General features: G+C 34.8%; 21 protein-coding genes, 1 long non-coding RNA gene and 2 other non-coding genes across 25 annotated transcripts; 15 read left to right on the forward strand and 9 right to left on the reverse strand.

The window, feature by feature from the left end:
• Nucleotides 1–6,342: 6,342 nt before the first annotated feature.
• On the forward strand, nt 6,343–8,490 carry LOC141677178 (uncharacterized). Its single transcript, XM_074482948.1, has one exon. It carries the CDS (start codon nt 6,776–6,778, stop codon nt 8,294–8,296), a length of 1,521 nt encoding a protein of 506 aa, XP_074339049.1. The 5' UTR covers nt 6,343–6,775; the 3' UTR covers nt 8,297–8,490.
• A 1,765-nt stretch (nt 8,491–10,255) lies between these two features.
• LOC141678446 (putative protein phosphatase 2C 65) lies at nt 10,256–13,064 on the forward strand. The gene is made up of 5 exons (XM_074484768.1): nt 10,256–10,829; nt 11,323–11,652; nt 11,740–11,857; nt 11,953–12,176; nt 12,473–13,064. The coding sequence occupies exons 1-5, from the start codon at nt 10,578–10,580 to the stop codon at nt 12,869–12,871; spliced, it is 1,323 nt and encodes a 440-aa protein (XP_074340869.1). The 5' UTR covers nt 10,256–10,577; the 3' UTR covers nt 12,872–13,064.
• A 918-nt stretch (nt 13,065–13,982) lies between these two features.
• Nucleotides 13,983–16,803, forward strand: LOC141678285 (cation/H(+) antiporter 15-like). The gene is made up of 3 exons (XM_074484565.1): nt 13,983–15,133; nt 15,214–15,694; nt 15,778–16,803. The coding sequence occupies exons 1-3, from the start codon at nt 14,213–14,215 to the stop codon at nt 16,497–16,499; spliced, it is 2,124 nt and encodes a 707-aa protein (XP_074340666.1). The 5' UTR covers nt 13,983–14,212; the 3' UTR covers nt 16,500–16,803.
• A 75-nt stretch (nt 16,804–16,878) lies between these two features.
• Nucleotides 16,879–19,383, reverse strand: LOC141678286 (patellin-6-like). The gene is made up of 4 exons (XM_074484566.1): nt 18,375–19,383; nt 18,102–18,226; nt 17,757–17,898; nt 16,879–17,634 (listed from the first exon to the last, which is right to left on the reverse strand). The coding sequence occupies exons 1-4, from the start codon at nt 19,002–19,004 to the stop codon at nt 17,371–17,373; spliced, it is 1,161 nt and encodes a 386-aa protein (XP_074340667.1). The 5' UTR covers nt 19,005–19,383; the 3' UTR covers nt 16,879–17,370.
• Nucleotides 19,384–21,811: 2,428 nt separating this feature from the next.
• LOC141678712 (PRA1 family protein B4-like) lies at nt 21,812–22,738 on the forward strand. Its single transcript, XM_074485077.1, has one exon. The coding sequence runs from the start codon at nt 21,902–21,904 to the stop codon at nt 22,571–22,573; it is 672 nt and encodes a 223-aa protein (XP_074341178.1). The 5' UTR covers nt 21,812–21,901; the 3' UTR covers nt 22,574–22,738.
• A 1,260-nt stretch (nt 22,739–23,998) lies between these two features.
• LOC141678060 (probably inactive leucine-rich repeat receptor-like protein kinase IMK2) lies at nt 23,999–27,098 on the forward strand. Its single transcript, XM_074484254.1, is given in 3 exon segments — nt 23,999–25,892; nt 25,895–26,138; nt 26,256–27,098. Coding segments are annotated over 3 exon segments (2,520 nt in total). The 5' UTR covers nt 23,999–24,248; the 3' UTR covers nt 26,888–27,098.
• A 256-nt stretch (nt 27,099–27,354) lies between these two features.
• On the forward strand, nt 27,355–29,041 carry LOC141678772 (putative SNAP25 homologous protein SNAP30). Its single transcript, XM_074485154.1, has 5 exons — nt 27,355–27,826; nt 28,073–28,169; nt 28,272–28,402; nt 28,480–28,577; nt 28,654–29,041. Exons 1-5 carry the CDS (start codon nt 27,500–27,502, stop codon nt 28,751–28,753), a joined length of 753 nt encoding a protein of 250 aa, XP_074341255.1. The 5' UTR covers nt 27,355–27,499; the 3' UTR covers nt 28,754–29,041.
• Nucleotides 29,042–38,160: 9,119 nt separating this feature from the next.
• LOC141676641 (uncharacterized) lies at nt 38,161–39,430 on the forward strand. Its single transcript, XM_074482334.1, has 2 exons — nt 38,161–39,060; nt 39,143–39,430. The coding sequence occupies exons 1-2, from the start codon at nt 38,752–38,754 to the stop codon at nt 39,320–39,322; spliced, it is 489 nt and encodes a 162-aa protein (XP_074338435.1). The 5' UTR covers nt 38,161–38,751; the 3' UTR covers nt 39,323–39,430.
• A 6,546-nt stretch (nt 39,431–45,976) lies between these two features.
• Nucleotides 45,977–47,137, reverse strand: LOC141678871 (abscisic acid receptor PYL4-like). The gene has a single exon (XM_074485293.1). The coding sequence runs from the start codon at nt 46,855–46,857 to the stop codon at nt 46,207–46,209; it is 651 nt and encodes a 216-aa protein (XP_074341394.1). The 5' UTR covers nt 46,858–47,137; the 3' UTR covers nt 45,977–46,206.
• Nucleotides 47,138–53,663: 6,526 nt separating this feature from the next.
• On the forward strand, nt 53,664–57,668 carry LOC141677742 (uncharacterized protein At5g01610-like). The gene is made up of 3 exons (XM_074483791.1): nt 53,664–53,837; nt 56,353–56,407; nt 57,121–57,668. The coding sequence occupies exons 1-3, from the start codon at nt 53,751–53,753 to the stop codon at nt 57,489–57,491; spliced, it is 513 nt and encodes a 170-aa protein (XP_074339892.1). The 5' UTR covers nt 53,664–53,750; the 3' UTR covers nt 57,492–57,668.
• A 907-nt stretch (nt 57,669–58,575) lies between these two features.
• LOC141681013 (ferritin-1, chloroplastic-like) lies at nt 58,576–61,191 on the forward strand. The gene is made up of 8 exons (XM_074487077.1): nt 58,576–59,022; nt 59,691–59,774; nt 59,857–59,917; nt 59,996–60,083; nt 60,153–60,214; nt 60,352–60,417; nt 60,807–60,870; nt 60,974–61,191. Exons 1-8 carry the CDS (start codon nt 58,670–58,672, stop codon nt 61,024–61,026), a joined length of 831 nt encoding a protein of 276 aa, XP_074343178.1. The 5' UTR covers nt 58,576–58,669; the 3' UTR covers nt 61,027–61,191.
• Nucleotides 61,192–63,622: 2,431 nt separating this feature from the next.
• LOC141677644 (uncharacterized) lies at nt 63,623–64,609 on the forward strand. Its single transcript, XM_074483651.1, has one exon. The coding sequence runs from the start codon at nt 63,623–63,625 to the stop codon at nt 64,607–64,609; it is 987 nt and encodes a 328-aa protein (XP_074339752.1).
• A 638-nt stretch (nt 64,610–65,247) lies between these two features.
• On the forward strand, nt 65,248–65,329 carry TRNAS-CGA (transfer RNA serine (anticodon CGA)). The gene has a single exon. It is a non-coding gene; the product is annotated as a tRNA-Ser (tRNA).
• A 70-nt stretch (nt 65,330–65,399) lies between these two features.
• On the forward strand, nt 65,400–71,542 carry LOC141678416 (ubiquitin-activating enzyme E1 2-like). Of its 2 annotated transcripts, XM_074484729.1 has the most exons (7): nt 65,400–65,621; nt 66,021–66,307; nt 66,738–66,955; nt 67,801–68,595; nt 68,748–69,616; nt 69,704–70,136; nt 70,520–71,542. In XM_074484729.1, the coding sequence occupies exons 2-7, from the start codon at nt 66,034–66,036 to the stop codon at nt 71,114–71,116; spliced, it is 3,186 nt and encodes a 1,061-aa protein (XP_074340830.1). In that variant the 5' UTR covers nt 65,400–65,621; nt 66,021–66,033; the 3' UTR covers nt 71,117–71,542. The 2 variants fall into 2 exon arrangements, with proteins under 2 accessions (XP_074340830.1, XP_074340828.1); XM_074484727.1 differs by lacking the exon at nt 65,400–65,621 and having other exon boundaries at nt 65,989–66,307.
• Nucleotides 71,543–73,636: 2,094 nt separating this feature from the next.
• On the reverse strand, nt 73,637–75,821 carry LOC141678943 (protein NODULATION SIGNALING PATHWAY 2-like). Its single transcript, XM_074485405.1, has one exon. The coding sequence runs from the start codon at nt 75,427–75,429 to the stop codon at nt 73,834–73,836; it is 1,596 nt and encodes a 531-aa protein (XP_074341506.1). The 5' UTR covers nt 75,430–75,821; the 3' UTR covers nt 73,637–73,833.
• Nucleotides 75,822–79,554: 3,733 nt separating this feature from the next.
• LOC141677645 (protein NODULATION SIGNALING PATHWAY 2-like) lies at nt 79,555–81,198 on the forward strand. Its single transcript, XM_074483652.1, has one exon. The coding sequence runs from the start codon at nt 79,555–79,557 to the stop codon at nt 81,196–81,198; it is 1,644 nt and encodes a 547-aa protein (XP_074339753.1).
• Nucleotides 81,199–82,333: 1,135 nt separating this feature from the next.
• LOC141677646 (uncharacterized) lies at nt 82,334–83,026 on the reverse strand. The gene has a single exon (XM_074483653.1). It carries the CDS (start codon nt 83,024–83,026, stop codon nt 82,334–82,336), a length of 693 nt encoding a protein of 230 aa, XP_074339754.1.
• Nucleotides 83,027–83,782: 756 nt separating this feature from the next.
• LOC141677566 (uncharacterized) lies at nt 83,783–85,429 on the reverse strand. The gene is made up of 2 exons (XR_012557466.1): nt 84,494–85,429; nt 83,783–84,261 (listed from the first exon to the last, which is right to left on the reverse strand). It is a non-coding gene; the product is annotated as an uncharacterized LOC141677566 (long non-coding RNA).
• Nucleotides 85,430–87,284: 1,855 nt separating this feature from the next.
• LOC141677648 (CENP-B homolog protein 2-like) lies at nt 87,285–88,571 on the forward strand. The gene has a single exon (XM_074483655.1). It carries the CDS (start codon nt 87,285–87,287, stop codon nt 88,569–88,571), a length of 1,287 nt encoding a protein of 428 aa, XP_074339756.1.
• An 876-nt stretch (nt 88,572–89,447) lies between these two features.
• On the forward strand, nt 89,448–93,326 carry LOC141677696 (ammonium transporter 2-like). The gene is made up of 4 exons (XM_074483734.1): nt 89,448–90,187; nt 90,453–90,738; nt 92,030–92,133; nt 92,705–93,326. The coding sequence occupies exons 1-4, from the start codon at nt 89,546–89,548 to the stop codon at nt 93,152–93,154; spliced, it is 1,482 nt and encodes a 493-aa protein (XP_074339835.1). The 5' UTR covers nt 89,448–89,545; the 3' UTR covers nt 93,155–93,326.
• Nucleotides 93,327–93,372: 46 nt separating this feature from the next.
• Nucleotides 93,373–95,909, reverse strand: LOC141677697 (BAG family molecular chaperone regulator 4-like). Its single transcript, XM_074483736.1, has 4 exons — nt 95,724–95,909; nt 94,308–94,582; nt 94,078–94,224; nt 93,373–93,828 (listed from the first exon to the last, which is right to left on the reverse strand). Exons 1-4 carry the CDS (start codon nt 95,827–95,829, stop codon nt 93,694–93,696), a joined length of 663 nt encoding a protein of 220 aa, XP_074339837.1. The 5' UTR covers nt 95,830–95,909; the 3' UTR covers nt 93,373–93,693.
• Nucleotides 95,910–104,309: 8,400 nt separating this feature from the next.
• On the reverse strand, nt 104,310–105,351 carry LOC141676741 (uncharacterized). Its single transcript, XM_074482448.1, has 2 exons — nt 104,839–105,351; nt 104,310–104,512 (listed from the first exon to the last, which is right to left on the reverse strand). Exons 1-2 carry the CDS (start codon nt 105,268–105,270, stop codon nt 104,438–104,440), a joined length of 507 nt encoding a protein of 168 aa, XP_074338549.1. The 5' UTR covers nt 105,271–105,351; the 3' UTR covers nt 104,310–104,437.
• A 1,787-nt stretch (nt 105,352–107,138) lies between these two features.
• Nucleotides 107,139–112,436, reverse strand: LOC141677830 (ERBB-3 BINDING PROTEIN 1). The gene is made up of 10 exons (XM_074483906.1): nt 112,280–112,436; nt 112,065–112,175; nt 110,997–111,081; nt 110,753–110,902; nt 110,499–110,652; nt 108,229–108,444; nt 108,003–108,139; nt 107,835–107,926; nt 107,552–107,731; nt 107,139–107,395 (listed from the first exon to the last, which is right to left on the reverse strand). The coding sequence occupies exons 2-10, from the start codon at nt 112,153–112,155 to the stop codon at nt 107,322–107,324; spliced, it is 1,179 nt and encodes a 392-aa protein (XP_074340007.1). The 5' UTR covers nt 112,156–112,175; nt 112,280–112,436; the 3' UTR covers nt 107,139–107,321.
• A 16,535-nt stretch (nt 112,437–128,971) lies between these two features.
• LOC141681192 (small nucleolar RNA R71) lies at nt 128,972–129,078 on the reverse strand. The gene has a single exon (XR_012558634.1). It is a non-coding gene; the product is annotated as a small nucleolar RNA R71 (small nucleolar RNA).
• Between the last annotated feature and the right edge of the window lie 12,217 nt (nt 129,079–141,295).

The following is a 141,295-nucleotide window of genomic DNA, read 5'->3' on the forward strand; positions in this document are numbered from 1 at the left end:
CCACCGGGGCTTCAAATCTCGATTGTGTTTTCACTAAGTCACGAAGTTGAGCCATATCCTTCTGCATCTTAAGGAACTCCTCTTGTGATATCGAGTCGGTCGACATCGACCCTTGTGGAGTACCGCCTGAGAAAACTGTCTTTGGGAGTCGAGGCCTGGAATATATAGATTATGTGGATACATCCTCCTCATCATAATAGTAATCTTCGTCATCCTCCGACAGCTCTACATATCCCATCTCTTCATCACCCCCTTCTTTAATTGATGCCTGCTTTAACTCCTGTTGTAAACGACAGATTTCTTTTATTTTCTCTAACTTTGCTTCTAGTCTTTTAGTTTCAGCTTCTAACAACTTAAGCTCTTCATCTGAACCATCCGTGCCCTCTATTTCCTGCTCCCGTAAAAGTTTTTTCTGACTCAATTTCTGCAAATGCAACCTAACATTACTGGAGAGTACTTGCTTTCCTTTTTCTGTTAAGACGCGGGAACGGGTGTCTTTAATGATCCTCCTTTTACGCTTAACAGTTGGTTTCTGCATCTGAGAACCTTCAGGTGGGGGATTATCCTCCACCAGAAAAAGCCTTCTTGGTCTGAGGGTCGATGGTTCCTTTTCTTTTCCTACTGGATTGATTTGCTCTTCTTTTTGGACAGTTTGAATTTCTGCCGTGTTTCTGCATTTCTCTGGATCTTCTTCCTCAATTATCATGTTGGAGTATCAAATTTCAGAGTTCCTTCTAGCGCCAAATGATGATCCTAATATTGAATCATATTTAAATGAGGAACAATACTCTTTATTGATACTATTTTTTCCAACCCTTTACAAGTAGGGCAAATATGCTCTATTTATAGGGATCCCTAATTGGGCCTTTTCCCTTACAGATGGGCCTTTATTGGGCTATTTATCTAGAAACTCTTATCTTCTAGTCCTATCTAATATCTTTACTTCTTTCCCTATTATGGGGCCCAACATATGAAATACCTAAATGATTTGGGAATGGACCTTTGGCGTCGGAAATGAAAAAATCTTGTGTACTAGGCAACCATTTGTTACACCAAAAGTTAATAGACCGACCATCCCCAACCCGCCATCTCACACCAGCAAGCAGAACATTTTTCCCTTGAAGAATATAATTCTAAAACCATGACTCCTTGCGACCTTTCTGAGCTGTCATAAAAGACTTGTTTGGAAAATAGAGGCCGCGAATAACTTGGCCCCAAAAAGATCCGGGATTCATTAGGAATCGCAAACCTTATTTAGAAAGTATAACACCCAAGCCCACAACTGAATGCGTACCGGACCCAACAACCCACCACAGGTCGATTTGGGATGTTACAAACACCTCCTCTTATAGGATCGACATCCTCGTTGACATCACAAACACACATACGGAATCCGGGTAGTGCCTCTACACTTCCGGTCAGGCAGAGCTTTGATACCATTTATAACACCCAAGCCCACACCCAACAACCCACCACATGTCAGTCCGAAAAAGCTAATAATTTGATACACATTAGTTGTTGACTTGTATCTATAAAGGTCTCAAACACTTTTATTCTTATCGATGTGGGATGTTACAGAAAAGAATGCCAAGTTGATAGCCCTGAAATTTTTAAAGCCTATACCACCTTCCTCTTTAGATTTAGTGATCAGATCCTAAGCCTTCCAATGAACATGGCGATTTTCACAATCACCTCCCCAGAAAAATTTTCTTATTGAAGACATAATAGAATTTATCAACTTTGGGGGTAACATGAAACACTGCATAGCAAAGGATGGAATGGAAAGAATGACAGATTTTATGAGAACTTTTCTACCCGATTGGGATTTTTTTTCATTTCGAGCCTTGCAGTTTTTAAGAGCCCTCTCTCTGATGAAATCAGACATAAGTGTCTTGTTTCGACCTAACACTGCATGAAGACCCAAATACATGGTTGATTGATTCATAGCCTGGAAACCTAGAAGAGGAGAAACCTAAAATTATATCAAGGGGCTAATTAATAAATCTAATAAAAAAATTATATTCATCAAGAACTCTAGCCGAACCAATCATATTTAAATTTGTAGTCGATATATGTTGAAATCAATTCGAGTTTTCTATTTCGAGTTAAATTTTGAGTTTCAGATTGAAGGTTGAATCGAGTTTGAACTCGAGCCTTATAATGTCTAATTGGGATCAACTTAATTACCACAGCTCAACTTGAGGCCAACATAGTTACATTTAACCAAATTTGAATATTTATTCTAATTAGTATTTTAAAATTCATTTGATTACTCAAACTCGGACTTGACTCATTTTTGAGCTGGGTTTTTTATTGATTGATTAAGAACCCGATTTTGAGCATAAATCGGGCCAGACTCGGCCAAACTCGGATTAAACATTACAACGTTCGAAAAATAAAAAATAAATAAATTATTGTATAAGACATGCATGTACTTTAACAAGACTAAGACAATTTGTCAACCTTAAGTAAGTTGTATTGTTATCTTAGTTTGTATTTGTACTTGTAACACTTTAAAGTCTGTAAAAATGCAAAGGAGCATACTTGAGTCCTTTTCCTGAAACAGTATCAAGCCTAAGGATTTTATCTGGAAGAAGATCAAGATGATCATGTCTCAGAAGAATTTTGAAGAAGTTTGGAGTTGAATAAATTTGTTTGGATTAAAATACTCTAAGTCAAGATCTCTACAAGTCACAGATTTAGTGTTATAGAGAAGTTTCATTCGAGAACTCCAAATGACTTATCGAGAAGTCAGGAAAACTACTAGAGAACTCAGAGAGATATCGACAAGTCAAGAAGACATGAAGGTTGAAGATATCGACAAGTCATTTCTTCACTAGAGAACTTAGAGTTATCGACAAGTCTACAGTCATTAGAGAACTATGAGTTATCGATAAGTCAAAGTCCACTAGAGAACTCACAGATATCGATAAGTCAAAACTCACTAGAGAACTCTAAGTTGTCGACAAGACAAAGTGAAGACATGATGCTAAGAGATCTCGACAAGCTAAAGTTTCATTCGAGAACTCAGAGACCTCTATAAGTCTAATTCACTAGAGCATTAGAGATCTTGATAAGTCATTATACTTATCGAGATGTCAAGATCTCTATATGCCTAATTGGAGATCTCGAGTAAAATTCTCAAATTATAAAATCACAGACCAATTCAATATTCAAGATTAACAATTAACAAACAATCCAAACAACTGGATTGACAAGTCTACAAAAAGCAGTTTGAAGAATGTGTAAGATCAATGGTGAAGATTAACTGACAGAGGAAGATTAAAATTATCACAGGATGCTAAAGATATGTTAAGCCAAAAATGGAAGATCTACTTTTTTATAAATAGAAATGACAAGTGACAGTTTAGAAAAGCTAATATCATGTCTTATTGTACACTGTGTAAACCAGCAGTTACTGAATTATAAAGTTAATAATTTCTTGTAACACTCTCAAGAAGAAGTTAAGCTCTTTATCAACAAAGAGCCTATAAATTTTGTAGCAAAACATTCTTAATTTTAATATAAAATTAAGTGAGTTTTGAAGATTTGTGTTCTTTATTTTCTACAAGCTTCATTTCTGCATGAACACATTTTACTATAAGATTTAATTTAATTTGTTCAAGTATAAACATTCAAGAAAAGCCCAAAAACAGTAAAACACATTCACCCCATGTGTGTTATTCATTTCCTAACATAAAATACTAATAATTTGACTTATAAAAATTATTTTTAATGTGGCTACAAATTGAAATAACTACCGTATCTCTTCCCTTCGCTTAAAACATTAAGCATGTAAATAACCTAGGATCCTATGAGCATTGTATCTTTTTTTTTATCGTAGGTAACCCGCAGCCGCTACCCTTTGGGGGCGCACTGGGTAAACTCTACGGGCTCACGCAATAGCCTGCAAATCACGTAAACCAAGGTAAAACGCATTTAAGCGACAGACTCTGACTCAGGAGGCATAATCATAAATTCTCTTTCCGTGGGATTCGAACCTGTGACCAAGAGGATAGTTTTTCTCTCTTTAACCAATTGAGCCAACCCTTGCGGGCGTATGAGCATTGTATCTGATTTTAATCTGAGTACTCTTTCGAGTTACTTGTCGTTTAATTCAAGTGCCCTTGGTTCGACTCACAGAGTCAACCTGAATTGTGATTTTGAAAATACTTAGTAGTAGATAAGACTGTAATTCGATTCGGGTGGCTCGCGAGCTCACGAGCTCGCACGGTTCGAACTCGTTTTGTTTTAGCTAGACTCATCTTCTTTAGTTAAACGAACTCGAGTCGAGACATAGGTTTCAGCTCGTTAAATAAAACGATTCGGCCCGGCTCGACTCGTGAAATTGAACGAGCCGAATTCGAGTAGCGTTTTAGGTTCGATTTAATATAAAATTAAACGAGACGGCTTGTCCGACTTCTTAAAATCGGCTTGTTTAACTAAACGAGACGGCTCAACTCTACTCTAAAATTAAACGAGTCAAATTCGGGTAAAGATTTAGACCCGATTATTTAAGTAAGTTAACTCATCTCGACTCAAATAAACTCGAATCAAATTACGTGCAGTTTGAAATTCGGCTGGCCCGGACCGAATTACGGTCTTAAGTCGGAGACCAATCAAAAGAAATGCCGTAACTACAGTCTTTAGTCAAAAGACGGTAGAGCGTAAAAATCAGCTTTTCGTAGGATAATTGTTCCTTTAACCTTTCCTAACAATGCGGAGTTACTATTTGCAGTTAAGAGCGTAGGTTCTGCCACAATTTTCTTGTCAAAGAAAAAAGAGATAACTACTTCCCCGATTCCTAAAAACGATTACTCTTTGTGTTGGACATATTTGCCAATACACATTTTTAATTGTTAATATCTTTAATTTCGTATTAGTATTAAATATAGAATTTTAATTATATTAAAGTACTTATAAATATGAATCCAACAAAGTCACTCATTACTATATTTGGTCTTATAGATTACACGTAAATTTGTAGTCAATCACTTAGTATGAACAGTATAAAAAAATTAAAATAGGAAACATATTATGGAACGAAGGGAGTAATATATTAATGGCATGAATAATTAAAAAGGGGTCATGCAGCTATGACTATGAGCATATGACTCCGTAGTGTCTCCTGCAGATCCAGCTCCACAATATGTGCATCCTTTCTAAAATTGCTCAAATCTTGTTTAATTTCAGTTTACTTTAAATGCTTTGTAGATCTATCTTAGAAATGTGAGCATAATTAATAGTAGTAGTATTAACCTCTATAAATGGGTCTCAACATTAATTATTTCCCTCAAATTGACTTGGTTTATTCAGCATAAATGAATGTAGAGAGTGATGTTTAATCATTAACTAAAATAAAAATCTAGGTACAACTGCTAGTGTTTTTTTAGTAGGCATATATGCTGCTTATAGGTTATAACAAGTCAATTCTTAGTTCATTAAATAAAGATTGTGATTAAAAATGGAGGTATCTTTAATAATAACGAATTTTCTAGTGTGTGTTTATGACTCATCACAAGTGTCAAATTTCATAATTTTATTTTATTTTGATTGATTCATATTTTTTAATAAGAGTGAACTAATGCATACACAAAAAATTTATCAATTAAAATAAATTAAATTTATGAGATTCGGCGCTTAACACGTCTCTACGTATACCGAATTAATAATAGTGTATATAATTGGCAATGAGTTAAATTCTATAGAGACCACTTTTTTTGGAGACCTTAGAGACCATTTATGTTCTGCAAGTTAAATATTGCATAAAAACATTGCAAAACATATTAATTTTCCGAATCATGCTCTACAAAGATCCTTATTTTATTTAAAATCTTAAATATCATGTATGTACTGCATATAAAATATTACAAAAATATTTTATTCTGCAAAACATGTTAAGTTTGCAGAACATTTGTTCAGCTTGCAGAACATACACATTCTACTTATTAAACTTATATGATCTTCAATAATTTTAATGAATTAGTGATACTCGTAAAACATATTTAACAAAATAATATATTTTATAATATTTCGATTGAAAGACATATATGGTTTTCAAGTGTTCGATGAAAATGCGGTCTCCATATAACTTTTCTCAATGGGCAAAATAACAATAATAGACTCCAAGTGTACTTGATGCATGGGAAGGGAATTAATTAATTAAATTAAAGTGCTTTGAAACGCGTAGGAATAACCTATTGACCCCGCACACACCAGCCAGCACCAATCAGGCATGCATGCTCCCCTTTACATATGAGCCGCGTGGACCCCTTTCTGTTACCGTCTCTCTCGGTTACCCCCCTCCCTCTCTACACAACCATACTGCTCCATCAAATACTTTCCCCTTCCTTCTTGGTCTTCTCCATTCATCTCTCTCCCCCAAATCTCTCTCTCTCTCTGCACATCATCTTCATTCATCTCTCCCAAATCTCTCTCTCTCTCTCAATCTCTTTCTGATCTCTCCCTGTCTCTCTCAATCTCTCCCTGATCTCTCTGATGCAAAACACAACAAACAAACCTTGTCGATCAAAAACATGAACAACCCATAAATCAACAAAATGTCTCCCCATAGTACCCCTCAATACCCAAACTATTTCCAATTCTTCAACACCACTCTCCCCCACTCCTCTCTCATCGGAGCTAACCACACCTCCGCTCGCTTCTGTTCCCGTTAGTCCTCACACACACACAACCCACACATTACATTATTAGTCTTTAGACACAAAACACAAACACATATACAGACATACACAGGATAATAATAACTAACAAAATGGACCATCACAAACCGAACCGAATCCGAAACATCCTAGGCAAACTCTTCCTATTCAGCCTAGTATTCATCGTCCTAAGATTCGCTTACGTTGTCACAATCCACGGCGAAACCTGCGACTCAACCGACTTCTGTTTCTTCTCCTCCCCTGATTCTAACAACCTCATCACCACCACCAAAGTGGGTCCCACCGCCACCTCATCATCCTCCATAATCATCAATCCCACCAACATTAAATCCTCGCCGTCCAAACCTAGTCATCAAAATCCAGCCGTTAAATTCTACTCCTCCGTCTTTCAAGATCTCATCGTCAACGGCTATCTCTCTCCCTCCTCTAAATCTCTCTGCGTTGACTCTCTCTCCCACGATGACGCAGGCGATGACGTCATCGCCCTTAAACAAATCGGCGTTGACGATTCTGTCAATATTTTCAAGAAATCAAACAAGCGGTTGGTGATCAGCTTCAAAGACAACACGTTTGATTTTATATTCGCCGGCGCCGGAGTTCTTGATTTTCCGGTGGGGTTTTCCGGCGAGGTGGCACGGACGCTGAAGCCCGAAGGGTATTTTGTGGTCCATACTTTCTCGAAAGATGAGTATAGTTTTAATTCTTTTATTGGTTTATTTAATTGTTGTAAATTTATACAATCTCGAGAAGTTGAGTTAATTGATTCGCGAAAATTTGTTCGCGAAATTGTTATGAAAAAAGAGGTTGAATTTATTCGCCAACGGGTTGAATTGCCCGTTGGCGGATACGATAATAAGGAATGTTTGGTTCCGGGGTATAAGCAAGAATTGATTAAGAAAGCTGAGGGTTTGATTTTAGAGGAACCATTAAAGCCGTGGATTACATTGAAGAGGAATCTCGAGAATATTAAGTATCTTTCGTCGATGGTTGATATTAATTTTAAGAATAGGTATGTTTATGTTGATGTGGGAGCTCGGAGTTATGGATCAAGTGTTGTGAGTTGGTTTAAGAAGCAGTATCCGAAACAGAATAAGACTTTCGATATTTATGCAATTGAGGCTGATAAGACATTTTATGATCAGTATAAGTATAAGAAAGGAGTCACATTGTTGCCTTATGCTGCTTGGGTGAGAAATGAGAGTTTGTTTTTCGAGATTAATGAGGATCCTGGTGGTGGTGGGGAAAAAGATGCGGTGAAAGGGAGAGGAATGGGACGGATTAAGCCTGTTCAGAGCGCAGGTAATGATGTTTCTGATGTTGATAAGATTCAGGGATTTGATTTTGCGAATTGGTTGAAGAGTACGGTGACTGAGAAAGATTTCGTGGTGATGAAAATGGATGTGGAAGGGACTGAATTTGATTTGATACCGAGGTTGTTTGAGACAGGAGCTATTTGTTTGATAGATGAGATCTTTCTTGAATGCCATTACAATAGGTGGCAAAAATGTTGTCCTGGTGAGAGGTCTCCTAAGTATGAGAAGACGTACGAGCAGTGCTTAGATTTGTTTACGTCTCTCAGACAAAGGGGAGTTCTTGTTCATCAATGGTGGTAATCGATACTTTTCTTTTCTCTGTCTGTTTTACAAATGAAAATTGTAATTGGTTGGATATACTCCTGTCATTTACCCCTTTGTAATACATTTTCCTCTTGTACTCTTAAGTTGTCCCTGGAATTAATCGAACAAGGAGACATCAATTCCTGCTTAGGGTTATCAGCTAATATAAATGTATACTCTTTTAATCTTTAGATGGTAAGTTGATTTTATATCAATTTGAGTTCCCCCCCCCCTTTAGAATTAATCTTATGTTTTTCTTGTTTATTATCTTTGTGCTTATTATTCTTTTATACTGCCATTCTGTATGTAGAATATGAATTGATTTTGTTTATGGCAAATACATTTTATACTGCTGTTTCTGTAAACGAGTACATAGAAATAGAATGTGGCCTAATGGAGATATGGCTATTATTGCAAAGGCAACTCATGCTTGCACCCCCCCCTACCTCTTGGTCTACTGGTACCACCCTCGCTCCAATACGCGGTTATAGGATGTCGAAGGTGCGTGTGTGAGTTTCTTAATCTTCAAAAAAATGCTGCACCTGCAAGGAATTGAAAATCCAGGTTGCTAAAGCTACTCTGGCAAGAAGAACATATCCATGTTTTACATTGCCAAGTTTAGCTGGATTCTTGTGGTAGTGTCTTTTTCTAGAGGCTATAGGAAAAAGGGTTGGAAGGTGCTCAGATAGTAGATGATTCAATAGAACAGTAATAGTATCTTGATGATAGGTAAGGCAACTAGCAATATTGGTTGGCAGCACATGGAATATATGTGTGATGCATTTTGTCAAATCATAAATGATGTGAAGTGAAGTTGTCTCCACCTCACATTCTTGATAGTACTTAAACAGGCAAGTAGTCAGTCATTCATTTGCATGAACAAAACACATGACCTTGTTTGTTACTACTACTCTGTTTATACCTGTTAGGAAAGTCTCTACCATTTTGCAGAAGATATACCATTTCTGACAAAGCTGCCTGCATGTGTAATGTGTTTCAATTGACTATGCTAAATTGCTACTGTATCTGAATGATTGGGCTAGATTCTTTTAAGTACATTTTGTAACTTTGTCTTTTTTCCTTACAAATGCAGATTTAATCTTGTAACACAACTTGTGTCATTTCTGGTTAAGGGGTAATGTTACATATACAAGAAAGATATGTGAGCATAAATAATTTGAAACCTTGTTATTAACTAATTAGATCCTTCTTTTAATTTGCTAAATAGATCTTATTAAGATCATCTAATCTCATAATCCAGTCCAGTGTGTTGTACAGTTTGGCTTATTAAAAAGAAAGTAGTATAAACTTCAAAGTCTAAAGTGGCACTCTAAAGTACAAACGGCTCTTTATTGTCTCACCCCATTTGTGGCTCTTTATTGTCTCACCCCATTTGTTTTCTTTTAGGTTGTTAGGTATATTTGTATCATTGTATGTGAACTTCAAGTATAAATCCAATTTCATTATCGAAATTTCTACCACGTGCCCAAGGCCGAACGGCATACAAAAAATTGTAAATTTAACTCATTTGGATTATTTTCTTCTTTTTAATAGTGGTGGACTCTCTGCATACACAAAAAGTATATCTATCAAAATAACTCAAATTTATAAGTTTTCGCGCATATTATGTATTCATGGGCACGTGGTAGAAAAACCGTTGAATGTTCTTTAACTTACTACAAAATTCGAATCATTATATCATACACTGACAAAAGGTTCTATCCCACCTTCAAAGTTCACCAAAATTATAAAATTAAAATACGAATGTTCTTATGCTATCGAGATGTGTCTTAAGGAATCCTCTTGAAATTATATAAAATTACGAAAAATGATAGGAGACCGAATTGTCTCTCAAAAATTTATCAAATGCTAATGTATAATGTGAATTATAAATTTATTAATAATCAGACGAGCCTACAAAACTTAAAACGTGACAAATATTGTGATATATTACTTGGAAACAATTTTGAGAATCAATTCCGCCCCTCTTAAGTATCTGATATATAGATGTATAATTTACTAATTGATATCCAGACTTACATGGCGTGGCTTAATATAGAAAAGGACCGAGAAAAGGGTAAATCTTTGATATGAGTGAGGCTAATTTTACACATGAAGATGATCTGTAATCTTTGAATTTCATAATCATATTCTTTAAAAGGCAGCATTTTAAATTCCTAATCTTTATTCACCTAAACCTAATCAACTGCATTACATTAAGCAAAGCCCTGATTAGCTGTTTTGAAGGTGAGCAAATTAAATTTTCTCTGATAATATTATGGGGTTCGGATCGACATTTAATAGGGTTGCAAAAAGAATGGGTGCATGCTGCCAAGCTCAAATCAAAGGAGACAGAAATGATGGATTACCAGCTAGAATGAATGGAGGAAAATGCAATGAAAGTGAAGATATTGTAACTCAGGGTGATTTTGGTGCATTGGTGAGATTGCAAGGATCCTCTACTTTTGTTTCGATGCATTCTCAACAAGGCCGAAAAGGGATTAATCAAGATGCTATGACGGTTTGGGAGGTATTTCAGATATTTCTTATAAGCATTCATCTACTTATCACTTATAAGTTTTTTTTTTTCATTTGAAGTCAAAAATTACTTATTTTAAGATTTCTCAGACGTGCAATATGTCTGTTGTGTATTTTATTCTTTCGGAAATCGATTTGTCTATGATTTTGGTTAGTAGGTTTATGCATTTGTATTGCATTTTCGGTTTTCTGTTTGTCGATTTGTGTTGTTATATATCAGATGTTTCAAATACAATGTGTCGAATTGAAACCTAAGAACATTAAGGATTCCCTAGAACCTAGTTGCTATCATGAACTTAAGGCTTGGAATTGAGTTCGCAAGACCCAAATTGGTTCTAGGTACAGCATTGAATTACTTTCAGGATAATATTCTCATTCAGATTGTAAATATCTTCGCTGAATTTGAAATGCATGGAGCACACTTGTTTAATATGCTTATTCAGGAAACAAACAATCCATTGTCACTGAATCTTAAATTATACCAGAACTTTATTGGTGAGCAAGATGCTGTCTTTTGTGGTGTGTTTGATGGACATGGTCCCTCAGGTCACAAGGTGTCACAGTACGTGCGCGATGTATTTCCCACGAAATTTTCTGAATCATTTAAACATCCACGATTTAAAACAAGCGATGCTGGTGAAGGCGGAAAGTCTGATAACATTGATGATCCTGTTGGCGATAATCACGGTCCACTATATTCATTAGTGAAGGCGAGTTTATTGGAGTCCTTCAAAGTTATGGATGAGGCTCTTGAAGCTAATAGTAGAATTGAGAGTTATTGCAGTGGCGCGACAGCGGTGACAGTACTAAAAAAGGTACATCTTTTCTTCTTGATGTGGATTTTAATTGTTGATACTGATACTTTATCTTTATTTTACACCTTTTGATCTCTATATCTTCAGAACTTGCACTTGGTGATTGCAAACTTGGGGGACTCTCGTGCAATTCTTTGCACAAAAGGACATAAAGATCAACTCCTTGCCGTCCAACTCACAATAGACTTGAAACCGGATCTTCCATGTAAGGTGTTCAACCTCGACATTTTTAATGTAAATAATAAATTTTTCGAGTCTAGATTAGATCATTATATGTAAACCATGTTATGATGTATCTAGGTGAATGTGAGAGAATTTGGAGTTGTAAAGGTAGAGTTATGGCATTAGAAGAAGAACCGAGTGTTTATAGAGTATGGATGCCTGATCAAGATTGTCCTGGTCTTGCTATGTCAAGAGCTTTTGGAGATTTTTGCCTTAAAGATTATGGGCTTATAGCGGTTCCTGAAGTTTTTTATAGAAAGCTCACAGAGAAGGATGAATTCATGGTCCTAGCATCAGATGGGGTAAGCATAATTAGATTTATAATTCTCATTACCTAGGAATATACTAGGATCTTTGCAGTCTCTTCTGTTCTCGAATAAATATCTTCAGTTTAAATATGTAGAGAGCCCCTAATGATCAAATTTAGACAAGAAGTAATTGACATTGAGTTGCATATGGAGTTGTAGTTTTAGATTCTGTGAATACTGTTTCTCAAAAGTTCAGAACATTATCGCTATTTATTTAATCACACGTAGCAGGCAAATGCATACATGCCAGTCTTGTCTAGAAGTAATTCTAATTTCCTTTTCTCTTTCAGTTATGGGATGTTCTGTCAAACGAAGAGGTCATACGTATTGTTAATTCAGCACAGAAGCGATCCTTAGCAGCAAAACTATTGGTAAACAAGGCCCATCGAGCATGGAAATACAAATACCCTTGTGCCAGAATGGATGATTGTACAGTGATTTGCTTATTCTTCAAAGGACATCCATCACTGATCAAATCCAAGTCTGATACATCCCAGATACAGAAGTCGACGGTTGAACCTCATTTTCAACAAGGTAACTTGGCCACTAAAGATGATGGTCTTGAAAGTGTCATGGCTTGTTCTGACATTGCAAGTGATCAGACTGCTCATGGTGAAAGTCCTAAAATGGATGCTTCTACTTATTCTCATCGGACCGGCCTTACAGTGAACAAGCGTAGACCAACTTAAAATTTCAGTTAGACACAGATACATCTATGTATTATGTGAGTTGTTTTAGAAGCAAAGAATCTGTTTATCAGATGTTAGCATCACTTTTTGAGGGAGGTAGCATTTTTTTTTGCTGCCAAAGGCTATATCGGAAGCATCGATTTGATCCTAGCATTCTAAATTTTTATTCAATCGGAAATCAAACTCCTTTTCTATCTGATATTTCATTGTCGATGGAATTTAACATAAGTTTTCAGGTATATTTTTTGCAACTTTGCAACCATTGGATCAAAAACTGTAGAAGAAAACGCACTGAAAAATATCAAATTTTATTCTGGCTAAAGCTGTTTCTATGTGAAATATATGATCCTATTGACGCCTTATTCTAATATCTTAAGATTTTAGATGAGCTGATTACTCAACATGATATCAGAGCTTAGACTGACGGGAGGACTAAGTTTGTTTTAGATGAGCCGGTTACTCAACATCCTACAGAATATTTGTTAAATAGGAATTTATAAATTTAATTCCTTTTTTAAGAATCTTGCAATTCTCATTGCCTTGCCTATCAATATTAGTGGATAAGAGTCATTAACGGCTTGTAATTTTCTGTGTTAACATAAACCAATCATAAAAACATACCTCATAAGAAAATAGTCAGACATTGTAGCTAAAACTATGCAAATGGTAGATTAACAGCCACTAATATAATGTAACTGTAATGAACACTAACTGTTTTTCCACCTTGCTACTTCTGTCTTTCATGAAGTTGAGTTTTGTTCTTCTTGGCATTGCAAAAAATGGATGCAAAATCGGTGTCAAATACAAGTTCTCCAGACACTGGACCTATATTCTGCGAAAAATTTCAGATGCAAGTACTTTCTACTGGCGTTTTTGCAGGAAGTAGTCCTACACATTCCACTTTGCCCCTTCTGTTGCTGCAACTTGGTTTAGTTTCTTCTTTAGCAGGACTCCTGCAATACGTACTTAGGCCTCTCGGTGTGCCTAGACATGTTACCGATATTCTTGTAAGTTTCTTTTTGTGGTCTGCATTCGATGTTATAACTATTTCATCCCTGATTAAGCATCAAATAGTACTGCAGTCTGCATGAATTCAGTTAGCTTTCTTTAGTATAATGTCTGTGAATAATCTTTCCAATACCCTTGTTAGAAGTTCTACTGATATTTGAAATTCAGTTAGCATTCTTTAGTATAATGTCTGTGTAGAATCTTTCCAATACTCTTGTTAGAAGTTATACTGATATTTGAACTTATGGCATGTAGAGTGGGATACTATTGGGTCCATCTGGTATTGGACGGAACAAAAAAATCTTCGATGTCTTATTCGCTCCAAAAGGTGTGATGGTGCTCGACGTCTATGAAACGCTATGCATGATACTTTTTAGTTTCTTCGTAGGACTGAGAACTGATGTGAAAGTTGTGAAAAGAGCAGGTGGATTGGCACTCACAATGGGGATTATATGCAGCTTACTTCCGCAGATAATCAATGCAATCGTTCTTCGCATCTTAACCAGAACAATGACAGATGCCTCCGATATTCTTTCGTTGTCAGTGACTGCAGGCCTGGAGGGGCTGATTAACTTTCATGTTGTGTTCCTCACTCTTACAGACCAGAAGTTTGTTAACACTGAGGTTGGCCGAGTAGCCCTTTCATCTTCAATGATCTCGAGTTTTTTTAGTTGGATAATGATTATGTTGCGGAGAATCTACCGTGATTCTATCCGTGGCCGTATAGCTCTGATCATAATAACACCAGTATGCAGAGCAGTTTTGATACTTGTTACCTTGTATGTGGTCCGCCCTCTTATGTTTTGGATGATAGGTAAAACACCAGAAGGCAAAACCTTAAAACAATCATATGTTTGTTCAATGGTACTCATTCTATTTGGCTTAGCTTTTTACTCTGAACTGAATGGAATGCATCACGTGTTTTCGTCTATTTTACTCGGTCTGGCTATCCCAGATGGTTCCCCTCTACAAACAGGCCTAGTGAACAAGCTTGAGGGATTTGTTTCTGGAGTACTTATGCCCTCGTTTATAATGAATGTTGGTCGAAAAGTCGATATCTATAAACTCGAAAGGAGCACCTTTGGAAAAGTTGAGGTTTTAGTAGCCACAAGCTTCTTGGGTAAACTAGCAGCAAGTATGATAGCTTCATCATTCTGGAGCATGTCTCTGACAGATGCCTTCTTGATTGGCCTCCTTGTGACTTGCCAGGGCATATTTGATATTCAATTTTTCACTATAGCTGAGAAAATTGAAGTAAGCAACTTAATGCTGCTCAATCACTGGTACATTGTTGCTTGCATTTCTCTTTAATGATTGTATATTGATGTTTGCAGGGTCTCAGTATTGAGTGCTTCACTGTAATAGTGATCATGGCAATAGTGATACCAACAATTGTAACACCTATTGTGGCATACATCTACAATCCTTCGAGTCAATATCGAACAGCCCAAAAACGTGGCATTCATGCCACGAAATACAATCTCGAGTTCAAGATTCTGGCATGTATTCGTCAGGAAGATACCGTTCCAACTCTGATCAATGTCTTGGAAGCTTCCAATCCCACAAGAAAAAGCCCCATTTCAACTTATGTTCTTGATCTCGTCGAGCTTGTTGGCCAAAGCATACCTTTATTCATCAGTCACAAGCTTAGGAGAGGTCCATCATCTACAAGATCAAACAGAACTCAGCGCATCATCAAGGCCTTTCATCAGTACGAGTTGCAAAACGAAGGATTTGTAACCGTCCAATGCTTCACCTCTATTGCCCCCTTTGAGACAATCCACAACGATATTTGTTTACTGGCACTCGAAAAAGGTCAGAATCTTAAACGTTTAGATGAGCTGGTAACTTACTAAGTCACCTTATGTTAAAATTGTGATATCATTTCATTTCAACAGGCACGTCATTGATAATCCTTTCGCAGGGCGCGGTTAGTAACGCTTCAATCAAAGAAATGAACAATAACGTCCTGGAGCATGCACCTTGTACAGTTGGAATCCTAGTGGATCACAGGGTTCTAACCGAGACAAATGCTGCAACTAGGCCATGGCTGTGCTTCCATGCCTGTTTGGTCTTTATAGGAGGACCTGATGACCGTGAAGCACTAGTATACTGCAGCAGAATGTGTGAGCACGCCAACATTACCCTTACTGTTATACACATTACTGAAGCCAACCCGGCTCAGATAGATTTGGATGTCATAGACCAGTTCAGAGATACAAATGTCTACAATAACCGTGTGTTCTATAAATCCGAAGGTGTAAGAGAAGGAACAGAGACAGTTCGCGTGCTTCAGTCATTGAACAGCATTGACTGTGATCTTATTGTTGTTGGCAGAAGACATGAAGCCTTATCACCAGCAATGTCAGGGCTTGCAGATTGGGGTGAGAAGACACCAGAGTTGGGGACCATTGGCGACATCTTGGTGTCTCCAGATGTCGAGAATAATGCAGCTGTAATGATATTGCAGGTGCATAGTTCACACCAAGAAAACGAATTAGATCTAACTACACCTCCACTTACCCCAACTAAAAACTTGAAATATATCACAACTGTTGATCCTGATACAGAGTTGGCAAAATTAACTGAACAAAACTCTAAACATAAGGTTCCTAGTTAACTGTTGCTAAATCTAAATTTCCAGTTGAACTTGGAAATCTAATCCTAGAAGGCATTTCATGATGTACAACACTTTTGATGGTCTTTTTTCGACAGAAGCTCCACAGAAAGAGGTCAGATAGAGCAGAAATTATGAAATGAGATGTTATGTATACAATGGAGTCGAGTATGTACACGACTTGAGGTCTCATAGATACTCAGTATATCATACATTTATGCATAAACAGATGGGATAAACTCTGATGCTCCATTTGATTGTAAGAAACAGAATGAAAGATTGTGAAATTTAGTACAAATTGCATTCATCTTTGTTTATATTTCTTCTTCCGAACCAAACAAAGAACATAGAAACTGCATGTATTTGATGGAAAAATTAGGGCTAGTTCGTAAAATATATTAGCAATGCCAAAAATTAAAGATCATAGCGGCCAACAAGGCAGACCGGTACCTCACCAAGCAACAAACAGTTCACTTGCTACACAGAATATGGCACACAAGAAGTACAAATCTACTAAGCTATCGTATAAATCTGCCTTATGCCTTTTGTGATTCAGTACAATGTTCCTTAGTTCTATGCCTCTAGAGGCAAGATAAACAAGCACTAGAATAACTGCCACATCTCATGGTAAGCCAAATGAAACAGATAAATAGTGTTTCTACTTGTAAGCAATTATGCGCGCCAAGCATAAGACCTTGTTTCTCTCTGTGATTTTGCTTTGCTTTAAGAGTTGTACTAATTGGTACACACATTCTAGGTGCAGAAGCAGTAGTAGTAGATGATAATGACATATAATGTTACATAACAAACATTACTCTTTCAGAACAAGATCAAACTAGAGAAAGGGCAAAATAATTTTCATGTATCCTTATATTTAATTTGGAGTACTAGCTTTACGGACAAGATATCGATATGCAGCTACCTTTCTTTTCCGGCTGCTGGAGTTATCAACTGAAAACACCATTTTTCCAGCTTCCTTTGTTGTATATGAGTTGTGGATCGCTTCTTCTGTGACTGCCATCTTCCTCGGTTTCTCAATGGCTATAGTGTAGCCCCCTTCAGTGTTTGGCACATACTCAGCACTGTATTCCAATTCCCACCCTCCAACCACTAAATCCCATGTTATTGTAGCACCAGCCTACAGATACCCCGCAAACAAAATAATCTACGTTTTAGTAAATAAAAAATTTACCAAGATCTTAACATCATAACTGCACTAAAGATATATATTAACAAGATCAATGACATTTTAAACGTAACCTCGAGGCCTTCAATCTGTATGTTCACTTTCTCTCCTCCTTTGATAGTGAACTCAGAAGCTGGTTTTGGTGGACTACTTCCCAAATCACCCGGACGGCTCAACCCTCCATACTGAACTGGAACCTCTTCTGGCCTAATGTACCTTTACAAAGTATATGAAAACAACTTTATCATCTTCATGTAACATATCTAAATAAGCCTTAAAGACAACTTCATAATGTGTAATATACAAAACTGAATATTGCTTTGCACAGTAGTCACAGTGATTCAACCAGTTGGTACTTAAATTCATGTAACCACCCAATTATAAGTATTTTAATTGTAGAAAAAAAACAAGAAACTCACTTGTAAAGAGTCTCTGTAACATTCCCTTCCTTACAAACCAAGAATTTGCTCTTAGTTCTCTGAGTTAGAAATGGACTGAATACTGAGTACAACATACTGAAGTACCATGGCACATTGATGAAAATCTGAACACAAAAAGTAAACAAATTTTTCATAAACAAATTTTCAATATCAAAAAGAGCTACCAGAACGCAGTTTGTTGCTCGTTTACCTTCAATCTCGATGTGTTCAGTATACTAAAGTATAATAACAAATAAGGGAAAACACGAATACCTTACGAGCAACCATTTCAGGATAATTGTCTTGAAAGAGTGAGAGAATGTGGTTAGAAGTTACCCTAAGCTCTCTTTTAGGCATGTCTTTCAGATCAGTAACTTGAATAATCGAATTTATACCACCAGGCTTGAAATGCAACAACTTAATACCTTTTTCGAGAACTTGAACTCTCCATCTTAAGAACTTCTTCAACTTATCATCATCACCAAAGATCTTATCATACATTGCCTTATCTTTAAAAACTCCATATGCATTGTAACAAACTGGATGTCCTTCTTTATCATAACCACTCATATAAGCAACAAGTCCTTCAAGTTCTTTAAATCCTAAATCTTCATCCAAAATGCAATCAGCCTTAAAATCTTTTCTCCAAGAAAGACATTTCAGCAACATTTGCAGAGAGTCTTGAACTCTAAAATCTCTAGCCCTTAAAAATTTCAGTAAAATCACATCAGCCTTTTCATCTCCACTTAAAAGATGAACACCCCACATAGAATCAGAGCCATTAGGAGTTTCTTTGAGCTTTTCTTTGAGTTCTTGAAGTGATTTTCTTTCAGATAACTTAAGGTTTGTGAGATAATAAGTGTCTTCTTTAAAAGAAGGTGTTCTAATCTTAATAGTCTCCATGAAAGAAATGATCAAGCTTTTGTTGAAAAGATAGGGATTTGATGAGGAATTTGAGATGGGGTTTGATGTATTAGTGAAAGCTTGAAGAAAATTGATGAGATTAATGTAAAGCTCTGATTTTTATAAAGATTTAGTGGTGAAAAACTGGTGTGGATAGTGTGAATAGAGTAAAGTTTCAAACTTTGAGCAAGTGAGGTTGCCTAAAAGTGTGCTTGCAAAGTTACAAAAAATGGTGATGAGTGAGAGAATGTGTTTTGTTATGATGCATAAGCGTGATTGTTGCAGCAAAAAGAGGAATGAAAAACAGTGGAAATGATGATTCAAAACTAGAAAAGAAAGAGAGGGAATATTGGGATTTGTAATTTGTATACATTAGATTTTGGCTAGAGTAGGGTGACAAAACAAAACCTTCAAACCAAATTGCTTTTTTGAACTAAAAAGCATCTTAAGGTAAAAAACCGAAATTTTTTACTCTTCTTATTTAGGATTAAAATACCAATTTTCGAGTAAAATGACCCTAAATACCAACTAAAATACTCTGGTTCGTGTTGATATGCTATTTTATGAATTACGAGAGTGGAGTTAGGACTAATACGAAGCATTGAAGTATCACACGTGATAATTCAGCAAGAGCCACGTGACATATTTTAAGCCATTTTTCCGAAAAATTGTATTTTAAATCAACAAAGTCCTTAACTATAAGGTATTTTAGTCATTTTCTCGAAACATACATGAACGTTAGATATTCATCGAGAAATCTTTATCGTGCAATACAAGGTGAAAACAAAGGGTGTATTTTTGTTTTTGCACCATCACAGTTGTTGTGTCTGCACTTTAGACAAAAACTGCAAATTAGTCTTCAAGTGTGGCCATATGAATTTTAAAGCTGACATGAGGGGCCATTTAACAAGAAACTAATGTCTGCAGACCGACTACACTTTTGGATATTACTCCATCTGTCTCAGTACGCTTTCCAATGCTCATTTAAAATATAATTTCATAATATTCTAAATAAAAGTTTTATGTTTAAACTTTTATTAAAAAAAAATTTGAAAAAAACATTACGGAACTATATGTTATAGAGGTCTCGAAATGCGTACAAATAGTAAACGTATAGAAATCAAGGGGTGGAGGAAGTACGTAATTGACAAAATGAACATTCAATTTATGCTTGTGTTCAACTTCATTGAATCGATTTGTTAAACGATTTGCAAATAAGGTTATGCAGAGGTCGCGGATTTTTTTACACGTAACTTTTGTTTATTTTAAGTTCGTCTAGTTCACACTATGCACCGTCCTTGACAAGATTCGAATCATCGACATCTCGTAACTGGAGCGAGAGAGATCCGGTTACACCTCTTGTTAGTGTAACGGGAGACATTCTTGTTTAATGAAAGCTTAACTTGTTATTACAAAAAAAGAATCTAATGTAATGTAGAAGAATTTGAATACATTAGAAGAACTTCAAAAGCTTAAATAGGAATATAAATAGTTTTTAATAAAGGATTTTTCTAGTGTGTGTCTAAAAACACATGTTAAGAGTTAGTATTTAATGTTGTGGAGAGCTCATTAATAATGATAGACTCACAAGAATCTTCATCAATGAAATTTTTATAACTTATCAATCACACTTTCTTAGCACGTGCTCACAGATACACGCCAGAGAACGTTTAACAAAAGCTAATCCCTGGACCAAGTGGGGCCATCTAAAGCGAATTGAGCATTACTTCGGCCCATGATGTCGGCTTGGAATGATTGGGCCCGTTGTTGCTTTTGCCAGTGTACATAGTCCAGTTGGCCCAGATAGAGACACTTTCATATTTGAATCCAGCTATTGTTGTTTGTTCTTCTGCAGTAGCAGAAACATACATTTGGTATCTGCTTTAACTTTTGACTTTGTGTCTGCAGGGAAATGAAGAATAATTTATAAAATTAAAATGGTTGCAGTAAAAGTTAACAATGTACATGCATAATAGCCCGTGCTTAACGTTAATAATTACTCAAAACTTTTATTACTAAGTACAATCATTACTGTTTTTAACCCACTCTTGTGAGTCACACAATCATAATCCCGAGGATGTGATCAGTATCGATTTATACTTCGAAAACCCGCTAATATTTTTTCCGTTTCAAATTATATCTTATTAAAAATTCTATTTTTTAATATGAAATATATATTAAAAATTATAATTTATGAGAATTTTTAAAAAAATAATAATTTTGAAAACATAGTCAAAATATTTTCAAATGTGTGCGAAAGTCGGAGAATTGTGTTAAAAGGTGGAGGGAGGAGGGGACTATCTAATCCCTTTGGGCTTTGGCAAAATAAAGCTATCTCCAAAAAGATTTGATCCAGAACTCAAAATGGGCTCATTTAGTTTGATACTAATCCTTGTCAAAAGCCCAAATGTTGACATAGTTTACAACACAACTAGATCATGTAATAAACACTTTTGATAGTTCTAAAGTACCCACCAGAACACAATATCATTAAAAAATTAAAATAAATAAAATAAACTGAAACTAGATGCCTTATTTGAAATTTGGCAGATCATCCCAAATATATATATAAATCTTCATTGCAAATTAGCAACCTGATCATTTGCTTTTGGTTGATCATGTTGATAATATTGAGCTACAGTTAAATCTCGATAAAAGAATACGCTCGGGACCGGAAAATTTTATTCATTCGATATGATTATTCGTTTATCGAATATTCGTTTATGGAAGTCGGAGTGTATTACCCTTGTGAAAGTTAAATTTATATGTATCCAATGAAATGTCTCCCTTATTTTTCTCTCCTTCAATCTCTAGTTACAGAATTAATACCATGAATTTATAATAGGCCTGGCTTCTCTCATATATCTGATCCATAAAACTTTACTAATCAATAGATAATGGCTTCTAATCCTGAACCAGCAAATCTCCCACCTATAATCACCCAACCTGCAGCTCCTGGTGGCTCTGCAGACTCCCTACCACCTGCTGCAGCCCCTGCAGTCCGTGCATTTTTCAGCAACATTATCGAAACAGCCCGCCAACGCCTTGCATGTCGTCGCCCGTGGTCAGAGCTTGTCGATCGCTCTGCATTCTCGAAACCAGAGTCTGTATCTGACGCCACAGCTCGCATCCGCAAAAACTTCACCTATTTCCGTGTCAATTATTTATGTCTAATTGCTCTCATTATGATATTTTCTCTCGTGACACATCCGTATTCGCTCCTTCTTCTCCTCGGCCTTCTTACTGCATGGATATTCCTGTACCTTTTCCGCCCTGCTGATCCTCCAGTTATTATCTTTGGACGTACATTTTCAGAACGAGAAACGTTAGGAATCCTCGTATTAAGCACGATTGTCGTGATTTTTTTAACGAGTGTTGGATATGTTCTGACATCTGCCTTGATGGGAGGACTAGCTATTGTTTGCGCTCATGGAGCATTTAGGGTTCCTGAAGATTTGTTTCTTGATGAGCCAGCTGATTCTGCAGCTACCGGATTCCTCTCTTTCATTAAATCTGCCACCACGGCGCCACCATCGGCTCCTGTAGTTGTGGCTACTGTTCGTGTTTAGAGATTTGGTTTCACTGTGCTAATGGCATGGCCAAGCTATATTTTTTCGAAAATTGATGTTTTTTATTAATGGCGAAAATTGATGTTTAAATAGTCAGTGTCTACTCTTTCAAGGTTTGCACTTGTGAACATTTGGAATCCCTCAAAGCATCGATGTTTAACAGGAGCATAAAGAGCACAAATACAGTGCCCTACTTGTGTTTAACGCATCACTCTGAGGCGTTATTAAACTCAACTTCTACCCAGACTCTGTAAATACATGTCCAGGTACCGATTAGGCGCTTACCCAGATCACGGGGGTTCCCCCAAAAAATTATGTAAATGTTTTCTTTTTCCCTAGAAATAAAATCAAACGAACATTTTCCGCAATAAAATTTAGCTAGCTCTCGATACCTGGGTGTGAACGGATCGGTTCGGTTTTTACCGAAAACCGTTACCAAACCGTATAAGTTGGTTCGGTTCGGTTTCTAGTTAATAACCGTAACCGAATCGTGCGGAACTGTTTTTTCGGTTCGGTTAACCGTACATCGGTTTCGGTTTTTTCCGATTTTTAAATTTGAAATCTAAATTTTTATTATAATTATAAGAAAGAAATACTGTCATTTTACCATTCTATTTAGTCCTTCAACTTTATAATCTAGAAATTAAGGATACGGCAAGAGTCAATACAGCGAGCAGCAATGTACTGGTTTATTTCGACTACTAAGATTATGTATAGTAAATAATTTATTATGAATATTTAATAATATATCATACATAAATAATTCTAATAAATTAATAAATATTATAAGCGGTTCGTTTTTTCGGTTCAGTTTTGAGGGGGAAACCGAAAACGTAACCTAACCGTTATATCAGTTCAGTTCGGTTACGGGATTTTTCAATTTTTATCGGTTTCAAGTTTTTACGATATAGTTTTTCGATTTTTCGGCTCGATTTCGGTTTTTCAGTTTTAGTTTGCTCACCCCTACTCGATACTTGCTACTCATAAATTTCTTAAATTCCTGATAACCATCAAAAGTCACCAGAATTCGGTAGTTCGTCGCATACTTAAAATTAAATTTCTATAAAATACGAAACATGCCAAAAATTCGACTTTCTTTTTTTTTATAATTACCGTTCTTCGTTTACTAAACGGAGTATAAAAATAATAACCGAGGATGAATAATTATGTCGAAATTAGTAAAGATCTAAACCAGTGCTTATAGACGTTATTAGCAACTAAAAGTGATTAATCCCAGTCAAGGTTACATGTAGTAACGTTCTCTCTGAAACTGACAATTTTGATCATATTATAAACAAACTACAATAACAACAAAACTTTATAATCACTTTAATTTCTTACCCGCCTAAAAAAGAGCCGTTAAGTGTGTCCCATAACATGTGACATTATTAAGAATTAGTATTATCAACCAAAGAAAGTAGCCGTTAGTTTCAAACAAAGACTCAGTAAACTCAACTCCTCTCTTGTCTCCAAAACCTAAGATTCTTACATCTTCACATGTTTTTTGTCAGTCCCCTCTCTTATATTATCTCTCCCATATAGTTTTCTGTACTACATTTGCAGAGAGATTGTAGCTTCTAAAGCTAAAACCTCAGTCAAAAAGTTTTGCAAGATCAAATCTTTTTGAATACCCATCTCAAATCACTCACTTCTTTAGTCATTTCCGAGCTGTTGGATGGAAATCTTGTGTCGGATATCGTGCCCGAGTTTTCGAGCCAAGAACAAGAATTTTGGAAAATTTTCTTGTTGTAGTGGTACTAAAGTTTGTACTATTTTTCTTGTTTTGATTTTGTGTTTTTGTTTTGGCTCAGGAAAATCATTTGATGGGGTGGTTGTGACAGAAGGAGATCATCAAGCACTTAAGGCCATCAAGCGCGAACTGATTGATTTTCGAGGTGTTTTGAGGAGCTGGAATGATAGTGGCAATGGAGCTTGTTCAGGTAGCTGGCAAGGAATCAAGTGTGTTAATGGTCAAGTCATTGCAATTCAGCTTCCATGGAAGGGATTAGGAGGAAAAATCTCGGAAAAAATCGGGCAACTTCAAGCCCTTCGCAGGCTTAGTCTTCATGACAATTTTCTTGGAGGTCCAGTGCCTAATTCTCTTGGCTTCCTTCCAAATCTCAGAGGGGTTTATCTCTTCAACAATCGCCTTTCGGGTTCTGTTCCTGCATCAATTGGTAACTGCCCTAATCTTCAGAATCTTGATCTTAGTAATAATCAACTCACTGGTACTATTCCTCCTAGTCTTGTTAATTCTACCAGGATATATAGACTTAATCTAAGCTATAATGCAATTTCCGGTTCAATCCCTAATAGATTCGCTTATTTTCCTTCACTCACATTTCTTGCTCTCCAACACAACAATCTATCTGGTTCTATACCAAATACTTGGGGCTTAAATACGAATGAATCGTACCAGCTTCAGTCCTTGACCCTTGATCACAATCTTCTTTCGGGAAATATTCCATCTTCTTTAAGTAGATTGAGTAATCTCGAAGAACTTAGTTTGAATCATAACCAGATTGTTGGATCCATACCTAGTGAATTAAGGAGCCTCTCCAAGCTTCAAATGCTAGATTTGTCGAATAATGCAATCAACGGAAGCTTTCCTGCTAGTTTCTCGAATCTTACTTCTCTTGTTTCATTAAATCTTAAGGCCAACCACCTTAAAAATGAAATCCCAGAAGCCTTGTCCAAATTGCATAATCTTACTGTCCTAAATCTGAAGAACAATGAGTTTGGCGGTCCAATTCCAGGCAGTATTGGAAATCTATCTAGCATTACTGAGCTTGATTTTTCGGGTAACATTTTTAGTGGAGAAATTCCTAGCTCATTAGCCGATTTGCCAAAGCTTGCTTCTTTCGATGTTTCCAACAATAATTTGTCTGGGGAAGTTCCCTCTAAGCTTCTAGACAAGTTCAATTCTAGTTCTTTTGTTGGTAACATTCAGTTGTGTGGATTTAGCCCTTCTACACAATGCCCTTCTCCCCCACCTCAACAACTTTCGCCACCTCCATCGACATCACAGGTTTCAAACCATCGAAAAAGCAAAGGACATAAGACCAAAAATATCATTCTTATAGCTGCTGGTGCTCTACTACTTGTCCTACTTGTTTTGTGCTGCATATTGTTGTGTTGCTTGATCAGGAGAAAGAGTAAATCAAAAGCGAGTAAAACAGCTGGCCCAGCTGGTACAAAGTCAGTTCCAGCAGTGGGAACTGAGGTTGAATCTGGTGACACTGGAGGGAAATTAGTCCATTTTGATGGCCCGTTTGTGTTCACTGCCGATGATTTGCTATGTGCAACTGCTGAGATAATGGGGGTAAGAGTACGTATGGAACAGCTTACAAGGCGACATTAGAGGATGGCAATCAAGTAGCTGTGAAAAGGCTAAGAGAGAAAATAGCCAAGGGACAGAAGGAATTCGAAGCTGAAGTTGTTACACTTGGAAAAATTAGACACCAAAACATATTGGCTCTTAGGGCCTATTATATGGGACCTAAAGGGGAGAAGCTTCTGGTTTTCGATTACATGTGTAATGGGAGTCTTGCATCCTTCCTCCATGGTCAGTTTGCTAAATACTTCTCCGTTACGGTTTCAGTCCTTTATACATTTCAATAATTCAGAATAACTGTGAATTTTTTGTAATCGAGTGTTTAATCAGAATGTCTCATATGTGCAGCTCGAGGTCCTGAAACCGTGATCACCTGGCCAACAAGGATGAACATTGCTATGGGAATAACAAAAGGCCTTTGTTTCCTCCACTCCAAAGAAAACATAATTCATGGGAACCTCACATCAAGCAACATATTGCTGGACGAGCAGAACAATCCCGCAATTGCAGATGTTGGCCTTTCAAGGCTCATGACAGCTGCTGCCAACACCAATGTTATTGCCACAGCAGGCACACAGGGTTATTGTGCACCAGAACTCTCAAAGCTCAAAAATGCCAGCACGAAAACTGATGTCTACAGCCTCGGGGTGATCATATTGGAGCTTTTGACAGGAAAATCACCTAGTGAAGGCACAGAAGGTGTTGATTTGCCACAGTGGGTTGCATCAATTGTAAAGGAAGAATGGACTAATGAAGTGTTTGATTTGGAACTTATGGGAGATACTTCAAACACAAACGTGAGCGACGAGCTACTTAACACTCTAAAATTAGCCCTACATTGCGTTGATCCTTCACCAGCTGCGCGTCCAGAAGCCCAAGAAGTTCTCCAGAAACTAGAAGAGATTAAACCAGAACTTGCAGCAGCTCCAAGCACTACTACTACTGATGAAGCTCCTGAACTTCCAACAAAAACTGAATGAAGAAGGCTGGCTGACATGCATTGTTGGTTGCTACATACATATAAACAGAACAATACTTGTAATATATATAGAAAGTACAGATCACAATAGTTTCTTACATATTTACATACATGTATATAGTAGTGATCTAAGTTACATTTCATTTGTTCAATTCTTTATGGTGTGTTATCCTATGCTACTAAATAAAAAGTTGAGTTTTCTAATCATATTATCTTTGCATTGCATGTCATTTCAGGTTCTTTATAGTATATTTTTCCAGTCTTGAAAAATTGAGACGTCTGGGTTCTCACTGAAACAGAAAAAGAAGGGTTACTTGTTAATTCTTAAGAACATCCCAAAAAAGAAAATAAAAACAAAAAATAGTAACACCAATTATGTCTTTGTGTTTGCAGTACTTAAATTAGAAAACTGAGACTCTTTAAATGATAGATCAAGAAACTGAATGGTAAAGAAATGTCAAATCCTAAGCCTCTCATACATCTCTAATTTCCATCTCTAATTTATAAACATTTTCCAAACATGAAAAAGGCCTGTTGCATGAGAATAAAATCAAATAAATCTTAAGATTTATCAACTTTGAGTTTCTGAATATTCTCATCAACTACAATCAAAATGTTTGGGTTCAAGAAATCACATAAAAATTCCGAGGCTCCGCAAGGAATGACAAAGGACAGAAGAACATCCTCTGAACCAGCAAGCCCTACCGGGAATAATAAACACAAATCCAAGGAGGAACTGGATTCTATGTCTGTGCAAGAGTTAGAGGGTTATGCGGTTGACAAGTCTAAAGAGACAACAGATTCAGTCTATAATAGTGTTCGCATTGCGCAGGAAATTAGAGGGACAGCTAGCCAAACCCTTGACACTTTGCATCAACAAGGGGAGCAAATTCATAGGACTCATGCCATGGCTGCTGAAACCGAAAAAGATTTGGCCAAGGTATGGAAAACATGTGTTCTATTTTTTTCTCAAATGAAAAGTTTTGAATCCTTGGAACTTCATCTGAAATTTTCATCCACATGCATGGTTGGATTGTTGTAAAAGCACACAAATAGAACCTCATTTCTTATGTAAATGGGACAATGTATCCTGATAAAGACCATGGTTGCACTTGCTCATTTCTTTGTCGACTGCAGCCACGGCCCACGGGTCTTAATCGTCTGTTCATGGTCTTAATAACTGCAGGGTGAGAAAGTGTTGGGTAACCTAGGAGGAATGTTCTCAAGGACTTGGAAGCCAAAGAAGGGGAAGAAAATCGACGGGCCTGCTCCCGTCAGTAAAGGTTCTTCTCAGCCTCTTCCCTCTCTGCCTTTCTTTAATAATGTTTTTTAAACACGTACATGATGATTAGTTTACTTAATGCATTTTGGTTGATAACCCGCAGATGATAATAACTACCAAAGCAAGAAGAAAAGGAAAGAGGAAAGGGAAAAGCTAGGCATAGCTCCCAAAGCGAAGGGTAAAGGCTCCCATACGCCGCCTCCTGAATCATCAGACACTATGCAGCAAATTGAGGTGGCCTTTGAAGCTTATAAGTCACTATAGTACCATCCATTTCATTGTTTTAACTTGCACCTTCTATATATCGACAGAATGAGAAGACGAAGCAAGACGATGGACTAGATATGCTTAGTGATATCTTGGGTGATCTCAAGGGCATGGCTGTTGACATGGGAACTGAAATAGAGAAGTCAGTATTTACCAGTCAATGTATCTACATTCTTTAGTTTTCTCTAGGATTCACTGACTTTAATCTGGAAATGCAGGCAAAACAAAGCTTTAGATCATTTCAGTGATGATGTAGATGAGCTGAATAACCGAGTTAAAGGTGCCAACCAGCGAACGCGTAAACTGCTTAACAAGTAATATGTCCTGAGAAGCATACCAGAGATTGCAAGCCTCACTTAGCTGATTTCTGAACCCTCACACATGTCTGCCTGATATGTAAATCCATATATTGTTATCACTTGTAAACTCAACTGTTAAACTTGCAAGTTGCAAATGTAAAATTATGTAATAGTGTGTGTAGTTTAATTCATGGTTGCTCTGAGGCCTCTCTGACTTTCAACATTCAAGAATGTTAGAGAGGAAACTTAGAGAGACTGGATACCTATGTACAACTTTGTTATATATTTGAATTTTCACTTGATGCAATTAGTTTGCTTCAAGTTAAAAAACGATTGCAAACTATACACATTAAGGTTGATGGTGCTACTTCCAGAAACAAACCAGTAGTCAGTTGAGGAGGGATCGTTGGAGTAGCTGGTGCCGGGCCAATGGCTCTTTTAAGTTGCGACACATGAAACACGGGATGCAGTTTGCAGGTTTGTGGTAATTTTAGTCGGTATGCCACTTGACCAACTCTTTCCAGAATTGGAAATTATCGGTAAAAACAAGCAGCAAGCTTCTCACACACCCTTCTAGCTAAAGATTTCTGGCGATATGGTTGTAATTTTAAGTATACCAACTGCCCCACCTGAAATTCAACGTCTCTGCGATGCAAATCAGCATATCAGATTGTTACATCTTGACACAAATCAGATTTTTACCTCAAGAGAGGTGATATTCTATGAATCTGTGTTTCCTTTTGCTGATAAGGAGAAATCATCACTTCTTATATCTCTCTTCACCCCTGAAACTCACTTCTTAGATGACTTAAATGCTGATTCTTCTTCTGACAATCCTAATTCTTCTCCAGATGTCAGTACCACTTCAACTGATCTTTCTAGTATTGACCAAGTACCTATTTCTCAACATGATACTACTGATGCATACCATCCTAGTAATCCTTCTAATTCCAGTCAAAATCAGTCTACATCTGATCAACATGACCAGTCCTTAGAGTCCACCAGAAATATCAGACCTGTCAAACAAAAACAAGTTCCTTTAAAGTTTAATGCATTTTTAAATGGAGATTTACATTAGAAAATTTATATGCAAATTCCTCCTGGTGTCACTATTCCAGCCATATTCAATGCTAAAGGTCCTGTCTGCAAGCTGGTTAAGTCTCTATATGGTCTTAGACAGACACCTAAAGAGTGGTATACTAAGTTTTCTAAGACTGTTCTTCAATATGGTTTTATTCAATCCAAAGCTGATATTTCTCTGTTCATTTGTCATACATCCAAGTCTTTTACTGCACTTTTAGTGTATGTGGATGATATTATCATCACTGGTTCCCTAGACTGTTTAATCCAAGCTGTCAAAAGGTTTCTACAATCTCAATTTAAACCGAAAGATTTGGGTCATCTTCACTATTTCCTTGGCATTGAAATTTTCAGATCTGAAAAGGGTATTTACTTGCACCTGAGGAAGTACACTCTGGACTATTACATGACCAGAATTAGCTTATCATGTGCACACATTAAGCCAATTTATGGCTCAGCCAACTGATCAGCATTGGCTTTCTGCTTTGAAGTTGGTCAAATATCTTAAACAGGCACCTGGTCAAGGCATTTTGCTCTGCGCATCTAGTTCATTACAGCTTCGAGTTTTCTGTGATGCAGACTGGGCTGCGTGTCCAATGACAAGACAGTCCGTTTCCGATTTTTGTGTCCTGTTAGGTGATTCTTTGCTCTCCTGAAAATGCAATAAACAAAACATAGTTGCCAGATCTTCTGCTGAGGCGGAATATCGGTCTATGGCAAATTCTCTTTGTGAAGTCAAATGGTTGTATAATTTACTGACAGAGCTTCACTTCTCTATATCTACTCATATCCCAGTTATCTATGATAACACTTCTGCTCTCTGTTGGACAAACTTTGTATTTTAGACTAAGTTGTGAATCATTTTGAGACTCTATATGAGTGAGACACATTATGTGTTAGTGGTGTGTATTTATTGGAACATATTTTCCTCTTCGAGGGGATTCCAACGCATATTAACACGCTCAAAATGAGTAAAAGGTGAATGAGAACTGATGTTCCAAAGTTTTACCTTTTAATATGAAAAGTGGTTTTGTACCACATCGAGAGTAGCACAAACCTATTCCTTAGTTTTTCTTATAAATACCATGTACCACATCGAAAAGAAAAACAAGTCCTTTCAAGCCTCTCTTTATAAATAGAGTCTTAGGGCACCAGTTTTATTAAGTCAAGAAAATAAGAGTCATCTCTTTCATTCTTGGTCTCTTTAGTCTTAAATTTTTTCAATATTCCGGTGATAGTTCTCGGGCTCAGTTCAAGTTCGCTGAGAGTATATTCGATCTATCGATTATACTAGTATCTCGTTTTATCCTGGGAAGCAGGTCGCTAAACACGGATGGTGCGGGGCGAAACTGCTTTAAGGAGACAGTTTTCTGGACTCGAGATTAAATACAATCTCTGTTTGTTTTCTCAAACCCTTCTCCTAATTTAATTGTTAATTCTTATATGCTTATGTGATTTAAGAATTAGCAATGTTCTTATGAATTAGTTATATATTCAATATATATATAATAATGTCTTTATCGTACAAGATTGACAACAATCTTAAAGCAGTTTCCTTCAATTTTCATACTTTCTTGTGAGTAGACGCAAAAGTCAATTTGATTGTTTAAATTGGATTTATTTATGGGTATATGATTGGCCATTATTTGCCTCATTAATTAAATTAAATTTAGTGCGTTAATTTCTTTGATCACTTGTTGCCATGTGCTTGAAATTAATATAAATTTGATTTTAAGTGGTGCTTTGTTTAAGCATAACAGGTAGAGACAAAAGTAAGCACAAAGTTGTTGGATAATTGGTTTCTTATAAGGCTATTGATGCTTTAATGGTGGACATATTTGGTGACATCTCTCTCGGGTTGATCATTATAAATTGGTAGATTAAACCCAAATTTATAATTCGTCCATGTTTTCGCTATTAATGGATAGCTTATTATGTTTTGTTAACATGGTGATTGATTTTTTAATTCTGAATTGATTTTGGAGTTATTAGTACACTGATACAAGAATCGTATATGCTATAGTTTACATGCGTGTTTGCAAGTTCATAACATGATATTGCTATGCAATTAAATGATATGGCTACATAAATGTGACCCTTCATGATGGAACTTGATTATTTGGTGATTAATTTTTAAATCATTGTTGAGTGATGATAAGACATCAATTATTATTGTTTAATCTTTAATAATGGAGTTATATCACAAACTTGTAATACTGGATAGAATGCAGTAACATGTTTGTTGTTAAATAATGTGACGAGGTGGGCAGCTGAAGTGAACCAGATTTACAATTGCTCAGGATTCTCCACATTAAAAAACCTAATGGGCCTGGAGTACAGGTTATGGGTCGGCACATAAATTATATTTTTCTGGTTGGATTTTTCCTCCAGTTAAATAGTAATTTCACGTGTTGGTGTCGGTCTGCTGCGGCAGTGACACACGAGCCTATTATAGTGATCCATATAATACTTAATACGGCGAATATTGATCTCAGTAGTTATGCTGAACTTCGGAGAGAATCCGAAAAGTTGTTAACCCTAACGCATCAGTTGATCAAGGATCACTGAATGTGGGGTTATTGAAGATTTATGTTCTTCCTTGGGCCATTTATGGTTGTACCAGTAGGTGAGCCAGAAAAGTAGGTTCGTGTGAACCATGTAAATATTTTAGAGAAATTCGGTAATTGAATTTTTAATGATAAGAACCACGGGAAGTTCTTTAAACATGATATTAAAATCTTATAGGTTTTAATGAATGACGTAAAACCTGCTCAGATGAGAGGTAGTGACACGATACGTGTTTACTGTCTGGTTTGATAGTAAAACATTTACCACTCGTACTCGTAGTCGAGTCAATATTGAAGCTAAATAGAGAGATGTGTGCTCTATAAACTCAAGGGTAAATCCAACTTAATATAGATAATTAAGATGGTAGTGAATAAATTTGATGATGAATAATCACCGGGCAAATTCTGTTTGCAACGTGAATATTCATGAGGTCGTTGCACCTTACTCGCATTAAATAAATGGAGTAGATGCAGGCTTGAGTTGCGCTCTGAGAGAGATGCAAAACGATTGTGATCAGCTCAGACTATCACTGAATTTGAGGATATTAGTTACGAAGGGCTAATCATTCCTTAAACATGATACCACAGAAGGAAATAATTAAATTTCCTATTAGTTTTGGAATATTTTCTGACATTCTGTAAAATATTAAAATTGTAGGGGTATCTAAAATAGAAAATTATTGAATTTTCTATGAATAGTGGAATGTAATGAAACATTCTTGAAAATAATTGAAATGTGGGGGTATCTCGAAACTTGATACCAATACCTCTGTTGGTAGCATGAGATCCAAAATCAATTGAGATATTTTGGATGGATACATAGACAATGGTTGAGTCTAATAATATCCGATATATGAATCTAATTTTTGAGATTCGTAAGAATACTATTACAGAGTTTAGGAATGCTTATGCGATAAGCTAGTAGATCCTAGTAGATCTGTAATTAAAAGTCATCTAAATGAACTTACGAGTTATTGGATGAATGTGAGGATGAACCTGCAGAGAGCAAAAGACTTGGATAATTGCTAGTCCCGAATGTCTTGATAATTTGCTTGAAGGTGAACTCGTAAATTTAATAGAAGCAATGCGCTTCTCGTATAATTTCTTGATAAGTGAATATATCAAGAGAAAATTTGACTATTACTGAGAGTCAATAAATCAAGATTTTCTAGCACGTGTACTAGAAAATGGATTGTGCATGTTCTCTCTATGTCCTTTGTGGGGGAAAGGATGTTAAGAAATAGAGAGAGTGGTTCTGTTTGACAGAATCTTGTTTAAAAAATATATAGATCTTCTTACGAGATAGAAGCATTAGGACCCAAATGAATTTTTAAATTGGGAAAATATATCTGGGTCTGAAGGAAGTATAAGGTCAGACTGATACAAAAAATATTACAATCGAAAGTGATGACCTTATATAATTTATGAAATATTCTCGAGTTTTGAGAATAAGGTTCATTAAGATGATACTAAAATTATCGTATTGTGAAATTTAAAAGTGCATCAATGAACATTGAGATGGTCTTTCTAAATAGATATTTGGAGAAATATCTATTTACGTGAACCCGAGGGTTGCTCTAGATAAATCAAGAGTAGAAAATCTGTATTTTCGGTGATCATGTTGAGTGAAACAACATTGACACGAAATAATGGCATATTAAATTTGATATTGCTATGATAAGCAATGGCTTCAAATAAATGACATGGTTGCCATTTTGAGGACGCTCAAAATTGGTTGCTATGTGAATAAGGATTACCAGTTTAAGGACGATTAAACTCGGTAATGATGCAAACTGAAATTGCTGGTTTTTGGGACGCTAAAAGCTGGTAATATCAATAACAAGTGAAGCCTTAAGTAATAACTAGTAAAGTTATTTCATAAATGTGAAATATGTCAATATGAGATGTCAAACTGATTCAAAATCAGAGAATTGACAAGTGTGCATGTGTTATTTACACATGATATGCAAGTCATAATTGATTGCATGTGAGTGATCTGATCATTACGAGAAGTAATGACAAGAGGATCATCTCTGAAAATCTTGATGAGATTGAAAAGTTTTAATTTGAAGATTACAATCTTCGTGACTTTAAAAGTTTTAGATGATACATGTCACATGTTGGTGATGTGAATTTTGAAGAGATCAACGAAGCTAAAGTTGTCATAACTGGAATGGATTTATATTTATCCAAGCGTAGATGAACAAGGATCTCTCAAGAAGGATTGCAAGTCTGTTGTACTTTTTAAAATTGTACAAAATTAGACATAGGCTACACAGTTGGTAAACTGGGTAGATGCACGAGTACAATGGAAATTGGTCACTTGGAAGTGATTGCAATGAGATTTAAGGTGTATGATATGTGCTCGTGAGCTTGGACTGCAATACGAAAGATATCTAATTGTACTATGTGAATATAGTATGTAAATTAGATATTTGACTTTAAGAACTTAAAAGTCATTCGAGAATACATTTCACACTTAGCAGTCGTGTCATGGAAATCCTAAACTTAGCTCGATTCATGATGGAATACGAGTCTGGTGCATAAAATAAATGCAGTTAAAAGGCTGAGTAGCCACTTTGTAAGGATATTCCTAAATGACAAGGAAAACGTGTCTTCAATATGCATATATCGTGTAATCAATATGCAAATTGGGAGATCACATTATTGTGTATGAAATGGTATGTCTCACATCTATGATGAGGACATAATACGATTAAACAACTATTCTCAACGAGAATTATCATGATTGACTATGTAAAGTCAAATGATAATGTTTGGATCCACTAACCAGATGGTTAAACTGAGCGAATCTGTTTAAGACAAGAGAATCTAGTTAGACCGAGAGATAGTTGTCAAATCATCGAGAGGAATGAGCCTTGCCTATTGCTTAACGGCGTCATGGTGGACACCCAACCTTGCTGACTGGAGATCCCAAGAACTTGGTTCAATGGGACAACTAAATCATGATGACCAAATCACTGTGGGGGTAACCTCTGGCCTATTTCTATGATGATGAAACAGTGAGACCCGTAGGGTACGAGGTTAAGCTTTATGCTTTTAATGATCTTTGACGAATACAAGGATTTCAAGTTTGAATACATAATATTCGGTTGGGTAAACGCGGGTTACTCTATAAGATAAAGATCACCTACGTAAGAGAGAAGTATGGCCGCTTCAAAGGAGAATTGCGAGGCACAATTCTTTAGAAACTCTTGCAGAACCAGGACGATGTTCCAGGGCCAAAATGGACATAATCATGAGAACTGAATGAGTCAGGAAAGATATAGTGATGAGTATGTCATCGTTTACACAAACGGTCGAACAGTTCAAGGACATCGCGTCATACTGTCTACCAGTAAAGTCGATATACTTATTCGAGCGAAGGTTCAAGGAGCATTCTCTACCTATCGTATGCTATATCTGACCGCCGGAACTATCACCAAGTCAAGCTCCGCGTCTGTCTATCTATGTGGTGTCTATGTGGTGCGTGCTACTGGACCATCAATCTCATTTGTGGGGGATTGTTGGACAAACTTTGTATTTTAGACTAAGTTGTGAATCATTTTGAGACTCTATATGAGTGAGACACATTATGTGTTAGTGGTGTGTATTTATTGGAACATATTCTCCTCTTCAAGGGGATTCCAACGCATATTAACACGCTCAAAATGAGTAAAAGGTGAATGAGAACTGATGTTCCAAAGTTTTACCTTTTAATATGAAAAGTGGTTTTGTACCACATCGAGAGTAGCACAAACCTATTCCTTAGTTTTTCTTATAAATACCATGTACCACATCGAAAAGAAAAACAAGTCCTTTCAAGCCTCTCTTTATAAATAGAGTCTTAGGGCACCAGTTTTATTAAGTCAAGAAAATAAGAGTCATCTCTTTCATTCTTGGTCTCTTTAGTCTTAAATTTTTTCAATATTCCGGTGATAGTTCTCGGGCTCAGTTCAAGTTCGCTGAGAGTATATTCGATCTATCGATTATACTAGTATCTCGTTTTATCCTGGGAAGCAGGTCGCTAAACACGGATGGTGCGGGGCGAAACTGCTTTAAGGAGACAGTTTTCTGGACTCGAGATTAAATCCAATCTCTGTTTGTTTTCTCAAACCCTTCTCCTAATTTAATTGTTAATTCTTATATGCTTATGTGATTTAAGAATTAGCAATGTTCTTATGAATTAGTTATATATTCAATATATATATAATAATGTCTTTATCGTACAAGATTGACAACACTCTCAACATTGCTGAGAATCCTGTTCTTCATGAAAGAACAAAACATATCGAGATCGATTGTCACATGGTTCGAGATCATGTTAAATCTGCTTTTCTTGCTCCTACTTATTTGTCCACTGCTGGAAAGCAGGGATTCTTCACTCATTTGCCGCACCGCGCATCGGATTCTTGGGGATTCTTGGGTGCACGGGGATTCTTGGGGATTCTTCTCTCATCCACGAGTGAGAGAAGATAATACAAATACTTTAACATTTAATCAATTAATTATGCTAAAATGCATCAACTGTATTATCAAGTAATAATAATATATAAATATGAAGTCATCAACAAAAATGGAAAGAGAGTGATCAGCTCCGCACTTGGCTACCCAGCGTTTACCGTTTTTAACGATAATGTACTCATAATGAACTTATGTAGTTCATTATTTAGTTTAATTTGACTGAAACTCCTGAAAAATATATAAAAAAATATATTTTTAATGTATTAAAGTTTGGCGAATCCCCCGCACCCGTATCACAATATTTTTAAATTACCGAATTTCCGTATCCCCGTATCACGTACCCCGCACACGCACACGCGCCCGCACTCATGCTTCCTAGGTCCACTGTCTTATAGGCTGCAGATTTGTTTACTAAGGCTTTATCTGCCAAACATACCTCCTTCTTACTGAGCAAATTAGGAGTGTTGAATACATTTGTCCCTCCTAATTTGAGGGGGGATATTGAGGAGACAAGAGACAGTCAATATGATCAGTCAAAGTATGAGGATAAAACAGTAATTAGATGACTTGTTCAAGGTCATTTAAGTCTTTGTTATATCTGTATTTGGAGGGAAAAGTTGTTAAAAGTTAGTTAGATCTAATTCATGTATATAATTGAATTAATATTTTTTTCCTAAATTTGTTTGCAATTTACTATCTTTTGAAAAAATAAAGTTTGAAATCTAAAGCAACCATATATGCAGCAAAAAGTATTGAATTAGATTGCATCGGGTTGCATTTGAATTTGTATCTGGTTGCAGCGGATTGTAAAATCGTATTTTTGTAAAAAAAATGAAAAATCGTTATTAAAAAATATATTTTTACAATATAATCAAAAATGTATTTTTTTGTAAAGGACCACATATTTTTTGTTAAAATCCGGCCCGACCCAATAAAAGACCGGATTTAAGCCCGATTCATATTTAGGCCCGACCAGGCCCGTAAAAGCCCGGTTTTTATGTTAATTTTTAAAAATTATTTGAATAGAATATTGAAAAAATTATGTCTTATCCAAATTCATTTTATAACTGGATATAATTTCGAATAAAAGTCCTGAATTTCTAATAAACTCTTTATAAAATTAATAGTTGCACATCTTTTACTTATTCGTGAACACCTTTATTTGATATTAAGCTCGAATATCACTATGTAAATTTAAAATTCTATAAATTCAGATATATAATATAAATAATTTGTTCAAAATTTTAATTAAGAGTGTGTACGTATAAATAAAAACATAAACTTGCAAATATAATAAAAAAATAGAAAAATTATATAAAAACGATAAATACGGTTCATATGGTTATATCCTCCAACACAAAGCAAGTAAATTTCAATTGACCAACACTTCTTCTTCTTCCATGCAAATAAAATGAGAATCTACAATCGGTAAACTGTACTGAAAAATCTTATGCAAAAGGGATACACTGTGCTAGTTATTTCCATTCCTTCTCAAACTGAAACTAGAGAATCTGGTTGCTTTTTTTATTTGCATGGCAAAAATGTAAAAATTTTACCTCGTAAAACTCCTCTAATGGAGATACATTTTTAGGTTATTAACTGTCCATTTCTAGGTAATTACCTGGGGGCACATATTTTTCAAGAAAAAACAAATTATAAGCTCGAAATATGACATTTATAGAAACTTAATAAAATTGATGGAGAGCTAATAAAGATCACTGGAGTCATGCAACATGCTAAACACACCAGGTACAGAGAAAAACATGAGGGAATATATGCTGCCGTACTTGCATTCTTGTTTTGTCCAGATGTTGTCTCCTATATATTCACACACAGCTTTCAATACTCAAGTGTTACACACTAAGAAGCTAGAATAATAGTTAAAACTAGATAGCTAGGTGCAGGAATGGTGAGGGAGAGTGGTGAAGGGCTTAAAAATGGCTGCATTAAGAATAGCCATGGACCATGGCTGGTTCACAAGACAACGAAAGATGGTGAAGTGGTGACAAAGTATCGGTTTCCGTCTGAGAAGGAGAGGCAAAACAACAAGCAGAGGGAACGTAGGAGACGATCGATATCGAAGAATATCTTTGCAGGTCTCAGAGCTCATGGAAACTACCAACTTCCTAAACATGCTGATTCTAATGACTTGTTGAGAGCCCTTTGTGAGGAAGCTGGTTGGCATGTTGATGAGGATGGTAATGTTCACAAAAAGGTACATTTCTAATACATATTCTAAGTAACTTCATAAAATTTGCATTCTGCATGATTCTAAGTAACTCTAACATCAATTTTAGGAGTCCATTTTGAAGATGCCAAGCTTCATCAACTCCACCTTTGCTGCTCGAAATGATGAACAATTCGAAAACAAGAAGTTCAGCAGCTGCAGTGATAGTATTCAGGCCAAAGCTACTACCTTATCCATGGGGTACTCCTTCGAAGAACACGATATCAATCTTCGTCTCTCCCTTTCTTAAAAACCATGTTAGAACAGCACACATAGGTTACAAGCCCATACAATTACATGTTATTTTCTGTCTGTAGAAACGAAATTACTGATCTTAGGTCTTTCACTTCCATATGTAACTCAAATGATGATCGCGACATATTTAAAAACAATGCAACATCCTTTATCCTACCAATTTCTCAAGGTATTGCTATTTTGTTCTGCATTGAGTCTGATACTATCATGAACCATGGACACAAAGAACTGCAGGAGAATCTGAATTGAACTGAAATAAAACAGTCAAAATATTTTGTTGTACCAACATCTTTAGACACTTCCAAATTTTAACATCAACCAAGGAGATGGTTTTATGAATCTCCACAAAACAATAACGATAGTTGGTTTATATGCTCAGCCATCACAGGCTCACAGCAGTGATCAGTCCCTTTATGTGAAAGTGATCTCTTTAGACCAATCTTTTTCAAAGTTGTTTTTTTTAAACTATAATTTTTTGGGTTCTAAAATATAGAAAAGATAATAGTTCGGTGCTTTTGTGATATTGAAGTGGTTTGAATTCATAACCGCTTAATATTAATCGTTCATATTTGTATTCAACTGTTTCCGGTAATTTTAAAAAATCTGGGGGACTAACATAGTTCAGACAAAGAACTCAAATTAGCGACTCATTATAGAATCGAGTTGAACCGAATCAAATGCAAACAATAACAATAAGGTGTTGCTCCCGAGTTTTTTAATGTGAAGGAAGTAAGTGATTAGGAGGTAAAGTACATTCATCCCATTTTTGGAGTGAAAATTTTGGAGTGAAAGATTGTTAAATTTGTATTCAATAACACTTGTTTTCGCTCCTTTTAAAAACTCGGGAGCACGATTACGGAGGGAAGTGAAACAACTTTACTTACCCTCCACTTGCTTTTCTTTGTTTTTAAAACTCCGGAGCAAGGCGTAATTCTAGTCGAATCGTAGTGAGGCGTCAAAACTGATAGTTCAAATACGAGAGACTGGTCATAAATTCAAGTATACCTTGGTTCTCCAACATATTCGAATTTTTTTGGAGAACTAGAAAGACAGAATAACATTAATCATTATATAGAAGAAATAAAACTAAAAAAATACGCCTTGGATCTTCTTTTACTGTGCTCGACATGTAGAAGAGCCAAGAGGGGAAAAAGATCTCATCCATCGTCTGTCCTCCTTGGTAAAAACGCATCTCTACTGTAAAAAAATCAGTTTTTTCAGGCCTCAGCACTGATTTGATTCCAAAAGTCTCTTGACTGCCCTTTTGGCACAATGGCATTGAGAAAAATCTCTACTTTCTTGTGTAAAGTCTATCTTTATTATTATCTTGGCAGTCCAAGAAATATTAGAGTTCCCGAAAACGTTCTCAAAACTGTCCCCGAATGATGGTGTGTCATTATATTATTGGTCAGTCTCTTAGATGAAATTGACCCCTCGTACATACATATGAGCCCCGCGAATAAAAATACACCATGTGTCATTTGAGAATAAATTTAGGATAAATTTTGTGATACGTAGCATTGCTCGTCTATAAATAATTTACATCCATAATACTACACCAAATCTCCGTTAGTGCTATAAATAAGCCCACACACAAATGTAATGTGTACAAAACATTTGGAAAACTAAGCGCATGAGAATAATGTTCTGCTGTGTAACAGAAAAGCTAATTTGCCAAACATTATCCAGACAAATCATGTCTTCAATGACAGTGATTAAAGAGCATAATCCAGCAACTAAACAACATTGATGCAGATCGAACTACTTAAAGAACACTGTCAAAATGCTAAACTAGGGAGAGCACAAGGAATATCTGCAGTACATTCAGATGTTGTTTCTGCAAAACTTTGATTTTCTCTCATTTTTGTCCTTTCTCAACAGCATTATGTAACAAACACAATGAAAGTAGATAAAAGGGAGCAAGAAATGGAGATAAACAAGTCTGAAGGTCAGAAATAGAAATGGGCAGAAAAAAAATATTAGTCCTGGGCTCTTCTCTTATAAGAGTCGAAACCGGAAAACAGATAAAAATTTCGGAAATCAGAACTATTCGGTTGAAGTACCGATTTATAATTTATCAAGCGATTTTTAAAAAATCGGATGATTTATCAGAAATCAGTCAAATCGGATGAATTTTTTTACCGAATTTTAAGAAATTTATCGGCGATTTTTGAAAAATCGGCTGATTTCTATAACAATGACGTTGACCGATAATTGAGGCCTCTATACACATAGATTTTCAACTTCTCCTGCAAATAATTAAAAAATGCAATAGAACGTACGGCAAGTTATTTACATTTCTCAAAATAAAAATCATTCTAAAGACGCACATAATTACATGTTCATGACTCAAAATATCATTTTTATACTTAATCAATTATATATATATATTTACATTAAGTACTTGGATAATTGATTAATCTATTACAAAATTAATCATCGAATGATTAATTATTTTTGATTATGTTCGTGAATCAAGAATTTACAAATTTATATTTTTTAAAAGTTTCAGTTTGGTATTATGCGGGCCTAATGAAAGTCGGAGCGGATTTAATGTATTATATATAATTCATGGATTTTAATAAATTGTATCTGATTTTAATTTTACGCGGATATTAGATAAAATGTAATGGAGTTGATGAAGAGTTTTCAGGATTTAAACACAATTCTTAAAAATCTCATGAATTATGCTCGAATTTCAAAGACCATAATATACATTGAACAATCCCACAAAATTCATCATTTTATGAAGTCTAAAAAAATCTATCAACATGTGAATATCATCGGATTTTAATGGATTTTAAATAATCTTAGTTGAATATCATCAGATTTTTACAAATATGATTTTTAGTCTTATAAATGAGTATATATTCTCATAATAAGTTCTTAACCGTTTGATATAAGACCTTCTTAATTTGTCTTTTAATCTTTTTAGTGGAATTTTTTTTAACTTAATTTTTAAGATAGCCCTTAATGAAAATCCTGGGTCCGTCACCGAGAAAAACTTTTTCGAGATAGGAATTAGTATTTAATGAATTCAATGGTTCCAGTAACTAGACACATCAAGAATCGAGAATCTAAAAAATTGAGATATTAAATAAAAATTGGTTGAAATCCAATCAAAGTCAAAATTACAGTTAGATTTTGATCAAAAAGTCCAGAGTTTTAGTAAGCCCCAATCAAAACTCATCCCGGTATACTTGATGTGCATCTCAAATAAATAAAAAGTATATATAATTGTATAATTTATTTTCTATTTATTTAGAGAAACACATAAAAAAAGTAAAAATTCTTTTTTTTTGCTATCATGCTAGTATTATGTCACAGAACCAATAAACAAAATTTGTGTGAAAAAATGACAAAAATAGCCGATTTTTGAAAAAAGTTAACAAAAATAATCATTTTTTAAAAAAGTGGTCAATTTTGGCCGATTGAATACTCCACTCCCAGTTGGATATTTTGTATAAAGTGGATACTCCACTAACAGTTGGGTATCCCATCGGCTAAAGTTGACCAACTTTTCAGAAATTTGTTATTTTTGTCAATTTTATGTAAAAATAAGCTAAATTTGTCATTCACCCCAATAAACAATAAACAAAATTTGTGTCGAATTGCGTTTAATTTAACGGAGCCGGACATAATTAAATTAAGTCGAATTTAAAGTTGGTTTAGGGGCCAACCCAATTCACACGACGCATGTGATGTGTGCACAATAAAACCGAATAATCAAAGTTTTTTATAATATCACTTTTCTTCGAACATAGTTGCAATACAAAAGAGCCAACGTCATCACTGTAGGCATAAATGTAGAAAACTCAAAGCCCACTTGCTCTGTCAAATTGCATGGCAGCCCATCCATCCTTTCCTCCTCTTTTCCCTCGATATTTAATATTTTACTAATTCCAACTCTACGATATTTTACTAATATTTACTTGGTCTCTTTTCCATGGAGACCAAGGTCAAGATGTTAATTTTTTTTTCTTCGGGTACAGACTCGCGCAATAGCCTGCAAAACACGTGAATCAAGATAAATCGTATTTAAACGGTAAGATCTGGTTCAGGCTCAGAAGACATAATTATAAAGATGTCAAAGTAAAATTAATTGTTTGTTGCGCTAATTTATTCAAAGTCAGTTGAGGTACGCATAAATCCGTGTGAATTAATTAAAATGTTACAAACTCCAAGACCCTGTTATAAAAATCGATGATAAATTATTGATAAATTTATCAAAAATATATGATTGATTCTCTAAATTATCGATAAATTATTTAATTTATCAGAAATTACCCGAAAATTATAAAATAACACTTAAAAACTTAAAAAATTAGTTCCGATTTCTAAAATCAGTAACCGTAACCTAAGATAATTACATAAAACTCAACATAACTAGATTACAAAAACGACAAATGTTCATACTAATCGGACAGTTGGAGGGTTAAATTTTCTCCTCTTTTTAAATTTGGGGAGTCGCAACAACCAGGTTGCAAGTTGCAAGAATGCAAGGGGATGGTCTGTGAACAGGTAGTCAGTCAGGCTGGTGATGTACTTATTCATACTATCACAAACAACAAGTCCTTGTATCAACTTGCAGCAGGCAGCGGCTGTTAAAGATTCCTACTTTTATTATTATTCTAATGCCAACATGCATCCTCAGACTTCTCCTAAACGAGAGTTCTATAATCTACTTGGCAGATCTCTCATCTCAAACTCGAACTCGAGCTCGAACTCCGCTCGAATATGGACCACTAATGACATCAAATACGAAGTCTATACAATTTTTTACACACATCGGCGGGACAACCTTTTACCCTGTCGGATAATTTATCGCATAACCTATAATTAATTAATTATCCCAAAACCTAATTCAATTACGGATTAACTATTGTAAATGAAGTCGGCTATAGTTCTATACTATATAGTTCTGAGCATGTGAAGTGTTGAAATTTATAACATATTAAATGAGGGTTGCAATGCTATTATTTCTTTATAATAATCTTTTGACCTATATTAGTTCAATATAATACTATTATTATAAGTGTTCTCGACTTCTCCCGAACAGACTAAAATATCTTACGTAACAAACTTGAGTGCTGTCAAAAATAAACTAGCTTTATTAAAGTTTTCAAGAAAAGCTAAAATAGCCTAAGTAACGATTACGATCATGCTAAAAGATAAAATAGCATTACGAGCATTATCGTGAAAAAATAAATTATCCTATATAATAACTCGAATCTTAGCTTTATTACTGGTGTTCTTGGCTTCTCGCGAACAAACTAAAATATCCTACGTAACAAACTCAAATGCTGTCAAAAATAAACTAGCTTTATTAGAGTTTTCAAAAAAAGCTAAAATACACTACGTAACGACTCCGATCATGCCAAAAGATAAAATAGCTTTATGAGCATTATCGTGAAAAATTAAATTATCCTACATAATAACTCAAATCTTAGCTTTATTACTGGTGTTCTCGGCTTCTCGCGAACAAACTAAAATATCCTACGTAATAAACTCGAATACTGTAAAAAATAAACCAGTTTTATTAGAGTTTTCAAAAAAAGCTAAAATACTCTACGTAACGACTCTGATCATGCCAAAAGATAAAATAGCTTTATGAGCATTATCCTGAAAAATTAAATTATCCTACATAATAACTCGAATCTTAGCTTTATTACTGGTGTTCTCGGCTTCTCGCGAACAAACTAAAATATCCTACATAACAAACTCGTAACAAACTCGAATACTGTCAAAAATAAAGTAACTTTATTAGAGTTTTCAAAAAAAGCTAAAATACCCTACGTAACGACTCCGATCATGCCAAAAGATAAAATAGCTTTACGAGCATTATCGTGAAAAATTAAATTATCCTACATAATAACTCGAATCTTAGCTTTATTACTGGTGTTCTTGGCTTCTCGCGAACAAACTAAAATATCCTACGTAACAAACTCAAATACCGTCAAAAATAAACTAGCTTTATTAGAGTTTTGAAAAAAAAGCTAAAATACCCTACATAACGACTCCGATCATGCCAAAAGATAAAATAGCTTTATGAGCATTATCGTAAAAAATTAAAACATCCTATATAACAATTCGAACTTTAGCTTTATTAGTGTTCTCGCGAAAAAGAAAAATATCCTTCGTAATAACTCGAATCATCCATAAACAAACTGGAACATTTTTAGTTAGCTTGTTAAGGAAAAAAATTAGCCATTATATTCCCTCTAGTTCTTAATTCAACCTTAACATGATCATGTGAACTATGTATTCCAATATTATGCTTATTATATCAAAACAATCATCAATACTTCCTAAAATAAATGTCAAAGATAAATAAATAAAAAATCGTTGTGAATTACTCCCTCCGTCGTACTGAATTATTTACATTACTTTTCAGCACGCTTTTCAATACTCGTTTAAAGTATACTTCCATAATATTCTTTTGAAAAAAAAATCTGAATTTTTTTTTCATGTTTAAACTTTTATTATTAAAAAAATTAAGAAAAAATATTATGAAATCATACTTTATTGAAAGGTCAAATTACGTAAAATTACGTACAAACAGTATACGTAAATTATCTTGCCGGACGAGGGAGTATCAATGATCGAAGGTACATGAATAATGTTGAAGCAATTTTCGTCACTCCAAAAATGACCAAACATAAAAATCTCACCGAAACAAAATTTAAAACATTCATTAGTTACTAATTACATCACCAGACACATACCTAATTTTTTTGTTTCTGTTTTTTTCTGGATCATAATTCATAACAACATAATTAAAAAACTAAATTAAAAAACTAACACGAAATTAACAAAACACGGAACCATAACACAGTACATTGTTACCGTCATTAACTGCCTCCGATTCATCGTAACTAATCAGTTTCGTTGCATTAGATTCTGAGCGATCCTTGTAAGAGACTTGAGATTACATATAAGTATGGTGTCCACAAACACACGTGTCTCTTCTCTCGTGTTCCCTTGTGGAACATCAACAAGGTACGACTCCACCACCACCGTCCCGTTTCCCGATGCTGCCGGATGAAGCGTTGTCACCGACCGGTAATTCTCGAGCCTGTGGTCCCCACCAATGACACTGAAGCTCATGACGTGTTGTTCCTCGTCGAGAATCTCGAGACGTTCCGTGCTGTTTTCGGCGGGAAGGCCGGAGACGACGTGGACTTCCCGAAGAGTCCCGACGTCGCCGTCGCCGAGGAGGAGGTGGCAGCTACGGAGGAAGTGTTTGTAAGCTTGTGGATTATCAAAACGTCGAACAACAGACCAGACAGTGGCGAGTGGCGCGTCTATTTGTTTGATCACGGCGGAGCAACATTGGTTTGGACCTAGAGGATGTGTGTGATAGATTGCCACCGACTCCGGGATTTGTGTGCCGTCGCGTGGCGTCGGCGTGTGGCGGTTCACGGCGGTGTTGGTGGATGTAGAGGTGTTGATTCGTTGAAGTAAAATAGATGAAGTAGGTCTTAAGGGATTATTAGGTCTAAGCGGTTGTCTAGGGTTTTGATTTGTCATAGTAATGTGTTTTGGTTGGTTTGTGATATGTGATCGAATTTATATAAGCGAGATATACTGGGTACGTTTGGTTCGGATTACGGAGTTTTGGGGCTAATGATGGTTTGGGGGAAAGAAAGGGGGTTGTTTGAAGCTGTTGAAAGTTGGAGGTTTGTGGGAGAAGGATGAAGATGAGCTCAAATGGTTGGGAAAGCCATGTGAGGTGTATGAATAAACTATGAACAAGTTGATGGTTATGTAGTTTCTAAAGTGCCCCTTGTTTTATTTTTCTATGCTTTTGTTTTTAAGTTTTGGTTCATGCACATTACTAGTCGTCTGAGCTTGTTTGACTTTATATAATTTTCTATTTTTTTTATGAAGTGATAATTATTTATTTTGTTGTCAAACAAGGTAATGTTAGCATGTACTCTTTCGTGCCCATTTCCATTTAAAAAAGTTGGTTAAAATGTGGGAGAAATATTAGGGTTTCAAAAACTATTCTAAAATTACCTCACAATTATATAATTGATCACATATATTTACAATAATTTTCCCAAATAAAATAGCCCAATATAACAAATCATCAATATCACGTCATTTCCAAACTATTTTTTAGACCCAATTTTGGATCTCTAACACTACCGATAATGAGGAGGGTAAAATTCGCATTAAATATATTTTTTTATTTTTTATTTTTTCTTCCGATCTCTATCCACTATTAACTCCCTCTGTTGTATTTTATTAATTTTATCTCGCATATGTTACATACATTTGATTCTAAATTTTGTGTGTATATATATATTAAATATATATATATTGTTATATAATATATAATTATATTTAATAGTGAATATTCATAAAAAAAATAATTTAATAATACAAAAAATTTAATAACGAGCTACTATTAATATAGTTTAAGTATAAATTGCTTTATAATTTTTGACAAAATAATAAAATAGATGTTTTAATAAAATTCCACCTATGGGAAAAAAAAGATTCCACCTATCATTCTAATAAATATCGGTACTTTACATAAAATTAGTTATATATAATTTTTCAAATTCGGTCATTTTGGAACAATTTTAAAAAACGAAAAAGTTAAACCCGGGTTTGACCTTGAGTACTCGGAGTCAAAGTCAAAGTTTTGATCGATTCTTTACAAAACCGGTTTTAAACTCAAATATTTGAAAATTAAATCCAATAAGAGGTTAAAAATGAGTACGATCGATTCGGAGATTTTTAGAACACTGAATAAAAGAAAAAAAATACAAATTTACAAATCTTTTCTCGAAGGAGAGTATTGCTAAAAATGACTTCCCACATGTTGAATATATGAAACATAAATGTATTAAATCTTATCGAAAAAAGAAAAATTGGTGGTGTAAAACTTGGGGAAGAAGATGTACAAATAGGTAAAATCATAGATGTGGCGTTAGAATCTATCAAAACCCAACTTTACAAAAGAGAATAGAAGAGCGGTACCTCCGTCTCCCCGGTATACTATTTGCACGTATTTCATGACTTTTATAAAATAACGTTGCATAATAATTTTTGTATTTTTTTTAAATAAAAATTTAAATATTAAATTTTTATTCAGTAAAAAAATATTAATAAAAAAATTATAAAATTTAAATGAGTATTAAAAAACATATCAAAAAATAATGTATCGAATTCAATAGCACCAAAATAGTCAATTTTTTGCAAATAAAGGAGCTGCGGCAAAGAGAGAGCATGGCGTAGGGCGATTGATAAGATAGACATCAATCTTATCCCTCCTTTTGTTTCTGTGCAAACTTGTACTCGCCAATTTATGATGTTATTATACCTGCTTACTTTAGTCCTAAGTTATTTTTTGGGTTCCATTTAATTATATACGATTTTTTCAATACTTAACACCTATTTTAAGATAATTTTATAAAATATATTTTCATAATTTATTATTAAGTTTTTATTTTTTAGTAATAAATCTTAAACAATAAATTTTATTTAGCAAAAAAAATTAAAAACTATTCACTGGAATATACTTTAAAAAAGTCTCAGAATGCGTGACGCCCTGTACCCCTAAATTTTATACATTACTTTTTATACATTACTTTTTGGCACGCTTTTCAATACTCCTTTAAAACATAACTCTATAATATTTTTTCAATTTTTTTTCTAGAATAAAAGTTTTATGTTTAAACTCTTATTCGAAAAAAAATTAAAAAATATTATGAGACAATACTTTATAGCAGTCTCGAAATACGTGTAAACAAAACAGTATATGTATATAAATCGAATATATAGTCATCTCAGCACTTTTTCCACCAGCATTTTTTCTCGTAGCACTCCCAAACGGAGCCTATATTAATGTATTTACTTTAAGTGTATCAAATATACAAATAAAAATTACTAAATATTGATATTTCATAAATCGTGTCATATCCAGAATTATCGTGTCTACCTGTTGCCCAGCTCTATGTTGCATTATTTGTATGGTTCAGGAATATACCATACCCCCACTCTATATTGGATTGGACAATTGACACTTGGTTCTTTTGACCATAACTGATGGAGCTATTTCTATGATTTGAATAGCACAACCCTGGGGGTCCATCAAGTATAGTCCATTTTGTTGCCCATCAGTATAATCTACTTCTCTGTTCTTTTTAGCTCCCAAGCATGGTTATAAAAATCCGTAATAGTTATTAATTGGTTTAGGTACCTCGATAATCGGAAATTAATCGAAAAGATTAATCAGAACAAAAATCGGATATATTTAAATATTTTAATAATATTTTACATATTTATCTTATTTATTAGGAAATACATAATTTATAAATATTAATCGGATTTCAATAAGTAGATCGGCCAAATATTTTTTAAGAACTAATCGCTGTAGAAAACTTCTACCGAGTAACAACCGAGTCAGAAATTAAAATCGAATTAAAAATGTTAAAATTGACAAAAATTAAGGGCCTGTTTGGCGAACAACTTATAAGCCACTTTTGGCTTATAAATTCGTAACAGCTTATTTACGAGTGTTTGTCGACCCCAACTTATAAGTTAAATTTATAACTTATAAGCTGATAAGTTGAATGTTAATAACGACGTACTTTTTTCAACTTATTTTGATTTTTCACTGATTTCTTAACTTCATTTTTAAAATATATATTTTTAAATGTTAATCTAATTTAAAATTCAAGAATTAAGATAATTATATTTAATAATTATGTATTTTAGTACATTTAAAAAAAATCCGACTTATAAGTAAAATTATCCAAACACTTATTTAACTTATAAGTATTCTTGTATTTATCACTTATAATTCACTTATTCATTTTAATTCTTAAGTTACTTATTTTAAGATTTTCTAAACGGACACGAAATATTCGCACAACACATTCTTTATATAGGTATCTCAGCAAGCAAGTTGTGTCGTCAAGTTGCTGGTGTCCTGTAAAAAAATCCCCCAGCGAGTTAAAAGAAATTAGGAGCAGCAAGCAGAGGTTAAAAAAACAAAGAAATACACACCAGCAGCTTTAAGATCAACTTGCCAAGTTGATACTGCTTAACAACAACCACAAGGCCCGCAAGGGTTGGCTCAGTTGGTTAAAAAGAGAAAACTAACCTCTTGGTCACAAGTTCGAATCCCACGGGAGGAGAATTTATGATTATGCCTCCTGAGCCAGAGTATGTCGCTTAAATGCGGTTTACCTTGGTTCACGTGGTTTGCAGGCTATTACGTGAACCCGTAGGATTTACCCAGTGTGCACCCGAAGAGTAGCGGCTGCGGGTTACCTACGATAAAAAAAAATAAAAATAAAAAAATAAAAATAACAAGTCGTCATCTATAAACTGGTTAGTCCAATTCCACATTTTTGTTTTCTTCCCCTCAGCTGCCATCGTCACCATTAGGCCCCAACTGATATATTCTTGTACATTTTCTGGACGGGCTGCGGGTTCTTAACAACCGAATATTAAACTTATATGTTTTTGGATAAACTTACATAAATGAGGTGGATCACGTCACTCTATTTATATTTAATTTTTTCGTTTTTGAGGTCCATTTATATGCTAAACGGTTCCAAATTCTTGAAAAATGATTGTTGAAACCCTCTGTTCACGAATAAATTTACGTAAATGTAATGGTCAGGTGACTTTATCCGCGCTTAAATTTGAAGTTCTAGATTTTGTTAAAGTATTATTAATCCTAAATATTAATTAAAATTTAGCAAAATATGTTTTCTACACCCAGCACAATTACAAAACCAAGTCTTAATATTTTGACCAACGGGCTAAATCACAAGTTCTTTTGAAAAATATGGCGAAACTATAAGCTTAAATTACTTAGAATTCAAATATTTAACTGTAAAAATCAAATCATGCGATTGAAGTCGGTGTACAAATAATATTAGGGTGCATTAGGTAAGAAAGTAATATTAGGGTATAAATAATATTAGGGTAACTGTAAAAATCAAATAATATTGAAGTCGGTGTATAAATAATATTAGGGTGCGATTAAAGATTACTTTTAATCTAAAATTTGCATTTAAAGAAAGTAAGTCTCTTCATGTTTTTGATAAAAACCACCTTATATTTTTGATTTCACCATGAAATCTCATCAAAAATATTTTTATTTTTCAATTTTTTTATATCAACCCATATAGTAAATATTATATCCACTTTTGGGCATGGCCATAAAAAGGTACCCATAAGTATATTAAAAAGTTGGGTCTAAATAGTTGGATGGTGTAAACAGGGCCGGTGGGCTCACACCTTAATCTTTCTATCAAAAACATGGGCATTTAATGGAATACAAAATTTTTAATGGGCTGGGCTCGAAGTGCGAGCTGGACTCATGGGCTTATTATGTAAATCGGACTTGACGTGTGAGCTGGACTGGTGAGCTCATCTTGTGAGATGGGCTCGTGGATACATTGTATGTGCTAGGCTCGTGGATACATAGTCCGTGTTGGGCTCGTGGGCTTACATCACCTTATGATTAGAGTTGGTGGGCTTGCATCCCACAATATGATTTCCATCCCGCATCACGTATGAGTTAGAGGAGTTTATCCACATGCGAGTTGGGCTCGTGAGCTCGCATTTAGTGGAATAGTGAAGGAGATGGCTCACCTATTGGTTTGAGAAGCGCTGGTGCGAGCCGAGATGACCAGGCCGGCTCGCATTAGTTGAATTTATCTTAAATATGGAAAATAGCTCGTACATGACTGAGTTGTTCGTAAATTTTGGGGTTGATACAGAACATTCATGCAATCACGGGAAAAAATGTGGAGATGCGCGAGATTGTAAGGAGCGTGTGGAACCGGTCGAGATTTACATGACTAACTGGCTGAAGGTCTGACTTGGACATGGGTTTGGGTTGTACGGGTCGAAAAAGCCTAACCGTAACCTAGGTGACTTGTTCCCCGGGAACTACGTGAGGTTTAATCCCTATAATAGGGTACATAGACACTTGTATAAGACATGGGTGAACACACGAAAAATAAAGAAAACCATATTTTTTCTTGAGAAGTCATCATACAAGTTCAGCCCCTACCATACACAACCTTTCTACGACCTCAAACACCACCCTCCAAAATACTGTTGTACGAAATTCTCCCTACAATAATAACATATTAAAAAATATTACGAAACAGTCATATGATTTTCATAATGTAACACTTCTTTCACCGTATTTTTTTTGACAACATGACAATTTTTTACAGTAATACCGAAAAAGAGCATAAGCAGAAAATTTTGGATTATGTATTTTTATAAGATACATTATACAAGAGGCTAAAAAAAATTCCACTAAATATATTGAATCTAGTTATGTCCCCACTACGACCGATCAGTAATACACCAATATCAAAATCGTGCGTTCATCACTATTTATATTTATTTTTAATATCATTTATGTATATACTTAAATTTAATATTTAGATGCTTACATTCAATCTTTCGTTACTATATAAAAATTTGTACAAATAATTTTTACAAAAATTATAATATCCACATGAACTTTTATATATCTTAAAAACGTGTGAAATTTTAGTCATAGGAATCGGGGAAGATATATTTTCGTATATACGACGGAACGTAGATATAACATCCAAACTCATAATTGAATGCATATCGGATCCAATAACTTATCACAAGTTTGTGCGTAAAAAGGTGGCGATTTGGTATACACTAGTTATTGATTTGTATGTATAAAGGTCATTAATACTCTTATTCTTATCGATGTGAAATGTTACAAATATCTCTTGTTATAAGATCGATGTCCTCGTCGATCTCAAAAACAAACATACGGAACATGGGTAGTGCTTCTACACTTCCGTCCGGACAGAGCTCTAATATCATTTATAACATTTAAGGCCACAACCGAATATATATCGGCTCCAACAATTTAACATAATTCAGTCTGAAAAAGCTGATAATCTGATACACATTAATTATTGATTTGTATCTATAAAGACTCCAAATATTTTTATTCTTATCGAAGAGGATGTTACGGTAAACGTTGCAATTAGCATGTTCAAGCAACAATACGGAGAAGTTCTCTGTTCACATGTACTGCGTTTCCATTAAAATTGAGTATCTGTTCTAACAAATCTCGAGGCTGAGCGAGAATCGAACCCACAATCCAGGACGATAAGAGATAAGTTCTTAACCACTTGAGGTATCTTATCGCACTCACAATGTGAATTTTTTATTTTATTTTGATATTAGATTATTCTTTTTTTTTTCTGGGAAATAAAAAACATGTCAGCACAAGTGACACGTGGAAATGAGTTGGACGATTACTTTTGGTACACACGTATATTTGGTGCTGAAAAGTCTAATTTCAACCAACAGCACAATTAAACCTCATTTCTTCCCCAATTGAAGAATAAAATTAGGGGACACAGTGATATTGAGGGGTGTTGAAGATGGATCAGGTGTTGAACAAGGTGGGATCATACTGGTTTAATAAAAAAGCTTCCAAGGAGCTTAGTTCTGTTGGTGATGACTTCAACGTAACTCTCTCTCTCTCTCTCTCTCTCTCTCTCTCTCTCTCTCTCTCTCTCTCTCTCTCTCTCTCTCTCTCTCGCTCTCTCTCTCTCGCTCTCTCTCTCTCGCTCTCTCTCTCTCTCTCTCTCTCTCTCGCTCTCTCTCTCGCTCTCTCTCTCTCCCTCCCCCTCTCTCCCTCTCCCTTGCTCTCTCTCTGTTTACTATTCATTGTTTGACTTCAATTTTTTGTCTTTGATACCATTTATGTGCTTTTACTTGAATGGTGGTCTCAAAATTGGAGCTTGATTAATTGAATTTGATGTGCTGATTGTTTGTAGAATACTTGTTTTTGGTTACAATTGTACAAGTTTCTATCTTTTTTAGGGATGTGATATTGTTTAAAGATAGATTTCGGGGGCGTATTTTTGTATTAGTAGATCTTTTGAGCTAAATTTAGTATACTCATTACTGATTTGTCACAGTTTCACGATAATTTGTTTTGGTTGTTAGTTTTAGATTCTTCAGAAGTGAAATCTAACATGATATCGTAATTGCCTGAGGGTTTTTTTTGGAGATCGATAATCTGAATAAATGTGACTACTTGTATTGAGTGATCTACTTTTGTTGACATGTCGTAGTTTTTTTTGTTGGGGCGGGGGTTTACACATTTGTGAAGTAATTATTTCTTATCCAGGAGCTTAGTCCAATTTGGTTTTATGAAATTCCATTTTCCCTAAATGCTTCAGCCTTTTGAACAAGTAATAATACACATTTTATATCACAAGGATTATTCAAAGTAACTGATAATGCATTCTGTACCATGTTTGGTACTTTGCGCACGTGCAAGCTCATCAGCTTATTAAGTGTAGAAACGGTTGTTATTTACTAACTTCATGTCCAGATTCTTTGATTATTTTGCCTAATGAATAATCGGAGTATTTCTGAAATCTTGTAAAAGTTGATCTTAGTTTCGTGTAATGTAGCTACATTTTGCTCAAGTCTTACCTGAACAACTACCAATTTGGTGTAAACAGTCTTGCAACATATTATAGGAATATTGTTAATTTGTCACAGTTTCACGATAATTTGTTTGGGATTAGATTTAGATTCTTCAGAAGTGAAATGTAACATGATACCATAATTGCCTGAGGGTTTTTTTGGAGATCGATAATCTGAATAACTATGACTACTTGTATTGACTGATCTACTCTTGTTTTTATGTCGGAGTTTTTTTGTTGTTGGGTGGGGGGTTACACATTTGTGAAGTAATTATTTCTTATCCAGGAGCTTAGTCCAGTTTGGTTTTATGGAATTCTATCTTCCCTAAATGTTTCAGCCTTTTGCACAAGTAATAATACAAATTTTATATCACAAGGATTATTCAAAGTAACTGATAATGCATTCTGTACCATGTTTGCTCACGCAAAAGCTCATGCAGCTTATTATGTGTGGGAACGGTTGTTATTTACTAACTTCATGTCCAGATCCTTGGATTATTTCACCTAATGAATAATCTGAATATTTCTGAAGGCTTGTAAAAGTTGATCTTAGTTTCGTGTAATGTAGCTACATTTTGCTCAAGTCTTACCTGAACAACTACCATTTTTGGTGTAAACAGTCTTGCAACATATTATAGGAATAAATGTTAGCATTCAAGTTTGAAGTGGGCTGCTTGGATTTTAGCCCCTCTAATATTATCTCTTTATATTTTTTCTTTACTCCACTTTGCCTCAACCTGTTTCCTTTTGTACTATGAAGTTACTCTAAATTTGCCTCAACTCTTTTCCTTGTGTACTACTCCCTCCATCCCAAATTACTTGTGCACTTTGACTTGAACACATAGCTATGTAATTAATTTTATTTTATTTTCCGTTTGTCAATAAAAATCTGTTATTTATAAAATTTGTTATTTTTACTATTTTTTTTTCAAAATAATTTGCTGAGCTGTGTGTTCAATTCACCATAAAATATGTGCAAAATCAAAGTGGACAAATAATTTGGTATGGAGGGAGTTTGAAATTTCTCTAATTTTTCTTCAATTGTTCTTTTTTATCATTGATGTTTGTCAAGTACCTCTACAGTTCATTGGTCAATAATTTCAGCTAACATATTATGTTGCTGCTTTTAAATACTCTTGTAAATCTGAGCGGAATATGCTGTGTCTACTTGTGCAGTATGCTACATACTTTTAACTTTACAATTAGATTTTAAGTGCTGAAAAAACAGGACAAGTTGATGTAGTGTAGCTTCCCAATTTAATAATTAAATCTGAAGTATTATTATTGGTATTGTACAAGTGTGTTGCTAAGTGCATCCTTTGTCAGCTATGTCTAAAAATGAGGCCTACAATTGCTGTGTTATTATTGCTTACGTTGTGAAATGTTGTAATCCTATATTATCATGCTGCATACATGTAATTATGTCACTAAAAACACCAAAGGGATCCTGGAAAATCTTTATTTATATTTCTTTTACAATGTTAGTTTTATTTTTTTCCTCGTGTATATCTTGCTCATTTCTCCCCTCTTTCGGAAATTATAGTCTGTATCCAGCAGTATTGAAGGTGGAACAAAATGGCTGGTCAACAAAATCAAAGGTTTGTTTTGTTCTACATTACTTTGATAATTGGAGCCTACCAGTTCATATAAATATGATATGTAGTTTGCATGTTACCATGTAATCAAATCGTATACTAATAGTATATATACAGCCAATAATCAAAGCTTTTTAACACATCATCCTTCAACAGTTCAACTTTGACTTATCAAAATTGCTATCCTAGGCTCGGCTTCTTATTCTCTTTATGGAGATATTATGATATTGTTATCAGCTGTTTAGGGTATTGACAATTTTTGGGTTTTGCCTTTTGTATAGCAAAAATGTTTTCCAGTCGAATATAAAATATAGAGCCATATGTTTTTCCTCCTTTCTTGAACATAAAGATGTCTAAGGTGCCTAACTTATATACTAGTAACATGTCTTTACCAAGCTGAAAGGTGCATAGACGTATATACCTGGTTGTCCCTAGTAATGAATCCCCCGTGGTTTTCTGATGGTTGTTTTGACCCCATGTTCTTGCAATAAAAGTTACTAAAGAAGTATTGAAATTTTATTGAGAATACCACATGTTGGTCTTGTAAAGTAGCATTCATGGTAAGTATTGAAATGTGCTTCAGCTACTTGCTAGGCAATTCATTTATAATGTTCTTGCTTCCTTAACTAGGTTTATATTGGCCTATTGGCTTAATGTAGTATATCTAACCTCATTGTTCTAAAGAGATGAAACATAATTAATGAATTCTCTTTCAGGAAAAATGCAAAAGCCACTGCCAGAGCTGCTCAAGGAGTATGACCTGCCAATAGGTATCTTTCCTCGTGATGCAACCAACTACGAGTTCAACGAGGAGACAAAAAAACTTACCGTCTACATACCTGCAATATGTGAAGTGGGTTATAGGGACTCGTCAGTCCTACGATTTCTCACTGTTGTAACCGGATATTTGGAGAAAGGAAAGCTAGCTGATATCGAGGGGATTAAAACAAAAGTGATGATTTGGACAAAAGTAACCTGCATTTCTTGTGAAGGACCGAAGCTGCAAGTCACAGCTGGAATGAAGAAAACCAGAAAGAGAGAGGCTTATGAGGTTCTCAGAGATGGAATTGGCGTGGATAAATTCTGAATTATTTAAAAGTCGGGCTCAGTATATCTGCATGTGTTCTACGTTATTATTATTCCGGGTGATGACATCTGTACTGACAAATTCAAAGACTTAGTTTTTTTTTGTGTTAAGTACTCTTATTAGTTAATTTACTACATAAATGGCACAAAGAAATTGTCAAGGCTTGTTTCTTTTTAATGGGTGGATAAATCTTTCAATTTTCTACATAATTCTTAAACTATTTACAGGGTCTTTCTAAGTCACTCTGCTCCCTAGGTGCAAGGTCTGACCTCTGATGTTATGAGCATGTTTGGTGTGATAAGCTAGGAAGCAGTGGCGGAACCGGAGAGGAGCTAAATTTAGGATGAAGTTCCAACTTCTGACTGAACTAGAACAATTAGTGAAATGTGAATTTTTTGTTTGTAGTCATAATTTTGTTCCTAAAAAATTACTGTCCCGTCTCAAAATAGAAGTTCTTTTGATTTTTTACCTGTATTTCAAAATAAATTTTATGCGTATTTTAAAATGAATAAAAAGTATAACTTCACCCATAAAAATAAATTTTATGCATATTTTAAGATGAATAAAAAGTATAATTTCACCCATAATAACAGTCTTCATTTGGGTTATGATTTAGGAATAGTACCCGGGGATATTTAAAGTTTAAACCAAAATTATCTAGCAAAAGTAGCCTCAAGTTAAAGATAGCCTCAAGTTAAAGATTAAATGGGGATAAATTTGGTTTAAAGTTTAAAAGGGTAACCCATTTAAGTCAGTGAAGAAACGAAAAAAATCCGAATCCGAAACTGAAACCGCTAAAAACCGAATCGTAAAAATCTGATCCGAAACCGTAAAATTACAAACCGAAACCGATCCGATGATTTGGTTGCGGTTTTAAATTTCAAAAATCGAGGGTATGCGGTTTCGATTTTATCCAAAACCCGCCCCGATCCCACCCGCGCCCCCAAGTGAAAGATGAGGCACGGGTTGGCCACACGCCCATCCCCAACACCAATCACCACTCTCCACGTGTCATCCAATCCAATGGTCCAAAATTACTCTCACTTAGCTAGAACTCTAAAAATTTCTCATTTTCCAATCCTTATACTACTATAAATTAATTTCTATAAACCCTAAACCCCTTAATCTTCACACCCCACAAATCTTTTTCACAAATCTTGAAACCCCATTGTGTAAAAATGTGTTCTTTAGCATTATTTTCATCAATTGAATGCACAAATCTTGGAACCATTTTGGCCTCAAAGACTAAAACTTTATCATCTTCTAGTATGATATCTTCTGATTCTCTTTCTCAGGCTCATTTCAATGCTAAAAGGCATCTTTTTCCTAGAAAAAGGAGTGGAGTTTCGGTTTCGGTTTCGGCTTCGGTTGAGATTGATAGTGGGAATAGTATGCCAGTTAGTGGTTTAGTGTTCCAGCCATTTGAAGAGGTGAAGAATGAGGCCTTTGTTGCTCCTGTTGGCTCTCAAGTTTCGATAGCTCGACAACGCTTTACGGATGAATGTGAAGCAGCAATCAATGAGCAAATTAAGTGAGTTTTGCTAATTGTCCTTCTTTGTTTGTTTAGTGTGTTGTGATTTGTTTTATCTTGGAACAATTTGAGAATTAAGACACATAAATGTAAATGCTTTGTTTTAATGGATATAGATATGGACAATAAAGGTAGATTAATGCGAAAAGTTGTATGTTCATATATAACATATCCATATAGTTATTAGTAAGGTAGAAAACTTGACTATGAAATGTGCCTAATTTAGTTATTTTTTGCTTGTGTTTTTGTGGCCTATCAAAAGCTTTTATAATCGTATTTTCGTACACATGCTTCACGTGAAAAAGAATTATAAGCAATTATGTTAAATACAATATTGATGAAGATTGAAGGGAGTAGTGGATAGTAATGCCTCATTTGCTTAAGAATTGAAGTTGAACTAAGGGAAAGGCAAGAATGAAAATGACTTGAATATTTTGAAAGAATAAATGAAGTGAGAGGGATGATGGGGATACTACTAATTTAATTATTTGAAAGAATAAACTCAATTAAGTGCAGTGTGCATTTTGATTTGCTAATTGTTGTTGATATGTAGATTGTATCTCGAGTTTTCTGCAGAGAATATTTAGCAATGTTTGCTTCATTTCATCTTTCTGAGTGCCATACTTGTTATCTAATTTTATACAATGTTTTCGTTTTGTCTGTCGCAGTGTGGAATACAATAACTCATATGTGTACCATGCGATGTTTGCATACTTCGACAGGGACAACATTGCCCTTAAAGGACTTGCCAAGTAACTAGCAATATTTGAAATCCTTAACAATTTCTTTCTATTGTTAATTTGAATGAACTTACAATTACCCTGCTTTAATCAGATTTTTCAAGGATTCAAGTGAAGAAGAAAGAACGCATGCTGAGATGCTAATGGAATATCAGGTGCTTGTAATACTTGTCATATACTTTCTGTCTGGTTGCTGTTATTATAAAGTACCTAATTTCTTCGGATTAAAACAGAACATGCGCGGTGGGAGAGTGAAATTGCACTCAATAATGAATCCTCCTAGCGAGTTTGACAATGCTGAGAAGGGCGATGCGCTGTATGGTGAGTTTTAGACTTGTTATTTCTCTGCACCCCAAAGACCTAAAATTACTATTTTTTTAATCTGGGCAGCCATGGAACTAGCATTATCTTTGGAAAAGCTGACAAATGAGAAACTTCTGAGCTTGCATAAAGTAAAACACCTTTTGCCTTCTTTTGTTCCGTTCTACCTCAATTTTTTTTTTGTAAATCGCGGGCGTTGCTCGTAGAGTTTTTCTCTAAACTATGGAAATCACGTCTGTAATATACTTGTATTCTTAATGAACAATAGGTGGCTGATCGTTGCAATGATCCTCAATTGGCAGACTTTATTGAGAGCAAATTTTTAGATGAGCAGGTAGTCGGACAAGTATTTCTCCCTTAATTCTTGATAACTTCCTGCTTTTAAATATATAGTCATTGGACAAGACTGAAGAGTATGCCACATTTGGTACATTTTACCTTTGACAATTGGTGAAGCCATTTTGACTGTCGTATTCTTCACATAATGAAATATCAAAAATATACCAAATGAGAAAAAAATGTTCATTCGGTGAAAGAGACTTGTTTAGTTTTTAACTTTTTAGTACTTGATTTGAAGTAGTAAATGCTGGCATGGACATAATTGGCTCCATAACATTAAAGAATAAACCTACATAAGTAACAGTCAGATGCCTTTCAATTTTTTAAATACAGATGAAACTTTATTATCTTCTAAGGTGTCTAAGTATTAGTTTTGATTACCAGGTTGAAGCTATAAAGAATATAGCTGATTATGTTAGTCAGCTGAGGAGGGTTGGAAAAGGACATGGTACGAAAATTAGTTCAAAGATACTTTATTGTTTTCCTGACTTTGCTTCTGCCATATATAATCTTAATTCCTTTTTCTCTACTGTGGTAAATTTCCACTGCAGGTGTGTGGCACTTTGATCAGAGTCTCTTACTTGAGGGTCAGGCAGCAGTTTAAGTAACTCCACAGTTGTTTTGATTTAGGTAGAGTCCTGCTAGTTTCTATGAGATGTTGGATATGTTGTTATCTATCAATGTGGTCTTATTATGTAATTTGAATAATGAATTTGCGGCAGGTTTAGCCTTGGTTTAAAATTACTGGCTACTCAGTCAATTTATATAATACCTCCACACTTATTTTTTTATTGCTAAAGCTTAGACATTTTAGCTCATAGAGCTAATTTATGATTATTCTACTAAAGATAAGTGATTGTAAAACTGTCAAAGTATCATGAAAGAAACTTTTATTGCTAGGAAAAACTCTGAGAATGAAGGAGAGGACCTGGGAGAAGCCTGTGAATGAATTGTTAAGTATAAATTTGTGTTTGGAAACAAGAACACTTGAAATTTTATTGTGCACACTCTAAATGATGAAAAACTATATTGAAGCCCAGAGTGACAAAAAAAGAATGCATCTTTTTAGAAAGTTCAAACCATTCAAGTTAGCCTGAAGCCAACCCTTCTGTGAAAAGGCATCTTTCTTGTTTGTGGACTGTTAGTATAGATGGAAGAGTGCACCATCTCCCACATCACTTGTATATCTGCATATTCTGCACAAGCCTCCTTGTCCTTATAAAGACTCACCATCCCAGTTCCTTTCTCTGCAACAATCATAACGTTAGGGAAAGAAACAAATGCAGACAATTCTACACACTCACACATCGTTTTTGATTTGTGAAACATTTGAGCTTACCTTTTGACTGGTGTCTGAGGCGCGAAATGACCTTCAAAAGTATCGCCTTTGATGGTCGGAGGAAAGACTTCTTGAACCTGAATGACAGCCATTTTTTCCACCTCTCCATCTCCTGAATGTCTAGTCTTTAGAACCTCAATACTATTTATGCTTCCTCATTTACTAATGGAACGCTCCCTGGAACTAATAAACTAATGCTATGCTACTAAATACAAATGCATCTAACAAAACAGAAGGAGACACTCATAGGGACAAAGAGCCTTCTATTCTGTTCTCTAATAATAAACAAAATAGAAATAAATCAAAGTCAAATACAATAAAAAACAAACTACAAAGACTAATGGGGCCGGTCCAATTGGGAAAAAAAAAATAGATGAAGAACTCTTAACGTCTAATCATATATATTTTATAATTAACTAACCCTAATTTGAACACTTGCAGGTGTGAGTGTGAGGCTAAAAAAGGATATAAACACTTTCACTTAAGTATTTCATAAGAAAGAGTAAGATTGACTAAACTTTGAGAGTGAGTAGGAATTGTTAGTTTGGATTTTGGCTTTCCCACTTATTCCTTTTAACCTAAGATTCTCATTTCTATAATATTATAAGAAGAGGCCAATGGGGCCTCTGGTCAACTAGTTGTTTGGTTTTGTTTTTCTTCAAGCCTTTTTCTGCTTGTATAGTCTCTCACCCACATTACCATAAATTAATCAGTGATCTAAGTGGTCTAAATATCATTACAATTAGTTAAGCATTAATCATCACTTGCGTACTTTAGCGCAAGAAGAAATATTACCCCATAACTATTACATTTGCAGGCAATGCTGTAACATCTCTGCCTACCAGGGGTTATGCAATGGCATCATAATGGATTAGCAATTAAATTTGTTTGCTTTGTAACTTGTAAGAAGTGTTTTGGCCTAATCTACTTAATTATCTGAACTGATAATAGTTTTAGCAGTGGAGGATTTGAGCATGTGCTCTCTAACTAACTTAGGTTACCTACTGCTGTTTGTATTACCATTTCAGTGCTTCACCAGCTCTCACTCTTCCAACTCTACTTTTACTTTTGAATAATAAGAATAGCACCTCAATTTTTTACCGTAAGTTGCAGTGTGTTTAAATGTGTCTGAAAAATGTGTTTTAATTTCTTGTTAAATAATTGCCTCCCATGTGTCTGAAAAATGTGTTTATTTACTCGCATACTTACCATATAGTTTAATATCTAGAATTTTTCTTTTGCTCCTGCTTTTCCTTCTGATATTGTCATGGCTACAACTTGGAATTACCTATATTAACCTTGTGATGTGTGGAGTGTGAAATTTTAGCTGGACTGCATAGTCTGAAACTCTGAATGTATTTGATGATGGTAGGTCACTTGTAAATCATCTTGTGATACACATCCCTAAGCTCATATTGCCAGGGCCTCACTGCGTACATGAAATGCTGTCGCAACTTCAGTGACTGATTTCTGTATTAACGCCAGTTATCAGTTAACGTCGTTGGCCAATTATCTAGTTTACTTATAACAGCACAATTATTTATGCACATCCTTGTATGAAGAATACATAAGAGCATAATGCATTTTATTTTATTGCCAGGTGATGCATTTGAAATCAGATTATGCAGGGCCATAAACGCAGATCATCTAATTTTGAAAACAATGTGAGGCCTTATTTTATAAATGAGGCCAATGTTTTCCAAACATAAGTCATCCTATTTTTGACAAGCACTTCTACTTCTGCATAAAACAAGGAACTTTGCTTGTGTTTTAGCCACATGTTAAATTGCCTACTCCATTGTCCTCCTAAAGCCCTTTGAAGCATATTTAATATAGAAGCAGAGAATTAAGAAAATAACCTATGGAGATCGAACAAGAACAAGCACAAAATCTTGATATATTCGGGATTATCAAAGAATCAATTAACGTCGTTGTTTCATGGAAGACAATTTTCGGGCAAATAACATTATTGCATATCCTCCCGCTTTCTGTCATCTTCTTATCCCACATTTGGATTTCAGAATGGCTTTTTGGAGAAATCTTGTACGATGAGGACTTGTTACTATTCACCAGGGAGGGTTCTCCTACCTATAATGACATCGTTGACCTCATTCATACCGAGAAGATGCTCTTCATCGTATTTACAATCCTCTACTACATCTTTGTCATCATATTCTCGCTCATTTCAACATCTGCTGTGGTTTACACCATAGCATGTATTTACACAGAAAAAGATTTGACCTTCAAGAAACTGATGAGGGTGGTGCCTAGAGTTTGGCAAAGGCTCATGGTCACTTTCATGTGGAGTTCTTTTATCGTTTTTGCATACAACATCGCGTCATGCTTTGTTCTTGTTTTTGCTATAAACATGGATCTAATAACCGACGGCCTGGGACTCGTGATTTTCTTAGTTACATACCTTATCGGCTTTGCCTACATTGGCATTGTCTGGCAGCTGGCTTGTGTCATATCCGTATTAGAAGACATTAGCGGAATTCAGGCCATAAGTAAGAGCAAAGATCTGATCCAAGGCAAGACAATGGTAGCTGGAACCATCTACATTCTGGTGAATTCAAGTTTTGCAGGAATTCAACTCGAGACGATATTGCTGGGGCCTGATCCAATGCAACAATGGGGCAACATATCTGCTTATGGGATGCTTTGCGTCGCACTTGTAGTCTTGATCTTGTTTGGTTTGGTTAGCCAGACAATTATATACTTTGTTTGCAAATCTTATCACTGCGAGATTATTGACAAGCCTTCTTTAGCAGATCATTTGGAAGAGTTTACAGGGGGGTATATGCCTCTCCTGGACAGGGATGTTCAGTTGGGGAAAATTCCAGCCTGAAAAACCATGCTGCTGCTGATTGTAAATAATCTATAAACAACTAGATTTCGTATTTTAGGCTCTGTTATAGAAACGGCCGATTTTTCAAAAATCGCCGATAAATCGCTCAAAAATATTTGTCCGATTTCCGATAAATCGCCGATTAATCATCCGATTTTTTATAAATCTTTAATCGGTACCTCAGCCGAATAGTTCCGATTTCCGAAATCTGTAATGCCGTAGGTAAATGCACCTTAATTTTTGTTCGGTAGATAAGCATAGATTTTGTGTACTTCCAAAATTCACTTTGTATATAGACTTTTGTCTCCAGCCAATCAGCCGTTTTGCCTGTTCCACTATAAAACTTCGGTTTCGGCTCGCGTTCGAGATTTATCCGAAAGAATATTCGTATATAAGATATACAAGCCTAATTAAATGTCTTCTCAGTTAGAAAATCACAGTACAATATTGATATATAATTTATTCGGTAGAAGTAATAATTATTAATTAACATACCACATTTTTATCATCCAAAAATGTATAAGTTTATGTAACACACATGCTTATGTTTTTCTCTTATCAAAATTAAACTATTTTCCGTAGAAATTACGCAGTAGCTTTACCAGTTTTATCCTTGAAAACGAAATTAATAACATACAGTCGATATGTCCGAGTGGTTAAGGAGACAGACTCGAAATCTGTTGGGCTAGTCCTGCGCAGGTTCGAATCCTGCTGTCGACGATTTTTCATCATTTTTGCTTGCCCCCACTCTCTTCACATGCTACAAAACCTTGATATATATGGAAACTGGAAAGCATACACACAGAATAAAGAAACCCCACCTCTATTTTGGCATAATCTCTCTCTCTCTCTCTCTCTCTCTCTGTGCAAATCTAGAGAGACAAACAATCAAGAACCCTTCTTATTACTCTCTCTCTCCCTCTCTGACCTAAAAAAAACAAACACCAAATCTGAATGTACTAATCTTTATTATTAGGTAATAAAAATATCACCTTCCTTCAATCTCTCACTGGTATGTATCTATCTTTTTCTATCCTTTTTTATTCCTTACTTCCATTTCTATATTTACACGCACACACAAATCTTTATCTTCAATTTTATCACGCTTTTTTGCATATTTATTCACACACAAGCTTTGCATATACACACAAGCACGTATTTATCTGATTCCTGGTGTAAAGTTTGGATTTTTATTGTACTTTTATTGGGTGTTTCTTAGAGTAAAGTTTGGGTTTTTATTGTAATTTTATTGGGTGTTTCTTGGAGTAAAGTTTGAATTTTTATTGTAATTTTATTGGGTGTTTCTTGGAGTAAAGTTTGGATTTTTATTGTAAATTGATTGGGTGTTTCTTGGAATAAAGTTTGGATTTTTATTGTAATTTAATTGGGGAAAAATGGTTTTAACTAACAGTTCATCGGACTTTATGCTTACCGGAAAGAGGGTTTCCGAGGGAGAGGTTGTACTAGAGGAATCGTCTTCTTTGATTAAAAAGCAAAAGATCGATTGCGGGTTTTCGACAATGGGAGGAAAGAATTTTGAGAATGGTAGTGGTAAAGATCTGATTGAGAGGAACTCACCTGATATTGATGAGGATTTGCATAGTAGGCAGCTTGCTGTTTATGGTCGCGAGACTATGAGGCGTCTTTTCGCCTCCAATATTCTTGTTTCCGGGATGCAAGGACTTGGAGCGGAGATTGGTATGATTATATATATGCTTTGGTTGTTGTCTTCTTTGGGTTTTTTAAGTGAGGAGGATTTGATAATTTTTGGTACTTGTGTGTTATTTATTAAAAATATGCAGTTAGGGTTTATTAAATGTCTAGAGTTCTCGGTCTTTTACGAGGATTTAAGGTTCTTATCAAGAGATTTATAATGATGGCTGACACTTGACATGTTGTAATTTGAAATATGCAGTTAGGTTTTGTTAAAAATTTCGAATTCTCGTTTTTTATGAGGTTGTGAGGTTCTTATAAAGAGATTTAGAACGATGGTTGACACCGTGTTGTAATTTGTCATTTCTGTGAATTGGAAGTTTTCTGTTTTGGGATAACAAGACATTTTCGTGGTGCTATCTGCTTTAGAGTTGGAATGGATATTTTTTGTATAATGGTACATATGTGTTTACAGTGAAAAACCTTGTTCTTGCTGGAGTCAAGTCTGTGACTTTGCATGATGAGGGGAACGTGGAATTGTGGGATTTATCAAGCAGTTTTGTTTTCTCGGAGGATGATGTGGGAAAGAATCGTGCACTTGCTTCACTGCCGAAACTTCAAGAGTTAAACAATTCTGTTGTTGTTTCAGCTTTGACTACTGAATTAACCAAGGAACAACTTGCTGGTTTTCAGGCAAGTACCCAATTCATTATTTTATAGAATTATATACTGCTGTAATTTATCTGGTATGAGATTGTTCAAGTTTACACTTCATAGCTTTTGAAGTCTCTGCTTTATATTTTCTTAATATTCAATCGTACGCTTTTTAGCTTTGTGATGCTTAGTGTTTGTTTATGCTTTAGCGCCATGACTTGTATCTCTAGAGAATTCACTTATGGTGACAATTTGCAGCGATAGGTTATAATTCTGGGTTACATTGTCAACACAGCAGGACATATAAACCTGGAGTGTCTTATTAGTTATTAGATCTCATTAAGCAGAAATTTCTTTAAGTAATTTCAAACTGGTTCGCATTTGCTTAAATCTCAATTTACACAGTTATCTACACCCCATGTGGTGATTGTCCTTTTGCATGACTTCTATAGTGCTCTGTTCCTGGCTTCTGATCGAACTTTAGTTTTTTCATGTCTAACACATAAAATACTTTGGTTATTTGATGTAGTGGCATACGTTTTGTTATATTGAAATTTAAAGTGCTAATTTTCGTTTACTTCTTACTGGTCGGGCATGCTTCCTGAAGGATTGTTGAAATGCATTTGGATATACTTAGCATATTTTATTAGGATATAAGATGCTACTCTGAAGCACTCGTATTATTAGTCTTCCTCTATATGCATCCAGTATATTAGTTCTCCAAAAGCTTCTTCTTGAATAACAATAAGTAGCAAGTAGTTTCATTCACAGCATACAACTTTAAAGCTTTAGTATTTTGAGCAATCGGTGTAATTGCTCTATATCTTCACCTTTGTGCTTTCTGTTTCTAATACTCTACACTTTGACAATTATTAATGATGCAGGTTGTAGTAGTCACTGATATCAGCCTAGAAAAGTCAATTGAATTTGATGACTTCTGTCATAATCATAAACCTCCAATCTCTTTCATCAAATCTGAGGTACGGGGTCTTTTTGGTAGTGTATTTTGTGACTTTGGACCGGAGTTTACTGTTCTTGATGTTGATGGCGAGGATCCACATACGGGCATTATTGCATCCATTAGCAACGACAACCCTGTGCTAGTTTCATGTGTTGATGATGAAAGACTCGAGTTTCAAGATGGAGATTTGGTCATATTCTCAGAAGTTCATGGAATGGCGGAATTGAGTGATGGCAAGCCAAGAAAGGTTAAAAATGTAAGGCCATACTCATTTTCTATTGAAGAGGACACCACAAACTATGCTCCATATGTGAAAGGTGGAATGGTCACCCAAGTTAAGCAACCAAAAGTTTTCAAATTTAAGACACTACGAGAAGCACTCGTGGATCCTGGTGAATTTCTTTTAAGTGATTTCTCCAAGTTCGACCGGCCACCTCTTCTACATTTGGCATTTCAATCACTGGATAAATTTTTATCTGAAGTGGGACGTTTCCCTGTTGCTGGATCAGATGAGGATGCTCAGAAGTTGATATCTTTGGCCTCTGACATCAATGATAGCTTGACAAATGGAAAAATTGAAGATATAGACAAGAAACTTCTTCGTAACTTTGCTTTTGGTGCTAAGGCAGTGCTAAACCCAATGGCTGCTATGTTTGGCGGCATTGTTGGACAGGAAGTCGTGAAGGCTTGCTCAGGGAAGTTCCAACCACTTTTTCAGGTCAGTTACATTTTTGTTGGCACCAATTTCAAGTGTGGCTTATAGATGAGGTTTATATTACAGTTATCAAATTTATGAATCATTTGGAGAGAAAGGTCTTCATCATAGAAATATTAATTCTAACTTCCATCGGTTATTGTTTGTGTGGACAGTTCTTTTACTTCGATTCTGTTGAATCTCTTCCGGTTGAACCTCTGGAAGCTGATGACCTAAAGCCATTGAATAGTCGTTACGATGCTCAAATCTCGGTTTTTGGATCTAAGCTACAGAAAAAGTTGGAGGATGCCAAAGTTTTCATGGTAGGATCTGGTGCTCTAGGATGTGAGTTTTTGAAAAACGTAGCTCTAATGGGGGTCTCATGTGGTAATGATGCGAAGCTAACAATTACAGATGATGATGTAATTGAAAAGAGTAATCTTAGCCGGCAGTTCCTTTTCCGCGATTGGAATATTGGCCAGGCCAAATCAACAGTTGCTGCTACAGCAGCTTCTGTAATAAACCCAAGTCTCCACATCGAGGCACTTCAGAACCGTGCAAGCCCTGAGAGTGAGAATGTTTTCGATGATACATTTTGGGAGAATCTGAGTGTTGTGATCAATGCACTAGATAATGTAAATGCGAGGCTCTACATTGATCAAAGATGCTTGTATTTCCAAAAACCACTATTGGAATCGGGAACCCTTGGTGCCAAGTGCAACACACAGATGGTCATTCCTCACTTGACGGAAAACTACGGGGCCTCCAGGGACCCACCTGAGAAGCAAGCACCAATGTGCACTGTGCACTCATTCCCACACAACATTGATCACTGTTTGACCTGGGCTCGTTCTGAGTTTGATGGTCTCCTTGAAAAGACACCAGCTGAAGTAAATGCCTACTTAACCAATCCTAGTGAATATACAAATGCTATTAGGAATGCTGGTGATGCACAAGCCCGAGATAATGTGGAACATGTTCTTGAATGCCTTGATAAGGAGAGATGTGAAACGTTGCTAGATTGCATATCCTGGGCCCGCTTGAAGTATTTACTGGCTGCTTAAATTATAACTTTAACCTCTTAACATATCCTTCTTTAGCCAGCCTAATTGTTGTACTTTCCTTGAATCAGGTTTGAAGACTACTTTGCCAGTCGCGTGAAGCAGTTGACTTTCACCTTTCCCGAGGATGCTGCTACCAGCAATGGCACACCATTCTGGTCTGCTCCAAAACGTTTCCCCCTCCCATTGAAATTTTCTTCTGACGATCCAAGTCACATTTATTTTGTTATGGCGGGTTCTATCTTACGAGCAGAGACATTCGGCATTCCAATTCCTGACTGGGTCAAATCTCCTAGTAAGTTGGTAGATGCTATTAACAAAGTAGTAGTCCCTGAGTTCCAGCCCAAGAAAGATGTAAAGATCGTCACAGATGAGAAAGCCACTACTCTTTCTGCTGCATCTGTAGATGATGTTGCAGTGATCAATGACTTGATCACGAAGCTAGAAACATGTCACAAGAAGCTGCCTCCGGGTTTCAAAATGAATCCAATTCAGTTTGAGAAGGTTCTATTCTCCCCTCCTCCCACAGTGATATTGAGCAATAAGTATATAGATATATTTCTGGTTTAGACATTGAGTACACTTTATCCTTTTCTCCATAATTTTGAGCATTAAGTATATAGATATTTGTCTGGTTTAGATATTTGTCTGGTATACAATGGTAATTAATTTAACAGGTGCATCATTGAACTAAAGTTGCAATATTATCTGTGTAATTTGAGCAGGGATACATGATGTGAGGTGTCAAATACAGAAACAGCTCCAATACTCTTTCTCTTGTGATAACCGTACTAATGTTAGCATAAGAGTGTTGGATTCTAATTGCTGTTTGGGTGGATGCACTAATTATTACTATCTATCTCTTATGCAATTCTTTGAATTTGCAGGATGATGACACTAATTATCATATGGAGCTTATAGCTGGACTTGCCAACATGAGGGCTAGGAATTACAGCATCCCTGAGGTTGACAAGCTTAAGGCCAAATTTATTGCTGGAAGGATCATTCCTGCTATTGCAACCTCCACTGCCATGGCCACTGGTCTTGTTTGTCTGGAGCTTTATAAGGTTCTTAGTGGAGGTCACAAAGTGGAGGAGTACCGAAACACCTTCGCCAACCTTGCACTACCTTTATTTTCAATGGCCGAGCCAGTTCCCCCAAAGGTTATAAAGTTCCAGGACATGAGCTGGACGGTGTGGGACAGATGGATACTAAGAGACAATCCATCGTTGCGAGAATTGCTTCAGTGGCTTAAAAACAAAGGGTTGAATGCATACAGTATTTCATATGGGAGTTGCTTGCTTTATAACAGCATGTTTCCCAGGCACAGGGATCGCATGGATCGGAAGATGGTTGATCTGGCAAAGCAAGTGGCAAAAGCAGAGCTACCTTCAAATCGGCAGCATTTTGATGTTGTTGTCGCCTGTGAGGACGATGAAGACAATGATGTAGATATTCCTCAGGTTTCTATATACTTCAGTTAAGTTGTTTCTGCGAATTACTCATGCGAATCAACAAAGTTTCAAGAATTCAAGAGAAGGTCATGGTGTAGCTTGATCAATACAAGACTTGAAATCTCCTATATAAGCATCCTATATTAGGATGATATTATCTTCTCACTATAATCCTAATGCTGGTGCTCCACGCTACATTGTTAAATCGCTGATATTCATCTGAAAGCAGACCTGAAATGCGCGAACTTCATGTGAAAACATTTCAATGCTCGTCTGTTTCTTGATGACCTATTTGTATTTTGCTCTACTTTTGTGTAAAAGCAGCCCAAAACTAGGTAATGCAGCCAGCTTAATTGTTGTTGCTAGCCTTTGAATTCGCTCATGGGTTTGAATGTTCAATCATGGATTTATCTGCTGGAATATTTATCTTTTAAATTTTATGCTGGTTTAACTGTAGTGTGGTTATATGCATGCTTGATTGACAAATAAGGATAAAAAAAGAAACCAAGGACCTCAAATGAGCTGGAACTCTGCTCCACTAATCAAAGGTAAGATAACCGTAAACCAAGCATAACGTGTTTATTAAACACACACTTCACGAGTAGAACTCTTGACGTTTTTTAGAGAAATCAAGATTTCAACTACTGCACCTACTCTTTGTTGGTATATCTTGCTAGTTCCCTTTTTCTCATATGTGAATGTAGAAGTTCAGATGTGAACTGGATAATAGAGAACAAGTTTATTAAACACACGCGTCACAAGTATAATTCTAGACATTTTTAGAGAAATTAAGATTTCAACCACTGCACCAACTCTTTGTTGGTATATCTCGCTAGTTCCACTTGTATCTTTTTCTCATATGTGAATGTAGATGAGAACTGGATAACAGAGAACCAGTTTGTTCAATTCCATGTTCTAAATTGCATTTTGTAAAATCCGTGTTCTCCGGTTCCCCATCTAAAATGGTTCTCCGTAGAACCTTAAGATCGCAAAGATGCAAATATCAGTAAAATGCCAATCTCCGGCACGTATGATATGGAATTGATTACTCTGATCATATTCACAAATTGTTGAGTTTTAATCGGAGACTAAGTACCGATAAATCCACATTTTTATGACAGAATTGGACAGTAGAAAAAGTAAAAAGTAAAAAATTTTGATAAAAAAATCACATAAACTTGAAAATTGTTTAAGATTTGGTCAACAGATTAACAAAATGCAGCCATTAACTAAACATAACCAATTATAAAGGCCAGAGTAATAAATGGTAGAGCTTTAAAGTAACTAATAAGCTATGATTTGTGAATTTTCAGCCTATTTAATCTCATCACCACTCAAAATCTCACCTGTATTTTCTCATATATGTGCAAGAGATTAGGGAAACCACAAACACACACACTAAAAGCTTCATAACCAAATACATTAGTACATATTCTCTACTTGTCTTTTCTTTTTTCCGTTGTTGCTTCAAAATTTTCTGCAAAAAATGGGCTATCGTCTGGCTCTGATCACCACATTCCTTCTGGTGGCCTTGACATCTGCGATCATGACTGAATCATTTGCAACCGAAACAATGTTAGATCCTGCTACTACGCGAAGATTTCTTGGAGGAGGAGGCCATATAAGTTATGACGCTCTTAATGCCAACAAAGTACCCTGCAACCAGCGTGGAAACTCATATTACAATTGTGGAGCCTCCGGAAAGGCTAATCCGTATCAGCGTGGTTGCACTGCTGCTACACGATGTGCACGCCATTGAAGAGGTGGACCGATGGAGGATGGAATGTACGTAGAAAGCAACAAAGATCCGCGGTTCTTGCATGCATGCAACGTTAGTTAGTTTTATTAATCTATGAATAAGCAAGGTCTTCTTAATGTTTGCAGTTGAATACATATTTGTAATTTGTTTAGGAATGGGGCAAATCATAATAGTTTTTGTTTTTGCTGATTCTTTTGTCATTAGGACTGCACTCGGGGTCCAATAATGATTCCTTGTTAGCTTTAGAATTGAGTTGCATTTGTTGATTAGTCTTGTCTTCAAAGAATAAAGCTTGTGTTCCTCTCCTTTTACATTAATTTTGTGAACATTATACGGTATACAGTGTTAAGTAACCAGTCACAGTTCATCAATTCCGATCAAACTCCTCTGTTTCACAAAAAATATGTCACTTGCGTTTAATCCCCCTAGAGTTTGGCTATGGGAGCGCCTTGGTCGAAATCAGTTTAAAGGGATCTATTATTAATCGTACGTATAGGCTACATTTTATACTTTTTATGAAAAAAATCAGGCCCAATAAGTATTAAGTATTTTGTGTCTTTATACTTGTAGATTTAACACAAGTGAAATAATTGGCTTTGTATTTTAATTATCTTAAATTAACAGATTACACCTAAGTATTAAGTTATCATTTTGAATGAACTTGATTTAAAACTAGAACCACAAGAATATGGACAGCCTTAACTAATTTGAACCATAACAGATACCAATTTTGTAGGAGGAAGAAGAGAGATCTTAGGAGAGGCTTAGACTTTTCAAGATGCATGCTTGGATACAACACTTTATGCCTCCCGGGGGACTCGGAATAATTCTCGAATCCCCCGGGACTTGATGGACTGATCTTGAAGTTCTTAAGGCTATTTCTCCTCTTTGTACAGCATATAACAAACATATGTTCAACATGTCACTTTTTTACTCATATAGCTAAAGAAATTCTACTGTTGCCTAGTTAGTTAAGTTTCTATTCTATCTACATCCAAGTAGAAACTCTCATTAATGGATTGCCTTTCCATTCCAGAATCATTTCATTCTCATTCAGCCCTTCTGTCCTAATGGCATATGAAGTTCTTCCATCCTTCACCATCTCTTTCGCTTCTACTAAGTTCTGTTTGCTCACTTTTAAACCTTGCAAGCCAGTTATTGCTTCAGATACAGGGCCATTCTTGATCTCCTCCCACCTCTGAAAGCAAGAGGGAGATGAGACATAAGGCCCGAGGAAAAGGCTTTCCATGGCTAATCTTCCTTCTGTAAAATAAGCCGGGAAACTGCACTCCATTGATTCATACAATGCATGGAAGTGCCTCAAATTTTCAGAGAAATATGAACTAAATTTGGAAACAGATTTTGTTGTATTTACATCTTCTCCATGACCAAGAGTTAAAATCCCTTTATAGGTTGCAGAATTGACTAATACCGTCTGGGCTACAGTTATAAATTTCAGCACATCGCTTCTGCTTCTCCTACTACCCATGTGTGGAAGGTTTGTTGAACAATTGAAAGCAAACCATTCTCTTTGGTTTGATCTCTTTAATTTTTCTACATTTTTCATCATATCTCCCAGTGTCATCTCCTCTACCTCCAGATTAAGATCAAAACATCTTGCATACTCATAGAGTCGCGACTTAGCCTCCTCAAATTTCCATGTGGTAGGATTAGAAACATGATCATGCTCTAGCTTAATTGATGTCAGTTTTAGCGCCTTGTTTTGACTACTTATAGCCTCAATAAGTGAAGGCCACTGAATTCCTGTTCCCAAATCAAAGTCTACTATGTGAATCAGCTCTGCATCATCTGGCATAGCTTCAAGAATAGCGGAGTTAGCTGCAAAGTGAGAAAACCTCCCATATGGGAAGATTTCATAGAATGCTTTATATGCTGCCTCAACGTTTTTAATTGCTTCTTGCTTTATGTAGCTTCCTTGAGTTTCCATGGATTGAAATACGTTAAATGCAACACGTTCGAGTGTCTCACCAACTGGACTAACCTTCTCATTAATGCGTTTGACTATCACCTCTGCAAGCAGTGATTGTCCTTCATCCACAGCTTCACCATAAGCTTCAAGCAGAGGACCAAGGCTTGATTGGGTATCAAGTTCCATATCATCACTTGGTAATATTAGTAGCTGGTTTTCTGACTGCAAACTTTCCGTTTCATTGTAAGATTCTATTAGGAGATCAGGACTTGAATCTTTTTCCTCCATAGAAGATAGACCAGGACTCCAAAAATCTTGTTCCTCTGAAGGAAGTTGCGAAAAATTATTTTCCTTACCTTCACCTGCATCTAACCAGCCACACATAGTTTCAATCTCATCATTTGAAATGGCTCCAAAACTCTCCATGGGCAAGATGTCTTGCATCTGATCATCTGCAAATGAATAATCAGCAAGCTCATCGGATAAAAAAGCTGGAAAATATGAGTCTGAGGAGTTTGTGACTGAACCCTCACAGGTGGTGATTGAGGCTGAAAACTGATGGTTTTCAATGCTAATTTGCATTGGTTGATCAAGATTTAAGCTCATGATGTTATAAAGTTCCCAAGAGGGTAGAGAAAGCTGTGATTGCATCATCTTTCTTTTCGGACAACTTAAAAGTGGATGTAAAATCTTGATTTTTGGGGATAGGTCTACTTGGTATATATACACAAGATGGTGAAGTTTAAGATCACTTCTTATCAAAACTTTCAACCTCTAAAAACATATAATAAGAAAGGTATCTAGAAGAAAATTACTCAGGGCTCTTATTATGTCCTGTAGTTAAGTGTTTTTTCAGCAAACTTCTTAAGCAGAGTTCCTCTACAAAGTCCTATTCATTTCTTGGAGTTTTCTTGGAGGTTGGTTTGCTGTGCATATCAACCTGAATATACTATTCATTAAATCGCAATATTTTTCCTATCGCGATACGGGTCTTTTCAAGTATACCAGTTTTCTCATACTGTAATCTTTTATGTCAAGGCTTCTTGAAAATATGGTGAATCAATGCAATTTCACATGTAGGATTATAATATGGGAGCTTGCCTGTCTAATAAAATGACAGCTTGACAGGAGAATATCCTGATTATTCCTATATAATTTACCTAATACAAAAGACAAACATATGCAGTTGCATTAGTTTTCCCTTGGTTCAGTAATTATATTGAAAAGTTCATGTGATCATTCTGACTTCTGAGACATTTGTGCAGATCACTGTCAAATGTCTTAATAGTGTTTCTTGGTTTCTTCAGTTAAAAATGTATACTTGTCAATTAGAAAATAATTGTGCTTGCTTAAGGAAAAGTAATGTTTTAATTTCACCACCTAGTTCCTACTACTATTTTCAAAAAGTTCAGTTTTTGTGTTAAATGTTAACCAAACATACAAAGTATATCCCACTCGGAAATAGGGTCTAAAAAGGGTAAAATGTACATTCACCTTACCTCCACTCTCTAAGAAGTGGATGTTATTTCCGCGAAGGCCTTGCGCCTATACATAATGTTAAAGCAACATAATTAGTTAGTCAGGAATACTCCAAAACTCATAATTTATTGTTGGAATATTACTTTTTAAATGCCGAGTATCAGCTAAACAAAGGCTAGAAGGTAAGACCTCGACGTAACTTCCCTACTAGATCACAATAATTTAATTTTTTTTGTCGTATAACTGTTCTATTCATCTTATATGTGCACTTCATATAGAAGGTTTCTTAAGTCATTTTGCATGACTTTGATCATGATATATTAGAAATTTCATAACATATACATCTACCGTGAGGTTGATGCAACTAAGTACAAATTTGAGTTCATCGGGTGGTTGAAAATCAGTGACAGCAGTTTTGGACAACACTGAGGGTACCACTGATATTGAATTACAAATTTCTCTACTACTGTTAAACGGCGGAAGTGTTTTGGCTTATATAAGTATTTTCAAATTAATTACTGACTATTTTGTTTGTTGTTTGCTGTCAGAGAGTTCTGCAATATAGATACTTGTTATTGTTGCCTGCAGTGCTGCTTTTTCTAATAATTTTCTGACGGCTGTATGAGCTTCTGATTAGAATGTTTGATTTAATAATCAAGTCCAGTGTTTTGTGCCTTAGCCTCTCTTTTTGGATCCTTATTGTTTTCTACCAGACTATTAGTGATGTGGATGTGAGTTTGGTGTTTATTGTTAAGTAAATAAATCATATGTTCGATCTCACAGTCGTCGTACCTTCTTGATTATCTTCGTTTCAAGTTGTAATTTTGTCGTGCTTTTTGATTGTATATGCAGAAGAAAATAGGTAATTTATAAGTTGTGTGAGATCAAGTTTGAGGGTTCTCTGAAGTTCTATGGAAACCAGTAGATGAGAACAAAAATGCCAACTGGATAAACTAACAATGTTAATTGTTAAGTTATCTGCTTGTTAATGTTTAACTTCTCAGTAGGAACTTGTATTAAAGTAATACTAGGAGATTAGATTTTTTATATTTCTTGGAAGGACCTTTTAGATTCTTTTGAGTGGAGGAGATTCAGGGTCTTCATTATAAATACACTAATGAAATTCTTTGGGTTAGGTTTTAATTATTTTTATGAATGCACTAATGTTGTTCATCTGTTCTGGTGACACTCTCCAGGAATCATTTTACCTAGTTTTGGACTAGAAGTTTTGGATTCCATAAAGTTATGTCCCTGACCTATTTAATCTTAAAATTACAAGAATTACTGGGATTGCAATTGCAGAAGTTGAATCCAGTGTTACTCGGACTCTTCATTTTACCTTCGAGTACCCGTGTCGGACACTCGACGTTCGGACATGAACACTCGACTCGGACACTTATTTTAAGCCAAAAACATGTATATTTTTCAAAGTGTACCGTGTCCGATACTTGGACACGTGTCCATGTCGGACACTTCTAGTCGAGTCCGAGTAACATACCTGACCCACAATTGGATGAGAGAAATGATGAACATTTCTATCATCATCGAATGTGGATCTTTTTTGAGTTAAAAAAACTAGAACAGCCATCTTTTACTACATAAAAGGATCTGCAATGTCTTGCATTCCACAATTCTTTATGAAAATCTAGCCATTCAAGTTCATCGACAGCTTCCTTTGCTATCTCTATATCACTCAATCTAATTAGATCATTATTAATGTAAGATGGCTTGGGGCAAACTCGAAGACATGCTCACATAATCATACCATGAGGGCATGCCCATTTTCATGTAACCTATGATTGAAAATGGATTAGTGTGTTTCACCACCTCAAGCTTTTGTCTTATGAATTAATCAAGTTTCACAGGACACTTCACCTGATATGTGCCGCTTTCTTAACCTTAAAGTTATAATAGATTATGACCTTCTGCAGTTCTGCATTATAGTTTGTCACAACAACAGCCATGCATTTCATATGCAAACTTCATTGCTGTCTTATTATGTCCGATATCAGTCATATGTTCTTCTGGTACATTGTACTTCTCTCCATAATCCGATATACTATTGGACGGTGAAACTAAAAATATATTTATGGATTTGGGAATTACATGAGAAAGTAAGGTTTCTCTAATCTCTACCACTACAACATCTCTGATCTGGACAAAAATGAGGCTTACCTAATCACCTTCTTTATAAAACTGCCTAATAGTTTACCACAAAAGACATTACTGAGGATATTCTCAAGTTTATTAAACACTATTAGACATAACTCAAATCACATCAGTTGTGTAAACTGTTAAGGTGTGAATGAAGTACAATATTTTAAGATCATTGCTTGAATTCAAGTACAATTCATCTGACAGTAAACTTTGTTTTTTGTTGCATTCTGGATAGAGTTTTTATTTCCACAAATTATGATAATGCAACTCTACAAGATGGCATTCTACTACTCATTAGAATGTCATTTATTTATAAGAACATAGTAAGAATTCTAAAACTTGTCATTACCTATAATTTCTGCAGTTGTTGAGACACCAGATTGATACAAAAATATTGTGAATATCTTATTCTAGTATTCTTTGCCATTCCTCACTAATTTCTTTCTTCATGTATATCTTACAATATTTTAACCAAGAATTGTGGAATCATGCTACATTATCTAATCTTATATCTACTACTCAAGTCATAAGAGTCCATATAAATAATATTATCATTCAGAAGGTGTGGGATTGGTGTTGTTAGTGACAGCATTGAAATTTCTACTCAAGATTCTCAATGCTGGTTCCATGGCTAAAGAAAGAGCCACAGTTTTAGTCCAACTAATATCAGAATTTTGACATATCGAAAACTGGAGTTTCAAACACAGAAGATTGTGGTTTTTTGTTAAGGGACAAAACCAAACTTGTGGTTGAGGATTTTTGATGATTTAAACACAATGAGACTGCTGATCCTGCCATTACACGTGTTGATTGCTAAGAGACTTAACTTCTTTAGGACGAATAAGGGTTCTAGAGTTTGGACGTTATGGTTTATAACTAAAGACAACGTTTGAATGTAATAGTTAAATTTCATTCAAACTTTATCTGAAATCATATGTTGGTCTAACAGAAAGAGAGTTTGATAAATAAAACCTACTCTCTTTCAGAAATGCCAGAAGGAAGATGGCTAAATAGGGAATATGAGCTGCCATGAATTTTTTATTTGGGATAACAGTCTTGTAGCCTATAAATATCAATAAACTTTGAATCAAAACATAATACAACTCAGCAGTTTGCAGAGTAAATTTTAATCCATCCTCCACAATGTTTGAACCTGAAATGCTTCAACCCTCATTGTTATATTCTGATAATTTAACTTCATTGCCTTATGATGAAGTTAGACAATATGCATTCGAGTTTGATGCCCATAATATCGGAAGCCAAGATTTTTCTTCTCTGGATACAACTCCACAGTCCTCCCCTGACTTTTCTTTCTCAATCCAAGATCTTGAATACATATGCTCACATGAGTATATGGATGTTCAAGTTGATCAGCCAAGTGTCACGTTGTCAACTGGTGATGTTTCAACAGATTTTGAAGAACGAAATGTTATATTTACTGCTGAGATTGATAACATGCTTCTGTATTCGATGGAAGGTGAAGAAAGTTTCACTGATGTTCAGCAATCAACACTTGATATAGTAGATGCATGGGACCTCAACCTTTCCATGGATGCAACTGATTTTTTAATGGACTTGCCTAATGAGGGGATGGAGATTGATAATCAAGTGACGTTAATCCAACCGTCAGTAAACTTGCCTATTGAGGGGACAGAGAATGATATTCGACTGATTTTATTTCATCTAGTCATGGCATATGGACAAGCCATTGAGAATGGACATAAAGAGCTTGCAAGGGCGATTGTTAAACACATGAATCAAACAGTCAGCCTTGTTGGTAATGTTATGGAGCGGTTATTGCATTACTCATTTTCACTGGACCTGAAATCAGACTATCTTAAGCTGGAGTGCAAGAAAAACTTCTATGCAGCTTACATGGCATTCTATCAAATATTCCCCTATGGGAAGTTTGCTCACTTTGCAGCTAATTCAGAAATCCTAAAGGCTATCCAGAATACTGCGAAGATCATCCATATATATGACTTTGATTTAGGAGATGGCTTGCAATGGTGTTCGATGATTGAGGCCCTTGGGCATCAGCAGAGGGAACTCAGGTTGACAGCAATAAAATGGAGTGATCAGGGAGAATCTACCTGCATTCCTCAAGAATGGAAGTTCGAGGAGACAAAGAGACGACTTCATGATCATTCAAGCTCTTGTAATCTGAACTTGAAGGTGGATGAGATGACACTGCAGGATTTTATTGAACTAAAGAAAATAAAGAGAGGGGGTGATGATGAAGAATGGCGCGCCTTCAATTGCATGACAAGCCTTGCTCACATGGGAAGAGCACGAAGTAGGAAAGACGTTACTGAATTTTTAAGGGGGGCTAAAGAAATTTTAAAGCATACATGTTCTGAAGGCATTATAACATTTGGTGATGGGGATGCTTGGGAAAAACAGAAAATGTCCTCTAATTTCACTACATTTTTGGATGGGCATTTGATGCATTACCAAGCTTTGCTAGAATCTATCGAGTTCACATTCCCGGTCCATCTAAAAGAAGCAAGAACTTTGATGGAATGTCTATTCGTGGCGCCCTTCACCTCTTCTCATGCACAGATTCAGAAATGGGAAGAAACAACAGAATGCTGTCATCTTGAATCAGCAGCATTGTTTGGATTAGAGGGTTGGAAAGTGAGCAACGAGAGCTTAATCGAAGCCAAAGAAATGATCAAAGAAGGGGAAAGTCAATATGGCGTAAAAATTATAGGCAACTGTAACAATCAGCTGGTCTTGGACTGGAGAGGAACTCAACTGGTAAAAGTCTCTTGCTGGCAAAGCTAACAAAAAGTGAAGAAAAACTCGATCTTAGGAATAACAAACGAAGTGTATACACGTATACGTGAACCTTTTCTATTCTTTTACTAGATGATGATATCCTGTAAAAACTAAACACTACTCTACATTCATCAATCATTAAGCTTTATGAAATGCCTGTACAAATGCTAAGTTGTATGATCATTCAGTACTTGTTCATATAAGTTCACCGTTTAAGTTGCATGAACTTGCCAGGTACCAAGGAATATGACAGAACTTCCAGATAAGAATGATTCTTAAAAAATGAAAACAAAAGATGATCACACTTAAATAATGACATAACTGGTGATAAGATTTACTGACAAATCTTTTTCTCAGTATCGAGTTATTGATCGATATAAAACTCAAGTACCTCTGGTTTTTTTAAGCAGCTTGAGATTTTTTGAAGTTGAATGGAAAATCTACCAACTAGTAGGAAATTAGGCATGCGAGTACTTCTGCATTGTCGTATTGTTTCATTAACTAGATAAAGACAATTGCACAATGTTCTTGGATGGTCCGTCGAGGTGGATATGTATACGTCTCTACCTGATTATTGATGAGATCATACTCTCCCCTCCGTGTTGTAGATTATCAAAACTTATGTTGAGTTGTTATAGATCAAGTTAAAAGTAGAAGTTACTTTAGTTTTATGATCTTCTATATGCTTCAGAAAAGAAGGGAACATAGGTATATTAACATGTTTGTATAAATAGTCTTTTTGTTTTAGACCTCATCTGAGAGCCTTAAGAGCCTTCTGTAAGCCTGATTATGGGCATTATCCGGTAAGTAACTTATAAGTTAAAAGTTACAGCTACTCGAGTCAGATTGGATATCCGATTCCATTGACATACCTACTAGGAGAATGGGAACTTGAAGACATGAACATGACTGGAGTGAAAGATATCATGCCAACAAGCTATCAAAGAATCAGAAGTTCAAACATTACTTGACAAAGAGTATAAACATACATCAAACTGTACATATTAGTTGCCTTATTAACCAAAGTTTGCACACTATCTATAAATATAACAAATCTGCAATATAATACTCTGCATAATTCAAAAAATATCGATAAACTGAACCTAATCCGAATTTAAAAACAGCAATGAACTAAAAGGATTCAGTAGCGGCAAGAATCAAACTGAGTTTGAGCTAATGAACAGCTATGTTTTCTTCTTGTAGGGTTCACCGGGGCCTTTACGCCACACAATTTATGCTTCATCCGCCAGGGGAAGAATATGTCCAAACCGCAGCTCTTAGGTGATGAGTAAGATTGTCCAACTGTACGTAAACTCTGATAATTATTGCTCGTAGAAGCTGGAATAACAGCAGATGATGCAGCAGCCAATGCTTTTGCATCCGAAAGATATCGTTGAATTATGAAACTAGGAGACTGAGTAGCACTGGACTCTCTAGTACCAAAATCATCTACATTTCTGTCAAAAAAGTCGACTGATTCTGATAAAGAAAAAATATCAATAGCATCCGAGAAATCTCCTTCATTAAATCTACAGTCCTGATCATTATTTGTGTCACCAACACTGCTATCTTTTGGAGTGTCAACTGCTAGTTCTGCTGGAGGATGCCATCTGCAGGGAGGGAGTTTCGGAGGCAACACATCAACGTGTTCTTCATCGTAAGTTTTTAGGCCACCCTTGGGCTTACCTGGTGTTTGCTCCCATGAAAATGGTACCCTGTGGCACGTATCCCACGAGGGGCGTCGTGTGCTTAAACGAGGCAATTCTATTCGTCGTGTGGAGAGAAATGGCGCGTTTAAATCTAGTTTTCTAGGACATGATGATTTTTTCTCCATAGCTACTAATTGTTGATGCTTGCTCCATATAGAAAAAAATTGAAAGTTAAGGAAGAGGTTAGGGAGGTAATGTTATTAAAGTTAGTTGTGTATAAAGCTAGAAACAGTTGGAAACTCTAGGTATCTCGTGCAATCAACTAAAAATTGAACTTTTAGATATCACATGACACCTGTAATGTAGAACTACATGAGATCATGGCCATGCTCATCACCACATTTTATCGAGGTCTTAATTTAAAGAAAAAATTATGAGTAAATAAAACAGAGAGATTATGTGCATAAGATGGTCTAACAATGCTAAAGTTTCTGGAATTTTTGATCTGCTGAATTCCTTTTACCATGTGACTGGATTTTAAGTTTGTTACTGCTAGATTATGAGTTTTCTTCTTCTGATAGATTCTGAGCCTAGATATAATATCAACGCTACGAATGATTTACGATTGATACAAACTCCACGTTTAAGTGCCCGTTTGGATCGTGGGATTCCAACCAAGTTAACGAGAATGAGAATGAGAAATCAATATGTATTAGAACCTCATTCTCATTCCCGGTAACCTGGTTGAAATTTCATGATACAAACGACCCCTAAATTTTAAGAAACTTATCTAATGCATCACTATGATTCAATAAAATTATTCAGATGATCTTGGCTGTGGCCTCTTGTTCATACAAGCAATGGCCTAGCCAACAAAGACACGCAACAAAAATTAAAAATCAGATAACATTTATTTGGTCCTGGTGGGAGTGTGCCCACGAGGCCACCTAATGATATGTAGAGATACCTAGGTTGAGGGAAAAATATTGAAAGAGTTTATTAGCAACATTTTAAGGAAAAAAATTAATCTTTATAAACATCTCGAGATCTTAGACCAGTCGCTCTAAAACCTTAAGGTTGTAGACGCAAGGACTCGAACCCAAGTCCCTCCCTAAACAGATAGGTAACCAGTCGCTTTAAAAGCTTAAAGTTGTAGAGGAAAACTGAACATGATTTTATACTCATTACATATACTAAATTGAGCAAATTTACGGAACATTAAGAACTAACCATCCTGCATCAATATGAATTCGGAAAATATCTCTTCTCTGTATGCTATGTTCTATACAATTACATCTATGTATGGATCCAACCTCCTCTAATACTGAGGCTATCTTCTACAACAAACACAAGAAATCAATATAATTGCTGATGTCTCCCTCATAGTCCATGAACTTAAGCCATTAAAGCATTAAAGCGCCTTTTTTCCCGAAACAAAGCAAGAAAATATAATGAAACACGTTAATAATAAGTAAAAGAATACTGCAACTGTCAACAAAGGGTTGGTGCAGTGGTTGAGCTCTTGTCCCCTGTGGAGGTCAAGAGTTTAACTCACAGTGTGCAGTGTGCGTGTGTAATTAATTAGCAAAAAACAAAGAATACTGCAGCTTATGTAATATGGTGCCAACCACAGAAGTAATTCATGTACTGACCTTATCTTAGTATTCTATATGCATCAACTCAGCAAATTAAGCTTCGTTATACCGATAAATCTCGTAGTTTGACAGCAGAGTTTCTCTGGCGCTTGACATAAAGATAAACCAGAAGAACAGCGATGAAGAGACCGAAAATTGAGATTACAATAACCATCATAATCTGACCGTGAAGGCCATATAGTCGATAACTGTTATCGGAAACCTCACCAGCTCTTCGTGTAACCCCCGGGGAGATACTCTCAGAGTAACCAGGGGAGGAGATTGGAGCAGAGTACATTGAGATCGATACGTATGTTAATGTTACACTAGCTAGTAAGGAGTAATGCCTTATGGTACACTACTAGAAATTAGAAATGCAGTAATGGTAGGGCTTACTATGATTGTTTGTTTTGCGAAAACAAGCTATCCTAGTCCTTGCTTTTAGGCCACAATTTGTCTAGCGTGAGTATTTTTGCTTATTTGTGCATAGAGATATTTTTAGTTCCCAGTCTTCTTGTAGATTTAGTTTAGATCACTGATATCCATCCGTATGGGATCACTGATCTGATAACTGACACCGGTTAAATTTATTTCTAATTTCTCGAAAATGTGCAGCAATCAGTGGTCTTTGTCGTTGGCCATGAAAACAAACTATAAGGTTTGTTGGATTCATTCTTTATATCAAATCGTTTGTCAAAGATCCGAGATGTTGATTAACGAAAATTAACAAGTGAACGAAGTTTTTTTAATAACCAGTTGTCCGGACAAGCTTACGTGTACCTCGACTAATTCTGAAGAGTGCTAGCAGAGCATCCTACCAATGTAACACCCTGCTTAAATCCGTGCATTCACCTGGAATTGAAAGTAGAACTTTGGAGCGGTAAGCCCCTAAAGTCCGGATCTCACCCAGTTGAACGAAGTTATGAAATAGATGTGAGATTGAACACATTAGGAAGGTACAACACACATACCTCAACAATGATAAAAGATAAGTATCATCATCCATAAGGAATAATATTTTGAAAAGGAAACTGCAAATGTCTTTGTCATGATATATAGTTATCATGATAGATATTGTACAGGACAAATAGATAGACAACAAGGTTTTGGACCCTGCTTGGTGTGCATAGGTAAGTTCTCTATAGACAAAGACATATACAAAGAACTGGGGAACAAGTTGGGGCCAATCTCTAACTGAGAAATTTCACAAGTGTTCTGTACAGGACACTTGAGCATAAAAAAAGAAGTGTTTTATAAGAGGTCATGCTACTAGACCTGGCAAAATGGGTTTGTATCCGAAGAACCGAACAGAAATCTATGGATCTGAGATCCGATCCGAGATCCGAATTATATAATCCGATAATTATCCGAAAACTAAATTAAACCGATCCGAAAATTACCCGAACCGAAAATTTAACCGAAAATGATCCGAAATACTAGATCCGATGATAAATTGGAACCGAACAAAACCGATTCATATAATATTTGAACCGAATATGATCCGAAATAAGCAAACTTCATACTTAAATGTATCTTATATTCGTGATAATTTAATTATTTAATTATAAATTAATGTAAAAGTACATTATATTATATTAAAAAGTACTACATTTAATAAAAATATATTTTTTTAAGTCTCAAAATATGAAAACATATATAAGTTAAGATCCGGAATATCTGAACCGAATTTAATCCGAACCGAATTTTGTCCGATTTTTATCCGAATTTTGTCCGATTTTTATCCGAATTAGACCCGAACCGAATCACATCCGATCCGATCCGAATGACCTTGAGTTATATCATAATCCGAAAGTGGAACCGATCCGAAATAGATCCGATCCGAAACCGATTCGGTTATGTGATTTGACAGGTCTACATGCTACAACATATCGTACAACGATCTTTTGCGATCTTTTTTCATGATACATGTAAAGTAGTGTTTCGTGTAAATATATGAGGTCCGGATCTTCACGTATCGCAGACACGGGATATGATATATTACAAAAATCGTTTGTGCTGGACCATTTACCGATTTTGATGGAACATTTATAAAGTGCATAACAAATAGAGAATCATATACGTAAGGGCCCAATGTGACAATTGAGTTGGAGGTTGGAACAGGCCTGCATAACTTACATTTTGAATATAGAGTTCAGAGCCCGAGCCCAATCAGTCATCTCAACAGTTTCTTGAAGCCCATGGTTAACGATGGTTTAACCAACTGGGATTGCAGTTTCATTGACTTATTGTCGAAAATATGATTTTAGAAAATTTCATGCAAAATCATTGATTTTATAATGATAATTTTTTTTTACACAAGATTAAATATATGGATATTTATTTTTTGTTGATAACTAATTGATCTAAGCCACAAAATTATTTAAAAATTTGCATACAGTTAAACCTCTTTAAAGTAATACCCTTGGGACCGGGAAAAAATATTACTTTACCGAATTTATTACTTTATCGATATAATAATATTTTATTACTTTATCGATAAAGTAATATTTTATTACTTTACCGAATTTTTATGTTTACGTGGTACAGTATAATATATAATGTACGTATAAAAACTAGAATTAATCACATGCAATGTATTTGATCTAAAATTACTTTTATTATGATTACTTATATCCAAAAACTAGATGCATGCATATTAAAATTGCACCAGATCAGTACATAAAGGTAACATGTGTTGTGTACGTTGTATTGAAACTCAACCATCTAATATTTATTGTAATTCTTAAATAAAAATACATGAAGAGACACCATAATATTAATGATAAGACTTTGTGATTAACTATATAAAATGATAGAATGGTACACTACAGACACATACAATATCAACTTTGTTTTACAGTATACACCAATGTCTTCGCATCATCTAAAAGGAGTGAAAAAATCAGCAATCACAGATAAGATAAGGAGTGCTATTTGTGAATATAAAAAGGAGAATCCAGGTGTAAGCCAGAAAGATTTACAAGCATGGGTACATCAAAAATATGACTTAGATATCAGTCAATCAACTATATCAAACACACTCAAGAGAGCCTCGGAATACTTGTCCGACGAGAGGAAACAAAGTGATGTCAAAAAATACAAATCAGCAAAATATCCAGAGTTAGAGAAAGTTTTGTTTGAGTGGTTTCTTCAAAGGCAAGATAAAGTTAATATGTCTGGAGAAATCATTCAAGAAAAAGGAAAGGAGCTAATGAAGAAAATGTATGGGGAAAGTAATTCCGATTTTAGCTTTTCCAGTGGATGGTTAGAACGTTTCAAGGCAAGATATGGAATCAAATCTTATCGGCGTTTTGGTGAAAGTGGTTCAGTGATGATGGAGAACATTGAAAATGCATTGCCAGGCATCCGATCAAAATTGGATCAATTTCAGTTGAAAGATATTTATAACATGGATGAAACGGGATTATTCTATCGACTTGAAGCTGACCATTCACTAGCTACCAAACAGCTAGAGGGCCGCAAAAAAGATAAAGAGAGAATCACTGTAGTTGTGTGTTGCAACGGTGATGGGTCTGACAAAGTTCCACTTTGGATCATTGGTAAGTACGCCAATCCTAGGTGCTTTAAAAATGTGAATATAAACAATCTTAATTGTGTGTATCGTTTTAACAAGAAGGCTTGGATGACTGGCTTGCTTTTTCAAGAATTTGTTACTTGGTTTGATAGTAAAATGAATGGCAGGAAGGTACTTTTGATTGTTGACAATTGTCCTGCTCATCCAAAAATAGTTGAAGGCTTGAGAAATACAGAGTTGTTCTTTCTACCTCCTAACACAACATCTAAGATTCAACCATGCGATGCTGGAATTATTCGAGCATTTAAAGTTCACTATCGGCGTCGTCTATATTCTAGCATGTTGCAAAGTCTTGAAGTTAATGCAACAAATCCTGAAAAAGTTAATATCTTGAATGCTATTAGTTTTGCTAACATGGCTTTGAACAATTACTTGTTACAACACGAGCAAAACATACCAGGAGTTATTTTTGCTTTACATAAAGTCAAGGACGAGATTAATTTTGGCTTTGGTGGAAAGAAGAAACAAGCTACAATAGATTCATATTTTAATAAGAATTAAATTTTGTAATCATATACATTATACAGTATATATGTATATATATATATATATAATTATGGAATTATTACTTTACATATTACTTGGGCCCTTAATGACTTTCGAATTTTTTATTATCTTATGCTTTTAGCGAGAATATTACTTTACAACATTGGCCCAAGTTGGGACCGATGAAAATTATTACTTAAGCGAGGTTATTACTTTATCGGATATTACTTAATCGAGGTTTAACTGTACTTACTCCATTTATTACAATATTTACATTTCTGCGGTTTGATTTTTAATTCAACGTTTAAACTTTATGAACTCAAAACGGTTCCTGTTAATATTAAAATTTTTATTTATCCCGTTATATTATAATTTCAAAAATAAATATAAATATATAAGAATTATAATTTTTTAAAAAAATAATAGGATAACATATGATCCTACTATAATAGTAAGTAGACTATGTCGGGTAGTGTAAGAATTTAGTAGTTTAACGGTGATATAACACTATTTATTTATTTGTTAATAATACGAAGTCTAGTATGATAAATAAACTATATTTAGTAGTTTAATAATATAGTAGTTTAGCAGATATATAATATTATTTATTTATTTATTTAACTATCAAAATTAGGGATAACCGTTAAAATCAAATTATATGTCATTCTGATTATTATAGGACAGTATAGGTTATTCAAGTTAATGGATGATTTTTTTTCTAATATTGGTCATAATAACCACCTGCATATATCTTAACTTTTCCGAAATGGCCAAATAATAGAAATTTCGTGTCACACGACGCGCACAAAAAATACTAAAAAATTCAAAAATATCTGCATTTTCATTATTGTTTTCCATGTTGCTACCCCTCTGTCTGCTTCATTTTTCCTCACTTAAACCCCACCACACCTCCCCATTATAATGCAAAGCCTTTCCCCAATTCAAAACCAAAAAAAACAAAACTAGTTAGCTAGCAAAAGGCCTCAAAAATGGCAACTCCAGGAGCATACCAAGAACATTTACCAGCAGTACCTGCATGGCTTAACAAAGGAGACAATGCATGGCAATTAACCGCAGCAACGCTAGTTGGACTGCAAAGCATGCCTGGTTTAGTCATAATTTACGCGAGCATTGTCAAGAAAAAATGGGCTGTTAACTCTGCATTCATGGCTCTTTACGCCTTTGCTATGGTACTCCTCTGTTGGGTACTTGTTTGTTACCGAATGGCATTCGGTGACAAGCTTTTGCCCTTCTGGGGCAAAGGCGCGCCTGCTTTAGGCCAAAAATATCTTCTTGGCCAGGCTAAAGTGCCCGAAAGCACACATTATTATAAGAATGGTACGTTAGAGACCCCGACTATCGAGCCATTCTATCCCATGGCCACCCTGGTTTATTTTCAGTTCCAGTTTGCTGCGATCACCATGATTTTACTAGCGGGATCAGTGCTTGCACGGATGAACATTCGTGCCTGGATGGCTTTTGTGCCGCTTTGGCTCATTTTTTCGTATACGGTTGGTGCGTTTAGTCTTTGGGGCGGTGGCTTTCTTTTTCACTGGGGCGTTATTGATTACTCTGGTGGCTATGTCATTCATCTTTCTTCCGGGATCGCGGGTTTAGTAGCTGCTTATTGGGTAAATTTCACTGCGCTTAGGCCTTAATTCTACTCGCACACACGTCTCTAAGAACTCCGATGTTGTTGTCCCATTTCTGATAACATGAGACAGACATTTTGACTACCTACCACGTGTCTCGGGTACCACCCCAGTTTGGGCCTGGGGTGCCCTTTCCTTAGGCTTTTGTAATGTTCTTTTGAGCCTGATTATCTATGGCCTATCGTCTCCACACGATCAATTAATGTAATTTTTGTAATACGAATGAATTATCGATTTATTGCAGGTTGGACCGAGGAGTAAACTTGACAGAGAAAGGTTTCCACCGAACAATGTGTTACTAATGCTTTGTGGAGCAGGGCTCCTATGGATGGGCTGGTCAGGTTTCAACGGTGGAGCGCCTTATGCAGCTAACATAGCCTCATCTATAGCTGTACTAAACACAAATATTTGCGCTGCAACAAGCCTTCTTGTGTGGACATGTCTCGATGTTTTCTACTTCGGAAAGCCATCGGTTGTTGGAGCTGTTCAAGGCATGATGACAGGCCTCGTATGCATCACTCCTGCAGCAGGTACGTTTAAGGGTTTGTCCAGTGTGTGAACACGAATACAATCTAAAAATACATTCGTGTTTTGCATTTGAAGTTAGATTAGTCAATGTTGTTCTAGACAGACGACTATTCAAATTATTTGTGCGTTCAACTCATGTGACAACAATTGTAGGGTCAAGTTAGGTTGAGTGCTATTACAATTTGGGATAATGGGTAGTTGTATGTCATGAATAGAGCCGCATTCAGATTCGATTCGAGCTTCTCTTATGATTTGGCTCGAATTTACTCACTTGCTAAACACACAAATTTATAATGGTTCCCGAAAAGTATTTATTGTAACAAACTTAAGGCGTCAATAAGGTTAGGAGTTTTTAAGGCATTTTTTCTCGCTGCAACAAAAGGTCGAGGTATGTTTGCGGACAACGTTTCGTGTTGTGTATAAACGTTCTATGTACTTTCGTGTTTTCGTGTACCAAATCTTAAATCCGAACCCGACACGGATTTGAATTCGTGTACCAATTTGGTGACACTAACCCGGAACTAATATACTCGTGTTTACCCGCTTTAGTACACTAAAGTACACGGATTATATACGAAAATATTAATTGATAAAAAATGCAATAGATAATTAAATGGTGTCGTTTCGTACCGTATTCACGGATCGTATATCAGTATTGTCAGGTCCAGTTCTAGATCATGTCTTGTGTAATTAAGTTCAGGGTTGAGACTCGAATCAAAAATCAGTTGAGACATTGAATTCGTCAAATTTTTACGTGTAAATTTATCAGTCATGTTTGAAAACCTATAGAACAATGACTGTACATTCAAGCAACCAAGCTCTAACAACTACAAAATTAAATCAAATTTCAACTTCAACTTGACTTTAAGTCGTTTTAGAACGGAAGCCCTGCACACCAGGTTGCCTGCAACAATAAGTGGACGGTTGTATACTTTATTAATATCACTTGACCGTGTTTTAGGTGCTGTCTATATCGGTTATCGTACATACAACACTTTAGCGCAGTTGCCAAGGTGTTGTCTATATCAGTTATCGTACATACAACACTTTAGCGCAGTTGCCAACAAAGTGTTGGTGTAGTGGTTGAGCTCGTGTCTCTCTTATGGGTGGTCACGAGTTTGACTCCTGGCGTTTGCGTTTGTGATTAATTAGCAAAAAAACGCTTTAGCGCATATTTAGGTTTTGTCCTCGGACTTTTATACAATGTTACGAATTTTCTTTTAACAATTTTGGGATTCGATTCGGGAGAAAAATGTAAATAACGAAGGGTGCAAATGTTTGTTGAACACGCAGGTTTGGTTCAATCTTGGGCTGCAATAGTGATGGGAATACTTTCTGGTAGTGTTCCATGGTACACAATGATGATTCTTCATAAAAAGTCTATTTTGCTACAGCAGGTAATTATCTGCTCTAATTATTAATTGTAGAAAGCTAACTACTATTGCCAGCTTAATTAAGAGTCTTAATCATTGAATTAGTCCAAATACATGTGTTAATTGTTCTGCCTGCCCCAAGTTTTGACTCCTGTTGGGAAATTCTTTTGTCTGCCCAAGTTGTTGGCTCCTGTCATGATGGTGCATTCCTCTGTTTGCCATAATTCTTTTTTTTCGTGAGTTAAACACACTCACACACCCGCCTTGTCTTTGATAAGATTTGAACCTCCGACACCCCGTAAAAGGAGTCAGAAAGATACCACTATACCAACTGGTGTTGGGTTGTCTGCCATAATTCATGTTTGCCTCACCATACATTTCATACTATAGGCCGGTGGTTAGGCTAAATTTCAAAATCTTAGAAACAAGTATAATTTGTAATCTAGTTGATAGAAGATACATCTTTCACAATCACTGAAACACTGAAAGACTAATGAAATTTCATTAGCCATAGAACTTGATTTTGACATAACTGGTTGCAGACACCATGCACATGACAACTTGTACTAATGGGAACTATCTATCGTGTTTTTAGGTGGATGACACACTAGGAGTGTTTCACACACATGCAGTTGCTGGCCTGTTGGGTGGACTTCTAACTGGACTACTAGCTGAACCAGATCTCTGCAGGCTCATATTACCTGTCACAGAATCAAGGGGTGCATTTTATGGTGGAAAAGGAGGAGTGCAGTTTCTAAAACAATTGGTAGCAGCATTATTTGTGATTGGCTGGAACATCATATCGACAACCATTATTCTTTTGGTCATAAAAGTGTTCATACCTTTACGAATGCCTGATGAGCAACTCAATATTGGCGATGATGCAGCTCACGGGGAAGAAGCATATGCCCTTTGGGGTGATGGAGAAAGGTATGATCCTTCCAAACACGGAAACTGGAATGGATCAGTGTTTACAGAACAATCCACACCTACAGCATATGGTAATGGCTTAGCTGCTGCTAGAGGAGTAACCATCAACTTGTAACCAAGGAGCTTCTCCTGTTCAGGTTTATGCATTTAGGGCTATAGATGTGTGTTGTATTATTCATTTTTGTATGTAACATCTCAAACAGACAGCAATTCTTTTAGCTCAAAAATCTTGAGCTACTTGAGTCAACAAAAACACTTGATGGTGCAAACACTGATATTTGTATTTACTTTGCCATGTCTTCTGGTACACTGTCACTTGATAGAACCCTAGATATGAATCAGCAACTATATCAACAATATACAGGAAATATAAAAGAATTGTGTGTGCTTTGTTGATTATAATTTCAGAAAGATAAATATCCAGGTACTCGAGAGACCTGGTAGCCTGGTACTCTCCGCAAGAGTATCTCAATACAAATCAATTTCTGCCAGCCTCACACACACTCATACCTTGACAATCTATTCTTTCACATTCTATACTTTCCAATACAGCAGATACCAATTCAATCTCCCCGATTTTATAATAATTATCAAATATAGCGTATATGATTTTTCAATATAACTTACTTGATTTGGGATTATCAGTTAGATAGCCTAGACATCCATTTTAGTACGTTTAGAGTATGTGTATCTGACTGAGGCTCTATCATCACTGCTCATAGCATTTGAGCCCGAGTTCCTCCTCTTGAGATCATCCGCTGTATCCAAGAGACTTTGGACACGGCACACCTGAAGTGAAATTTTTAACATAAGTTAAATCATGTAGTATCATCGATATGCAATCAAGAGCTATATTCATTATGAAATGTTATAAAAGGGGAGCACTGTCGCATTTTTTGTTTCCTCCAAAGAGCCTCTTTTGGGAAATAAATGGATCAATGCAAACTTTGAAACAGAAGTTAATTGATTGAAGTGCAGGCTGCATCTCTGAGAGTTAAAATGATTAATAAAAAAAGAGGGAAAGTTTATTATAGTCACCTCCATCTTCCGCTGAACTTTCCCTTCTCCTTCGGCTTTGATTTCATCCAATTTCAGCAACTGTCTTTCGAGCATCTCCATTACAAAATTAATATCATTCTCAAGAACCTTGTGTCCATCACATATTACCGTTTCTAATGCACTGACCTGCACAAAACCAAAAGAAATGAGCCTCAGCAGACGTCAAAAGATCTTGATAATATTTGGCAAAACAAAAATCTTATACATGCCTGTGCTGCTAGATTATCATTGTCTTCTTTGACTTCAGCAACAAGCTCAGAACCTTGTGATATTTGAGTCACCTTCACCTCTTCTTTCCTATCATTGCTAGTTGAAACCTCTTCGACCCTATTTCTAGCTGAGTTCCTGAGCAACAGCTTTGAATTGTTCTTCAATCCTGCCATTTTCATACATTCTTCATCTCTTTCCTCGATACCTCTGAAGAACAGCTTTTGGCTCTCAGGCGCCAAACCAGTTTTTTTGGCAATGATCTTTTTCAAATCCCCTACAGGTCAAAGAGGCAATCTAGTAAATATAAAATCCAGAATACGCAAGCTCAAACTTAAGTTGGCTGAATATAGGATTCCTCTCAAGACTATAATTGTACAAATACAACTATCTCATTACATTTCCTAAAAGATTCATGAGGTCGAAACATTAACATCTGAAATCAACAAAGAAAACAAGGCAAAAGGCTTCCCCAAACCCAAAGAAGAAACATATCAATTCGTTAGGAGAACTACTAAAATGCCTGAGAGTAAACGATAGAACTAAAACAGATAACATTTAGACAAACTTAGACAAAGGTTACTAATCTGGAATGTTTTATCTGGATTCTGGATCAGTAATGAAGCCTAATCTAACATGATGCAGAACCTTGACAAATCATAAGTAATATCAACAAAGGCCTATAGTAAACGGCAAGCTTGAATTACTGAAACCATATAGACACAACATAGTAGATCATGTGCTTTAAGACAAGGACAGCATATTACATGAACATAGTGAAGTGTCACAAGTAGAACTATCATGATTAACAACTTATGTTTAGAGTGTATACGAGTAGATAAAGGAAACAGGTGATTCATTATTCTTTTCGCCTGCATACATACATAGTACTGCATAAGATCTCATATAAATAGCAACAAACAGATGTGCACTATATTACAAGAGAACTAAATTGAAATTTAAAAGGTAAGAACGTGAGAATGATCTAAAAGCAAATCTATAAGGTGAAACCAAGCATAAAAACTCAAGGTTCTGAATGTCAAGGAACCAGTTACTCTGAAACGTCAAGGTGCTAGAGAATGGCTTTACAGGATCTTATATTATCGAACTTGAGTCATCTGATACCGAGCTCGGATACCGAGCTCTGATACCATGTCAAGGAACCAATTACTCTAAAATTTCAAGATGCTAGAGAATAACCATTTACATGATCTTATATTTTCCGGTAATCATTTAAAATTGTAATTATACATATCGAGAACAATTTGTTACAACTAGCTAACGAGAACAATTGTTTCGCACTATTTAATTCATAGCTATATTGTTCTGCAATTTTCTTAAATTGCAGCACAAACTGTACTCACATGAGCGCGAGCCTATACGTATGCATGTTTATGGGAGGGAAAAAGAATGAATACCGAAAGTGGCATAAGAAGTGACAGCGAGGTCCAACCAGGTGCCTCCATAAGAGACCTCTACATTCATTATGCTGTTCGACCTAGCTTCGCTTCCTCGAAAACTCATGCCTCAGATTAAATTATGGGTAATTTCAATACCTAGAATCCAAAATTTGCAAAAGCTAATTATAAGGTGATTTAACGAAAAACGGGTTCGGTTTTGGAGAATTGGATTTCAGGGTTTTGAAAATGAGGGTTTTTTAAAACCTTGCCTGTTTATTTTGGAATATTAGATTTTGTCAGAAAAATTATGACTTTTTTCAGACAAAGTCAAAAAGTAGTTATGGATGGGAATTGGGAGTTTAATATTGTTTATGGAAAGTCAAATTTACAAAATATTGTCATTGAAAAAGTGCTTTATAGTTCATTTTGAAGAATAAATTAAGAGGGGTGTATTTAATTAAGAATTTAAAAGATTTTTTTGGATTCTTGAAATCAAGAGTTATTCAATTTTGATTTTAAAAAATCCTTTGAAATCTGATGGTATTCAATAAAAATTAGAAAAAGTCTTTTAAAATCTAAGTGTATTCAATTTAGATTTTAAAACGTCTACTAAATTACTAAATTCTGACGGTATTCAATTTGGATTTTTGAAAGTCCATCAAAATCTGATGGTATTCAAAAATCAGTGGATTTTTTTTTTTATTTGGAAAAGTTGTGGATTTTAATGGATTTGTTAGTTCATTTTTAATTTTTTGAAATCTCTTTAAAATACAGGAAATTTTGAAGGATTTGTGGAAAATTTCACAAAATCAGCAAGACTCTGCAAGATTTTTCAATCAACTCTGTCAAAATCCACGAACAATTAAAATCAACGAAAATCTTCCAAAATCAATGGATTATTATCAATTCTTTAAAATCTGAAATGAATACACCACCTAAGTCTACCAATTACGTGCTCGCAAGTGTTGACTCAGTTGGTTAAATAGAGGATAATTATGTTCTTGATCACATGTTCGAATTTTACTGGAAGAAATTTATGATAATGTCTCCTGAGTCGGAGTCTGTCGCTTAAATGCGGTTTATCTTGGATCACGTGATTCGCAGATTATTGCGTGATCCCGTAAAGTTTATCCAATATAAATCCGAAAATTAGCGGTTGCGGGTTAACTACGATAAAAAAAAACCTACCAATTACGAAATTGATTTATTCGTCTATCTCGTAAATGTACATTTTATTCGTTATTTAATCATCATATTATTAGATCTAAATTGCAAATAAAAAATTATAAAAATTGTCTCAATATAGCAAATAACTATTAGTTTAAGTTTGCTTCTAAAGTTTACTAAAATTACTAGTGTGCAAAGTAAAGAGATAACAAATTATAATAAAAAAAAAACTTTATTAAATTTAGAATGTATATTTTACCTAAATATAAACGACGGTCGACTAAATTATGACCCATGTAACTCGATTCTAATAATCCATGCATGTAATTCAGGTCTAAATATCCTAATAACTGCCTATGACCCATGTATGTAACTCAAATTTTCAATTATTATTGGAAGTCCGTAAAAATTTTCGCAAAAATAATAACATTATTTTAAAATATTTGTAAAAGAATTGTTTTTAATTTATTTTTTCACAAATATAATATTTTCATTTTTTTTCGCAAAAATCCAGTGTTTCTATGACTAGATGCAAACCTCCATGGACTTCTACAGCTAAATGCAAACTCGAATTTAACCAAAATCAACCTCAAGTACAACCTAAAAACTCGATATATCTAGTGCAATATCTAGTTGCACCGTATTTTTACAGATATTTCTAGAAAATAATAAAATCGTAATTGAGAAGAAATTAGAAAAAATAATATCTTTGATAATTATATAATTAATTTAAATATTAAAATTTCCTCACCAAAAAAAATATACAACTAGCTTCTCTAGTTCATTGGGGGTATATTAACCTTAACAATCATACAAAAAATCATGCAATATTTAAGATGTGAAATAAATATTTGGTTTGTATGATTTATGTGCATAAATTTCCTTCAACTCTTAGACTTGTCGGAATCAATATTAGGTTTTGTGTCGAAGGAAATTTTAAAAAAAACTCCGGTCTATTGAACTATAAAGATCACGGAAAAATCTAATATTAAAAAACTATGTATAAATATAGTCGATAATTTAATAAATTTGGAGATATCAATGGAAACTAATTTTGTTTACCACAATTTAGTTGTCAGAGGGAGTCGAGTCATTTGGTATTAATTGGTCATGATCTAGATTAAAAATTAAAATCATGTATTTAATTGGTCATGATCTAGATTAAAAATGAAAATCATATATTTAATTGGTCATGATCTAGATTAAAAATGAAAATCATACATGATTAGTTTCGTTATTCAGCATTAACTCATGTCATGTTCTAAAGTCTAAACTAAAAATTATGAAGATTATGCTTTAAATAATAATGCGTAATTAATTTGTTATTATCAACTCATGACTCCCTAACTTAGAAATAAAAATCATAATTTAAGTAATCTCTCATATACGATTAGTTTGTTTGTCATCAACTCATGCCCTCAAATCTAGAAATAAAAATTATGACTTAAATAATCATCATGCGCGATTAATTTTTCATCAACTCGACCATGCCCTTAACAACCTTGATCTAGTAGCATCTTATATATTAAATATGAGATACTATAAAAAACATACAATTAAAAGAAATTTTGTGACAATATTAAACTGTAAACCCAAATCAAATCATATATATCTACTTTAGAACATTACTCAGAAGGTAAGATATACATAAATCATATATTTATTTTAAAAATAGGCAGGCTGTTTTTATGACACTGGATAAGATATATAAAGATAATGTTCTTATTTGAAGGCGGTCTATGTAAGACTTAGTGCACGATAAAATAGTATATAATAAAATAAAAAATAATGAAAATGATAAAATTAATATAATTATAAAAGCAATAAAAATGAAAGAAACAAATCTCTATATACACAATTGTACTCACATGGGACATATATACAAGAATTAATCTTCGATTTTTAGATGCTTCAATTACCTCTAACCCCGAATGAATGAAAAACACTCTTATATTTTGCAACAAGTGTCTCCGATTGTCAACATTTAATCTAATCTTATTGATCACAAACTCCTTATTGATATCCATCTTCCTGTGAAATCATTTTCGGAAATTTGTATAATATGTATCAAATTAATGAGCTATTTTATCAATATATCATATTTTATTCGATAATTATAAATATATCATATGATTAATTAACTTTTAATTCATATATAACTCATACAAATATAATTAAACTATGGATATAAATATTTCTTTGTTGTATTCCCTTACACAAGGATTTCCGACTTTTCAAATTGTTAATTTCAATTAAATCTTTTCTTTTTTAGAGTTGTTCTCAATACATTTGAATTTATTTAGTCTGTTTTTGTGAGAGTTTGGTATAATTTAATGTCTGGGATAATAGATACTCAAAATTTTCAAGATTTTGATTTAGTGATAAAAAAATCTTTTGAATTACATTTACGATCGATAGTTCAAACTAGATATGACAATGACACAGATAAATATGTATAGATTTCCATGGAGGTTAGATTAATCATCGATATAATTTATTGTATATTTGTTCGACTCGATTACTTTTATAAATGACATATGACTTTTTATTATTCAATTAATTTCTCTTAAAATCAATATATCAGCAAATATGTCAAAGATATATAAATGGTGTATGAAACTCTATTACTAATTTATTAATCTGATTTTATTTATTCACCTTTGTTTTGATAATCCTAATAACCGCCTAAACCTCATATAACTCAAACTTTCAATTCTTATTGAAAGTCGTAAAAAGGTTTAATCCTATATATTTATAAATTAAGTTAAAGATTTGGGTTTTTTCATTAAAAATATAAAATTATACAACTAACATCGTACATTCGTTGAAATATATTTAATATTGACAACCATAACAAAATCATGCATAATATGTTTGAAGCGTACTAACATGCATAAGATGTGAAATAAATATTTGGTTTATATAATTTATATGCACAAATTTCCTTCAAGGCAATTATATAAAAATCATGCATAAATCGTTTAAAGTGTACTAACATGCATAAGATGTGAAGTAAATATTTGGTTTATATGATTTATGTACATAAATTTGCTTCAATTCTTAGACTTGTCGGAATCTATCATAGGTTCAATTTGCGTTGACAGAAATTCAAAAGAAACTATAAAAATCATGCTAAATTATAATATTAAAAAACTTATGTACAAACAAAACGATAATTTATTAAATTTGCATATATCGGTGGAAACTAATTTTGTTTGCCACAAATTGATGAGTTAGGTATGTCTAATGACTTTAACCAGTCATGCTCTATGCCTAGATTAAAAAAGTATATGACAAAATCATACTCTACACTAGATATATATATATAAAGGGGTAATTTATAATTTACAAGTTAATGACGAACTTATGTCTCAACAATTAACATGTATATAAATATTAAGTTACAAAATCACTTTAATTATGTTTATAAGAACTTGAATTAATTGCAAAAATAGATGGGTAGAACCTGAAAAACATAAATTAAAATAAATTATATAATTCCAGAAAAAATCAAATAGATGTGTAGAACCTGAAAAACATAAATTAAAATCAAATGATACAAGTTATACAAGTTATACTGTTATAGTATTGAAGAGACTTCTCCTATTCTTAGTCTTTATTTTTCCTAGATGAGGATCTTTTATTGGGTTTCTTTCGATAAAAAACTTCAACTTCTTTATTTATTTTTTAAATTGTTAGTTTTACTTCAATAAACCTATTTTTTGGGTGTTAGCGTGTCTGTTCTTTTGTTGTGTTTGTCGTGTCTTTGTTGAGGTGTTTTGTTATATTTTTATTAGTTATATTTGAGTTTATTCATTGTTAGATCCGTTAAGAGGAATTTATTAATTTAGCAAAAAAAGAGGAATTTATTAATATTTTCGGAAACTGAAAAGCCCAAATCGAATTTGGAACGGTAGTGAATTGAAAGAGCTCATTTTTCACAATCAAAAATTATTCACTCGTTGGAATTTTACACTTTTGACATGTTTATAACTGATATCTAACATGTACATATATAGTTGTGATGCCGTTATTCAAATCTCAATGTATGCGATTTCGACATTGTGTTAACAATAATTTTATGTGATATAGTCAATTATAATATTATTGTTTTAAGTGATGTTAGTCCAGTTTAAATTGCCTAGGATATCTTTAATTTTATTTTAACTTTAAAAATTTAAAACATGTGTGTGAAATGATTATGAAACAAATCACCTACTTATTTCTAGTATGTTATTTCTTTTTCCACTCTGTTAATCGAAATCTCAATCTTTAAATCCATAAAGAGGGGAGATAACGAATATTCAATCGGACGGATAACATATATTCTACGAAACACATACTCGGCTGAACTACGATCATCATATTTTTTTAAGTTATTTTCATGATCTTCTATAAAAAAATGAATATGCAAAAAATAAATTATGTATAAAACTATATTACAAACCAGACAAACATATACAATATATCTCGCTTAGAACTGGATCTAAGAAGGATAAGATATGTGCAGTCATGTCCCTGCCCGAAAGAGTAGGAAGACTTTTTTCGTGAAAACACTCAATTTAGCGCAAGACAATGTCGTGTTTAACAAATATAAAATGCGAAAAAATACATATAAATAATAAACCGGAAATTCAAGAATTAAAGAATGCGTACCTTAAAAATTCAAAAAATTAAAGAACGCGAACCTTTTTACTTACAAAAGTCTAAGTACGCGTAAATTGATGAAAATTAAAATTTATGAATTACAAATTACCGGTTCAAATCTTAAAATCTGATAATGGGTGACAATGTCGATGCCCAAACATCCAGAGCGGTTGGTAAATAAAACTATATTACAAGTCTCGTCATATTTATTCTTTTCAAACTCATGTAGTGCAATTTTTGAATTTCAATTGAAGGTCAAAAAAGATTTATACATCCTAAACATTAAGTTAAAAGATTAAGGTTACTTGACCACGATTGGATAGCTCCAGTGGTAAGGAGTTTATCCTCTGTCGTCTCAGGTTCTGGGTTCGACTCTGGTTCCCCCGAAAATTATTGAAAATAGATACTCATTTGTAAGTTTATAAGTCATATTAGTCAAAAAAAAGGTTACTTTACCAAAAGATAGAATTATACATCTAAGCTTTTCACATTCCTTGGTTATGAACTTTACAAACATACAAAAACCATGTGAAATTAATATTTAGTTTGTATGATTTTTGTTCATTTATTTCCTTCAATTGTGAATACTCGGAGTCAAGAAGTTTTGTATCAACGGATAATTTAAAGTAAATTATTGTCAATAAACAATTTATGCACGCAAAATATAGAAAAAAGCATTTACTAATATAGTAGTGGATAATATATAGAATTTGCAGATAATGGTGGAAACTAATTTTGATTACCACACACTTCAGAGTGTTGAGAAAATTATATGAGAGCCGTATCCAAGATTGTGTAAAAATGACTAGAAAGTTCATATGTTCTTAGATTCTTTTAAATATATAAAATGTTATTTAAATTATTATTCAAAACAAAATTTAAATAAATACATACAATTTATAAGTCAAATATATTAATATACTACCTCCGTCCCATATTAAATATCATTTTTTAAAAAATTATAAATATATTAAAGAAAAAGGTTAGCCGGATAAGTTTTTCTACCAAATACCCTTATTTATTATATTGAAAAATGAGAATCAAGATAAGTTTTAAAAAATCAAACTTTGAAAATAATATATATGAATAATTTAGAAATTACTTTTATATTTATATTGAAATAAGATATGAATAAGGTAATTTAAGATTAAAAAAATCCTAAAGGGACATCAACTACTTTCTTACTTTTTATTTACTAAACATGCTATGCTGACATATGTAGATTGGATTAATTTCGTATCAGCTCCACATCTAATTAAGATATAATTGGAAATCAATCGGATTCGATTGAATTAGATATGATTATGTTCCAAGTTTTTTTTGAATTTAAAGCGGATGAAATTCGTATAACAATCAGACAAATTCGGTTCAGATTAAATTCGATACGGATATCTTCAAATCATAATTTATTCATTTTTTTCAATTTATGAGACTAAAAAAAATATTTTTTATTAAATATAATACTTTTAACATAATATATTATATTATTAAATAATAATATTAACATAAATATAAAATACTTTTAAATATCAATTTTGCTCATTTCGAATCACATTTGGTTCGAATAATATATGACTCAATTTTATGCGCCTCCAATTTGATCTTTCAAATCATTTTCGATTAATTTTCAGTTCGAATAATTTTCGGATCGATTAAATTTATATTCCGGATATCAGATTATAGGAAATATAAGGGTAAAACATACAATGAGTAAAGTTCTATGGAGTCCACCTTTAATTGGAGTCCTCGGAGTCCATATATGTTCTGCAACTAAAATATAGCTTAAAATATTGCAAAACATATTATTTTTCGACAAACATCACTATTCTATCAAAAATCTTGTAGATTGCATACATTTTACAAGCAGAACATTGCAAAAATATATATTCTACAAAACATGTTTAGTTTGCAGAACATAAATGTTCATGTTGCAGAACATATTGCAGAACATACATATTGTACCGTAAATATATGATATTTGCATGATTTTGTTGAAGTTATGCTATTTGTGTAACATGTTTTGTAAAATAACACGTTTTACAATATATTTTATTTGCAGAACGTAAATGGACTCCGAGGACTCCGATAAAAAGGTGGACTCCATAGAACTCAACCCAACATACAAGAGTAAAGTTCTATGGAGTCCACCTTTAATTGGAGTCCTCGGAGTCCATATATGTTCTGCAACTAAAATATAGCTTAAAATATTGCAAAACATATTATTTTTCGACAAACATCACTATTCTATCAAAAATCTTGTAGATTGCATACATTTTACAAGCAGAACATTGCAAAAATATATATTCTACAAAACATGTTTAGTTTGCAGAACATAAATGTTCATGTTGCAGAACATATTGCAGAACATACATATTGTACCGTAAATATATGATATTTGCATGATTTTGTTGAAGTTATGCTATTTGTGTAACATGTTTTGTAAAATAACACGTTTTACAATATATTTTATTTGCAGAACGTAAATGGACTCCGAGGACTCTGATAAAAAGGTGGACTCCATAGAACTCAACCCAACATACAAGAGTAAAGTTCTATGGAGTCCACCTTTAATTGGAGTCCTCGGAGTCCATATATGTTCTGCAACTAAAATATAACTTAAAATATTGCAAAACATATTATTTTTCGACAAACATCACTATTCTATCAAAAATCTTGTAGATTGCATACATTTTACAAGCAGAACATTGCAAAAATATATATTCTACAAAACATGTTTAGTTTGCAGAACATAAATGTTCATGTTGCAGAACATATTGCAGAACATACATATTGTATTGTAAATATATGAGATTTGTATAAATCAAATTATACAAAGAGTCACGTACTCACAGACACTACAAAGTTGTTAATCAAAACAAAATTCGTAAATCCATAAACTCAGATCACTGCCATATAACTCAAAAAATTGCGGTCAAAAGAGCTTCACCAAGAACATGGCCTTCTATTGCATCCATCACCTTGTCTTTCGTAACCTGCAAAACAATTTAAAAAAATATATTATAATTTACGACATCCTTCTAAATTGCTAATTAAAAAAAAGATAGGGTTAATTATAAAATTGACCACTATATAATTAGTAAAATTTCAAATTATTGTCTCAAATTAGCGACTTGAAAAGTCGGTGGGTCTCAAATTGACTACTTTTTGAGCAGGTCAAAAGCCAACGATATCTCAAATTTATCACTAAAATTTAGTATTTTTATATGAAAAATGACCAATTTGAGATATCAAATTAATCGATAATAAATTTGATATTTAACCTAAAAAGAAATAAGAAAAAACATGCAACAATACTCACCTTGTTTCCAAGACGAAGCTCATCATCCAAAGCGTAAAGCTTAAACTCAAACCGGTGGCCCGGAGACGGAACCTTCGGGCCACCCCAACCCGGAACCTTAAAATCATTATTCCCCTCTTTAATATTAACATAATCACCGCCTTTCTCTTCCTCCTTACCGGAAAACCCTTCCGGCAAGCCCTTCAGCGTGGGTGGTATGTTAACCACCACCCAACACACCCACGGCACCATCGGCCCGCTCGGATCAGGTGCATCTATATCTTCAACCACCAGAGCCAACGTCTTCGTCTCCGCCGGCACGTTGTACCATTCCACCGGTGGAGATATATTTTTCTTGGCACCTTGGCCGTCTCCGGTGTATTTTCTCGGTAGTCTTCCTTCGTGGTCTATGCCGGAAGATGCTAGCCGGAACTCATCGCTTGCATTAGCCATTTTGTAATTTTTGTGCGTGTTTTGTGTGTGTTTTATTTTGGGAAATTTTTGTAACAAATGTTGTGTTGGTTTTGGTTCGGATATGAAGATTTTGTAGTGGCCTTATTGAACGGAATAGGTAACACGTGTTGGAATTGGAAGTGGTGATGCATGGAATCGTGACACGTGGTGTACACGTGGAAGGACGAGAGTGTTGTCAAAACAAAGGGGTAACAGGTGGAACAATTCTTTTCTTTAAGTTTGCTACTTTGCTTGACGTAACGGAACTGGTTACTGCTCCAAGCACAGCCGACTGTTTTGGACACGACTTACACGACTTGAAATGACAGAAAAATGTAGTGTTTGTATTTGTATTTTTGTTACATGACACGAAAGTACACGAACACGAAAATACATGATCGAGATTTCGTGTTGATTTTGTATTTAACCTTCGAATACACGACACGAAAAATACGACATAAATAAATATTATAATTACATTTTAATATTTTTTTATAAATATATGTCGAATTATAATAAATGTATGCATGTTTATTTTTAAAATATTATTTGATTTCATTATATTGTATAGAATTGAGATCTAAATATATATTTTTCATATATTTTATAATTTTTCTACCTAAAATCTTATATATTAATTTATATTAATAATAAATTCAATATATATTAATATCCAATTAACACGACATACACGACACGAAATGAAAGTAGACGAACACGAATGTACACGAACTCTAAATATGTCGGTTTTGTGTTTGGCATTAAAGTACACAAAACACGAAAATACACGACACAAAAGTATACGACACGAACGAATTGTCAGATCTACTTCCAAGTCACGAACAAGCTCGAGATTGGCTCTGGTTTATTCCGAAAATTTATCGAGTCGGTAATTAAATTTTTAGTATAAGTCTAATTATTCAGGAAAAGATAAGTTGGAAATTAAGAATGATGTGTTTTTATTCTCAAAAGAAAAAGAATGATGTGTTTTAGTAAGTTCTTTTTATTTTTTTAATAAATTTTATTTGGTCATCTTAGGCCGAAATGTAGTGATTTCGGATTAGGTAGGGGTGTGCATGGGTTAGTTCGTCTCGATTTTTAATAAGAATTGTTATCAAGCCGGTTCGGTTTGATTTTTTACCTATTAATTGTAACCGGACAGTCCGAAACGATTTTTTCGATTCGGTTAACCATTATCCTTTTCATTTTTCGGTTTTCTTCCAATTTTTATCCACTTAACCATGGACCCATAAACATTATACATATTGTAAATCTTTAATCTGTAAATTAACTTTATAAATTACTCCTTAAAATCACTTCTGCCCTACTGATACTCCTTAAAAACTATCAAATGCAAGCGTACTGATATAAAGCCCAGTTCTGCAAGTGCAACCGAATCTATTTTAGCCGAATGGTAATGTATTTCTTTGATTGCCTTCATGAAGGTCATCTTCTTTACTAAATTATATTATATCCCTAAAATCATATATACTATAATATTATATTAACAGTTCGATTTTTCGGTTCCATTATTGGGATAAAATTATAAGTGTTTCCAAACCGTTCCGTCTTTTCACTTCAATTACGGTTTTTTACGTAACTGGAAGTGGAACTATTGATTCACCAAGCATCATAATCGTTTTGACAACAGCTGGTAAACAAAAAATTCACCGCAAAGATTAAATAAAATACTAGTTATAGCTAGATAAAACAAAAAATCAAGATTACCTTTCTGCGACAAAAAATATCTTTCGAAGATGATTATACTTATATTTATTTGCCAGAGATTTGTTTACCTTGATCTAAATTTCCAAAATACCAAATTTTATACCCAAAACAAGGCATTGATATTAAGTTATAAAACAAAAGAATGGAAACATCCGAATTTCTAAAAAAAAGTTTAATTTAGGAGCACCAGGCTATCTTGTGGGTTTGAAAACATCAACATGGGTCCAAAACCCAAGATGACAATACATTTTCTAGCTAATCCACAAAGCTAATACACAATAGCACCGGATACACAATAGCAAAATAGACATTAATACCCTCTCTCATTCTCGAGCACCACCATCGGTTCCGGTGTCCATGGGCTCTTCTGCTGCACCTTCAACCTTGTCTTTCTTGCCTGTAAAAAAATGCAAGAACCAAATTCAAATTTCAATGAAAAAGAAGATATTAAAAAAATTGAACTTGTACTTCTACAAACAACTATTTTCTAAACATTGACTGCCAGACCTCTTAAATTGTATTTGATAAAAATCCGATTAGAGCAAGCTTTTACCTTTCTTTTTCTTTCCTCCACCTTTCTTCTTTGTCTTTGTCCCCAGCGCTAACCATGCTTTTATTTCAGGGTCATCTATGGTTTTGGTTGGCTCCAGTTCCTGTACTGGATGAGATGTGACCCGGTCTGATCCATTCGGCATCAGCAGAACAGTGAACTTGATATGAGCAACAATTGTACCTGAACCCACAATCAAACTTCAGTGAATAGAGCAAATACAAAAAGATCCCCCCGACAACATCCAATTACAAATCAATAGTCACTTTTACATGTATACTCTTACCAGGCTTCTCATGAAGAACAGGATATGGCTGCAAAAGGTCATGATTGACACATTCGACCAATCCAAAGCGAGCTCGCTTCTCTTCCAAAGCCCTGTTAGTCATCAAAGGATGTTACTAAAAAACACCAAATCCAGAAGAGGAACAGAGAGGGCAGTGATATCACAAACCTTGCTGTAAATGGCATAATTGGGAATTTCTGACTTATCTCGCTGAAAATGAACCTGGATGCTTTCATTTTCAAGGAATAGTTCTGGTCAACAGCTCTTTTGTATACTGTCGTCTGCTTTTCGTCAAGCATCTTTGGCTGCAAATTCAAGTACACAATGTAAGCGGAACAAGTAATACATTACAATACTCAATATACTTTAGCTCTATGAAGAGAGCCAGGTTTACCTTTCCATCACCAGTGCTGGCTACAATATCAATAGCATATACTTCGTTCTCCTCAAACTCAGCATCATCAACTCTTGTATCGGCATTTCCAACACTCAGGACAACTTTGTTTCCGTCAATCACAAATTGCTTAAGCTGATGACTAAGAACACCTTCAACAACTTTGCAGTCATAGGCAGCTGCAACCTTCTGAATTGCTTCAGTCACATCTTTGTTCTGCCATTAACAGAAATTTAGATATTTAGTTACAAAACAAGACGGAACTGATAGAGTAAATTTTCACAGAAACAAACTGAAAGGCTATCAATGGAGTATGAACTAAGCCACATCTATCAGAGTAACTATGACAAAAAAGCATCATCTGGAATTTCTCCCATAGCTTTAGGTATGTATTCATCATGTAGAGGGCCATTTCATATCATAGATCAAATAATTCAAGACATTAGCAGAAGCCACCCATTTGTCAGAAACCACTGATATAAGGATATGGACACAAATATTACACCTTCAGTTGAAAAGACTAACTAAAAAAGTTCTAGAACAGAAAATTTGACTTCAGAGTTTACATCTCTCGGCATAAAAAACTACCAGAAAAACAATTCATCCAGGACCAGGGGGGATGAAACCTCAGGAAAATAAAGAGGCATGATAGTCTATCAGTGTAACTATGACATAATATAGCTTCACAGAAGTAAAACTTCATAGCTAATTAAGATCTCATCATATAGACATGTCTCAGACAGAAATGACTTCAAATTTATGATCACCTCAAGTATGTCAGAAAACAACACATCTGCTAAAAAGAAGTATGATAAAAACATTACATCCATTAAAATGAGCAATAGAGGAAATGTAATTATTTCCACAATCATTGCTAATATATAAAGTTAATTAAAAAGGATCATAAAGACCCCCAAAGATGCACATGTGCATTTTTTCAAAACTGTTAACAAATATGTCGGCATCTTAAGAAAACAGTTATCAACCACCAAGACTGTAACATTGAGTATCTTAATTATCGGCCATCTATATATAGGCAACAGGGAAAAAGAGGAGATCAGAAAGCAACCAATCCCCTCGGCAAAGTTGCCATCATATAAGACTACTGAAATTAAAACTAGGAGCTGGGGGACATATTTGTGTTTATCATTTAAAAAGTGAAAGCTTTACAAGAAAATAACCTTAAAAAATATCAAAATTAAATTAGAGATGTTGGCCTACAAAGAAAATTAGATACCAACCATTAAATTGGAAAAAGAGCATCTTAAGTGTGGGCCGTAAATTTATGTAGGCAACAGGGAAAAAGAGGAGATCAAAAAGCAACCAATCTCCTCGGCAAAGTTGCCATCAAAATAAGATTTCTGGAATTCGACGATAATGGTTAGCTAATTAGTGTTAATCATATAAGAACCAATAAACATGAAGCCTTACAGGAAAGGAGGGAACCGGAAACAACTAACCCTGTCAACGAAGTTTCAACAAATACAAACCATACCAAAATTTAAAAAAAAAATACACTGTATGCTTTTGCAGAATTACATGAGCATGAAATAATAATAATAATAATAATAATAATAATAATAATAATAATAATAATAATAATAATAATAATAATAATAATAATAATAATAATAGGCTATAACCATAAGATGTGTGTATATTGGAGATTAATATGTCGGCCAGCCAAGGGGAATTATTACCAAAAATAAATTATGACAACAAAGAAAACCCAAAGCACTAGTCATTGCTATGTAGGCAACAGGGAAAAAGAGAGGATTAGAAAGAAACCAATCCCCTCGGCAAAGTTGCCATCAATAACATTAAATTCAAAAAATGTTCCGTCAAAAGTAAACATCCAAGAGAATATTGGTTTAAGGAACTAAATCAGTTTGATTAACAATCACTTTCAGCGTATTCAATAGAACTATTATTTACACCTTCAACATATAGGATAAACTAGGAAAACAATCAGGCTAAAAAAATAAATTAGAGGAAAAAAAATTGTGTGATCAAAAAACATCTCCAATAAATATAGCTAAAAGGTTAATTTTTCTTAATTTTTGTAAAAATATTGCCAACATAAGAATGTACATAAGAAGGCATAAAAAGTATGAAGACAGAATGCAACATACAACTTAAACACATATCACATGCTTCCAAAGTAACTTCTTGCAATGAATCATGACTAACTGAAAACCTCAACAAAAATCGACTACAAGGTAACAGATATATGGGCAGTTCTATACAAAATAGAATAAATTAAATTTTACCTTCTTTCCTGGTCTGACAAGCCTCAAGGCAACTTCAGCTGCAGTGTTGGCCGCAGCAAGGACATCAGCTGCTTTCCCTGTCACCTTACCTTGCTGAAGTACATGAGTGTGTGCAACTACAGCAATGAATCCATCAATATGACATCCCATATCACTGCATTCATCAAGCGTCCATTATAATTATATGCCCCTCAAAAAGATTCAAACAAATTGATTTATGATAGCCAAATGCACAATAAAAAACTGTAGCTTACATCTTTATAACATCACCCTCTTCCAGAACAGTCTCGTCACTTGCTAACGGCGAGAAATGACAAACTGTGTTGTTTACAGATAAGCAAGTAGGGAATGCAATACCCTTTTCAACCTTCTTCTTAACATTCTTGTACATGTTACTGGTCTGACTGTAAAACACAAAATAATATCAGCATCATCAATAATAATATTCAAACAAACAGATAAATCCGGCAACATACAAATTACTTAAACAAAACTTACGTTCGAATATATGAATCCCCTTTCTCGCAGATATCAACGATCTTTGCATTGGGTCTACATTCCGACAAAACTAACTGTAAAGCCTCTGCAGATTTCCAAAAACAAAATTATATTATAAATACAAAACCGCCAAATACAAGTCATAATTTCAACAACACCGCAAGTCCGCAACAAAACGACGAACCAAGCTCAAACAAAACATATTATTAACAAAGGCTGGAACATAACGGCAACTAAATACGACAAACATATCGCATCTAAAACTGTCAAAAACATATCATGATCTCACCTCGACAAGCTCAAATAACTACATAATTACAAATCACATATTCACACACAGACATCTATACACGTAATAATCTTTTGTACACATAATTACAAATCATGTACCATAAAAGCATACCAATTAAAGCCTGAACATAACCGCAACTATAAACGACAAACACAGCACTTCCAAAACTATCAAAATGTATATTACAATCTGCTCAAATAAATACACGGATAACAAATCACACATTCCCACACAACACAGGGACAAACAAAAAGATTTGTACAAGTGCATTCTGGTGAGAAATGACAACAATTCAAATTTAATTACACATTTACATAATCTACCATGTCAGTTACATATAAAGACACACAACACACACATATCTGAGTAATTCCCATGAGCACAAAAACCATAACCATTCCAGTCAAATTATACAACAAAAGCATATTAACAAACACATAAAAACACAGAGTAAATAATACATATAGATAGATATAGAGAGAGGGAGGTAGGTAGGGAGAGGGAGAGAGACAAAGAGAGAGGAGGGAGGGGGGAGAGAAGGAGAGGGAGAGAGAGAGAGAGGGAGAGAGAGGGAGAGGGAGAGAGAGAGAGAGGGAGCGAGAGAGAGAGGGAGGGAGGGAGGGAGAGAGAGAGAGAGAGAGCGAGCGAGAGGGAGGGAGGGAGGGGGAGAGAGAGAGAGAGGGAGCGAGGGGGAGAGAGAGAAGGGGGAGAGAGAGAGAGAGAGAGAGAGAGAGAGAGAGAGAGAGAGAGAGAGAGAGAGAGAGAGAGAGACTCACTGTTAACAGTCTCAGCAGCAAGCTTGTATTTAGTAACAACTTCAGGAGAGGACAGATCCAACTCCACCTCCTCTCGCTCTTCATCCGACATCTTCCCCAAACTTATCACACCTACAATTAAACAAACAAACACATCAATTACAATTACAATCACTATCAATCAAATTACAAAAAAGTATAAGAAATGAAATTGAGAGAAAACAAACACAATTTACCTCAAATTCAGCTAGAATGAATAAAAATTAGGGCTTTCGAGAATGAAATAGTGAGTTTATGAAAGAGGAGAGTGTGGCGATAGTGCTAGGGTTTGATGAACGCTGTGTGTGTGTTTGCTTTGTATATATAGACTATACACACAACTCGCCACGGCCTCTGTATGGCCTTTAACATTAGGGTTTTCTACTTTTTATCTATCCTTTTTTCTTTTCTTTTTTAATTCCAAGCATTTTTTAATTGTTATTTTTTCAATATAAAATCATTTTAGAGTTGAATAGTTTTTGATATGATTTATTTATTTATTTATTGACATTACCCGTGAAAATATACTCACACAAATTTATGGGTGTTGAAAAAATGATTTTATTTTCATAAATAAAAATATTTAAGAGTGGAGTAACGTATTTTTTAATTTAGGGCAACTTAATTGATAAATTTAAGAGCCCAAACAATGCTTTTAAGTTCTGATGGCCAAAATTGTGGAGGAGGGCTTTATTTCTTAACCGTGGGCTGGTGTCTGAGTGAGCCCAAAATTAATGGACATGTGAACAAAGCTTGTAGCCCAAATTTCAATGGACATGTGAAGGCTCATCTTAAAGGGCCGATGAGTTTTGGTTGAAATGTAGACACGTGTTAGAAATTAGAATCCTTTGTTCAGAATCTCCACAGTAATGTCTCTGTTAGATTCTCCGGTCGAAATACGGGAAAACTCCATTCAATTCTCGATGGAAACGGAGTTTTGCGAATTATCGACTTCCTCGACAGATTAAGCTTAATCTTTTCGTTCTTTATTTTATAATAAGTCAGAAAATAATTTATATTAAAAAAAAATACATGGAAGCTAAAAGTTAATTGGAGATAAATTTTTTCAACTAACTCAAATTTTTGTAATTTATTTGAAAAAAGTTAATTTTATTATTTGTATGTATGGCTCGTATAAATTATTTTTGTTTTAAATTTTTAATAACTCATAAATTAAACAAAATAATTAAATTACCCGTAAAAAATGACTTTTCACTTTAAATCACTTTATTAAGTCATGAGCATTTTTTTAAGGCAGGACAAACAAGCTCTAAGGTCATGTTTGTTTCATGTTATTAAGTATGAGATAAGATTATAATCTATTAAATTCTTCAATCTTATGTTTGTTTTGTAAAAATTTAGTAAACGGTTATCTAATGATTATAATCTTTTATAATATCATATCCCGTGTTTTTTTGTTGAAATAGAGGATAAGATTATAATCCCTGTTAAGAATCAAACCTAAATTCAAATGATAAACAAAACTACATTTGCATAATTATGTTAAGACGGAATGTAACCTCCAACTGCATCCAAAGAGATAGCAATTGGAGGAGTAGTCCATCAAATGATGTGGTCATTATAACATCTTGTCTGAGATCTCAATAGACAGATAGCAAAGCAATTATTCATTCAGAAGTCATGTTGACTCAATGGATAATCTAGAATAAGATGGCGAAGTGTAAATATTCGATGCCATGTAAATCAGATTAAGTGAAGTGAATCTTCGACTGCTAAATGAAGAGAAGCATCAACAGTTATATACGTCAGCCTATCAACTGATAATCAAGTGACTATCAATGATTAAGGGAAGCTATAGCAGAATGACCTCCAATGGCTAGGGAGTTCTACGGCTAACGGTTATCAATGGCTAATGCAGATTATAGCTACTGATTGTGACGTGACAGTGGTCAAAACCTAGGACTGTCATAGCACATGGGCTAATAGGTATCTCAGAAAAAAAAAAAGATGAGTAGCCAAAACAAACTTTGCATGTGATCTTGGCTTCAAAAGAAAAAGAAACATTCTAATTTATGTATATGACAATTTGGAAAGATATTAAAGGCTGTATATCAAGATAATATATATCATCATTTGTCAAGCATCACGGGAAAGAGAATGAAGAATCAACCTTGATAGACTTCGAAGACTACAATATGTTTAGTCTGGCAAGCTTTGTAAATTTGGTGATATATAAACCAAGTAGTAACAGTGTTTCCCTTAAGAAATAGGTTATTCATTTTCATAAAGTTTTAGAGAGATATCCTCCTCTGAGTGAAACACTGAAAACCGCAGCTGTGAGATTACATTTGTAATTGTAACAAATTATTTCTTCGAAATAAAACCTCAGGTGGCAAGTTGAAAAACAACCCACCTGAAATTATAAACATATGTGTTCATATTTCTTTTCTCATACAAAAATTAAATTGAAAACTTTAATTTGAATCAACGATCCCCTCTACAAATTAACCTATTTGATTGTTAGTGAATAACAATTGCTATCAGAGCAAGCCTTCATATACAGAATGTAACGCCCCCAAATCCGGGGTAAGAGGATTTGGTCGTCACTATGAAACCTCAATCCAAATCAACTTGTTTAATCGATAAATAAATGTCAGCGGAAGATATTTAGCATAAATGACCCCAACTAATCCAAGATCTTTTAAGGTTACAGTTCTAGAAACAAGGTATCCAAATTCCACCAATAAATTTTCACTTTCTTTTAAAACTCTTTTCAATAAATTCCAACTCACAATTAAACCCACTAGTATAACTTCGAAATGAAGTATACTAGGCCCAAATAAAATACACAACTATAATATAATATAATATAAACAACTTTATACAATAAAACTTACACTAGTCCGCAAACCCTGGACCAACCACCTTCCAAGAGCTTCTTCTTGCTTCCTCAAATTACGCGGCTAAACAGCAAGCTAATCCTCACTCGAGGTTAAATTTAAAAACAGGCAAGTATGAGCGGAAGAAATGCTCAACAAGATCATTATAACAAATATAGGGTCATTTTGATATAAAACCGACATCTGCATCAGAGCAGAACATTTAAAATAATAATTGCTGAATCATAAAACTCTTTTTGATATTTTCAAACGAAAGGCTTCAGCAATACTTTGAATCTTGATGAGAGCAAAACTCGTAAAACAGTGTTTACGGAAATATCGTAAACAATAACAACAAGAAGCAATGATTATGGAATGAATCATGAACTTTACTCAAAACCGAACTCTTGAAATTAATACTTATTTTGTTGTTATATCAAATTAGATATCAATACGAACTTTGATGCTCACAACATCTCATACTGAAGTCAACATCAATCATTTATACTAATACCACATTTGATATTTAACAACGTCGTAAGTATCAGCCTAAATCAGAATCTGAATCAAAATTGCATTTCACCATTATTCCAAAACAGAAATAGTTGATAAACCATTTATTCTATGATTATCAAAATAAAAAAGAAATTTAGATATCAATTTAGATTGGAACCAATAACATTTCATGTTGTTCCTGATGATCAGTCGCGAAACAACACCGGTATCCCGCAGCCATACCGTAAATATAGGTACTACCCGTATCCCGAAGACATACGGTACCTATAGGGCGCCAGAAAAGGCATAACTAGCCTTAAAAGATATTACAGTTGGACCGATATCTCGATCACCTACGCTGTAACCAATAAACAGTAACCGGTAACCATTCCAATCTTAAAAACCTTTTTATTAAAAAAAGAGCCGAATCCTTCGACATACTAAATAATTTTTATTCCCCCATTCACTTGGGCAGGAATACTTGCAACAAAATCATGTATCTCAAAATCCAAAACATTTATAAATCCGATAATTTGATAAGTAAAATCACTTGACTATTCTGATCATACAACAGCAGAAGAATACTTGCATAAACAGAATCATTTAATTCAGCGATATATAAAACATTTATCGATTCTAACTGAGAATAGGGAAAGCAATACTTGCATGATAAGATTCAAAATAAATATCACTTGAACAATAAGTGATGATAGAAATACTTGCATAATATGATTCGAAATAAACGTCACTTGAACGATAAGTGAAGTCGGGGGTACTTGCCTTTGGGTTTTAGTAGTTAGTCATACTCGCAAAGACGCATCTATTCTGACATTCTGTCTCAAAGCATCACCGTCCTATTTTTCAACACTTTACTGATATGTTGCTCCTGCGATTGCTAGAAGCCAGATATCCAATGCCATTCCATCTTACTATTTATCCATCATCTTGTCCCGATCAACTCGAGAGATCCGCATCTATAATTAAAATATAGAACTTTAATCGCCTAAACGATAATCACTCGACGAACTGCGTGTCAAAAGCCTATCGTCTACCCATACGATAGCCCATACATAAATATAACAGACAATCACAGGACTCTTGATCTACATCACACATAATTCACATAGTACATAAGCACATAAATCATGTATCACATAATTCATATCACATATGACTCGGTTCATCAAAAGGTTCGACCCGGTATGTTTAAAACTGCAATCGGGTCAAAAATATGATTTATCGCCCAAAAATTGACTCAGAATGATTCGCAAATCAAACGAACTTTCAATACAAAAGAAATTAGGTCTCAAAAGTATTTTTATTAAAAGCAGAATATTTTTATGAGTCTATACGCGTTCGTTTCATATTAAACGGACGAACGGTTTATTTATTACGAATAAAATAAGAATAAATGGAAATAAATCAATTAATAATAATATTAATTGATTTTTAAATACTAAAATATAATTTTTAAAAACTTAAAAGTAATTTTTAGGAATTATTTGGTTAATTATAAATAATTAAATTTTACTTAACTATTTATAAATGAAATTAATCGATTAAATGAATTAATCGATCAATTAAATGAATAAATAATTAATGAAAACAAATTATAAATAATAAATCAATTTGGATTTCCGAAAATTATAAAAGAAAATAATTTTCGGAATTAAAAACAATTCAGTTAATTGTTAAAAATAATTAACCAAATTTAATTTTGAATAAATAATTAATTTTAAAATTTAAAATAGAATTTTGATTTTCTTTTTAGAAACAATTCTGCATAAACAGAATTTCAGAATTGGAATTGGGGATTTTTGGATTAAACTCGGGTCAACTAATGGGTCGAGGTCGGGTCACGAAGAACAAACCGGGTCTTCAAGAACACCGGTCAGCTTCTGGTAATTGCTCAGATTCTGGTGGGTTCTTGCCGGACTCCGGCGAACCTCACCCCCGCCAAATTTGTTCTAATCAATATCGTTTCTCAGCACAAATTGATTGGAATCCATTCTGGAATTCAACTACAACAACAATGCTTGCAAACAACAACCGGAAATCTGTTCTCCGGTCAAAATTAAAGCAAAAGCCGACGACCTTGGTGATTTATCCGGCGAATAACAAATTCGATCATTTCTGAACTAGATCGAACATTCTATATATCAAAATCAAGCTTACAAAATATATAATTCAATCATATCATTATAAACAGCAACAACAACATATATAAATCCAAAAAATGAAATTTACAAACGATAAGAACTAAAAACTTGGCTTAGTTGATTCAAGACCGAAACGAACAAAATTATAGCACCAATCGACTCTATCAATCATGGTAAATCTGTTTATAACATCAAGCGCAATCAAAACATTCCAGAATTCATGAACCCAAATCGAACCAAAACTTCGAAAATAAAAATTATTCGAAAATTTACCCTTTGGAAATTTTTGATGATGCAAAGAGATATAGGATTGAATTTCGATCAATTTGGTTACTTATACTTCGATTTTTGACACTCCAATCACCTCTAAATTAGGGTTTGATCTTTAAAAACTCAAGAACACCACAAACCCCAATTTAAATTCGAATTAAAATAAGTATATATGTATATATATATATATATATATATTTTTACAACTGCTTGTGATTGTGTGTGTGTTCGAGGTGTGTTCTTATATGTATGATTGTTGGCTTGCCAGAAAATTAACGGGGGAAAGGGGTAGGGAACACTGGATATACATAAAAAGAAAAGGAGTTAAGGTCTGCTACGAAGAAGGTGGGGGGCGGTTCTGTACGTGGGTAGGTGATATTAGGTTTTTTTTTAACTAAAAAATCAATACAACATAATCAAAATTAGCCCGAAATTAATAATTAGCGGGGAATAATATTTAATCAAAAAAAATATAAAATTTATATCAAAATTCCTCAAAAATTACGAATATTCTAAAAATATAAAAATATAATATATTTGAAAGTCCCACGATTTTATAAAAATGAAAATACAATTTTTGTGGGGTTTGACGTCCCGATAGGGGCCCGGTCCGATAATTATTATGAAACCGAAATATTTCTAAAATTCTCGGAATATTTAAAAACTTATAAAATAAAATTTACATAATTTTTCAAACATTTATAAATCGCGCGTCATATCCGCATTTTACGATTTAACGAACAAACGTGCGGGTAGATATAACCCGAATTTTTTTTTGAAATAAATTTAAAATTCCCAAAATATTCAAATACTAATAAAATATAAGTTTCATGATTTTTGAAACATTCTGGAATTTAATACTAAATTTACACTTATATATCGGATCCAAAAATAGATTATTTAGCCGCTAAGTAACTATAAAAACGATACAATTTAATACCAGATTTGGATAATTATCAAAACAGAGCTCTCTATAAAACATTTTATACGCAACTAAGATAATAATATATCGCCTTTTGAGAATACGGATTTTTATCGATCTATAAAATGATTAGCGTATCAAAAAATTTACGCCGGGACTCGTACAAGTCAAACCGTAATCCGGATCGAAAAAGTCAAAACGCGGAAAATGTCCGGAATTACCAGATTAGGTTAGAAAGGAGTTTTCAGAAGAGTTTCGGGTTGTAAAAACGCAAAGACAGATGAAGTCGGACGATTCCCGACTTTATAAAATAGTTTTGTAATTATTCAGAAAATAATTAATAATTCATAAATCATTATAAAATCATATAACAATCCAAAAATTACCAGAAAAATATCACAATTATCTATATTTTATTCTGCATATATAAAAATTAAAATACTCAAAGAATATCATATATAAATATTCAAAGCATCAACTCCACTTACCAGATAATTTACTAAAAATCACATAAACAATTCCAAATAATTATAATAATAATATTTGAAAATATGGAATATTACACAGAAGGTTTAAAAATCTTGACTTGAAGACCACTCAATCGACCATGATTAAAAAGGAGGTAGAAGCCGAGATTATAGTCATGAGTATAGGATTTCTCAATTTATCCCTTGTGGCTAAAGATAATGAGTCATAAGAACCCCCATGCAACAATCAGGTAATTAAAATTAATCTCTTTAAGTTAAATAAGGGTGAATGCCAAGAAACAGACAATAATATGAGTTCTGAATTCTACAACTTGCATGTCACTTTGAAGTCTTTTAAAAAGGAAAACACTAGAATTAAAAATGTTAATTATGTGTTATACGAGAGAAATAACTCATTAGAGATGCAGCTGCTCGAATATGAAAATGCTAAGAAAAAATGCCTAGCTGCTAAAGATAAGCTGCTGGGGATATTGAAGAAGGAAGAAATTCGTAGGAGACAATTAAATATTGAAAAAGAGGTCATTGTTAAATGGAAGGAATCTAGGGATGTAGCAAGTAAATTCATAAATCTTGAGATTATGGAATCTTTCTGTGAAGAAACTTGGAATATGGAGAAAAAGAAATTTGAACAATATGTTACTATTGATAACTATTCATCAGCAAATAACATTCATTCACTGAAGAAAGAGAAATCAAAAGATGAAAATTATTTGCTGAAAGAAAGTATAAGTACTTGCAAAATGGACACAATAGTTGAAGATGATGAACCAGTGAGCAAGATCTCTTTAAAAAAAGAATGCAGGAAAACCAAAAGAGTTGAGCAGAGTAACATAGGATACTTAACGAACAGAAGATTAAAAGGAGAACTTAAATCTCAGATTGGGTTAAGTAGAAGGAACAACGGGATTGGAAAAGTAGAGATTAACAAGCTTAGCAATCATTGTTAGATATCGAGTACAACACGGAGGGGGTGAATGTGTTTTGGATATTTTTAGGCCTTTTTAAAAATTTATTTGGATAGATGGTGAACGAAGCAGTTTGATTGTAGAGATACTATGCTTAGCAGAATATTAAGAACATGCACAACAAACACAGTATTTCAAAACTCACTTAATTTATATTAAAATTAAGTATGTCTTGCTACAATTTCCGGGTTCTTAAGAATATAAAAACTGAGCTTCTTTCTTGAGAGAGTACAAGAAAATCTAGATCTGTTTGTTACAATTAGAAACAAAGGACCAATGTTTACTTTATAGATTAGTAAACATAGGTTTACACAGCATGCAATAAGATGTACTAAACCTTACTTTAAGTTATCTCTAAAGCTTTCCATTTCTGGCTTAGTGAATCATTGCAAATCTTGTAGTACCGTGACCTTCCATTGTCAGTTAATCTTGGCCCTTGATCTTGCACTCTTCAAGCTGCTTTTGTAGACTTTTCAATCTAAGTAGTTAGATCGTCTGTTGATTGATAACCTTGAATCTTTAACTTGTCTGCATTCTATACTTGAGGTTCATATCGAGATCTCCAATTTGTTTTATAGAGAACTGACATCTCGATAAGTATAATGGCTTATCGAGATCTCTGAGTTCTCTATAAGTGTCTTTGACTTGTCGAGGTCTCTAAGTTCTATATAAGTGAACTTGGCTTGTCGAGGTCCCCAAATCTCTGCATGTAGAAATGACTTGTCGATATCTCTAAGATCTCTATATGCATTTTGACTTGTTGATATCTCTGAGACCTCTAATGAGAAATTGATTTATCGATCACTCCAATCTTCATATCTTCATTTTGCCTTGTCGATATCTCTGAGTTCTCTATATACAAAAATGACTTGTCGATATCTCAGAGATCTCTATATACATTTTGACTTATAGATATCTCTGAGATCTCTAGTAATAATTTGACTTGTCGATATATCCAATCTTCATTTGACTTGTCGATATCTCTGAGAATTCTTTATAAGCCATTTTGGACTTCTCGATAAGTCATTTTGGAGTTCTCGAATGACTTCTCTATATGACTTGATCTGTGACTTGTAGATATTTTGACTTAGAACATTTGTCCTAAAACAGATTTATTCAACTCCAAGTTTCTTCACATTTTCTCTGAGGCATGATCTTGTTGATCTTCTTCCAGAGTTTATTCTTAGGCTTGAGACTGTTTATGGAAAAATACTCCAGTCTGATCTTCATACCCGAACCCGAAATCTGAAAATTTGTATAATTATTGATATTGCAAGTGTTTGGGATCGAATACGCGACTTGTAGAGAAAAAATTTTAACGTGTCATCTTCAACCACTCCACCACATCATTCATTGTGTTATTATATGTATAACTAATATTTAAAAAATTAACTCAATTGATACCCAGTTTTTTAGATTTATTACTAAAACATGTTTTGTTAACCTTATAAGCCTTATCACCCATTTAAATGATTGAATAATTATATTTTATTAAACTTTATAATTAGTTAATTTTTAACATAAATATAAAAATATATGTTCTAAAAATTATATAATAATATATATAAGGTAAATTATAGAATATATATATAATATTATAATGTATAATATATACAATTCTAATATTATATATATAATATATATATATATATCTGTGTGTGTGTGTATGTATGTATATTTAATAATTCAGGTTTTTTCGGATTTCGGGTTTAGATCGGGTTCAGATAGTGTTTCAGATTTCGGATCGGGTTTCGGATCGGTATACCTAATATCCAAATCCAAATCCAAAAAATTTCGGGTTTAAAAATTAAATCCATATCCAAATCCAAAAAATCGGGTTCGGTATATCCAAAATTTTGGGTTTCAGATCGGATATCCGTCAGATCGGATTATTTTGTCATCCCTACATGGAGTGTTATCCTAACTGAAGATTCTAAGGAAGAATAATATGTACTTCAATATTAGGATCTGGATGATTCAAGGAAGATGAAGCATGAGGACTAGAATTTCAAAGCACTGTGTGAACAAATATAATTATCAAGAGCCCGGTATGACTGCTATTGTCAGAATTTTTCAAGGAGCTATTTTTTCAGAGGTACAATTGCCTAAACTTCTCTCTGATAAAAATGTATTTTATCTAGAATAATTGTATATTAGTGTGAATAATATAATCGTTGAATCTACTTTTGATGACTCTTAAAAAGGGTGTATCAAAATTTTGTTAAAATTAAATATAAAATGAGCATGATAAGTGAGCTCACTAATTTTCTTGATTTTCAGGAAAATAAAGTGAGTGATGAAATCTTTTTAAGACAAACACTGTGTATGTTGGTCTCTCTCTTTAGATGTTTGACCTAATTGATTATACATCGGCAAAATCACCTATGCTAAATCTTTTCTGTCTGAAATGTGTACTTTTGTAAACATTTCAAAATGTATGAACTGAGTTGGTTCTATTTATATTTAAACTCACAGTAGATCAAAAATTATATTTATCACATGTTTATGTGCCTGTTTCCTAGTTTGTTTCCAGTATTTTCTTACTCAGAAGCTCTTAAAATAATTATTCAAATATCTCTACAAATTATCAAATCCTTAAATTCGATAATCAAGAGACTCTAGGTCTGATCTAACTGGATGTCTAGATGTAGTTTGTGCAGTGTACAAATTGACAGTAATGAATTTACAAGCAGTTGTCACCATCTAGAAGACAAAGTAAACTCTTGAACTTGCAATGAAGTTTCAAATGTGTCAATATCTACTGATGAGAGTGAAGAAAATGAAGTTGGACGATGATCATAGAATTCATGAATAAAAAGTCAATATGCTGACTTCAGCTTACAGTTGGAGTGAATTCAAACTACTGAGACATCACCCGAAGCTTCCACATTTACTGAAGGATCAATTTGAAATCAAAAGTCAAGCACATCAACAACAAGAAGATATATTTAACAAGCATAAATTACTCCCACAAGGTTGGTAAATGAGCTATGTACGCCAAAATGGTTCTCAATCTTTGTCAGATATATGCTTAAAGTAGCCAGATTGCATGTTATGAACTTTTATGAAAATCTACTCTTCAGACAGTTTGATGCTTGTAGATTTTCAAAATCAGTTTGAGCTTAAGTGTCTAGTAGTCATAACACACAATCTTGATATTTTTAGTAAAGTCGTTTACATGTGTTGATTTCTGATGATTTGACTGTATATCAAAGGATGAAATCATACTACATGCAACTGCCCTATAATTCTTGAGTGCATTACCTAATTATCTTCCTCAAAGATACTAGAGTCTTGAATGAATATGTGTACTTGCCTCAAAGACTCAACTCACAAGCCAGTGGAGTTCAATGTGAAGCAATTATCTGCAGTTGAGAAGTTCATCACTTGAAATATTTTCTTTCCTTCAAAAAATGTTACCAAAACTCAGTTCTGACTAAAACCTTCTTTAAAGATTAATAATTTCTTTGTAATAAAAAATCTCAGCTTGTTTGAGACTGCTTGCATTAAAATTAGCAATAAACCAGGTTCATTATTAACCCAAGCATTCACGAAACACAGTGCATGCGTTGTGCTTTGTACTCAAAACCGTCATCTAGATTTGGCTAAAGAGGCTACATGCTGAGATAGACCTTTATGATGCCACATCAAAACCAAGGGTTTCATCACTCTTTATTGAAGATCTTGGATATCTACCACTTTTTAGGTGCAAGTAAACCTGCAATGGCTACATGGTTTGAGAATGATATTTCTGAGGTGAAATTATTCAAATCCACTCCTATTCAAATGGATGTTCAATTCAACTGAACAACAATCCTCATAACTATTATCTATAATATACTTCACTGAAGTATTGAGACAATAAGTTCAACTAACTTAATTTATCAAGTTGGGAAATCCACATTTGTCGTGGTCCATCCCAAAGGGAACCAAGATTTGATAATTTTATCCAAGTGGAAGGTACATTCAAATTCCCTCTTATATACTGGAGCTTCATAAGAATGAAGAGCACATCCACATAACCACATTAATGTTTTAATTCTACATCATTTTTCCTATGAGTACAACTGTTCATTTTAGAACATGAGGCATCTCATTTCTTGAGACAATGACTTTCATAAATTCAGATTGATGTTATACTTTTTAATGATGAATCACATCCCAAAACTCATCAAATCTGAAAACATCTCCTTAATACACCCAAACAGCTCATCCCAGTATTCTCCTGAATATTGGGTATTTACCAAGACCCCAAAATGAATAATGCAAATCTTAAATTCATGGTGAAAATATTTTCTTTAAAACTGGTATTCATTATCCTCTGGATTATATCGAAACATCAGCCTTTCATTTAAGTCATAGTCAATTGAAACTGCATTTTTTTAAATGCTAATCAGTTCTCACGGTTTTCAACTGTTATGACACTCTCAACTGTTATTCTCTTATCTTCATCAATGACTATCGTTCAGTTGTTGAAAACTGTTAGTTCATAAATGGCTAGTCTTCTGGCATAGCCATTTACAAGTTAGATTGTGTATCAACATCTATCTTATAATAGTACAGTCTGCGAATCTTGTGCAGTTTGCTAAACATAATCAATTTAAACACTTCTAGGTCTGAGAGAAGGGAGTGAAAAGACTGAGAGTGAGAGACTGCTTTTTAAAGCAGGCAAGAAAGAGGAGTAAATGAGAGGCAGAGTAGTTCTTCCAGCCCTGCAGGAAAGAGATGAGTGTTCCACCTTAGAAGGTGATAGTAAGGGTGTGAGATGTGTGAGCCAGAGGGAGCCCCCTGATGCAAGAAAATAGATAACATGAGTGAATTACATGTATAACTGGATACTACATCAATATCTTTTGTGATTGCATCAGAGGGTTGATACAAAGTACAAGTCAGAATGTCACATTCTAGTTGCACAAGCTCATTTTCTACCTGAGATAGTCAATCTACTCAAATCCTGAAAGTGAATCAAAGACTCTTGAACTACTATTATTTTGAACCATTGATTCTAACAAAAAAGGGGAGAAGTAAAGTTGAAGTAGTTTAAGCTTACAGGAGACATAAGTCATAACTCAAGCTAAGGGAACAATCTATAGAAGTTACAGCTCAAACTGGGGGGAGTAACTCTAGCTAAAAAAGGAGCAATACAACGAAAAAAATTATGTAGACTTGTTCAACTAAGGGGGAGCATGAAGTCTCGAGTTGAGGGGGAGCTGGAGACAACTTTGTAAGTCTTTTTTGAAAATCTCGTGAGACGAGAAGAAACAAGGGATATCGAGAATTCATTAGAAGGATAAAAGTGCATCAACAAAGGGGGAGTAGTGGATCAAGAGAAGATCTTTCCATCACTTGGAAGCTAAGAACAGGCTTAGGCTGAAGAAATGTAAAAACATTGAATCACTAACAATTCAGTGTATAGTTGAAACTGGCCACAAAGTCAACATAGCAACCGCAAGCCAATAAGCAGTCACAAAATCCAAGGGAAAGAACAAGCACAGCTGAAAGGAAGAAATAAAGGTCAGTATTTAGGTTTCATTAACCACTGAACTAATGAGAACCCAGTTATATCCAATGTATGACCTATCAATCTTGAGAAAAAGAGTACTTCAAGCTTATCTTCAAAAAGGGACATGAAGGTCATCAAAAACAAGAAATTTCTACATAAATCAGTCTTCAAAATTACAAATCTTCTATTTTCAGAGAAGGAGACTGAGGCAAATAACTCAATCATGTATTTTGCCAATGCAGATGAGTGCTTTTCCAAGAAAAACTTCATCCAAACAAGATCCAGAAAGTTGAGAAGTTACATTTCATCTCAGAACTGAATCTTTAGCAGTGTCTGAACACAATAAAATAAGTAGTAGCTTACAACATCCATCCCAGTTCACCAATGAAGGATATGCAATCTTTGACATGAAGTTATGCCTAGACTTAGCAGATATTGGAAATTGTACTTCCATTGCCAGAAGTTTAAATCTTCAGAGTTTTACTGGAAAGCTATTCTGTCAAAGTAAATGATGAAATAATCTTTCTTAAAAGGAAATATTGGAAATTCAAATTGCAAAGAAATCTGAAAGATAACATGTTCACAAAATCTCAGACAGAAAGAGCAACTTTCAGAGTAACATCTTTCCTCAAAACTTGTACATCTCATTTTTTAGCAGCTTAACATAGCACAATTATGCACGCCTAATGTTTAAATTATCAGGATGTGTTTTGTTTTCATCAAGGGTGTAATTTTTGGATGTTATTTTATCAGTCATAAATTGGGGGAGATTGTTAGAAATCAAGCCTAAATCTTGATGATAAACAAAACTACATTTGCATAATTATGTTAAGACGGAATGTAACCTCCAACTGCTAACCATCCAAAGGGATAGAGATTGGAGGAATAGCCCATCAAATAAAGAAACAACCTTGCTGGACATCGAAGACTGCAATACTAGCAAGCTTTGTAAACTTGGTGATATACAAACCAAGTAGTAGCAGTGTTTTACTTAAGAAATAGGTCCTTCATTTTCGCAGAGCTTTAAAGAGATATTTTTCTCTGAATGAAATACTAAAAATCGGAGTTGTGAGATTATATTTGTAATTATAACAAAATATTTCTTTGTGGCAAGTCGAGAAACAACCCACTGTTAAGTGGCATATATGTCCACTTAGAATGCTCTATAAAGGCTTGAATTGATGTCTTATACTCAAGTTATTTGTGTATTTGATGTGTTTTTGTAGTGTTTTTGCATTTCAGGCATATAACATGGATCCAAGGGATTTAACATTGTTTTTATGCTAAAATGGTAATAGGGATGTATCAAGAAGATTGCTCGTGTAAAGGCCATCTCAAACCAGCAAAATAAAGAAGGCAGTTTCAGTTTCTCCAGAAGGTCAGCACGCCCGCACTGTAGTAGCGCGCAGGCGCGCCAAAGTTTAGAAGGACAGCGCACCCGCGCTGATGAAGCACGCGCTCGCGTTGTGTCGGGATGATAAAATCCTGATTCTACTGCAATTTTGTTTCATGGACTCCTGGATTAATTGGACCGCTATATATTGATAACTTATGATTATTTTTCATAACAAAACGAACCAGAGCTTAAGGAGAAGGCGTAAGAAGACCGTATAGCACAATTCTACCAAGGCGAAGAGGAACTAGTTTATTCTTGTGATTATCTGTTTTAAGTTATAATCTTGGATGCTAGTTTTCTTATTTGTTGAACTTATACTCTTGTTTAACGTAATTGGTTTATTATTTATTCAGTATAAAGACTATGTTTGTTATACCATGCTTTCATCGGAACCCACATTGATGATGAGTCCGATTATGGGATAATCGTTATTGTGGGGTTCTAGCGGATTTACTTATGGATTTCTTTAGTTAAATTGTTTCGATACCTTGGTGTGTGGTGATTGTATGATATCCTAGTATTCGTTGTGTTTATTCGTCTTATGAGCGTTGTGAATTTATAAGATAGCGTGTTAATCTCTATTGAAGCGAAAGTGAATTTAGGGGTTTAGAACTTGCCATGCTAGCATAGGTTCATGTATTTGATATGCATGATTTATAGGTAGTTTTAACCATCTTACTTGCCCTATATAATCCTGATAGATAACTTGTGCATTAAACCGTTATGTTGTCAAATTCTATAGACATATAGGGTCTCAATAAAATTGGTGTCTATTCAGCTTCTATCTCTTTTGTGGATGTCTGATAGTAGGGTAATCGTACAACGATAGTTGGCGTTTACTAGTTTCGTGTTATCTGATTAGTGTCATCACCATTACATGTTAAGGTTGAGAACAAAAAGGCTATTGAATGAAGTAGTAATGAAACTAGAATCCCATGTTTGTGTCATACAGTAATCAATCCCTTTCAATCTCTTAGTTAATGTTCTTTAGTATAATCTCTTACTTAATCGTAGTTATAAACAATCTTCATTTGTTAATCGTCTTAGCATTGAATAATAACCACACCATTGTTGCATAAGTACATTGATTGAAATTAACCTAAACCAGTCTCTGTGGGAATGAACTAGAAATAATTCTATATTACTTGTGATTGCGTATACTTGCGTGAATATCAGCGCGTGTTTTCGTCCTGACAAGTTTTTGGCGCCGCTGCCGGGGACTCGGTGTTTATTTTTAGTTTATGTATTTATCATCATTGGTCGTTAAAGTTCATTGACTCGGACATTGTTACTTACTTATTTCCTTGTCGTGTTTCAGGTACTCTAGCGATCGTGTATGCATACGTGTTCTCGGTCTCGTAAGAGAACATTGGATCAAGCCGAGGAAGAAGTTGTAGTAGCTAAGGAAGTTTTTGAAGAAGTTCTTGTTTAGGAGAAATTTGAAGAAGAAGCTCTTATTGCAATGGGAGAACCAGAAGCGAATACCAAGGATTTAATGGATTACTCCCAACCGAAGATTAATGATATTCAGTCTAGCATTGTCCGACCATCTATTTCGGCTAATACCTTTGAGATCAAGTCGAGCATGATTTAGATGATACAAAACTCAGTTCATTTTGAGGTTCTCCTACAGAAGACCCCAATATGCACATCAGAGATTTAATCGAGATCTGCGACACTTTCAAGTTCAATGGAGTTTATGAAGATGATATTAAGTTGAGGCTTTTCTCATTCTCTCCGCGGGATAAAGCTAAGTGTTGGTTACATTCTCTACCACCAGGGTCTATCACCAAATGGGAGGATCTCGCTCAAAAATTCTTAACTAAATTCTTTCCAATGGCGAAGACTACTGCAATCAGAAACGCACTTACTCAATTTGCTCAGCAATATGGAGAATCTTTATGTGAGGCTTGGGATCGCTACAAAGAGATGCTTAGAAAGTGTCTTCACCATGGGATGCCTGAATGGATGACCATTAACTGCTTTTATAATGGATTGGGTGCTACTTCTAGACCCATGCTTGATGCAGCATCAGGAGGAGCCTTATGGGCTAAAAGCTATGATGAAGCTTATAAATTGACTGAGCTGATGGCTGCTAATGAATACCAGAACCCAACTCAGAGACTACCTCAGGGCAAGGTAGCAGGAATTCTGGAGGTAGATACAGCTACTGCTATATCTGCTCAGCTTAAGGCTTTGACGATGAAGGTGGATTCTTTGGCTAAATATGGAGTTAATCAGATCACTAATGTCTGTGAGCTTTGTGCTGGTGCCCATGAGACAGAGTAGTGTGTTATTTCTAGTGAATCAGCTCAGTTTGTGAGCAACTGTAACATCCCGCACTTCCGGACTATTAAATTCTAAATTAAAACTAATACAAAATCCAATTATTAATCCAAAATTCTATTACAGAGGTGACTACTACAAAAGCACAGCTAACGGAAGCCCAAAAGTCAATCTACTCCGATGCTAAGTCCTCGAACTCCAATACTATCCAACTCGAACTCTTAAACAAAACCTGAAATTGTAAGTAATGAGTTATACAGCCCAACAAGAGACCAATCGATCCAACTAGTTGACCAAGTAACACATACACATATAACAAAATACGATAATCTATACGATACGATATACGAAACAAACACTTTTGATACACATTCTTATTCTTATTCTTATTCGATACACACAATACACATAACAAATAAACAATAATAATTTGAAATCCATAATTCATGCCATGACCACTACAACCCGGTGATAACGGTCCTAAATTTTCAGAAAACTGTCACTACAATCCGGTGATTGCGACCCTAAGTTCTTATTCGATATTTTCACAAACCATGACATAAATCAGAGATCCAAAATTATCGTCTAGACACCACAGAGATACAACAATACGTATACTATAACATATAATACTTTCAAATATATCATCACTTAGCCCATATTTTGATAATCAAATATAAACTCATAACATACAACTTTGAAAACACTAGCAAGATTGATCGAAAACTTACCTCAAATTATGACCAGATCTAAAATTAGCCTTTTTGACCCACTAAACGATGTTTTCTTGGAAAACACGAATCACGAAAGTTGTAGAGAATGAAAATACCTTTTCGTAAAGTCCAAAATTAACAAATTCTGACTTAAGATGAATTTTCTACGAATTTGACAAGACTGTAAATTTTTGTGTAAAGAGCACTACGAATTTTATGAATAAAAACGAGGAAGACGAATATGGTGTATTTATAATGAAACAAAACCCTATATCTTAACCTACAAGTTATCCATATTAAAATCTGATCCAAATTCTAGGCCCATTAGTCTAATTAAATTTTAAATCTTAGTCCTTATCTAATTTTAATCCTTTTTATTCTATTATTCTATTATTAATCTAATTCTAAAAATTACAGGATATTACAACAACTTTCAGAGGTCGCAGCAACCAGTTCCAGCCACCTATCATCCCAACAACCGCAATCATCCTAACTTCAACTGGAGCAATACTCAGAATGCGGTTCAGCAGCCTTATCAGCAGTATGCAGTAAAGCAATACAACCCCCCTAGTTTTCAGCAACCGCAATATGCACCAAGACAATAACTCCAACTGCAACGATCTAATGAAAAATATGAATTAGAGGAGTCGAGGCTCATGTGCAAGAGCCAAACGGTTTCTATTAAGACCTGGGAGAATCAGATTGGGCAAATTGTCAACGCTTTGCTAAATCGTCAACCTGGTACACTCCCTAGTGACACTGAAGTGCCAGGAAAGAGGGAAGCTAAGGAGCAGGTGAAGGCAATTACATTGAGGTCTGGGAAGGTTGCAAATACAAAAAAATCTCAAGTTTCGGAAGTAGAAACTGTAGCCGAAGAAGAGGGGCAGAAGGAAGCAGAAGTGGAAGCAATGAAGACTATTGTGGAACACACTCCTCCTGAGGGTAATACAGGGGAGAAACAAATTTATCCTCCACATCCTTTTCCTAAGAGGCTGCAGAAGAAAAAAGCTGGATAAGTAGTTTGAGAAGTTTCTGGAGGTGTTCAAGAAACTTCATATCAATATACCTTTTTGCTGAAGCTCTTGAACAAATGTCGAGTTATGCGAAGTTTATGAAAGGTATTCTCTCTCGGAAAGTGAAACTTGATGACTTAGAGACAGTTGCTCTTACGGAGGAATGCAGTGCTGTGCTGCAACAGAAGTTGCCTCCGAAGCTTAATGATCCTGGAAGCTTCACTATTCCTTATATCATTGGAAAATTGTCATTTGACAAATGCTTATGTGACTTGGGAGCGAGCATCAATCTGATGCCCTTGTCAATCTTCAAGAAGTTGGACTTACCTGATCCAAAGCCTACTTATATGACCTTGTAATTGGCTGATCGTTCTATTACATATCCGCGAGGCATTGTGGAGGATATCATGGTCAAGGTGGATAAACTCATCTTTCCAGCTGATTTTGTAATTCTTGATTTCGAGGAGGATAAGAAGATTCCCATAATCTTGGGAAGACCATTCTTGGCTACTGGCCGAACCTTGATTGATGTGCAGAAGGGTGAGTTTACTATGTGAGTGCTAGATCAGGATGTGACGTTCAATATTTTTAATGCCATAAAATTCCCGACTGAGAACGAGGAGTGCTTAAAGGTAGAGTTGGTCGATTCTGTTGTTACTTCAGAACTTGATCAAATGTTAAGGTCTAATGCCTTAGAGAAGGCCTTGTTGGGGCATTCAGACAGTGAAGATGATGAAGGTGATGAACATTTGCAGTATCTGAATGCTTCTCCTTGGAAGCGAAGGTTGGATATGCCTTTTGAATCTCTTGGATTGGAGGAATTGAACAAATCTCCAAAGCGCCTCAAGCCATCTATCGAGGAAGCTCCTACACTTGAGTTTAAACCATTGCCTGAACATCTAAGGTATGCTTTTTTAGGTGATGCATCTACTTTTCCTGTTATTATTGCATCTGACCTTTCAGGTAGTGATGATGAATAACTCTTAAGAATTCTGAGAGAGTTCAAGTCTGCAATTGGATGGACTATAGCAGATATCAAGGGAATCAGCCCTTCTTATTGTATGTATAAAATTCTGCTAGAAGAAGCTAGCAAGCCTATTGTTGAGCAGCAGAGAAGGCTTAATCCGATAATGAAAGAAGTTGTGAAGAAAGAAATCCTTAAATGGCTAGATGCAGGGATTATCTATCCCATTTTTGACAGTTCTTGGGTGAGTCCAGTTCAGTGTGTGCCGAAGAAAGGAGGTATCAGAGTTTTCACTAATGAAAAGAATGAGCTCATTCCTACTCGAACAGTCACGGGGTAGAGAGTTTGCATGGATTACAAGAAGCTGAACAAAGCCACAAGGAAGGATCACTTCCCTCTTCCGTTTATTGATCAGAATCTTGACAGGTTGGTTGGGCATGATTACCACTATCTTCCAGATGGCTATTCGGGTTATAATCAGATTCGTATTGCTCCAGAAGATCAGGAAAAAAACTACCTTCATTTGTCCATTTGGTACTTTTGCCTTCAGAAGAGTTTCTTTTGGGTTGTGTGGTGCACCTGCCACATTTCAGATATGCATGATGGCTATCTTCTCTGACATGATTGGTCAAAATGTGGAGGTGTTTATGGACGATTTCTCTGTATTTGGTGATTCTTTTGACGAATGCTTGCAAAATCTTGGCGCCGTTCTTAAAAGTTGTGTTGAGACTAATCTGGTTCTCAACTGGGAAAAATGTCATTTTATGGTGCGACAGGGCATTATTTTTTGGCACGAGGTCTCTAGTAAAGGTCTTAAGGTGGAGGTTATCGAAAACCTTCCTCCACCAATTTCTGTTAAGAAAGTTCGCAACTTTCTTGGTCATGCGGGTTTCTATCGGCGGTTCATCAAGGACTTCTCAAAAATCTCTAAACCCTTATGCAATCTTCTAGAGAAAGATGTCCCTTTCAAGTTTGATGATGAGTGCCTAACTGCTTTTGAGATCTTAAAGAAGAGTTTTATCACGTCACCGGTCGTAACTGCACCAAATTAAAATGAACCTTTTAAAATGATGTGCGATGCAACTGACTATGCAGTTGGAGCAGTTCTTGGGCAGAGAAAGAACAACATATTTCATGTGGTCTACTACGCTAGTAAGACCCTAAATGGTGCTCAACTGAACTATACTACTACTGAGAAAGAGCTATTGGCTATTGTCTATGGTTTTGAGAAGTTTTGATCTTATTTGATTGGGACGAAGGTGACAATTTTCACTGATCACACTGCTATTCGATATCTTGTTTTAAAGAAGGACTTGAAGCCTAGACTGATTCGATGGGTTCTTTTACTTTAGGAATTTGAGTTAGAGATCAGGGACAGGAAAGGTAGTGAGAATCAAGTCGCTGATCATCTCTCTCGTTTGGAAGATCCAAGTATAACTTCACAGGATAAGACATTGATAAATAAGTCTTTTCCCGATGAACAGTTGTTTGGGGTACAAGAGGAAGAATCGTGGTTCGTAGACATTGTGAACTACCTTGTGAGTAATATCATGCCTCCAGACTTGTCTTATGCTCGACGGAAGAAGTTTCTTCATTAGGTGAAGTGGTACATGTGGGATGGGCCATTTTTGTTTAGGCAAGGAGCTGACCAAATCATCAGGAGTTGTATTCCGTACAGCGAAACGGGGGGGGGGGATCTTGCAAGATTGCCATTCGACTGCGTATGGAGGCCACTATGATGGAGAAAAGACATCAGCTCGTATCCTTCAAGCAAGATTTTTCTGGCCTACATTATTTAAGGATGCACATCAATTTATTTTGAAGAGTGATTGATGTCAGCGTATGGGTAATATGTCTAAGAGGGATGAGATGCCTCTTAATGTGCTTCTCGAGGTTGAAGTCTTCGATGTTTGCGGAATTGACTTCATGGGGCCATTTGTCTCATCTTGCAATAATCGGTATATCTTGTTGGCGGTTGATTATGTCTCGAAATGGGTTAAAGTCAGGGCTTTGCCGACAAATGATGCGAAGGTAGTGATAAATTTTCTCCATAAGCAGATATTCACAAGGTTTGGGACTCCAAGAGTCATAATCAGTGACGAGGGATCGCATTTCTGCAATCGCAAATTCACTGCTATGCTGCAAAGATATAATGTGAATCATCGCATTGCTATAGCCTACCATCCTCAGACAAATGGTCAAGCTGAGGTTTCTAACAGATAAATCAAGCGTATTCTAGAAAAAGTTAATTGTCCATCAAAGAATGATTGGTCTCTGAAGCTAGATGAAGCTGTTTGGGCGTATAGAACAGCATATAAGACTCCGTTAGGTATGTCACCCAAAAGTTCAACTACAGAAGCACGATGCGCCCGCGCTAAGAAGTGGGGCGACCGCGCTGTTTTTCCAGTAAATGCGCGCGCCCGCGCTGCAATGCGAGGTGGCTGCGCTGAGTCCCTGTAGTAAAAAAAAGTGACAGCAAAATAAACATAATTTTGAGGACTTCAATACAAAATCAATTTCTACCCGAATTTCCCTCCTCCAATTCCCATAATTTATATTCCAAATCAATTCCATTACCCCCATTACTCCCATTAATCCCACTTCTTGTCCACAACTAATTCTCTCCCAAGTTCCTATATATACATACACTTATATAAAAACTTCTCCATCACTTCTCAAATTCTCAAACATAAATATCTCTTATACACACATCTCTTATTCTCTCTTATTCAATCTCAATGGCACCCAAAAGACAACGAACCCAAGTTAGCAGCCGCACCACTGTTTCTTCGAGTGTGGGTGGTGTGAGGCCTAGGTTTTCAACTCCGGAGGCTGAGGCGGAGTATGCGAGGCTGCTTTCGAAGCCTATAGCCAAGGAGCGAGGTTTTCTGCCATCAGAGAGGGATGGTAAGTTGCTGGAGATGATTGTGGAGATGGGGTGGATAGCTTTTTGTGAGGCACCCGCTACGGTACCTATGAGTGTGGTTCACGAGTCCTATGTGAATGCAAAGGCGAGGAAGAACGGTTTTACTGTGGTTAGAGGGTTGACGGTGGACTATAGTGCTGAGGCGATTTAGAGGGTGATTGAGCAGCCCGAGGGACGGCCAGAACAGGAAAATTGGAATGAGAAGACGGGGATGATTTTAACTTGGATTTCATCGTTGCTACGTTGTGTGTGCCTGAGACTCACTGGAAGTTCAAGAAGGGCACGACGAGTATGCCACTTTCCCTGCCTCGTTCATGAACAGGTTTACACGTGCATGGAATTTCTTTATTTGTGCCAACATCATGCCATCTTCTCACGTGCATGATGTTACGTTGGAGCGTACATGTTTTTTGTGGGGGATTCTTCAGGGAGACTATGTGGATCTCGGGATGGTGATTCATCAGGGTATTCTGAGGTTTTTGCGAGGGAGTACTACGAGTTCTATACCCTATGCATCCATTGTGATGAAGCTATATGTGGCAGTTGGAGTCCATTGGCCCGCACACGAGCAACTGCAGCTTTCTAGTACCCCGATTGATAGTTCGACATTGTTGAGTATGCAGGAGTGGTACGGTGGGAAGCCTGATCCTAAGGGGCTTGAATATTCTTATGACCATCTGCCAGGTGGAAGACCAGCTCCTCAGGCATATGTTGGTGGCATGATTCAGGCGAGTAGAGTAGCTTGGAGAGCTGAGTTGGGTGAGGCCGGTCCGTCGTAGCAGTAGCAACAGCAGGAGGAAGCAGAAGGCAGTGCTGGTATGAGTTAAGCGCAGTATAGGCGCTTGATGAGGAGGATGGATACGATGCATGACATCCATAGTCGGTTTGTTCAGGACCTTACCCAGGCGTTGGGGACTGTATTCAGAGCCACAGGTGTTGACATCCAGTGGCCAGTATTCGGTGAGGATTCTGTGTACCCGCCGCCTGACACTCCTGACACACCACCCGTTGAGGGTGATGCCCCTGATTCTGAGTAGGTATGCCTGATTCCTTATTATTACCTTCACTGAGAACCGTGAATATTTTAAGTTTGGGGGTAGTAGTTAAGGATTATATGTCATGTGTGAGTTATATGTTATATGTGAGTCGCATGTAGTTTGCATATTCATGATAGTTTAGTTCATATAGTTGCATACTTGCCATGTAGTTTTTTTTGTTTTTTTATTAGTTTGTTGCATATAGTTTCATGCATTTGCATTATAACATGATCCCTTAGTTTAATTTGTCGATTGATTTGTGATATTGATGCAAGTGTGGTGATGTCATATTTAGGAATGTTAATTCTTATTGAGTTGATTTGCATGCTAGAAGCAAGATTTTTTCACTGAGTCTTATAGGTTGCTTGCGTGCTAGATCATGATCATGGTTTGCTTGTTTGTTGAGGTTTAATCACATTTTTATGATTAGAATGTATGATATTCTCTTAATGGTAAAATAACATGGATATTTAAAAAATTAGAGAAAACATAGGATTTCAATGCTAGTTGTGGCTAGGTGTCAAATGGCTAGTAGCCGACTCATTTTATATGAGTAGTCTAGGGTTGAACGAGATGGAGCGAAACGCAATCGTTCAGAAATTTGTGAAAAAAGGAAAAAAATGTTGAAAAAATGTGTTATGCATAATTGATCACGAGTGGGCTCTTTAATACTCGAGTTATTAAGTTCTTAGGGGACTTTGTGTTTAGTGACCTAAGGTTTTTATAGTATGGGATCCACTAACTTAACGCTCGCTACATGGGTATTATTGTATAAGTCTTTTGTGGACCTCACTCAATGCACAGTCAAATAAGCATATTTGTGTTGTCATAGTTAGCAATAAAAGCATGAATCCATGTATAACTCTGATATAAGAATTGAAGTGTTGACAGTCATTTTGAGTTTAGCTTTTCTTCTATTTATAACCTTGTGATTGCCTTGATGAGTAGTGAGTCATGATTATTGATCTAGTTGCAGAAGTATATCTGTAAGCATTTGCACATATGCACGCTTCTGGTTTGTTAGTTGATTTGTGAGATTTGATTGATCTTTGAGCGAATAACTGCAATTGTTGAGATGTTGCTCATCGGTTGGTTTAGTTAATCTGAGGGGATCGTTGCATTCATATTAGTTGCATTCATGCATTTTTTATTTTTGGTTCTTTGAGTTTGTTTATGATTGAGGACAAGCATCGGTTCAAGTTTGGGTGTGTTAAGTGGCATTTATGTCCACTTAAAATGCTCTATAAAGGCTTGAATTGATGTTTTGTACTCAAGTTATTTGTGTATTTGATGTGTTTTTGTAGTGTTTTGCATTTCAGGCGTATAACAGGGATCCAAGGGATTTAACATTATTTGATTCTAAAATGGTGTTAGTAATGTATCAAGAAGATTGCTCGTGCAAAGGCCATCACAAACCAGCAAAATAAAAAAGGCAATTTCAGTTTCTCCAGAAGGTCAGCGCGCCTGCGCTGATGAAGCGTGCGGTCGCGCTGTGTGTCGGGATAATAAAATCCTAATTCTACTACAATTATGTTTCCTGGACTCCTGGATTAATTGGACTGCTATATATTGATAACTTATGATCGTTTTTCATAACAAGACGTACCAGAGCTTAAGGAGAAGGCGTAAAAAGACCGTATAGCACAATTCTACCAAGGCGAAGAGGAACTAGTTTATTATTGTGATTCTTTGTTTTAAGTTATAATCTTGGATGCTAGTTTTCTTATTTGTTGAACTTCTACTCTTGTTTAACGTAATTGGTTTATTATTTATTCAGTATAAAGACTATGTTTATTATACCATGCTTTCATCGGAACCCACATTGATGATGAGTCTGATTATGGGCTAATCGTTATCGTGGGGTTCTAGCGGATTTACTATGGATTTCTTTAGTTAAATTATTTCGATATCTTAGTGTGTGGTGATTGTATGATATCCTAGTATTAGTTGTGCTTATTCGTCTTATGAGCGTCGCGAATTTATAAGATAGCGTGTTAATCTCTATTGAAGCGAAAGTGAATTTAGGGGTTTAGAACTTGCCATGCTAGCATAGGTTCATGTATTTTATATACATGATTTGTAGGTAATTTTAATCATCTTACTTGCCATATGTAATCATGATAGATAACTTGTGCATTAAACCGTTATGTTGTCAAATTCTATAGACATATAGGGTCTCAATAAAATTGGTGTCTATTCAACTTCTATCTCTTTTGTGGATGTCTGATAGTAGGGTAATCGTATAACGAAAGTTGGTGTTTACTAGTTTCGTGTTATCTGATTAGTGTCATCACCATTACATGCTAAGGTTGAGAACAAAAAGGCTATTGAATGAAGTAGTAATGAAACTAGAATCCCATGTTTGTGTCATACCGTAATCAATCCCTTTCAATCTCTTAGTTAATATTCTTTAGTATAATCTCTTTGTTAATCGTAATTATAAACAATCTCCATTTGTTAATCGTCTTAGTATTTAATAATAACCATACCATTATTGCATAAGTACATTGATTGAAATTAACCTAAACCGGTCTCTGTGGGAACGAACTAGAAATAATTCTATATTACCTGCGATGGCGTATACTTGCGTGAATATTAGCGCGTGTTTTCATCCTAACACCCACCAGAAATTATAAACATCTGTGTTCATATTTTCTTTCCCATGCACAAATTAACCTAATTTTTTTAATGTGTATTGAACCCCCTTCTACAAATTAATGTAGTTGATTGTTAGTGAATTACAATCCCCTCTAGTACATGGTGGAAGGTAGGGGGAGCATAGGCCGGTTCGGCTCGGTTTTCGGCTAAAACCGAAATCGCAACCATATATATTCGGTTTCTAAAATCCAAAACCGCAACCGCCGGTTTAGATTCGGTTTCAGTTTAAAAAATATCCGTTCGGTTGTAATCGGTTCGGTTCCGGTTACAAAACCGATTAAATATGAAATTAAATAATATTACATTGTAGTTTAACAGAAATAACCCAAAGAGCGTATTTTATGTTTTAACAAAATAATATAAATTAGTCTTTTACAAAGTAAGACAAGAATTCGTAACACGTTGAGGCCTACCTCATGACTGCAATTGTATTTGTAGGCAAAACCTTAGGAAATACACTTGTTTACCTAGGAGAAACAATATTATACTATAGAGACTTCAATTTGCAGGTTCTCTGAGCACTTCAAGATCCATCTGTGAAGAGTCAGTGGCTTGAATTTCCTAATGAATACCATCAATCTTCCTTCTAAACCTCTCATTTGATGTGGCATATAGCATCTTGGAACGGATGTGAGAGGTTGCACTTTGCAGGGGACCTGCTCAGATACACAACAGAAAAAATTAGTATTGTAATTGTTAGAGAAATTTGATTAGCACTAAAATTTTCAAACATGTAGTAAACCATATTGCATTTACCTCTGTAGAGTACACTGAAAGTGACTGAGCTAATTGTATCAAGAGGGAAGCTAGAAATAGAGAATCGACAACTTGCATAGTCCTCCGTAGTCGAGTCAGTCGAATCAGAAAATTAATTTTAAGTTTTAAATTTAGTTTTACAAATTTGTGATAAAGATCAATTTGGCTCGAATTAGATAAAAAATAAATGTATAAATCATTAAACCAAAGTAACTAAATAAATAAATAAATTAGTTTGATCACTCATCCAAATATTAATATCCCTACAAATTTTCCCAGAAAAATCGATCTCTCTAATTCAAATATTAATGCCTACAATAATTGAAACAATCAAACTTTGACTCAATATAATTCAAATATTATAACTATTGCAATATAATGGTCTGAATGAAATATAAATATTGCAATTCAGGTGGACTCAATTGTTGAACTATATTCTGCAGATCCCAGACTATCCAACAAGGCAATTAAACATTAAGCAATGATATTAAAAGGGTTCATAATGACGGAAGAAGATGTACATACACACACATCTGCTTCACCAATACAAGAAAGTTACAAGTATATTATGAAGTATGAACATAATTAAATGTCAAAATACAGAGACATTACCTTCTGGCTTCTGAATTCAGTCATCAAGATCTAACTTCTGAAACAAGCTTCCAACTTTTAATTCATCTGTAAAATACCAGTATTTAAATAAGATTACCAGTATTAACATTCAACTTCAAGAACAATACAGAGGCAGATAGAATACCAAATAAACAATTACCATTTTTCAAAATTTTAAATTGTAGATATTCCTCCGGTTCCCCTCTAAGATCCGTTATATTTCCGGAAGTTCTTAGCCAATCTTGGATGCAAACCAAAGACTCGGCCATTTTTGGTGAAAGCGAGCTTCGATATGCATCAATTGTCCGACCACCAATGCTAAAGGCAGCCTCCGAAGCAACAGAAGAAACTGGCACACCTAATATATGTTTAGCTAAATTGAAAAGTATTGGCAACCTCGTTGAATTCGTCTTCCACCATAGTAATATGCCAAATCCTTAACTTTTTCTTTCTCTTTCATCAACCAAGTAAACATCAAGTTTGGATTTCCCAATTCCCCCTTCATCTCGAGCTTCCATGTATTTGTCATAATAATCATCCCATGTAGCACATGACTGATTTGTCTTAAAATTAGAAGAGCAATCTACATTTCCCACCTTGTTCTTGTAGTGTTCAAAAAGTTCTTGCAACGTCTTCATGACTTTGTAACACATCATAAAACATTTAGTAGAGCCCCTCTCATAAATTTTCTCGAAAAAAAAGTCAATGTAACTCATTTTATACCTAGGATCTAATACAACCGCCACATACAATAAAAAGTTCGTATTTTCCATATTATCCCAATATGTATCATACTTATCCTTCATTCTATTAGCCATGTCCCTCATCAAAATATCTTCGTTCGAGCATAACTTAATAATAACCTCTTGCATTTTAACAAGCTCGAAGTAGTCCCATGTTTTTTAACTCCCCTTTCCCTTTTTCACACTAATCCCCCTGCTGCTCAACCTTATCAATATGTTCTCCATCTTCTAAGTCCACATGAATCTACAAATGAAAATTAACAGCTTTAAAGTATATTATGATGAACAATGATAACTATTATATGATTTAAATATTTCATAACTATCAGATAAGTCTGGTACCAAGTCGTGAATTAACAAAGCTTTTAAAAATGTATTATCCACAACCTGACTGAACCTACACGAATTAATATATCATGTTACTTAGCTTTCCTGTCATTTAATTCATCTTATAGCCCACTGTATTA

Source organism: Apium graveolens, chromosome 8, assembly GCF_009905375.1.
Source record: "Apium graveolens cultivar Ventura chromosome 8, ASM990537v1, whole genome shotgun sequence".
In the NCBI taxonomy this organism is placed as follows: Eukaryota; Viridiplantae; Streptophyta; class Magnoliopsida; order Apiales; family Apiaceae; genus Apium; species Apium graveolens.

What these genes read in the sequence shown, in the direction of transcription:
- LOC141677178 (XM_074482948.1), top strand. Translation starts at nt 6,776, where the DNA reads ATGGACCATCACAAACCGAACCGAATCCGAAACATCCTAGGCAAACTC.
- LOC141678446 (XM_074484768.1), top strand. Translation starts at nt 10,578, where the DNA reads ATGGGGTTCGGATCGACATTTAATAGGGTTGCAAAAAGAATGGGTGCA. An exon ending in CGGTGACAGTACTAAAAAAG is followed by an intron (nt 11,653 to 11,739) that starts GTACATCTTTTC and finishes CTATATCTTCAG; the next exon opens with AACTTGCACTTGGTGATTGC. An exon ending in TGGTCCTAGCATCAGATGGG is followed by an intron (nt 12,177 to 12,472) that starts GTAAGCATAATT and finishes TTTCTCTTTCAG; the next exon opens with TTATGGGATGTTCTGTCAAA.
- LOC141678285 (XM_074484565.1), top strand. Translation starts at nt 14,213, where the DNA reads ATGGTGCTCGACGTCTATGAAACGCTATGCATGATACTTTTTAGTTTC. An exon ending in CTATAGCTGAGAAAATTGAA is followed by an intron (nt 15,134 to 15,213) that starts GTAAGCAACTTA and finishes TGATGTTTGCAG; the next exon opens with GGTCTCAGTATTGAGTGCTT. An exon ending in TTTACTGGCACTCGAAAAAG is followed by an intron (nt 15,695 to 15,777) that starts GTCAGAATCTTA and finishes TCATTTCAACAG; the next exon opens with GCACGTCATTGATAATCCTT.
- LOC141678286 (XM_074484566.1), bottom strand. Translation starts at nt 19,004, where the DNA reads ATGGAGACTATTAAGATTAGAACACCTTCTTTTAAAGAAGACACTTAT. An exon ending in GTTACAGAGACTCTTTACAA is followed by an intron (nt 17,899 to 18,101) that starts GTGAGTTTCTTG and finishes TACTTTGTAAAG; the next exon opens with GTACATTAGGCCAGAAGAGG. An exon ending in TACAGATTGAAGGCCTCGAG is followed by an intron (nt 17,635 to 17,756) that starts GTTACGTTTAAA and finishes GGGTATCTGTAG; the next exon opens with GCTGGTGCTACAATAACATG.
- LOC141678712 (XM_074485077.1), top strand. Translation starts at nt 21,902, where the DNA reads ATGGCTTCTAATCCTGAACCAGCAAATCTCCCACCTATAATCACCCAA.
- LOC141678772 (XM_074485154.1), top strand. Translation starts at nt 27,500, where the DNA reads ATGTTTGGGTTCAAGAAATCACATAAAAATTCCGAGGCTCCGCAAGGA. An exon ending in CCGAAAAAGATTTGGCCAAG is followed by an intron (nt 27,827 to 28,072) that starts GTATGGAAAACA and finishes TAATAACTGCAG; the next exon opens with GGTGAGAAAGTGTTGGGTAA. An exon ending in ATGGGAACTGAAATAGAGAA is followed by an intron (nt 28,578 to 28,653) that starts GTCAGTATTTAC and finishes CTGGAAATGCAG; the next exon opens with GCAAAACAAAGCTTTAGATC.
- LOC141676641 (XM_074482334.1), top strand. Translation starts at nt 38,752, where the DNA reads ATGGTGAGGGAGAGTGGTGAAGGGCTTAAAAATGGCTGCATTAAGAAT. An exon ending in ATGGTAATGTTCACAAAAAG is followed by an intron (nt 39,061 to 39,142) that starts GTACATTTCTAA and finishes CATCAATTTTAG; the next exon opens with GAGTCCATTTTGAAGATGCC.
- LOC141678871 (XM_074485293.1), bottom strand. Translation starts at nt 46,857, where the DNA reads ATGACAAATCAAAACCCTAGACAACCGCTTAGACCTAATAATCCCTTA.
- LOC141677742 (XM_074483791.1), top strand. Translation starts at nt 53,751, where the DNA reads ATGGATCAGGTGTTGAACAAGGTGGGATCATACTGGTTTAATAAAAAA. An exon ending in CTGTTGGTGATGACTTCAAC is followed by an intron (nt 53,838 to 56,352) that starts GTAACTCTCTCT and finishes CGGAAATTATAG; the next exon opens with TCTGTATCCAGCAGTATTGA. An exon ending in GCTGGTCAACAAAATCAAAG is followed by an intron (nt 56,408 to 57,120) that starts GTTTGTTTTGTT and finishes ATTCTCTTTCAG; the next exon opens with GAAAAATGCAAAAGCCACTG.
- LOC141681013 (XM_074487077.1), top strand. Translation starts at nt 58,670, where the DNA reads ATGTGTTCTTTAGCATTATTTTCATCAATTGAATGCACAAATCTTGGA. An exon ending in AGATGCTAATGGAATATCAG is followed by an intron (nt 59,918 to 59,995) that starts GTGCTTGTAATA and finishes GGATTAAAACAG; the next exon opens with AACATGCGCGGTGGGAGAGT. An exon ending in GAGGGTTGGAAAAGGACATG is followed by an intron (nt 60,871 to 60,973) that starts GTACGAAAATTA and finishes TTTCCACTGCAG; the next exon opens with GTGTGTGGCACTTTGATCAG.
- LOC141677644 (XM_074483651.1), top strand. Translation starts at nt 63,623, where the DNA reads ATGGAGATCGAACAAGAACAAGCACAAAATCTTGATATATTCGGGATT.
- LOC141678416 (XM_074484727.1), top strand. Translation starts at nt 66,004, where the DNA reads ATGGTTTTAACTAACAGTTCATCGGACTTTATGCTTACCGGAAAGAGG. An exon ending in AGGACTTGGAGCGGAGATTG is followed by an intron (nt 66,308 to 66,737) that starts GTATGATTATAT and finishes ATGTGTTTACAG; the next exon opens with TGAAAAACCTTGTTCTTGCT. An exon ending in AACAACTTGCTGGTTTTCAG is followed by an intron (nt 66,956 to 67,800) that starts GCAAGTACCCAA and finishes TTAATGATGCAG; the next exon opens with GTTGTAGTAGTCACTGATAT.
- LOC141678943 (XM_074485405.1), bottom strand. Translation starts at nt 75,429, where the DNA reads ATGATGCAATCACAGCTTTCTCTACCCTCTTGGGAACTTTATAACATC.
- LOC141677645 (XM_074483652.1), top strand. Translation starts at nt 79,555, where the DNA reads ATGTTTGAACCTGAAATGCTTCAACCCTCATTGTTATATTCTGATAAT.
- LOC141677646 (XM_074483653.1), bottom strand. Translation starts at nt 83,026, where the DNA reads ATGGAGAAAAAATCATCATGTCCTAGAAAACTAGATTTAAACGCGCCA.
- LOC141677648 (XM_074483655.1), top strand. Translation starts at nt 87,285, where the DNA reads ATGATAGAATGGTACACTACAGACACATACAATATCAACTTTGTTTTA.
- LOC141677696 (XM_074483734.1), top strand. Translation starts at nt 89,546, where the DNA reads ATGGCAACTCCAGGAGCATACCAAGAACATTTACCAGCAGTACCTGCA. An exon ending in GTTTAGTAGCTGCTTATTGG is followed by an intron (nt 90,188 to 90,452) that starts GTAAATTTCACT and finishes GATTTATTGCAG; the next exon opens with GTTGGACCGAGGAGTAAACT. An exon ending in ATGCATCACTCCTGCAGCAG is followed by an intron (nt 90,739 to 92,029) that starts GTACGTTTAAGG and finishes TTGAACACGCAG; the next exon opens with GTTTGGTTCAATCTTGGGCT.
- LOC141677697 (XM_074483736.1), bottom strand. Translation starts at nt 95,829, where the DNA reads ATGAGTTTTCGAGGAAGCGAAGCTAGGTCGAACAGCATAATGAATGTA. An exon ending in CACTTCTTATGCCACTTTCG is followed by an intron (nt 94,583 to 95,723) that starts GTATTCATTCTT and finishes TTTGACCTGTAG; the next exon opens with GGGATTTGAAAAAGATCATT. An exon ending in AAGTTCAGCGGAAGATGGAG is followed by an intron (nt 93,829 to 94,077) that starts GTGACTATAATA and finishes ATTTCACTTCAG; the next exon opens with GTGTGCCGTGTCCAAAGTCT.
- LOC141676741 (XM_074482448.1), bottom strand. Translation starts at nt 105,270, where the DNA reads ATGGCTAATGCAAGCGATGAGTTCCGGCTAGCATCTTCCGGCATAGAC. An exon ending in AGCTTCGTCTTGGAAACAAG is followed by an intron (nt 104,513 to 104,838) that starts GTGAGTATTGTT and finishes ATTGTTTTGCAG; the next exon opens with GTTACGAAAGACAAGGTGAT.
- LOC141677830 (XM_074483906.1), bottom strand. Translation starts at nt 112,155, where the DNA reads ATGTCGGATGAAGAGCGAGAGGAGGTGGAGTTGGATCTGTCCTCTCCT. An exon ending in TTGTCAGACCAGGAAAGAAG is followed by an intron (nt 108,445 to 110,498) that starts GTAAAATTTAAT and finishes TGTTAATGGCAG; the next exon opens with AACAAAGATGTGACTGAAGC. An exon ending in TGTTCTTCATGAGAAGCCTG is followed by an intron (nt 107,732 to 107,834) that starts GTAAGAGTATAC and finishes TTGTGGGTTCAG; the next exon opens with GTACAATTGTTGCTCATATC.